Genomic DNA, 144,179 nt, shown 5'->3' on the forward strand with positions numbered 1-144,179 from the left:
TACATCAACAGTGACTGCATAAATCACTTTCACCCCCACTCCATCCTATTGCCAACTTTGGGACAGGGGGACTAATGTGGCTAGTTAAGTTTGTACAACTATCCACTACAGGACAAGTCTCATTTGTGACTCTGACAACATACATAGTGAGATATTGATCAGGCCAGTTAATGTAGACATCACGATTCACTTCAGGATTCTGTTGTGGGTGTTACTATTTTCGTTAAAGAATAGCTGATTCTGCTGATAGGAATGCCACTGGTTGTTTGGATTATTTTGTGTTGTACTGAACTGTGATGTGTTTTGAGCATTGGAAACCACTGATTACAGTTATTGTGATTATTTGAGGGGAGTACTTCATTATTTTCATAACCCATATTGTACCTATAATCGGTCCTGCTCCTCCTTGTATAATCTGGAGAGTCAATATTTACATATCCACCAGCACCTGACAACTGAGGAGCTTGCACCAGGGCAACAAATCCGGCGCGAGTCTAAGCTGATTGGTCGCCATTGTTGACATACTGTGGTCAGTTGGCGTTTGTTGACCCATTTCATTCTCATTCTTATGATTATTTACATTATTACTAGTCCTTGTATCTTCATTTATTAAATCAGCAGAGTCTAGTACAGATAAAAATTATTCCAAATTATATTCAGGTATCTACACAAGCTTTTCTCTAACGTAAATTGGCAACTTGACTTTCAGAATACATAACAAGTTTTTATGTGATGTAGGCTCATCCTAGAACCCGGTCTTGTTCAAATATTTCTCAAAACACTTTCTTGGAATATCTTGTCTAGGATTATATAACCCTGGATTAAAGATTTTTTCTCAATTTTTCTTGAATAGATTTTGACAAAACCTTGCCAAACACGCATTTTCGAACTGTTCATGTGAGTGACAATGTTTTGCAGTCGCTGTAGCCCATAGTGCAGCCTCAACAGGATGTACAGTTTCTTGTCTGGTATGATCATGTGAAACTTTCTGTGTCTGAGAAGACTTTCCTCCAACAAGATAGAAGTAAGGTTGGGTCTTTCCACTAAATTCTTACTGGTATAGTTTTGTGGCAGTTGTCCACCTGAAAATGTATCATTAATACCGGTTACTGGCTCCATCTATTTGAGTTATATTTGGTATGTTATCACCAGTGTGCCCTTTTACAGTATGTAATTCCTTTTCCACATTATCAGTTTGAGCAGGTAATTTAACTTGAATCTCTAGTTGCGATTTGGGCAGATCACAAAACTAAGTTCGCTTTTGATATCTTGTGCTGCAGTACCCTGTTCAGCATGTACCTCAGTGAGAGTCTCACCTGTCACTTTCCTTAGTTCTACTTCGAATTTTTCTGCAATTTTTGATTACTCTTTTCTTTTAGAAATTCCTCTATTTTGCTCTCAGGCTCAGCAGATAGATTTTCTATGGGTGACTCTGCTTGTTTCACTATGATATTTAGATATCTTCCTCTAGTTGTTAAGTGTAAAACTTTCAGACAAATCTGTCAAATTTTTAGCAAGACTTTTAATAGTTTCCTGCAAAACTGATATTTCGGTATTTATATGATTCAAATCTTCAATACTTGTGTTACATTGTTAGGCACTTGTACTTTCAATTGCTTAATTTGCTTCCTTCTTGTTTAGTGACTTGCTCCATTTGTTGTTTCAAAGTAGAAAAATCGTTAGACATAGTGTCTTGCTTATGATCTATGACGTTTATTCTTTGATTCATAGAGAATAGATCACTATTCACAGCTTCCTGTTTTTGATTTAGTGCTGATAAGTCACTAGAAAAGTTTTCTATTTTTTGCAAAATCAGTGCAAGAGACTATAGTTAGTTATAGGTTCAGTATTGTGGGCTGATGATACATTATTTTCTCCCATAATAGGGTTAGAAATCATTGCATCTGGATCAACTGCAGGTACAGGATTAAAATCCATACTTTTAACTTCAGCAAAAGGACTGCACATCATAATATTGTATTCTGTATGCATGTCAGTTTTAGCTGGCGATGTTAACGCTGCTCACTACAGCTGGACTGGCAGTTATGTTTACGTTGGTGAACTAACCATTAACTGTCCGAATATTCTCATTTACAGTATTAGTTTGTGCCATTTTGAGCAACTGTTGGCGAGTTAACACCACAACAAGGAATTGTAGCTTCCTAAAACGTTATCACTTTTACATAATAGAATTAAAGATGTTACAGAAATATCACTTGCCACTTGTTAATAAATGTGGCAAAACGTATCTTTGGTAACAGATGCTGATCACACTAATCAGTGGCATGCACTTAACTACGATTGTCCGCCATCTTGAGGAATTTATACAGATTCCAATTTTAGTTACAAAAAATTCTAAATAATATAACTAAGTGCAAAAAAGGTCCCAATGCGCAAGAAATTTATTTCTACTGAAGCCAATCTAAATTTAAAAGCGTTGAGTGTTCTGTTCTCATTGCCTGGTGCTGCATACACCAGAACCTTTATGATAATATATTTGTAACTCTTTGATTTCAGATTATTTCCCTTCCAGATTTTCTTACCTTTTATAGAGACACTATATTTTTTCCTCTGCTTCTTGTCAGGTCTGAATTTCTCAGTGTATTTAATTACTGGCCCATTGATTTCATTCATTATTTATTCTCATGGAAAGAACTAAATTATTACAACACATACAGCAGGGGTGTCCAACCTGTAGCCCACTGGTCATATGTGGCAAAAAACAAGTATCAAAGTGGCCTTTAAAAAATCTGTGTATGTAACACTATGATAAACCGCATATTTTCAATCTGAAACTCCCACCATGTGATGCTACTCCCTCATTAGTTCATTTTTTTCAGTTATGTTTAGTAATGTTAAGTGTATTATGTGTGGTACAAAATATTCGTCTTCTTCCAATGGGGCCCACAGAAACTGAAAGATTTGGCACCTCTGCTATTCAGCATAATATACAGCATACAAATCAAGTCCTGCTTATGATGTTTCCAGTGTAGTTCTCCCTCTCTGACTGAGAAGAACAGTTACATTGACAAAGAAAACTATCTATATTTTCAGAATGAGTTCATGCAGCATAGTACTTCCTTGCTGAAACACCATAAAATTTGCGACCTTTAGTGATAATCTGCATGGGATGTAGAAAATGGCTGCTAATAGTTCATCGGCAAGATGTTACTCCGGAAAATGTTACAGTTACTTACTGTAACCTGAACATCTGGTCTGTCAGCTGTGAAAATGGTGATCATTAGTGTTACAATAAATGCATGAATACCATTCCCACTTAATGCAGTTATTCTTACATAATAATCACAAATGCTTACACAAGCAATGACCAAGGCCGGAGAGAGTAGGCTAACAGAAGAAGAAGACAAGAGAAAAAGTTTATTAAACATAAGTGGTGAACAACTCACAAAAATTCGGAAATAAAATTTTGTTGATTTTTACCGCAGTAACTGACATATACACTTTTTTATCATCAGTCTCCCGAGTGGTTCGATGCAGCCCACCAAAAATTACTCTCCTGTGCCAATCTGTTTATCTCGGAGTGGCATGTGCAACCTATGTATTCAATTATTTGTTGGATGTATTCAAATACTGTCTTCCTCCGCAGTTTTTCCTCTCTCCAGCTCCCTCTAATACCATGAAAGTTATTCCCCAATATCTTAAAAGATTTCTTACCATTCTGTCCCTTTTTCTAGTTAGTGTTTTCCATGTATTACTTTTCTCACCAATTCTGTGGAGTACCTCCTCATTGTTTACATATATATATCAAGTTTGCCTTCTCTGGGTATGTGCACGATGGGTCATTCAATTACAGATATTAAATAGCATTTATAATAATAAATATGTACAACTTTAAGAATTATTTGGTTTGTTTGGTACAACCTCTTCATGGACTGCTTTTGTCTGACTGACTAGTGTATTTATTTCTTGAGACTGATGAGTCTGCTAAACTAATTCATAATCGTTGAAACTTACTGGTTGATGCATTTTTTTAAACTGGATGACGATTTAGTAATTCATCTGAACATTCTTGGTTGCTAATTTCAGTCTGATCAATAGTAGATTTAACTTTTTGATTTGACAGAGAATTGATAATCAGTTCTTCACTTTCCTCTCATATTTCTCCAGGTATAGAAATAAGTTCCAGCTTAAGCTGATTTCTAGTTTTATATAATTTCTCTGGTCAAAAATGAACATTGCACAATTTCAGTACTCGATGTTTTGATAATATATGCGGTTTGTGACAATCTTTGTCATTCACTCAACCAATAAAATGGAGTGGCAGGATATATGTTTGTCACTGAATGTGGAACACCTCTTTGGCAAATAAATATAGCATTTTGAACCAAAATTGCATAAATAACTAAAATTTTCAAACACTTTGCCAGTCCACAACTCGAAAGGTTTTTTTCCCTTTAACACTTTACTTACCAGTATGACTGAGTAGATAAATAGCTGTTGCACATACATGACCCCAAAATGGTTTTGGCAACTTGCTAAATGATAATATGGAACGTGCTAATTCTGTTATTTGTCGATTTGTTTGTTGGATGACACCAGTTCGTTCAGACTTATTCAGATATATATAATGAAACTCAATACCATGGTCGCATAACACTGCAGTGACCATTTTACAACTGAACTATCTATCACCATCAGACTGAAACACTTCTACCTTGTGACTAGCAGCATCACACTCCTTCAAAAATGTTTACAAATTGTCAGCTACTTCAGATTATTTGACATAAGGTATACACCAGCAAAACAAGAATAATCACCTTTGAAAATCACATGCTACTGAAAATCACTTATAGAAGCAACAGACACTGGATCATTAACATTAACATTAACCAATTCATTGACAGATTGTGGATGATCTCAGTTAGGACTGAATGGTTTGTGCTGAAGTTTACCAAGAACACGTCCAACATAACACAAGTTTGTACACTTTAACAACATACCAAAGCGAGAGAGCACATCTCATATATAACGTACATGTTGATGGCAAAGTCTCTCATTCCAGCCATGTGATTTTTCTTTTGCACCTGCTAAGTTAACCTGTCTTTGTGAGTCTGCAAAATGAATTTGCATGTTCATAATGTTCACTGAATCAACAAGTTTTCCACTGCAGTTGTTTTAATACATCAGAGACTGATAACGCCATTTTTATCATAATTCATATTACAACTATTTTGTTCATCTTGACCAAAAGAGAAAAGTTGGTGTTTGATATGAGGTATATACCAAACATTATCTAGGGAAACAGGAATCCACTTTTTGTTCATGCATATTTCAGTAATAATATTGCCACTCCCACATTCAAAAATAACTTTATTGCTAGCTGTCAGCACACATAGCAGCATACACATAGCAGAATCACAAACTTTTCAAACATATCGAAGTACAGTCTGTTTGCTGAAATGTACAGAAATCCAGGAATCACCACTATCAGTTACTGTTCACTTCTGAATTGGAACTAGAATTACAAATATAAAAAAAGTTTTGCATCACTCCAGTTGCCAGAACTCCTGAACATAGACGTTGACTGTGGATATTGTAGTACAGTCACAGTCCCTTTGACTGTTCAGAGCTGTCACTAAAACCGCCCAAAGATGTAAACAACCATGGATGAGCAGCACCTGCTAGATGGAGGGGGTCCGACAGCTGATCAGTTCCAGTCATTCCACTAGGAAGGAGATACAGGGCTCATGTTGTCTATAGTTCAACTATGCCTAGACGGTCAATACAGTGGTTTGAGCGCGTCCACATTGTTACTTTGTGCCAGGAAGGGCTCTCAACAAGGGAAGTGTCCAGGCATCTCAGAGTGCACCAAAGCATTGTTGTTCAGACGTGTAAGAGATACTGAGAGACAGAAACTGTCGATGACATGCCTGGCTCAGGCCGCCCAAGGGCTACTACTCCTCCGGATGACTGCTACCTATGGATTATGGCTCGGAGGAACACTGACAGGAACGCCACCACGTTGAATAATGCTTTTCGTGCAGCCACAAGACGTCGTGTTACAACTCAGACTGTGTGCAATAGGCTGCAAGATGTGGAAGTTCACTCCTGACATCCATGGCGAGGTCCATCTTTGCAACCACGACACCATGCAGCGAGGTACAGATGGGCCCAAAATCATGCCAAATGGACCGCTCAGGATTGGCATCAGGTTATTTTCACTGATGAGTGTCACATATGCCTGCAACCAAACAGTCGTTGGAGACGTGTTTGGAGGCAACCTGGTCAGGCTGAACGCCTTAGACATACTGTCCAGCGAGTGCAGCAAGGTGGGGGTTCCCTGCTGTTTTGGGGTGGCATTATGTGGGGCCGACGAACGCCGCTGTTGGTCATGGAAGGCACTGTAATGGTTGTACGATACATAAATGCCATTCTCCGACAGATGGTGCAACCATATCGGTAGCCTACTGGCAAGGCATTCGTCTTCATGGACAATTTCTGCTCCGATTGTGCACATCTTGTGAATGACTTCCTTCAGGATAACGACATCGCTCGACTAGAGTGGACAGCATGTTCTCTAGACATGAACCCTATCGAACATGCCTGGAATAAATTGAAAGGGGCTGTTTATAGATGACGTGACCTACCAACCACTCTGAGGGATCTACGCCGAATGGCCATTGACGAATGGCACAACAGTCCCTTGATGAACTTGTGTATAATATGCTACGACGAATAAAGGCATGCATCAATGCAAGAGGAAGTTCTATTGGGTAATAGAGGTGCTGGTGTGTACAGCAATCTGGACCACCACCTCTGAAGGTCTCGCTGTATCATGGTACAACATGCAATGTGTGGTTTTCATGAGCAGTGAAAAGGGCGGGAATGATGTTTATGTTGATCTGTATTTCAGTTTTCTGTACAGGTTCCAGAACTCTTAGAACCAGGGTGATGCAAAACTTTTTTTGATCTGTGTATTATAGTTAGCTGTCTTAAATATCTTCTGCAGCCATGGGTTTTCAGCAGTTTGCAGTAATGTGTCCAGTTTTATTGTAGTATAGTTATGAGTGAGGTTTCTTTGTCTTATTGCACTCTGTTGTCAATTTCTTCTGTTTACGCTGTTACTTGTACAATTTTGATTTTCCATAGAAAATGCCAGCTGCCTGAGTCTTCTCATATGTAACCAGTGAATTCTCAATAAGAATTGCTCAGATTTTTTTAAAAAACGATAATATATCCACCTATAAAATTAATATTCAGGACCTAATGTTTTGAAAATATGATGCTAAAGCAGCAAAAGAGGCAGCATTGCATTTGCATCATAATTTTCTCTGTTCATTGCATAAGTCATCGGAAATGTTTGTGAGCAGTGACAGATATTTTGTTACTCATGTGACATCATCTTCTGTCATTTCAAACAAACAGTCGTTGCGATGAAGATTGTTCAAACATTGATGAAAGGGTTTTCAGAGTTATTTTGCTTCAGTCTTATATCATACAAGAAGAGGAGATAGTTCCTTCAGTACATTCCGATGACAAAAGCTGCCACTGCATTCTTGTGTTGCTAGCAGCGAAATGTGTCAAAGGGTTCTTCTCCTTCCGTTAATCTACAATGAAGCAAAGGCAATGTTCGTTGAAATAAAATTGGTCTTGCCATTTTCCATGGTTCCCACAGATCTTCACTTGAGAACTTGCAAATTCCTGTATGACTACTGTCATCATTCTGCTGAAGGACAGTGTCAGTCTTATGCCACAAACTTTGCTGCCTCGTGTAGTTTAGTAACTGAAAAATAGTCCGTTGAACGGGTACTATAATTATCACAACTACTGCGTCCAACTCAGGACCTGTAATCTGTTGTGGTGAACTACGAATATATATGTGGTAACGTAGAGAATGTTGAGAGGTCATAACCTCTCTGACACCCAGGGAGAGGACCTTTGGTGGCAAAAAAGACAGGTATCTGGAGCCAACATCGCGTTGACCATAAATAACCTAGACTGCGTGTTACGTCATTAGACTGAAACCAACATCTGACTCAGGGCAGGACGCCGAATTTCTAAAAAAAAAATGTTCAAATGTGTGTGAAATCTTATGGGACTTAACTCCTAAGGTCATCATTACCTAAGCTTACACACTACTTAACCTAAATCATCCTAAGGACAAACACACACACCCATGCCCGAGGGAGGACTCGAACCTCCGCCGGGACCAGCCGCACAGTCCATGACTGCAGTGCCCTAGACCGCTCAGCTTATCCCGCACAGCCCGAATTTCTAGTTTCTCTTATTAAGCACTGCGAGGTGTAGAGTTGACATAGCTTTTCTCATTTGTAGTTGGAATGAAACATTGATTTTAACAAGAAAACAATTTACCTTATTGCTATTACACATGTAGTAGTGCAGTTAATCTGGTTTCTCCGAAATTCCAGATATTAATGTGTTTTGATTATAGTTTTTGTATGTAGCGATGTGAAACAGACTGACAGTTCTGTTTACAAGCAACAAAATTACAGTTCTTCAGTGAACACTTGTTTTTGTTGTGCTGTGAGTCTTTTAGTGCACTGTTTCCACAAGAGTGGAGCAAAAACATCAGTTTGGCAGGCAACGTTACTTCTCTGGCGATCCCTCAACAGTCTGCAGCTCGTGGTCGCGTGGTAGCGTTCTCGCTTCCCGCGCCCGGTTTCGATTCCCGGCAGGGTCAGGGATTTTCTCTGCCTCGTGATGACTGGGTGTTGTGTGATGTCCTTAGGTTAGTTAGGTTTAAATAGTTCTAAGTTCTAGGGGACTGATGACCATAGATGTTAAGTCCCATAGTGCTCAGAGCTATTTGAACCATTTTTTTTTTGATCCCTCAACAAATGTGGAAGATGTTTTGTTGTGCTTTTACAAGAAAGTAAATCCTTTTATAACAATAAGGTTCGGTTTTTATGCAACATAATCATTCACTTTTATGAGTTTTGCCACTTAGTGATGCAGATATGTAAAGCAAGTAAAGGACTGCCAGTTTATATTAAAGAATCTCCCGAGGGAACTTAGCTGGTTCACTCAACAAGAACAGATTTTCTAGGTACAATCAACAGTTTACATTCACCTTTAGTTGTGTACGACGCTGTCAGAAGCAAATCTGCACCACAAAGGACTTTCCTACTGCTGAAAGTGTTATTTAATGCTGTGATAAGTCGTGGAGGAGCAGAATATCAATCCAACAGTCTGAAGCTGCTTCCAAGGGATTTTTGGAGCACATTCAGACTGGTACATCTACTAGCGCAAATTGTTCTGCTGTTACAATAAATAATGACTATGATTACATACTCCATCCAGTTTGTAATACTTTGTATTTGGCTAGTAAACTGAACAAAGAACTGGAGTGCCACAATTGACAAATTTCACTGTATCCTAAAATTTCTAGTTCCATTACACTGAATGGAAAAAAGATGTGATTCTTTAAATGTCCAGTTTTAATGTGAAAAATCCTTTCAAGAAATTAGTTAGCTTTGCAGGACATAAGGAATGATGTTTTCCTTCAGCTGAATAAACATGGTCCAAATAGTCCTCCTCTTGATAATCACATTCATCAACTGAAAAAATGCTGTACTCATTGAGTATTGTAAAATAAGACTACACATTGTAGTGGGACTACACAGCAAGAAACTACACCATGCTCTGATTGGAAGCAGCCACACAAAAATAGTTTTGCATGATATTCAGTGATTTTGAAAATAGAACTGCATACATATGTGGTAGCACCTACAGTTGCAGAGGTCAAGTCACTTACAGCTGAACTGCAGTTTTTTTGTTTGTTTGTGTGAAATAAATTAATGAATTTGAGTCTCATTCAGTAGACCTGCTCTGTTTTTTTCTTAAACTCTGTCGCTGACAAGTGAGAAACTAATGCCTTATATTTGTTTCAGTGTGTAATTCAGGATATCAGTTTCCAAATTTATATGCCTTAAAACTGTGTTATCATCTTAATTTTAAGATGACTGAACAATTTTTTCTTCTTCCCTCTCATACAGCTTCCACTGCAGTAAAAATTGGGTTAAATAAAGTTGATTCTAAAAGATCTGTGTTAAGTGCTAGAGTAATAAACTTCCACATTTAAGGGATGTCAGTCTTACATAAATGCTGTTTTTCTGTGACAGATTAAGTAATTGTATTATTATCATCAGTACTTTTATTTTTATTTTGTTTAAGTGCTCGTTTTAGAATTCTGTTCAATATGTTGATGCTGGGTGAGAAAGTGAAAATGCTGTCATCAGAAATGTACTCCCCTCCAGAAAAAGCTGCATCCTTAATACAGATAATATAGCCTATTGCTGATCATAAATAAGTTATGACACTGATAATGATCCTGTTAAAAAAAAAGGCTGTTTAACTTATTTGTCTGAGAGAGCAGTTCATCTATAAGAAATATGGAATAATATTTATACAAACACAATGGTGTCAAGCTTGATTAATGTCTGTACAAAGTGTTTTGGGTGTGCATTTCTGTGCATGTAAATGATGATTTTGGGGGGGGGGGGGTGGCATTGGTGTTGGCAAATTTTCACTCTGTTGTAAATGAATCCCCTGGAGCAGAGCACTTTAAGTAACTAGGCATGTGTTTAGTAAACAGCGTCCAATCACCAGAAATAAGCAGCAAGATTATTGTGTAAAGCAGATAACCACACATTGTGTAGAGTGCTTTTTAAGGCTCTTGGAATGCTTACACCCCAATACCTGTACTCCTTAATGGTTTTTCTTACTGACAACAAAAACAAGTTTCAGCTGAACTGTGGTGTACTTAACACAATAGAAGGCAATCAAAATCATTTTCATGTGCACTTTGCATTCCTGCCCTGTGTTCTGAGATGAGTAACAGATTGTGCTGCAAGGGTATGGTATCCAACAAGCTCTGATCTGACATGAAGCAAGACATTGGGAATTTCTACTAATTCAAAATAAAACTGTACTTAAATTAGCCACTCTTTTTATTACTTGACGATCTAGATTCAGTAATTAAAAAGTTCTGTTGTTTACTTGGCGGGTACAAATACATGTTGCAATGCTATATGTTACATAGTAGTGCACTGCAAGCAAAACTCTGTTTTTGCAGATATAAGTAACTATTTTGTATTTTGTCTGGAAAATTCAACTGTGGTGAAGTTAGTATTATGCTATCAGTGGGAGGCAAGCAGCAAGTATTTAGTGTAACTGTGAATGCAGCAGCTTTTTTCAGAGTAGCATCTTTCTTTTTCTTTAATTAATTAGGTGCTGTAGGTATGTACACAACTATGCAGTATAGATGTGAGTACATTAATGTTAATACAGATTATCTAAAATTTGTGTGTTGTTACAGTAAATCTTGACTGACTCCACACCCCTGAGCGTTCTCCATCTAAAATATAATTTTGTGTCAGATCAAATTTTGTGCTTTGTATTAGCAGCATAATTAATGACCTTCATGTATTCCCAGAGAAGTCTTCTTTTGACCCCACACACTTCACAAACAGGCGAAAATCTCAATTGTGAAAGGGAGCTATTATCAAAATCACTGCAGAGGTATTCCCATGAGTTGAAAGTTAGGATGGATACTGGTCCCTTCATGTTAAATTTGATGTGTGACTAAGATTTTGAAATCATGTATCGTTAATATCTAGTTCACTGCACATGTATAATTACGTTTTGTAATATATTACACTTCCTATCTTGATATCGTTTCGGTTAACTACAAGAATTCACAGGTCAAAAAAGGATTCAATAATCAACAGGATTCCATTACTTGTTAAAAAGAACTGTCAATACGTTTGGTCTTGATCATATGTAAAAACAATAACCATTGCTTTATTATCAGTAATTTCGAAGAAACTATGTTAACTGCACTGGTATATATGTGTATATATGTAACAGTAATGTTACAGTTCAATGAATTGATAAATTCAGCTGTATATGAGGAAAACAGTAACTGTCAGATCCACCTCACACAGCAAGTAATGACACGAACTCAGCTTTCTGCCTCAAGTCATGTGACTTAGATGTTGGTTTCAAGTCTGAACACAGCAGAGATAGGGACATGCACGGTCTGTGTTATATATGGTCTATGCAACATCGTAACTCAGTCATTAAACAGACCAGTAGATATCACTATGGCCATGCTACCATGATCCTTTGTGAGTTCAGGGGGCTTGATCAAATGTTCACACTCATTCTTCAGTGATCTTTCGTAGCAGTAGTATTTTTTGGTTATAGGTTTTGGCAGATAGGTATGTGGAATAGTCTAAGTCTAGAGTAGGCTAAATGTGACAGTTTGATTGTAAGTTCGAGAAGTAAATGAATGTGCTTTCGTGAGAATAGCTATAATTATTGTTATTATATGGTTACACATGTATTTTGACGATGGTGGTATCGAATGTTTCAAATAAACGATGAGCATTTAATCTATGAAAATTACATTGACTTAACTACTCAAGCTGCATGAGCAAGGCATCAATACAGGATACAATACCGCAGTCGGAACAAATTTCTCAGGAGGAAGAATATTCAAAATTGCTGTTTATCACTATGATTTTAAAGTAAACATAGGCACAGAAAATATAACAGAAATGCTTCCATTATTATTAAAATATCTGAAACATATCCATGATCTAATAAACTTTCCCTGATTTCACCTTGCAATTTTAGTTTTTATGGTTCATCAGTTACGGAAACATGCATTATATACAGTGCAAATGTAAACTTTAGGTAACGTAACATGTCAATCCGTTACCACTACTTTTATTTAGCATTCACATTTGCCAACTCACAGGCAAAAGTATCACCTCCTAACCTACACTACAGTTTGGGCTAGGCTACACATCAGTGTGTCACCACAATCAAATCAGTTCTGGGTCCAACCACACACTATCCCCTTTTAATTATCATAGTTTTGTTTCAATCGGGAAACCTTATTTTGTACAAATCGCATTCCTACACCTTCCTTTCTGCAACAGAATTTATTTGGAGCTGCGAGCTATTCGAGTCAATTTCCAAACTGTACACATACCGGTACATATTCTCCAGAAAAATATATATTGCGGAAATCTGAACGGCCTAAAATATTTTTTAAGTTAATTTTTTAATTAATCGGTAAGGGATGACAGTAGCGTGACCATAGCGTCATCTATCGCCTTGCTTGGTAGCTCCAGACGCCTGTGAGAAAACGAGAGGAGCAGCGCATTCTCGACATTTTAAAGGTTGAGGAAGCTCTGTAAATTCGCTCTCTTCAATAAAACAGTTCATGTATAATCGTGTCTTATATCATTCGGCAGTGATTCCAGTTCGCCTTAGAGCCCTACTTTGACACATTTTGTAGCAAGAAATGAACTAAACACTTAGTAAGTACGGCTCACTTCCTGTAGCTACACAGATACACAAAACAACAGCGCATTAGAGGTGGCAAAAAATTATGTAACTGATAGAAATAACCGGTTATTGAGAAGTAGCACTTACTTTGATGCCCACTCATCTGATACGAGCAGTTATTTCAATAACTGCCAACTAGTGTCGCGCGCCATCTGTTTACCAAAGATCATGCTATGATTTCGCGTCAACTCATCTGAGATCTGGCTACAATGGAAAGAATGTAACATCTGAAAGGTGTTCTGCATGCCATGGAAATAACTGTGAGACTGCGCGCCATCTGTTGATGGAATTGTGTACTATTTCGTGTGCTCTCAGTACTTTTAGCACAAAGAATTAAATAAAGTTAATGTCAGAGTGGTGGCTAATAGGAGCGACCGCAAAGCCATTGCACATGTACGGTTCTTTCTTTAAGTCACCACTCTGTGTGTCAATTTAGTTAGTGTGGGTAGTACAAATGGTCACCGTAAGGAATTAGTACGACTACGGAAATGACTCTCAGAGGTCGATATTTTTCTTTGGCAGTTAGCGTATTCATTCACAGTTCTTGTTATTTGGCAGTACCTCGAAGATGGTAACTGTGTTCATAACTCCAGGTAAAAGTCATAGAACTGATGATATTTCCAGAAAGGATAGTTACTGGAGTGAACAAAATATTTTCTTACTGCTATGCAAATAATCGCTGGCCTTCAGGATTCCAGAGAGTTGACAAATAATGGGATTCTATTCTTTCCATTTCTTGAGGTTCTGGAACAGGTGTCACTCTCTTTCTGGCCTTTGGTTGCGATAGAGTGTATTGACTTTCGTTTTGTGTTCTTGTTTCCTCTGTGTTGTTGACACTAGACTAGTAGTACCAGCAATAGTCGTACACATGGAAACCTACGAAATATTGTAAAGAGTATGGTTCAAATGGCTCTGAGCACTATGGGACTTGATTGCTGTGGTCATCAGTCCCCTAGAACTTAGAACTACTTAAACCTAACTAACCTAAGGACATCACACACATCCATGCCCAAGGCAGGATTCGAACCTGCGACCATAGCGGTCTCGCGGTTCCAGATTGTAGCACCTAGAACCGCACGGCCACTCCGGCTGGTGCTGTAAAGAGTATGCAACATGTTAATATTTTTTGGGAGTTTTACACTTACTGAAATATTTGAGTGTCATAGGTGGTCTAAAAACGGAAAATAGTATACCATATCCTAACACTTAGTGGCATTATCAGGATTAAAAAGTGCCGGTGCTGTATCAGATCAATCTCATTAAATTGTGTCTTATCAACTAGAGTACAAAAAAACTTCTGGAATTTGGTGAAGTATAGCTTTGTGGCTTTACCAAGAGAAAAATGAGTTTTCTCAGTTTGTATGCATCCACTGCAAATGGGCTTTTTCATTTATTTTTGGCCATTGACTTTGAAACATCTTTTACATAGTATTGAGCACATCAGTTTTATACAGGAAAATTGTACAATCAAATATTTACACTTCAGACACATGTATGACAAATTAACCATTTCATAGAGGCATATTTGGAATGAATACAGGTATACTTACAACAATAATCAGGTCAGATACTTTTTCAGCAGTATTTAAATAAAAGTATAGATTTACCAGTATTAGAGCCTACTAGTACTTGTGCAAACAACATGAACGTTTTTGAATAATATGTTTTTTTGTTTTCAAAGAGCTCAAGTCAGTTCATTTTCTGTTGTGTTAAGGGGCTCCGGAACGCCCTATACTTGCAATGTTAAAATAATGCTTATAAATTACATCTTTCCTCACAAAGTATTTGAGGTAGAAAGTTGAACTTTTTACAGATTATTTATTGGAATATGGGTTACAACTTAACACAGGGATTTTACAAAATTTTAGTTCAGTTATTAAATATGATTTTTTTCAATTGTAATGAAAATTCACAAATTTTTTTGCAATTTTTTATTTATATATTCAAAAATATACAGTTTTTTGGAAAAAGGCTGTGTTAAATTATGCAGAAGGTACTGTGTAACATTTACTGAAAGTTTGAAACAAATATGTTTGGAAGATCCTTAGAAAACATGTAATTAGTATGAGAAAATAAAAGTTTTGGGAATCGAGCGACAAAGATTGGATTAACTTTTTAGTGCATTCCAGGTCCATAGGATGGATTATCTTCATCCTCTGCAAACTCCTCCTCCAGCTTCCTCTTGTTCCTCCTCCTGTTTACTCTTGCTTGTATTTCTAGACTCTTTACAGCCCTGTCTGCAGCCCGAAGGCGTTCCTTGTCTAAAGCAAGCATCGCTCGTACCATGTTAGAACCTATCTTCATTCCCATATTTCTAAATACCTTGCACCTTACAATGTTTCCATCACTGAAAGTCGCAACAGCATCATACACACCAAAGTGAAGTGTTTCTATTCCAACAAATACAGTCTTGAGGATTCTCGACCATATAACACTATTTACACTTTCATTGGGGTTTTGAGTTTTTCCGTGAATACACTTTTTCAACAGTTCAGGTGCTGCTAAGTCTCTGAAAATAGGTTTTATCACCTCCATTATTGCATGAGGCAGACTATGCTTATGAGTGTACACTTCATCAGTTAGCAATCCTTTGTTATATTTACACCAACTGTCTTCTTCTTTGCGACACAAGCTATGTTGGGGATTTTCATCGTCTTTATTGTTTACAGTAATAACACATACCTTTGGCTTTCCAACATTTCTCCTTTTCTTAAAAGCCTTCAGAGGATTTCTAATAACTTTACTTTTACTCATTATTATACTTCAACAAAACAGAGACTCAAGAAACAGAATTAATTACGAATATTTTCGAGATAACGACAGAGTAAGTAAACATGAAACAATCGACAATCACACCAGCGATATATATTGAACCATCACAGGTTAGCCACAACACATACTTTATCTCACATCTCTAAAATGTACCTGATGAACACGGACGTTAATAATAACACCATTTGACAGCAGTTTAACAGCGCCACAGTGGGTCACGCCCATGTAGAACACATTTCAAAAAAAATTTAAAAATAGTTGTAGTCTTCGGAATTGAATAAATTATATATCTATTAAAAGGTAATAGTCTGCAGATTCAGGAAACGCAAAAAAGTAAAAATTGAACTTTTCATGATTTTGAGCCTTAAGCAACACTAAAAACCTTTGTCAGGCGCACCCATTGCTATGTTGGGGTTCTGTTATATGCAAAACTTAGCTGTTCATTTTAAGTGCTCACCAATCTCATTCATGAATTAGTCTGTTATATATTCAGACAGTTAACTGTCATGACATTAACTGTGAAAAGGAAAAATGTCAAAGCAGACACTTGGCATTTACAGATGAAGTGTTTATTATTGCCTCATATGTGTGATAGTACGAAAAAAAGTAAAACACTGAATCGGCAAGTGAAGTATTCCTCAGGATGCGAAATTTTGTTATTAACAAATTTCTGAAAACTTAATGCAAATTCGTATTCCCAACATCAATACTATTAATTCACACTCTCACGATCTGGATACCCAAAGAAGAATTACATCAACAGAGAAAAAAAGATATCATAATGACGTTAGAGGTATTTAAATCTGTTACCCTTATGAGGTCAACATGACTAATCATCCACTGGGATTCTGCGTACAGTAATTCCAAACATAAGAGATACACAACAAACTGAAGGCTTGGAGAAATAAAATCTAGTCATTCTCCCACCAAAAAGTGAAGACCTTTGTGGTGTCACCGCCAGACACCACACTTGCTAGGTGGTAGCTTTAAATCGGCTGCGGTCCATTAGTACATGTCGGACCCGCGTGTCGCCACTGGCAGTGATCGCAGACCGAGCGCCACCACACGGCAGGTCTCGAGAGACGGACTAGCACTCGCCCCAGTTGTACGACGACGTTGCTAGCGACTACACTGACGAAGCCTTTCTCTCATTTGCCGAGAGACAGTTAGAATAGCCTTCAGCTAAGTCCATGGCTACGACCTAGCAAGGCGCCATTAGCCTTAGATAGCTTGTATCTAAAGAGCCTCACTTGTATCGCCACAATCTCCAGATGTCTCATCAAGAACGATGTATACAAAGGATGGATTAAAGTTAAGTATTCGAGAAGCTACGTACTTTTCTTTACAGCATTCATTACGTATCCTGTTTCAGACCTCACTCCATCCTTCGTGAGTTAGCGCGTGCATCTTGGCCGCCTCTTTCAATTAGTGTGCGTAGTGTTGGCAAGTCTGCCGACACTACAACCTTCACACTAGCTGAAGAAATCGATTAGTTTTTCAAATCTCACATAAGATTTGGGTTAGAGTACTCGCACTTTCCTCAAATGGGCTATCTTGTACAAGAGAAAACGAATCTATCATGTTACATATATTTTTGTGTTGTATTACAGGGTCATCCACCTATTCAATTAAGTGAACAGCACAAGAAATTAAGTTTCGAATTTTATCTACAGTATTCAGCTTACATATTAGTTCATACTTTAAAAAGCATGTTTTTAACGTTTCACTGAAACAGAGCTGTGGCAAAGTTCCGTGTACTTTCTGATTCAGGTGCGAGGATAACATTTCTAACAGCTACTGATAACCTAATTACATATGATATGAAACACCAATAACCATACAGACATCAACTGAAATGTACTGGACAGTTAATTTACTAAGCTTATGGCATGATTAATATGACATTGATGCCACATTGCACTACTCGCGGTTATAGTTATACTGATAACTAAAGTGTTGGATTCCACCTTATTAGTTTTTTTTAACAGTAACCCCATCTGGAGTATTCGGTAGTGAAAAATAACTGGCAATTATTTATAATTGTTAAAAGTAATGGTTACAAAAATAACTGTAACCATGATAACGGTTACTCCAAAATAACTGTTTTGCCCCATTTACAGCACAGAGCGATAACGGAAACAACACAGGGTTTTACACTAACCACACCATGTGCCCAGCTCTAACCAAGTGACCAATGAAAAGTCAGAACTGGATCAATTGGAATGTGATATGTTTCAACCGCATGCAGGTTTCTCCTTGTTTCCTTACTAAGGCTGTTTTTGCTGCATTGAAGACTTGTCTCAAATATGTTACCCATCATAGGATTTCTTAAGGTACGTTTACACTGGGATACATGTATCGCGACATGTATGAGCGACATGTCAATTTGACATGTCGCGATACATCACCTCATACAAAAATTCACGGAACTTGTATGCGGACCGTCCAGCTCATACATGTCGCGTATACATTTTGTATATCGCTTTTTGGCCATATACGCGACATGTATGAGCGACATTTGAAGAACTCGCGCATGCGCAGTACTATCATTTCCTGTCGTCTTGTCGACTGCCGCTTATTTCGACGATTAGCGCATGCGTAGTACCAGGCTCTTTGGCGACTGTTTGAGTTTTGAAGGTGCCGTCTGTCGTTTCGACATTAATGTATCTGCATAGAATATCAAAAAGTGCCATATGCAACATTATTCTTCGTGTTTGCGAGGCCATTGTGCAAGTTTTATCCCAAGAAGTGAAGGTAAAAGTTTTATATATATATCAGTGTATGTAATACATTATATAATTTTTTCATGCATCTGGCACGTATAACAATGTTTTGCTATTATTCCGGCGGCCTCGCGTGATAATGTTGACAACGGATGCCGACAATCGTGTGTGAGACGTTGGCATTAGCAATCGCGCGACAATGCAAATGTTTTGTCATGAAATCCTCGTTTTACGAGGAATCCCCAGTGGCTAAAAAACGAAGTGTTACTGCCAACTGATCCTCTGGTGGAATCTCTTCCCGAAAGTTTGTGTTGGTTTTGGACACAAGAGGAGCCACAAGTGATAACAAACCGCGGAAATCCTCCATACTCATCCTAACATAATTTCTAAAATATGCGCCATCCTCTAGCGTTAATTCGCGAGAAACTCTCTGTGCCACCATCTACGCTTCCTCCGCCTTTTCTTCCTATCATCTTCCAAAAGAGCAAGTGTGTCAGCACATAAAAATGTGAAATCTTTCAAATCGTCGTCGGAAGCTATCGCACAGTGATACATATCAACCAGTGTAAACGCACGCTCATACATGTATGAGGTTGATACTTGTCAACTCATACAAGTCGCGATACATGTCGCAAAGTCGCATATACATGTATCTCATACATGTGCCGATACAAATCGCAGTGTAAACGCACCTTTACAGTTAAATATCAACTAACGACACATTGTCAGAGTCATCAGAAGATTATAGTATAAGCAAAAACTTTGCCCCTCCATCCCTAATGTTATCTTTGGTCATATACTTAGAATCATCAGATTACTGTGTCATAGATTCAAAACTTGTTGAAAGGTTTTTTTTTTTAATCTTCGCCATTGCGACGGATTCTGAGACCAGCAATGATATTTATTTTCTTATTGTTATAAATATTTGACAGTTTTTGTGACTATGTCACAATTCCCATGAGTGTGGTTAGGCAGCAACCTAAGACTACAGCTTACATTGCTGTGAATGAACTAACAGCAGTGGCATTTGGAGAGGAAAGTGCCTAAAAGTGAACTCCCATTTCGTTTTTATTTTTAAAAATTAGAAAATAGTAAAAACTTATCCTTTAAAAGCATGTAATATTTACTTTATAATATTATGTGCCATTTACATTTTAGTAATAGGAAATAAACGAGAAGTTATCAGGAAGAAAATATTTTAAAAAACTTCACACTTAGCGAGTTCCTAAAATAGCTGCTAAATCGGATCCCATGTAAAAATAATCAAAATGACACTGAACAAAATTACAAGGAGATATTAAATTAGAGAAAACATCACCCAGTCTTTCGGAAATACCCCACATTTTCCCAGTAGTTTCGTCTTTAAATGGGTGTTCAATGTTATTTCCCTCTTATAGTTGTGAAGTCATTCTTCACACTCATTGCGATTAAGCATGAAGGAAGAAGCTTCCAAATCGACACTTCTACAAGATCTTTACCAAGATGTGTTGGTCTCCATCTTCTTGTTTTTGCTATTGATCAGGTGCATCGTACTTCTTGCTGGACACCCTTATAATAATTTTTTTTGTGACATTGAACTGTTCACTTCTTCCAACTCAGCTGTTTTTGAACTACAGCAAGAGAACTACAAGGAAACAGTAATGCACTAATACGGGAAGACGTTAATCATGAAAAAGAAAGGCGCCCAGTTTAAGGAACTTTAGGAGGTCCAGTTTACCTACATTTCATAGCAGAATAATTTTTTAACCAAACATCCAATCAAAATGTAAAAATGCTTGATACAACAAATGTATCAGAGCACAATATATGCTGTGTGTGAATACTGTATCAAACAGCTATGAAAAATACCAATTTCTCGATATATGCTTTTACACTCTGTGTAAATAAGTGCACCTCATGTAATTTATTTGGCGCCCATTTCATAGCATTCATGAAACAGGGCTTGTTTTTACCACTGCGCTATCGTTCAAGTGTAATGTACAGTTTCACCAAATATTTCTGTCAGAAACTATTCATTTTCTGAAACAGGAATACGAAAAAACAATGAACATAATTTTCACAAACAAGTACAATTATCGCAAATAAATATAATTTCCAGAGGAAACATTTTTCGCACTTAAGTAGGCATGTTTTCGAAGAAGCAGCAGTGCTGTAGCCAATAAACAAAAATCGTTTGTTTTTACGGGCACATGGGCATAACATACCACTTTCCGATTGGCCTTCGAGTTCTGATTTTTCATTGATCGCTTGGTTAGAGCTGGGATGACGTGGTGGGGACAGCGCAAAACGCTGTGTCGCTTCCGTTCTTGCACAGCCCACATTGAGCCAAAGCATAAACTAGACTAAGAGTGTACAGTTTTGCAGTAGAGGGGTTTGAAAGAATATGAAGCGAGGTGCTACAGTAGGACAGAACGGAAAATATATCGAAGTTAGATTTATTTACTTCTTTCGATTTTTTTACATCAACAGGCACCTTTCCCGAATCTTTATGTTGAATCACAAAGGACGTAGCAAAACAGAAAGTGAAAACAATTCACAGTGCGACAATGCATTTTAAATGGTGGCATTCTCACCGATCGTCGACGGAATGGGATGCAAGGTAACGTCAACGATTCTGTGGGAAAAACTAATGATATGTAGGTAGGGTCATGGAGGTGCTACCGTCATCAGACGAATAGTATAGGAATTTGTGCTTTTGTGACTTCTCAGCCCATATATTTTACATGCTTTGTTTACGAAGGTTCCATGAGGATCTGAATATTTTTTACTTTTGAGTGTTCTTCTGAAACGAAAAAAATGATTTACGTTTTACAATGCCCGGACAAAGAAAGTGTCCAAAGTCCACGTAAACAAGAACTTAAATAGACGAAGGATTTAACAGTGAAAAGTTGTCTCTACTGAAGGAGAAAAACTCCGTTGTTTTTGTCGTTGTTTGGTACTTGACAAAGAAGAAAAGGTAAAAGAACTGTATATATTGCCATATAAACATATTTGTATATATACTTTTCCTGGGGCAAATAAAAAATAACTGAAATGTCTGGATGACAGTATTCCTCATCTTTCACTTCTCTGCATTGTGCGATGTTTGCTGTACAACCTTTGTGAAGAGCATCTATTACGAATTTTTCTTGGGCATTGATAAACACCTATTTTTAGTTTCTTGCTTTGGATTACATATTCTGAGTTTTGTGTCTTGTAGATGGTACATACCAGGTGTTGTTGGCTGTGAACTTTCACCGTTTGCCACTGGACTAAGTGAAGTGATGTTGGTCGAAGTCTCACCGATTAAATGACGGTGACATTTCAATCGACTTTGGAATGTCAGTCATGTGCATGTACTGTAGTATGTACTATGTAGCATCTGTGGTGGTGTGCATCTGATGTAAACAAGCCATGACAGGAATAATGCAGGAAGCTGAGATGTAGCAGTAGTTATCTGCTCCGAACTGCTGACGATTATTGAACTTTGATTTCAGTACGTAGACTGCCTTCGTTGACGAGTGGCAGCGGTTGTTTGTTGGCCGAGAACAGAGTACCGCAGAGGTGCAAAATCAAAATAATGGGCAGTCGATTGCAGGCAATTTTAATGAGGGATAAGTATAACACGAGGTCAGTTGTAAACCTTGTTTCTACATTATTATGCAGTGAAACACTAGAGTACAGACAAGATACGGTTTTCCTTCAGTCAGATGCTTCTGTCAATTTAAGGATTGTTTCAGCCTTTACTGTTAACAGGCCCGGCGCGTCAACAGGAGAATGGCTGATTTCTCTCCTACCAATGGCAGTGGTATTGAGTACGATAAAAACTCACAATCCAAACTATTTGCTGATGACTTTCAGTGCCGGTCTGCTAGGCGCTGCCGTATGGAAACTTATAAGAATTTCTTTATGTGAAAATTATACTTTGAAACATTTCGATGTTTATGATGTGATACCAGGCGCTGTAATCTTTCTGCTTCTAAAGTTGCAGAAAACAAGTAAGTACATCACCCGTAGTTCGTCCATGAAGGTAGGCCCAGAAATGTTGCATTAGAAGCTACCGTATTATTATTTGCCAATAAACCTGACGGCTAAAAGATACTTACTTGGTTGATGATACTGGGAGGTGGTCAGTGTTGCTTTTAACAATTTGTAGTGTAAACACTGACGACATACAACACTGGTTTTATCCTAAAATTATATTTGACAATTGCAAGCGATTGTCAGACAATGAGAAATTTTTCAGAGCAAAGCCTGCTGGATATTGTGTTTATGAAAGTGTCATTACAAGGTATTTCTGTTTGAAATCTTGATCAGTCTGCTTCCTCAATAGGCTACTTCCATTGCGTTGACAATTTACTAATCTTTAGCACACAATACTGCGTATAGAGTTTTATTTCCATCGATCATTTCCAAGTGGCGTATAAATTCTTTGTCTATGAAGTGTCTGTTTGCGTTTACCCACATGTAATTCAGTAATTATCACAAAAATTATTCAGTTGCAAACAGTAAGATTTTGGCTCCATTGTCTGAAATATTTGTCATGCAGTATAAAGTTGGCTTTGTGCATACTACACAAACAGTATCTCTTAATTTTTGGGGGTAATGTCAAGTGTGTAGATATTAAGGTTGAGATTTGTTTGGCTGTTTCCACTAGGTTTCATACTTAATTAGGAAGCAATACTATTTGTAATAGCTTTGTGCTGTAGTATTCTGTAACACGAAACAACAAAATTTGTCACGATTACCAAAAATCATTTAAATAATCATTATTTCAGATATGCTTTCGTAGAAACATAAGTGCATGTCTTATTTGGTCTATGACGTCATCAGTATTGCAGAAATGGCTATTCTGTCTCCAACATGGTGCCTATTATGTCCCTACATACACAGGGCAACAAACGTGAAAATACGTATAGATCAGACAAGGTTCATTCCATGTCAATTCAACCAATTTGAGAAAATGTTCCAGCTTATAGTCTCAGATTTGGCTGAAATTTAGCACACCAGTGCTACAAAGTGTGGAACACTCATGTACAAAATTTTAAGTTCTCCTGCCAATTAGTTCAAGAATTATGGCTTGTGAAAGAAAGTGGCATGACCCGGAAATTGCAACCCGCATCTGGCAATCTATCTTCAGACCCAACTTCAGGTCTTAATAACTTAGGAACTATTCCGCACAGTCCAGTGAAATTTTTACAAGCCTGTAACATCCACTTAGAGAACACACTATTAATCAAAACATCAACAACATATTTCTGAGGGAGAACAAAAAATTCCAAAATGAGATTTAAAAAATGTAATACGTTAAAAGTTACAATTGTAGGTGCCCTCTGTGCCAAATATAATTCACTCAAGAAGAGTATAATTTTTTTTGTGGTAAGCTTAATGTGGCCTAAACACACACAGAACTCATCTTGCCCATATCAGTCACACAAAGTTACATGCACACGAAACTACAAAAATTTGAAAAATTACCTGAAAACATGGATTTTCTAAGTGTGGTAGCACAAAAGGGACAAGTGATATCCAAGCCAAATGTCAAACACTGCATAAGTAGACACATGATATAATATGTGGCAAAATTTCAACTTGTTATTGCTAGGCATTTGTGTACAATAAAAGTTGACAGAGATGTATTTGGTTACGTTGCTGTTAACGCGGTTTAGCGAGTAATAGTGATGATGCAGACAGCTTGTTTCAGATAAAGCTGAAGTAATTGTTGGGAACCATTAGGCAACAAAAAGTTAAACAATGGTAGTTTTCAGGGAGAGAATGAGTCATTGTTGGGCAGGAACAACAAAGGAAACAAAGCAACAATTACAGGTTACTAATGTTTTTAAGATTCTAGTTCAGACTGGTCAGTACTGTAATGGAAAGTCAGTATGAAGGCAGAGTTGTTCAAACAAGCTGCAGTATTGGTAGAGCACAAGCATCTGAATGTCATAAAACAACATATGGAACAAAATGTGGCATTCACTTTGTACTGTATAATCTGGATGAATTGGACCAAGATTTGTTGCTATGGAGACCTGGGATACACCCTGTGGGCACAAGAAGTACAGTTCCAGGAAACTTTGTTTTTTATCATCATATGAAAGTGTTTCTGGATAAGTATTCTTTCCTACAAAGAAGTTGTTTTGATCCATTTCGGATTCATAAGAAGACAGTGCAGTGTAGCCTCGGAGAAGTTGATATAAAATCAGTATTGAAAGTGAATCAGTGCCTGGGACTTAACATGAAACCAGGACAAAAGTTATGTTCCAGGTGTGTTACACTGCTAAAAAAATGAAGAATATTCTGATAATTTACATGACAGTGACGAAGAATATCAACCACCTAAAACCACAGTGGATGAACAATTAAATACTTCAGTGACTGCTCTTGGTTTGTCTCCCATGAAGGCACATAAAGTTGGGAATAGACGGGCCCAGCTATGGTAGAAGAAAACTACAAGAAGCTCAAATGGAATTAAAACACAAAATAGCTGACACACTAATGGAGAAAGAGGAAGAACTATCTGCTCCAAAGGAACAGAAATCATGCCAGAAATGCTGTGATTTGGACAAAATGATGCATGATTTGAAAGAAAAATGTGCCATATCTACACACCAGGAAAAAGTAGCTATTCTTACCCTTGCACCTTCCAGCTGGTCTATTGACTACACTGCAAAGGAATTTAATGTTTCTACATACATGGTAGAGCAAGCTAGGAAAATAAAAGCAACCCAAGGAGAGCTTCCACAACTTCAGCAGGCTCAGGGTAAGCAATTGTTCATAAATAAAGGTGCTAGTGTTGGAGTTTTATGAAAATAATGACTACAGCCGAATAATGCCTGGAAAAAGAGACTGTGTAATGGTGAAAATGGGAAATGTACGTGTACAGATGCAAAAAATACTGTTGCTATGCAACATATCAGAAATGTATGTAGAATTCAAGGGAAAGTATCCCTATACCAAAGTAGGTTTATCATCTTTTTTTCAATCTTCGCCCAAAATGGGTTGTGCCTGTAAGTGCAAGGGAAGGGACACACACAATGTTTGTTTATTTGAGACCCATCAAAATGCTAAGCTGATGTTTGCTGCTGTAAAGGATTCTGGTCTGGATTACAAAGGTGCAATGAAGCTGCTAGTGTGTGACATCAGTTCCTATCAGTACGTGATACACAGGTGTGAAAAGTGTCCTGGTAAGGCAAATCTTGCAGAACACATGAATAACAAACTGTGTGGTGAACTCCCTGTGGATGACGATGAACTTGTTTCTTATAAACAATGGACACACATGGATCGCACAAGTCTTGAAACAAAGAAAAAGTACAGTGGAAGATTTTGTTGAAATGTGTTGTCAAAAAATGGACAAACTGATCACACACAGCTTCACAGCAACAGCACAATCGGCTTATCTCCAGTTTTGTAAGGATAATTTGAAACAAGATGAAATTATAGTAATACTAGACTTTTCTGAAAATTATGCATTTAGGCCTATAGTTCAAGATGCCATCCAAGGATATCATCGGGACAACAGTCAAGCAACTCTCCAGCCATTTGCGATTTACTATAGAGGTGAATCAGGTGATGTGTCTGTCATGAACCTGTGCATTTTTAGTGACTGTTTAATTCATGACGCCATTGCAGTTCATGCCCACATTCGCTCTGTCATGGCAAAACAAGCTGCCTCACATACATTTTGTGAAATACTTCAGTGATGGGGCAGCTAGTCAGTACAAAAACTGTAAAAATCTCAAAAATTTATGCATGCATTACCATGCTTTTCAGATTCATACAGAATGGAATTTTTTCCCAACAGTCATGGTAAAAATGTATGTGATGGTATTGGTGTTACCATTAAGCGCATGACACGAGCTAGTCTGCAGCACCCTACAGAAGGTCACATTCTAACACCTCTTCAGTTATTTACCTGGGTACAGAAAAATATCTCTGGCATACAGTCATTCTGTGTTTCAAAAGATGAGGTGAAATCAGTCGAAGAATTGCTAAAAAGCGGACTAGAACACATTAAAACTGTTGCAGGCACAAGGAGCCATCATCACTTCTCTCCAGTGGACTCTGACAATGTGCAGATGAGCAGACTAACTATTGGTTCATGCACAACATGTCTTCAGTGTGTCTGACTCAGGATTCAGCAGCAAAAGCAACAACATACAACCAGGTTTCTATGTTATTGCTGTTTATGATGACCTTTATAGGTCAACCATAAGTATTGATAAAAAAATATTACTTGCCACCAACAAATTCTGGCACTACAGACTAGGTCGGCCATCTCACACACACAGACAGAGACACACACAAACACACGTTTTGTCAGGGCTGGCTCTCCCAAGGCTGTCAGTAGTTCTAATGGAATGCTGTCTACTCCCGGGGCCTTGTTTGGACTTAGGTCTTTCAGTGCTCTGTTAAATGCTTCACGCAGTGCCATATCTCCCATTTCATCTTCATCTATATCCTCTTCCATTTACATAATTTTGTCCTCAAGTGTGGCCCTTGTATAGACCCTCTATATACTCCTTCCACCTTTCTGCTTTCCCTTCTTTGCTTAGAACTGGGTCTCCATCTGAGCTCTTGATATTCATATAAGTGGTACTCTTTTCTCCAAAGGTCTCTTTAATTCTCCTGTAGGCAGCATCTATCTTACCCCTAGTGAGATAAGCCTCTACATCCTTACATTTGTCCTCTAGCCATCACTGCTTAGCCATTTTGCACTTCCTGTCGATCTCATTTTTGAGACGTTTGTTTTCCTTTTTGCCTGCTTCATTTACTGCATTTTTATATTTTCTCCTTTCATCAATAAAATTCAATATTTCTTCTGTTACCCAAGGATTTCTAGTATCCCTTGTCTTTTTACCTACTTGATCATCTGCTGCTTTCACTATTTCATCCCTCAAAGCTACCCATTATTATTATTATTATTATTATTATTATTATTATTATTATTATTATTATTCTGTATCCCCCCCCCCCCAATTCTTGTCAATTGTTCCCTTTTGCTTTCACTGAAACTCTCCACAACCTCTTGTTTGGTTAGTTTATCCAGGTCCCATCTCGTTAAATTCCCACCTTTTTGCAGTTTCTTCAGTTTAAATCTACAGTTCATAACCAATAGATTGTGGTCAGAGTCCACATCTGCCCCTGGAAATGTCTTACAATTTAAAACCTGGTTCCTACATCTCTGTATTACCATTATATAATATATCTGATACCTTCTAGTATTTTTAGGATTCTTCCATGTATGCTACCTCCTTTCATGATTCTTGAACCAAGTGTTAGCTATTATTAAGTTATGCTCTGTGCAAAATTCTACCAGGCAGCTTCCTCTTTCATTTCTTACCCCCAATCCATGTTCACCTACTACATTTCCTTCTCTTCCTTTTCCTACTATCGAATTCCAGTCACCCATGACTATTAAATTTTCGTCTCCCTTCACTATCTGAATAATTTCTTCTATCTCATCATACATTTCATCAATTTCATCATCATCCGCAGAGCTAGTTGGCATATAAACTTGTACTACTGTAGTAGGCGTGGGCTTCGTGTCTATCTTGGCCACAATAATGCGTTCACTATGCTGTTTGTAGCAGCTTACCCACACTCCTATTTTTTAAATTCGTTATTAAACCAACTCCTGCATTACTCCTAGTTGATTTTGTATTTATAACCCTGTATTCACCCGACCAAAAGTCTTGTCCCTCCTGCCACCGAAATTCACTAATTCCCACTATATCTAACTTTAACATATACATTCCCTGTTTACATTTTCTAACCTACCTGCCTGATTAATGGATCTGACATTCCACGCTCCAATCCGTAGGACACCAGTTTTCTTTCTCCTGATAATGACATCCTCTTTTGTAGTCCCCGCCCCGAGATTCGAATGGGGGAATATTTTACCTCCAGAATATTTTACACAAGAGGACGCCATCATCATTTAACCAAACTGTAAAGCTGCATGCCCTCAGGAAAAATTACGGCTGTAGTTTCCCCTTGCTTTCAGCACTGCAACATAGCCCTGTTACATTTCATCGCCATATCAATACCTAACAACAGAAGCCACAGAATAAATGAAACGTCTTACCGCACCTTGAACAGCAAACCAATAACACTCAACAAAAACACCAAACACACAAACAAAAAAATTAATTGATAACCATTGAAAAAAATTCCAAGCCTTAGATCCGAACTACAAACACAGTCAGTGACTTCACACATCCCACACCAAGGCTCAAATGAACCCAATACCGCACACTACATTCAGCACATACTCACACACCACCAGAAGGTGCCATCAGACACAAGACGACATCTACAAACACAACCAATTCATAAACTCTACGCCATAATGATGTCACACACCATAACGCCTTTACGTCGTGGGTGAGAGCAAACGGGTGGAATCGGATGCTTCCATTGATCCTGAATATGTAGTGTAAACTTCATGTTTTCAGGTGCATTCTCTATTAAGTTTCTTGGTAGTTATGATGTCTCTATTGTACAGTTATTAACAGGATGCCAAAGTACTCCACATTCCTCTTATTGTTTTTTCATTCTTGGCCTGATGTGTTCACATGCATATTTTAGCACAGTTATTACAGCATTATAATACATGTTCTTTGTTTTAGGCATACCACTATGCTTTATTGGTTCAGTGCTGGGTTCATATGCCTATACATTAGGCATTCCCACTATTTTAACACACTGCCCAAAATATTTCACATATGGAGAAGCAGGGGTTATTGTGCAGTCTTTTTTGACATTTTTATTTTCTGCTGCAGTCAACATACCTCGCTTCTGGAATATGACTTCACTTGAAGACATTGATAGAGCTACAGTGATATTACAGGTAATTAAAACAATGAACAGGCACAGTTGCATTTTAAGGTAATTATATACAAGAGATTTATGTGTAATAACTCACTACAAAAATTCCTTTAGATAACGGAACTAAAAAACTTAAGGTTTGTTCCAATCCTTCTGGTGTACTGCTACTTCATGACACAAAATCCCAAAGTAATAGATGTTTCAAACATTTTGTAACAACCCTACTCAGGGCAGCCCTCATCATTTACATCAACCGGTGGACTTCGTCACTGAAGGCCAATTCACACTGGCTGTCATGGCACCATCATGTCATGTCACAGTGTATTCACACTGTCCATCATGTCATGACATGTCGAATCAATTCAAGTCACTTGATCTGAACTTGCACGGCTGTCCTCAACTTTTTTCTCAGGAATAGCGACTTTTGCAAGATGATTGTCAAATGTTTTTAAGCACAAGGTGTACATACACAATGCGGTAGCTTATATAATGGGTGCTGGAGTCCACATATGCATGAAAATGACATTTATTGGACTCAGATTGTTTGCAGCTTGCAGGGGTAGCTTGTATATTAGAGAAGGAAGGCAGATGTGTAAAACAGCACAAAAAATAGTGTCTCAAAAATGTCATTACATGATACAGAAAGGGAATTTCACACGATACAAGGAGGTAAAGCACGAGAAATGTGCGCTGCAAATTTTAGAAAGTTGAAGCAACAGTTTTTTGTTTTCTCAAATTAAACCCAGAATTACTGAAAGGAACATCTGCCATCACATCCGCGAAAAACTGGTTTGTTTAAGATTAATTTTAGTTGCCAGTGCAGTAAAAATTTTTGCACAGTAGTCATATTTTCATTACCTTTCCCTTAAAGATTTCTAGGATTTCTTTACATTGTGTATTTGGTTTTAATAGTTAGTGCTTTATTTGTACTTGCATTACCCACTGAAACCACATAGTCAAATATTGACCACAGATGCTTGAAGAACTTCCGCACACATTCCCAAGAACTACTACAATGAACAAGCCTACAAACATATTTAAACAAACAACTCTAATACATTACTTGATGTATACTTCACTGAAGAAGCTTTTGTCCACTGTTGCAGTGTTTGAAGGTTTCAGTTCATTTCTTTATGAAACACTAAAAATGCCTGACACCACACAAAATTAAATTACATGTACTAATCAGTCTGATTTACCCAAAGTACTTTCTCACTTAAAGTTGCAGCCATATTGCAAACCATTTCATTGTAAAATATTAAAATGGTTCTGGTATGTATACAAATTCACTTTGTAAACATAGTAAAGGGCAAGTAATTCAGTACATTCATGTCGTACAATTCAGACTGCAGACTCGTTGCTTCAATTAATCTTTCATCATTTATTATAAGCTTTAACAAAAGAAATAATGAAACAAAACAACTTACAACAAATAGCAAACAGATAAGTGATATAAACCTTGAAAACCATGACAAAACAAAATATGAAGATCACCATACGGCTGTGTATTGGGAGGAAATAAGCTTTGGGGGTCATGTAATCAACAATGGTTGGATGATGCCAACCATCAAAACTTTCTTCCAGAGAAACCTTGATGATGCCATATCATGATGGAAAGCCAGTATGTGTGCCACCATTTGAAATGCATTTGAGAAAGTTTTGACATGATGTAGCAGACATGACATGACGGCCAGTGTGAATTTGTCTTAAGTGGAAGCATATAACCCAAGTTTGTCCCTTTGTGCTTGGTAGTAATCTCTAGTGAAAACATGAGTTCCATATCATCTTTCCCTTTGTTAGCACATTTTTATTTATGCGCCTATTGGCAAAATGCTGTGTTGCACATTTGCAAGCCTGTGATAAGTATTTGCAATTGTTCCACATCTTGGTCTGCAGTCATAAATCTTGAAACTTTGTTAAACACTTGAACTTCTTGACTGTTTTGGAGGTCCAACACCAAATTTGACTCATTACTTAATGGAATTATGCTCAGATGTGTGGGACTCTTACCAAACAGAAATAACAGGAGATACTCAACTTATAGAAAGGATGGCAGTGTGAATTATCACAGGTTTAATAGATCTTGTAACAAAACAGGAGCCTCCCTAATATTACTTCTACAAGAAATGGCTGTGTTCCTTTAAAAAAATTAATAATAAAATGATTGATGACTCAAATTGAAGTGGAATTTGGCACAGAAAAAGAGTATGGGAACTCTATATGTAGCACTGGGATAAAGACAGAAAGCTTTGAGTATTCCCAGAATTTAGATTATTACTTACTTGGACTGAAATAATTACTGATATTCATCACAAAGGGGGGAAGTAAGGTCACACAGTGACTGGAATACTATATAGTATGAGTTCTAAGATGCAAACAAATGCCAGCAAGTATGCATCTCTGATTTAAAATTTTCATGTGGTCCATATGCTTTACCAGTGAAAGTCCACCTACTCTACCCTGATAAGTCACACACTTGTGTGGATGGTTTTACTTCTGAAGAGTTGTCCAGAATGCACCTTGTGTATGGTTTCGCTGAATGCATTGGGAGAGACTGCACAGAGAAGCTATGCTGAGCTGTTAATGCAGAAACGGTAACCAAAGAAGTGTGTGTTAATTTTGTCCACCATTGTCAGTGTTGCCGCTGTGACTGTTATTCTGTAAAAAAGAAAACAAACTGTCTACAGTCAGAAATCGTCATTTCTATTCCAATACATGATGCATTGTGAGGATTGGGAGTCATATTCAAGTGCTTCATCAGTCTGCATCATTGTTTGAAAACAGATTATTACTGGCGCCGTTAACTACATAGGTATACTACAAGGCAGCACATTGTGACTACAATTTTTGTAAAATAAAGCTGCAATGTGCCACATTGTGATACACCCATGTACACTTAACAGGACCAGTAATAATCTGTTTTTTTTTTTTTGTAAAAAAACTGCCTAGCTGATCAAGCACCTGAAGATGAGCCCCCTTGGGCTCAAAATGCATTGTATGATGAAATAAAAATCAATATTTGTGACAGAAGTAATTTTTTTCTGTTTAAGAAAGTAACTGTGTTTTCTTCTGAGGGTTGTTGCATTACTCTGTTTTGATGACTGCATATTATAGGCTTTTTCACTGTTGCAAAGATTTTTGCCCAGAAACATAGGTAACTGAAGGAACAAACTGAATGAACTGTTGTTATAGTATTACTCAGTAACAAGCCACAAGAGACCACAAATAACATTTTGTCAGAGTTATGGTTCAGTGTCTCACACTGAATGTTGTCTAAGCAACTAATTTGAGTGTTGGTCCAACTTTTTCTTAAAATCATTGACCATTCTGTATTGCAGTTCACATTTTGCCTTCATCTCACTTGCACCAGTTATTCTTCCTCTGTATTCTTTGATTTTAATCCATTCATGTGCTGGGTTGTTATTGATATTGTTGTTGTTACTACTACTTAGTATTTATCAATTCTAATCCTTTTTTACATAGATTTGTGTCACATTTTACCCCATAAAGACAAACCACAGTAGTTGTTGAAAACTGATCTTACTTGTGTAATACATAATTGATAACTGTAAATGCTAATCTGAGATGAAGAGGTTGGCACAGGTGAGGCAATTGTGGCATAGTTGGAAGACTGCTGACCAAAAACATTGTTAATTCTTTTAAGTGACAAAAAGTGTTTACTCAGCCAGTAATAAAATACATGCATTCTTTTAGGAATAACAATAAATAAATCTGCTTAATTTACTGTGTATTTTTACGTCTGTTATTAGGCCAGTGAATCACGAGCAAAACGAATTATGTATAGAAATTCCAGTTGTTTATCAGTGAGTGTGTGAGTGTCCCTTTTAAAATGAGTTAATATATTATGAAGGTCAGTGTCACCTAGCTTGCAGAGAAATTGTGTGTTGATGTACTAAGTCCTTTTGCAAATGGAATTTACAGGTTGGCCTAGTGGGTGTGACAGTTATTTGTCTAGGACTGTGGCTGGTTCCAGCTTTGAGAGCAACAGTTGGCTTCTACAGCATTTGTGCAAGTGTACTCATTGGACTTGTGATCTTCCCATTGCACATTATCATGGGAGCCAGTCCAGTTATGTGGATTATCCAGTTGCTGTTTGCAGATGTGAAAACGGTAAATTATATGAAGGATTTTTTACAAACATCTGTTAGATCATGCTATTGTAATCTAATATTATTGTTTTCAAATTTGTCATTTATTATTGTTAGGGAATTGAAAATAGAGCATTTATTTTTAGCAAAATTAGCATTTTTTCCCATAATTGTTGTAGTTTAAAATTGTTTGACACATAAATTTGTTTGCCACGCTGTGTGTCTAAGTTGTAGTTGATCACAAAAGAAGATAAAAAGAAAAAAAGCCATTTTTGGATTGAAATAACAGTAATAAGGAGACAATCTAGTTTTTATTCTCAGTAAGAAGAGTTTTTGAGTGTAATGTTTGCCTGTACACAAATTTCAATTATTTCTCTGGAATAGTCTTTGCTTACTTTCTTCTTTTGGCTTTATTTAAACTTTCATCAAATGATTGTTGCTGTTGAGAAACAGCTGCATTTCTCACTGGTGAGCAGTGTGCTTTCCTGATTTAAGGTGTATGTTGACCTTTTGTTTCTTTTCCTGCCCAGTTCAATAATTAAAAATCTGCAGGACACTATTGAATCTGTGGCATTTAATCCATGGTTAGCATACAGTAGAGCCACACAGCAATCAGTCACAATCCCATTAGTTTTTATTATTGTTGCAAATCTATGTTTTGACTATAAGTGCCAGTCTTTAGTGCATTTTCATTGCAATTCAATAGACTCGTGGAGTTCATGTCATGTTCCTATAGGTGCACAGGCCTTCTGCCTGTGCGCGTGTAAGAACATATGGTGACATGAACTGCCACAAGTCTATTGAATCGTAACAAAAATACATTGAAGATAGCTATTTATATCTGAAATCTAGATTTGCAAGAGTGATAAAAACTAATGGAATTTCGACTGACGACTGCGTACCTCTCCTTTCTTATAGTCTGTCGCTGTACTTGGTGGTTCCTAATGGAATCAAAGTTGGTTATACTGTAGAGCCCTTTTCAATGCTGCATATAGGATGGACAAGATAGGGGATGTAGAGGCAAAAATAACTCTTTTTCATCCTTTTGAGGAAGACTGTTGATGCAGTTTCTGCAGTGCAGACATTACAACGTAGTGTGAGAGTAAACAGAAGATTTCAGATGTTCAGTTGGCAAAGAGCGCTATGCAGGTGCAAGACGAGCCCTGCGTCCTTCTCACAGTTCAACAGCCTTCAATGATTGTGTTTCTGTGACAGGAGAATTGATACATGGATCGCCAATACCTTGTGGTGTCATGAGTCATACTCTGATCCCTTGATGAACCAGAAATAGTCTCGTCTCTCATTTCAAAATAAGAACAGAAAATAACATGCTATGCAAAACAAGAATAAAGTGGTGTGCACAAAGCATTTGGCAACAGCTAGCACGAAATTGAATTTTGTGGTTGGCAACTTCGTAAATGAAGCGGTTCAGTGCAACCTCTGTTGGTATCTTATGTACCCCACACCAGAAGCTGCCATGTTACAGTGACTGCAGTTTTGCATAATACCAACTTTAGTTAGTAGACAAAACAGACCCATCTCTTTGGCTGAGTCCTAAGTTGCCATATCCAGCATGTATGTTAGAGATCATTCAGCCATGCATTTTTTGATGTGGGATTGGAGTGCAGCTTATAAGTTTACTGTTATATCCTTGTGTCAACACTCAAGTGTGAAATGTATTCTGCAAACATACATTCTCTTTGCAAATTTTGGTTCACTAGATGTTACGCAATACCGGTAACTAAAAATTGCTTACTTTCATCTATCTGTATATGCAAAAAATAACGCTGTTTAAAACTATCTCTGATAAAATAGAGTTCATCTGGGGGAAAAAATCTCTGTGAAATAGCATTTATTACATAAATTCACATTTTTCCTCCATTTCGAGGCAGAATTCGCACACATTGTAAATGCATTTTTTTAAGGTCTCTTATTATTAAAACAAACACAGGTCAGTGAGGTGAAAAATGGAATTTCACATGGAGGTTTTTGGTATATGGTTGTCATTCTAAGATTCTCATGCATGCCCAGCACAGCAGTCGAATAGCTTCATTCACCTTCAGGTAATCAATTACCTTCAGATAAGACTATTAGTAGTTGCTTTGGATGAGCCCTTGATGATACTAGTCATGAATGTTGACCAAAATCAATTTTTCCAGATTAACATCAACATTGTGTGGAATGAAGAGGATTGGAATGTGAATTACAGGAGGTAGAGACATACTTAGGAGTATTGAATACTGCAGCACATCTGGTTTTGTGAGGAGAAATAGGTGTGTAAAATATCGTATCCCAGAGGGTTGTGGATAATTCAACCATGCTCAAAAGTGGACTTGCATTATTTTATGATAGGAAATGCTCAAAAAATTCAACCAAGGAAATCCAAAATCAACATTATAACAGGAGACAATATTTATACATGCTCCAAACTAAGCAGCAATTGGCTATTTGGGTGTTCAGAGATCACCCGAAACCAACAAAAGTATCTGAGACAAATCCATTGTGTATTTCCCCCTGTACACTTTACCATTGTGAGCAGCCAGAGAAATGGGAAAAATCTGAGGAAGGCTTCTCTTGACTTATGTTGAGAGTACCATTCACAGAGAAATGGCTAGGATGAAGTTAGTGGGACTGAGTGAAGTGCAGTGGCAGGAAAAACAAATAGGGGTAATGCACAAGCATTTTGAAAAGTAATTAAAGTTCATGGAGAAGAAATGTAGAAACTTCGTGGTTTGCCAATGTTATTGTAATTAAGTCACAGATGGGCAAAGGACTTGCAAGAGTTAGTTGAAAGGAATAAATAGTGACTCAAAAATAATTTATAAGTTGAACATGAGCTTAAGTGAAACAAGGGTAACGGAGTGTAGCCTGGTGTTGCTGAGGAATTCATTTCAGTTGATGTGAACTTTTTCAAGCAGTCTTCTGACTGATTTGATGTGGTCTGTCATGAATTCCTCCCTTGTGCCAAGTTCTTAATTTCATAGTAGCACTTCAAACCTGTGTCCTCAATTGTTTGCTTGGATGTTTTCCAATCCCTGTCTATCTCTACAGATTTTACCCTGTACAGCTCCCTCTAGTCTATGGAAGTGATTCCCTGATGTCTTTGTGGATGACCTACCATCCTGTCACTTTGTCTTGTTAGTGTTTTTACATATATTCCTTACCTTTTGATTTCTCATTCCTAACCCTATCAGATCACCTAATTTTCAACATTCTTCTGTAGCACCACATCTTACATGTTTTGATTCTCTTTTTTTTCTTTTTCCCCACATCTCTATTTTGCTGTCATACAATGCTGTGCTCCAAACATAAATTATCAGAAATTTCTTCCTCAGATTAAGACGTAAGGTTAATACTAGTAGACTTCCCTTGGCCAGGAATGCCCCATTCCGCCAATGCCACACTGCTTCTGATGTCCGCTATCTCTGATGGGGTATTTTGCTTCTTAGGCAACAGAATTATTTAACTTTGTCTACTTTGTGTTAAGTTATTTGCCGTTCTCATGTCTGCTACTTACTGTTACTTTGGTGTTTCTTCAGTTTACTGTCAATCTACATTCTGTACTCATTAGACTGTTCATTCCATTCAAGAGACCCTGTGGTTCTTCTTCACTTTCACTTAGGATACCAATGTCATCAATGAATCTTATCACTGAAATCCTTTCACTCTGAATTTGTCACACCCTTGAACCTTTCTCTTATTTCCATCATTGCTTCTTCAGCCTATAGATTGAACAGTGGGGGCAAAAGACTACGTCCCTGTCTTACATGATTTTTAATGCAAGCACTTTGTTATTGATCTTCTACTCCTATTGTTCTCTCTTGGGTCCTGTACATACTGTACATTATGTCTTTCCCTGTAGTGTGCCACTATTTTTCTTAGAATTTCAAAAATCTTGCACCATTTTACATTGTCACATGCTTTTCCAAGCGGACAAATACTATGAACGGATACTGACTTTTATCAGTCTTGCTTCCATTATCAGCAGCATCGTTGGAACTTCCTCTCAGGTGCCTTTACCTTTTCCAAAGCCAAACTAATCATCATCTAACAGATCTTCAGTTTTCTTTTCCTTTCTGTATATATTATTCTTGCCAGCAACTTGAGTGAATGAGCTGTTAAGCTGATTGTATGATAATTCTGGCACTTGTTGGCTCTTGCAATCTGGAGCAGCACTACTGCATCAAATTTGGCCAGAAACTGGATGACAGACAGGTGGAAACCATTTGGAAGATTCAGACGGCTTTCAGTGATTGTGTTCTGGGCATCACACATATTTAGGAGTGGTACAACTGGTTTAAAGAAGCCTGCACATTGCTGGAGAGTGAGCCACACTCTGGTTGGCCATCAACGTGCCCACTTTTTTGACACATTGCATTGTGACCAACGATTTGGCCATGAAGAGAATGTTAATGAAGGATGTGCTGACAGTGCAGCAAAAGCAGCTTCATGTTGAAAGTCTTACAGGACATGTTGAACTCCACAAACAGTGAACCCGACTTCGCAAACACCATAATCACTGGTGACGAGTCCTGGGTGTATGATTATACCCAGAAACCAAATTACAGTCATCACAATGGAAGTATTCGTCACCACCAAGACTAAAGAAGACCCACCAAGTGTGCAGCAACATCAAAGTGATGCTGACTGTTTTTGTTGACTCGCGCAGTGTGGTACACCATGAGTACGCAGCACAGGGTCAAACAATCACCAAACCGTACCTCAGGAATGCCGTCCATTGCTTACATTCTGTTGTTTGGTGCAAGAGACCCTACTTGCAGTCAACAGGAAATTGGTGCCTCTATCACAACGATGCTCCACCACATTCCTCATACTTCATTCAGAAGGTTTTGGTGAAAAACCAGAATCCTGTGCTTCAATAGGGTCCTTACTCTTGTGATCTGGCCCCTTGCAACTTCTAGCTGTTCCCCAAACTCAGGAGGCCACTGAAAGGAAAGCTGTCTCAGAAAAGGGAGGACATTATAGCACCAGCAACAGCAGCTGAGCTAAACTCCATTCCAAAAGAGGCTTTTTCGGCATGCTGGCTCTGCTGGGAGAAGTGTGTGGAGTCCCAAGGGAACTACTTTCAGGATGATTAGGTGTCCAGTGCTCCAGGTAAGCCAGTTTGTTTTTCCTGGCCATGGGTCAAGTACTTTCCTAACATACCTCTTATTATCGCCGTTTTCCCCAATGATTTTAGAAATTCTGATGGAATGTTATCTATCCTGTCTGCCCTATTTGATTGTAAGTCATCCAAAGCTCTTCCCTATCAACTCTTATTTCTTCTGTCATTTCATCAGATAACACCTTTTTTGGTGACTCCCTTGACCACTAGTATTGGACTCACCCTTCTTCTCTATTATGACCAGGAGTTCTCTTTCACCTACTACTCCAGCAGCTTAACTTCATGTTACCTACCACATGCCTGATGTGTGTGAACCCTTCACCACCTTGGCTTCATGTGGCAGCTCGTGTTCATCTTGGACTTCATTTGCTTCCTAAGAAAACAGCTCCAGATTTGATCTCTCACTGTAAGTTTCTTGACCTTCGCACGCAACTTCACCTTCGTCTACACTGATGGCTTTAAGACTGACTGTGGTGTCGGGTGTGCCTTCGCTATTGGCACAGACTATTATCGGTATTGGCTTCCAGAACACTGCTCAATATTTACAGCAGAGCTCTTTGCTCCCTCTCTCTGACGATCCAGTGCAACCAGTGCCACAGGCTTTTTCATCATATGCTCCTATTCTCTGTGCCTTTCAGAGCTTGTGTGTGATGTACATCTCTTAGTGCAGTGGGTCCAAGAAAGCTACCACTTGCTCACTGTTGACAGTGCCACTGTGACATTCATGTAGGTCCCTGGTCACGTCAGTTTGATGGGAAATTAAGCTGCTGGCGGGATAGAGGGATACCAAGACCTGACTACAGTAAACAGATGCAAATGAATGTTTGTTGTAGCAGTTAATCAAGTCAAATGCCTCTTTCCTTCTTCTAATGTGAGTATAAATATTGCTACTTCCTGTAAAAGTCGGTCACAGTTTAAAAGAGTCAAGAATAGAAGAAATTCCTTCTTACCATGCGAAATAGTACGGCTGGTCTTGTCAAAAATTTAGCCAGGTGCTAAAATATTGTCTAGGTAAATTACACATGCAAGAATCTGAATGTGGTGAATGGGCTTGATGTGCTGTAAGGGATATGTAATTCCTTTCTCCTCTAACACATTTCAAGAAAACACACAGAAACTGGCTCACTGTAGTAGCTCTCCACAGTTGCATCGACACATGACAATAACAAGGAACTGCTTCATGCATTTTTCAGTTCTAATGACATGATGTGTTATGGTACTTTTTCACTGTGCATATCTTCAGGGTTAAGCTCCAAAGCCTCATATGGGCTATGTCTCACGTAACACAAGTGTGATATGGGAAAATGTTTTCCCAAGGACTCTAACTATGCTTCAGAAAGTGATAAGATTTACAGAGTAATTATCATGTTGGAAGGAACTGTGAAAACTTTTGCAACCAATAACATTATACAGACTTTGGTGGTAAATGCTATTTGGTCAAGTGCTTATTATGGCATACTGAGCAGCTAGCAGCATGAATACATATTTACGCTTTTCCACTCACGTAACAGTGTGACTTCCGTCAGAAAATCAGATGTCCTAGGAAAAAAAAAAAAAAAAAAAAAAAATATGTTAGTCATCTTGATGAAATTTGTAACTATTTCTGTGGTTACTTGAAATTCAAAAAAACATTTCATTTGAAATCTGCAGCAAGTTTTATTTATGTCAAGATCAAAAAGCCACATTACGGATTACTTTAAATGTAATGCACATAAATTAATCAAATAGCTATTTTTATGAAGTCATCATAGTATAACTTGAAATTGATAGCTGTGAGATTTTTGAAAAAAACTTGATTATGTATCAAAAGGATAGGCAAATGGGAAAAAGTGGTGGTGTATTTGTCACTGTAGACGGGAAACAAATCCATTGACACAGAAATTGCAGATGCAAGTGAGATTGTTCAGACAAGACTCAGTCAGTAACAGGGATAGGCATAAAACGATAATTGGATCGTGCTATCACCCAGTTGACTCATAGATAACTTGAATTCAGTTCTATGTAAGTTCCCCAATCGTACCATAATCATCAATGGAGACTTTAATCATCCAATAATTAATTGGGAAAAGTAGTTTTGTGAGTGATGGGTGTGATGAGACATCCTGGGAAAACAGCATCTCTGAAAACTACATCTACATGATTACTCTGCAATTCACATTTAAGTGCTTGGCAGAGGGTTCATTGAACCACAATCATACTATCTCCCTACCATTCCACTCCTGAACAGCGCGCGGGAAAAACGAACACCTAAACCTTTCTGTTCGAGCTCTGATTTCTCTTATTTTATTTTGATGATCATTCCTACCTATGTAGGTTGGGCTCAACAAAATATTTTCGCATTCAGAAGAGAAAGTTGGTGACTGAAATTTCGTAAATAGATCTCACCGCGACGAAAAACGTCTTTGCTTTAATGACTTCCATCCCAACTCGGGTATCATATCTGCCACTCTCTCTCCCATATTACGTGATAATACAAAACGAGCTGCCCTTTTTTGCACCCTTTCTATGTCCTCCGTCAATCCCACCTGGTAAGGATCCCACACCGCGCAGCAATATTCTAACAGAGGACGAATGAGTGTAGTGTAAGCTATCTCTTTAGTGGACTTGTTGCATCTTGTAAGTGTCCTGCCAATGAAACGCAACCTTTGGCTCACCTTCCCCACAATATTATCTATGTGGTCTTTCCAACTGAAGTTGTTCGTAATTTTAACACCCAGGTACTTAGTTGAATTGACAGCCTTGAGAATTGTACTATTTATCGAGCAATCGAATTCCAACGGGTTTCTTTTGGAACTCGTGTGGATCACCTCACACTTCTCGTTACTAGCGTCAACTGCCACCTGCCACACCATACAGCAATCTTTTCTAAATCACTCTGCAACTTATACTGGTCTTCGGATGACCTTACTAGACAGTAAATTACAGCATGATCTGCGAACAACCTAAGAGAACTGCTCAGATTGTCACCCAGGTCATTTATATAGATCAGGAACAGCAGAGGTCCCAGGACACTTCCCTGGGGAACACATGATATCACTTCAGTTTTACTCGATGATTTGCCTCATACTACCAACTGCGACCTTCCTGACAGGAAATCACGAATCCAGTCGCACAACTGAGACGATATCCCATAGGCCCGCAGCTTGATTGGAAGTCGCTTGTGAGGAACGGTGTCAAAAGCTTTCCGGAAATCTAGAAATACGGAATCAACTTGAGATCCCCTATCGGTAGCGGCCATTACTTCGTGCGAATAAAGAGCTAGCTGCGTTGCACAAGAATGATGTTTTCTGAAACCATGCTGATTATGTATCAATAGATCGTTCCCTTCGAGGTGATTCATAATGTTTGAATACGGTATATGCTCCAAAACCATACTGCAAACCGACATAAATGATACAGGTCTGTAGTTCAATGGATTACTCCTACTACCGTATTTACTCGAATCTAAGCCACACTTTTTTTCCGGTTGTTGTAATCCAAAAACCCGCCTGCAGCTTAGAATCGAGTGCACAGCAAGCGGAAGTTCTGAAAAATGTTGGTAGGTGCCGCCACAACTAACTTCTGCCGTCGAATATATGTAGTGCTACACAGGCATGCTTTGTAGGCACAAAGATAAATACTGGCGCCGGAACCTATGAGCTTTTTTCCTCCGCCCCGAGTTTCGACCACTGCATTTTCATACATTATCCAACGAAGTAAATACAAATTCCGTATTGTTCATCTTCGAATGTAGCAGAATTTCAATATATTACGAAAATCCGACTGGCAAGACTCTTCGGGATGTTTGTCAATATGGCCAACTCTACGTTCTGAATTTTTTCTGCCTGTGAGAAGAGAGTGTTGCTAATAGGAACCTGATGAAATGTGAATCACATGCAGTATTCTCTTCACCATAGGAATAATACAAATATAAACATTTTGCCATGTATTCTTTCGTGTTTGCTGCTATCTCATTTAAATCCTGTCTGCCTAAGAAACTACGAAACTAGAGTGACACAACAGCAAACGCGGAAGAATATATGTATCGTGTCATGTTTATATTCGTATTATTCTTATGCCTAATAGTGATAGTCAGATATGAAGCACAGCAATTGACTAGATTTTTAAATCTAAGATGACTCTAATTTTTGTGCAGAATTTGATGTACTAAAGAAGTGGCCGCAAAGATTTTCAAACAGAAAAATTTTCGCCTAACTCTCGTTCAAAACATGTTCTATCATACGCAGTCTATTATTTAGTTCTTGTTGATCATTATCAAAGAAAGCAGCAGTGTAAGTAACAACAAATAGCAATCTCTTGCCATTGTCTCTAATGAGACGATTCCTCTCTCTCTCTCTCTCTCTCTCTCTTTTTTTTTTAATTTGAAGCGGCAGTAGCGTGCACAAAAGCAAGCCATGCCGCGAGCGGCGACAGGCCATAAACACGCACTATCAGAATCCGACAAACGATGCATGACACAGTACAGTAATGCATTTTCAGCTTAGAGTGACGTAAACACCTATAACAAAGAAAACGGCACGTATCAGATCAAAGCAAAATAAGCAATCGATTCAAACCAGACGAAGCACGTGAAAAAGGAAGGGTACCCGTATAAATACGGACGGAGCGCCTGACGCATAGCAGTGGCTACCTGGTAAAGCTTAACTGCTAAGCTTAAGACTCGAACCAAACTACTGTAGGTGTATCGTCATTCATTCGATCTAAATTGTGTCTCTTATTACAATGGAACAACTTTGTTTCGATTTGGAGGTGCGGCCTAAAACTTTTCTCTCCCCTTGAATTTAGAGTCTCAAATTTGAGGTGCGGCTTAGTCGGGGAAATTTTTTTTTCCTTTATTTCCAATCTCATTTTTCAGGTGCGCCTTAGATTCGAGTGCGGCTTAGATTCGAGTAAATACTGTTGTGACCTGCGCAATTTTCCATTCTGCAGGTACACATCTATCGGTGAGCGAGCGGTTGTATATGATTGCTAAGTAGGGAGCTATTGTATCAGCGTAATCTGAAAGGAACCTAATCAGTATACAATCTGGACCTGAAGACTTGCCCGTATCAAGTGATTTGAGTTGCTTAGCAACCCCTAAGGTATCTGCTTCTAAGAAATTCATGCTAGCAGCTGTTTGTGTTTCAAATTCTGGAATATTCCATTCGTCTTCCCCGGTGAAGGAATTTCGGAAAACTGCGTTCAATAACTCCGCTTTAGCGGCACAGTCGTCGGTAACAGTACCATCGGCACTGCGCAGCGAAGGTATTGACTGTGTCTTGCCACTTGTGTACTTCACATACGACCAGAATTTCTTCGGATTTTCTACCAAATTTCGAGACAATGTTTTGTTGTGGAACCTATTAAAGGCATCTCGCATTGAAGTCCGTGCCAAATTTCGCGCGTCTTTAAATTTTAGCCAATCTCCAGGATTTCACGTTCTTCTGAACTTAGCATGCATTTTCCATTGCCTCTGCAACAGCGTTCGGACCTGTTTTGTGTACCATGGGGGATCAGTTCCATCTCTTACCAATTTGAGGTATGAATCTCTCAATTGCTGTTGCTACTATATCTTTGAATTTGAGCCACATCTTGTCTACATTTGCATAGTCAGTTCGGAAGGAATGGAGATTCTCTCTTATGAAGGCTTCTAGCAACACTTTATCCGCTTTTTTGAATAAAATTATTTTGCGTTTGTTTCTGGTGGATTTGGAAGAAACAGTATTGATCCCAGCTACAATGACCTTGTGATCACTAATCCCTGTGTCAGTCATGATGCTCTCTATTAGCTCTGGATTGTTTGTGGCTGAGGTCAAGCGTGTTTTCGCAACCATTTACAATTCACGTGGGTTCCTGGACTAACTGCTCGAAATAATTTTCAGAGAAAGCATTTAGGACAATTTCGGAAGATGTTTTCTGCCTACCACCGGTTTTGAACAAGTATTTTTGCCAACATATCGACAGAAGGTGTAAGTCCCCACCAACTGTAACTGTATGAGTGGGGTATTTATTTGTTACGAGAGTCAAATTTTCTCTGAACGGTTCAGCAACTATATCATCGGAGTCTGGGGGTCAGTAGAAGGAGCCAATTATTAACTTAGTTCGGCTGTTAAGTATAAACTCCACCCATACCAATTCACACGGAGTATCTACTTCGACTTCACTACAAGATAAACCACTACTGACAGACACAAACACTCCACCACCAATTCTGCCTAATCTATCTTTCCTGAACACCGTCTGAGACTTCGTAAAAATTTCTGCAGAACTTATTTCAGGCTTTAGCCAGCTTTCTGTTCCTATAATGATTTCAGCTTGTGTGCTTCCTATTAGCGCTTGAAGCTCACGGACTTTCCCAGCGCAACTACAACAATTTACAACTACAATTCCGACTGTTCCTTGATCCAATCACTACGTAGAGCAAATAGCTAAGAGCACCAGTCATGACGAGAATATATTGCATCTGCAGTAACTGCAATAAATAGAAATGACCCCTTTGAGAATGTCCACAGCTAAACTGGTATCAGTGACAGTGATTGCAGTTGTGGCAACAATGATTACCTCAGTACAAAGGACAACTGAAACAAGTAGAAAGATACATACAGTGAAACCCATATTTCACATTTTCATGAGGTTCAGACTTGAAAAAACTTGAAATTGACAAAAAAAACTTGAAATTGACAAAAATGGTGGATCAAGGAAAGTCTTAAAACCACCCAAAATGTGAGCAAAAATACATGTAATTGGTACATATGGTTAAAAATCTCAGTCCTCTCCAATTCTTCGTATAAAATCTGTATAAGTGAGGGAAATTAAATGTACAGTGCAATGATTATACAGTAACTTGAAGTTGAAATTGGTTTGTGGGTACAAGGTAATTGACATTCTATAACCACCCAGAAAAAACAAAAATAGATGAAAATGTTTAATTAGACCAAAAACATCACACCAGGTAAGTAGTTAAACCATAACCATAAATGCAGACATCTACTTAATGTCATACTTTTCACCATTGCTGTTATTGTGTAATGTGTAACTTACATGCCACTCTTCATATGCTCATGACCATTAAAGTGTTATTTTAAGTTTCCTGAGAGAAATGTAGACGTGAGAAAATGAGTTCACTTCCCCAATTGACGTTACAAGCTTATTAGAAGTGGACTCAGTGAATTTCTGCACATTGGTAAAATTTAAATTTGAAAGAAAGCTCAGGTGCTACAGTTTCACTTCATGCCCTCAGTCACAGCTGCCAATCTTTATGATGTACAGCCTGTGGTGCAAAGTGTATACATGAGTAGTGTATGTAGTTGTTGCAACTATATCACATCTTGTGTTGGCAACACCGATCATGGATTATGTTAATATTTGCTCTCTCACATCTTCCCTCCACAACTGCATAAATATTCCCGTAAATCCTTCACAATCCTTGGTGCGAACCATCTGTCTTCTGTGCCACTAATAAATCGTTAAGTTACATCAAATGTCAATAGGAAGAAAAAGGGATGAAGTCAAGTGAGACATTGAGTAAGTACTTAGAATCAAGGTAAATCTTACTAGGAGGAAATGTAAAATCGGGGAATTTTTAGCTTTGGTCTTACATATTTTTCATAGGGGTCACTAATTAATGGTGTAGAATTGCAAAAAATGTAAAATCAGAGAATGTAAAATCAAAGTTCCCCTGTACGTTCAGTAAACTAGATAAAAAAATCAACATTGCCATATCTCAATGAGGAACTTCAAACTTTCAGCACAGAGCAGGAGCATCTAGAGGAACTGTGACTCAAGTTTAAAAGAACAGTGTACCTTGCACTGGATACATTTATATCCAGTAGAACAGTTCATAATGGGAAGAACACCTCCCCACCCCCACCCACCCCCCAAGGTATATAGTCACTGCTATAAAAATCAGAGGTTATGTGCAACAGGTGTAAAACAAAGCATAGGACTTTACATAGAGATATGCTGAATGAAATGCATTTGGCTGTCAACAAAGCAATGCGTGATGCTTTCAGTGACTACCATGGCAGTATGTTGTCAACTGATGTTTCACAAAACCAAAGAATTTCTGATCGTATGTAATGGCGGTTAGTGGTGCTAAAGTTAGTGTCCAGCCCGTAACAAATGAGACAGGAACTGAAATTCAGGGTAGCAAAGCAAAAACTGAAATGTTTATCTCAATTTTCAAATGCTCCTTTACAAAGAAAAATCCAGGAGAACCACCCCAGTTTAATGCTGAAATAAGTATTAGTGTCAGTGGTGTTGAGAAACAGCTGAAATATTTAAAACTGAACAAAGCTCCACAGCCTAATGTAATCTGTGTTAGATTCTATACCGAATTTGTCGCTGAGTTAGAATTCGTCGCTGAGTTAGCATTCATCTGCCTATAATCCATCATGGGCCCGTCAAACAATGAATTCTGCCAATTTTGTGGAAAAAAAAGCTCAGGTCACACCTGTCTACAAGAAGAGTAGTAGGAGTGACCCACAAAACTACCATCCAATATCCTTGATGTCAGTTCATTGTAGAATCCTAGAAAATATTCTGAGCTAAAACATAATGAGGTATCTTGAACATAATGACATCCTCAATGCCAACCAGCATGGATTCCGAAAACATCAATCATGTGAAACCCAACTCGCACTGTTCTCACATCATCGCTGAAAGTTTGGATCAGGGTAGTCAGATAGATACTGTATTTCTTGATTTCTGAAAAGCATTTAACTGAGTACCTAACTTACACTTACTGCCAAAAGTTCGATCATATGGGGTATTGAGTGAAAATCATAACTGGATTGAGGACATTTTAGTAGGGAGGATGGAGAGATGTTGTCAGATGTAGGAGTAACTTCAGGTGTGCCACAGGGAAGTTTGCTGGGACTCTTGCTAATCATGTGAATGTTAATGACCTTGCAACAATATTAATAGTAACGTCTGGCTTTATGAAGGTGATGCAGTTATGTTGAAGTACAGTCTGGAAGAAGGTGACTGAATACTCAGTCAGGCCTTGATAAGATTTCAAAGTGGTGCAAAGATTGGCAGTGTGCTTTAAGTGTTCTGAAATGTAAATTTGTGCATGTCTCAAAATGAAAAGATGACTATAAAGTCAGTGAGTCACTTTCGGGATCGGCCAACCCACACAAATACCTGGGTGTAATATTTTGTAGAGATATGAAATGGCATGATCACATAGGCTCAGTTTTGAATATAGTTAGTGTTAGACTTTGATTTGTTGCTAGAATACTGGAGAAGTGCAATCAGTCTACAAAGGAGATTGCTTAGAAATCACCTGTGTGACTGGTTCTACAATATTGCTCAAGTGTGTGGGATCCATACGAGATATGACTAACGGGGATAGTGAATGTATACAGAGAAGGGCAGCACGAATGGCCTCAGGTTTGTTTACTCCATGGGAGAGTGTCACAGAGATACTGAAGGAACTGAATTGGCACACTCTTTAAGACAAACGTAAACTATCTTGAGAAAGTCTATTAACAGTTTGAAGAACAGACTTCAAATGGCGACACAAGGAATATGCTAAATTTCCCCTCATATTGCTCACATAGGAATCATGATGGTAAGATTAGAATAATTAACTGCAGGCACAGAGACATTGCCAATTACTCTTCCTGTGCTCCATACGTAGATGGAATGGGACGAAACCCCAATAACTGGTGCAATGGGACACACCCTCTGCCATCCACCTCATTGTGGTTTGCAGATTACAGATGTAGATATAGAAATATTTATATGGAGAAATGTGTAAGTATAATTTATGAAGGCTATAACCATCAAAGGTGCTGCCCAACAGTGACAAAACTTCTATTCTTTCAGTAATGTTGTGTAGTAAATGTTGTAATTCTTTACACTAATTCTTCCAAAACTTTAGATAAAAACACACACACACACACACACACACACACACACACACAATATTAAACATGTTTAAAATACACCAGTATTATGAAAAGGATACGTTGATACCATATGGTGTAGATGTTGAGTCACATGTAAGCACAACAAGACTGTCAAGCCGGTAAGCTTTCAGTCGAAAGGCCTTCATCCAAATTAGACAGTGCATGCACGCACGCATTTGCATTTAGTGGAAGCACCGAATTTGGTGGAAGCACCGAATTTGGCCAAATTTGGCGGCAAAGGTCAAATTTGACAAAATTTCCTTGAGTGTCACGAAAAAAACATCAAATATGACAGAAAATTCAATGTATTTGGCAAAAATAATAAATGACATTGCAGAAACAACACCGAATTTGACAAAAAGTAACTCCCAACATTGGCCATAAAATAAAATGATTTTTTTTCCTGTCATTAGAGATGGTTAAGAGTACCAAATGGGGGTGGGGGGAACTTTGTGCCCACCTTTTATAAATATTGAATTTAGATTGACATATCATATTTTAAAATACGAATAAAAATATTTAATGTTTTTTATTGTTTCCACTACCAGATTTTATAAATTAATAATTTTTTCAGCTGAACTTAATCCATTAATTTAAGTCCAATGGTGGTCATCCTGAATTCTACCTGCTTAGTAGTAGATGTCCGTGTGTGTGTGTGTGTGTGTGTGTGTGTGTGTGTGTGTGTGTGTGTGCGTGCGTGAATGCGTGTCCGTGCGTGCGTGTCCGTGCATGTGCGCGCGCGCCCCTAGGGTACGTCTTACCCTCTCCCTTAAAACGCACATACTTTCGCCTTTCCTTCCCTCTTTCCTGATGAAACAACCTTGGATTGCGAAAACTTGAAAAAATTTGTGTGTGTGTGTGTGTGTGTGTGTGTGTGTGTGTGTGTGTGTGTGTGTGTGTGTGTGTGTCCGTGTCCGTTTATTGTGTGTTTGTTGTCTCTATGAACATTCCAATGCTTTCGCTTGGTAAGTTACAGCATCTTTGTTTTTAGATGTGTATTTTCCCACGTGGAATGTTTCCCTCTGATATATATATGTCATGTCATAATCAATTCAGGCCCAAATCCAAAACCAGGGTCGTGACTGCAGAACAACACACAGCCCGGAGAGCACTTTCATTAATGACACCAACATGCAGACAGAACAGATCTGAATTCATGAATGAAGAGTGTTGGTATTTATACTAACACAGAATACTTCAGAATATGTAAACATTATAAACAGAATTACAGGAATCAACCAGAAATAAGCACTGAACAACACATATTTGCTGGTGATTGGGTTCGAATCACAGCTTGCAGCGTTGCTCCATGTCTTGGAGAAACAGCAAACCACTGTTTCAGAGGTTCTTATTGGAGCCGACAGTAGCACCATCGACCTAGATCTAGAGGTATCCTCTGTATGGCAGCATTGAAGGATTGTAACATTCTGGTTGTACGGTCACATCCTCTTCATTATGAGAACGGAGGTAGCCCCTCCCATCAGAGATAGGCAGTCATTGAGTGGACCTTCAGTTTACTTGAGTGAGAAGTTCGCATCACTATTCTGCACTTCAGGACTATAGTAGGACTTCATATGGAGTAAAGACCGGACATCTCTCTGCACTTTTGGCTTAATGATGAAGGGTCATAATCCTGGCCTTTGTATGTGATGTCCAGCAAGTGACAAAGGGCACATTATGGCTCAAAGTAGCACTTTAAAAACTTTTACAATAATCCCACTTTCCTGGCAGGTGTAAAAATCCATAACAAGTTTCCTAGGCTGTATCTCATTGGTAGGTACTTTGCATTAGTGCTCTCTGTCCCCCTCCTCAGTATCCATAGCCTGTGTGAGCCATCTGTCTTGCTTCTTCATTTCTGGTGATGAAGTATTTCACATTGTCATCCTGTGTATCATCTGGTTGCAACAGGAAGAGTGTACCATTGTTATTTCGGCCTGGCTACTCTGGAGATAAAGAATGGTGTGAAGTATGTGGTGTCTTAGTTTGCTGTATTACATCCAAATGTCATGATGGACAATATGGTGTCCCAATGTCTCTGTTCAGAAATAAATGTACATTGAGAGTATATCTGCCAGTGTCTGATAAAGGCTCTCTGAGGCCATTTGTTGACTCCAGAAACCTCACCAAGAAGTTGATGTCTTTTTGGTGGAAAGTCACTGCTAGACAGATAGTTACCAGGTGCGCTGCACATATTGTGGTACATGCTTCTGTCACTGGCATTCCTTACAGTGGTTCAAACATCTGATTCTGTCTAGTCTTCAGAAATCTCAGCATTGTTGCAAAATTTTGGGATAGGTGTCCCTAGATGAGCTGTGAGCTGAGCAGTCATTTCTGTCTCACCAGATTGTAATTCCTCTTATACGAGGCACATCCAGAAAGTAAGTACCATTTCATTCTACCACTAGCACTAGTGTCACAGTTCCACACATTCAGACTCTTCTTTCTGGTTCACTGTCCTTCCACTAATGCCATTACAGATGGATTATGTTGTTTGTGTGTGTTAGTGATCCTTCAAAATGTTCAAGAGAATCTCTGAGCCTGCCAGCTGTGAACTGAATTCTGCATATGGTTTTTGAGTGCAAAGAATGTTAACCCAGCTGAAATACATCAACAACTTGTAGAGATTTATGGTGAAGATGTAATGACTGATGGAATGGTGAGAAAGTTGGTGAGATAGTTCAGTGATGGACAAACCACAGTTCATCATGAAGCTCGGGATGGATAGCAGCCGGCCGGTGTGGCCGAGCGGTTCTAGGCGCTACAGTCTGGAACCGAGCGACCGCTACGGTCACAGGTTCGAATCCTGCCTCGGGCATGGATGTGTGTGTTGTCCTTAGGTTAGTTAGGTTTAAGTAGTTAAGTTCTAGGGGACTGATGACCTCAGAAGATCAGTCCCATAGTGCTCGGAGCCATTTGAACCATTTTGTTGGGTAGCATTATGTTGTCAATGATGAATTGGTTGGGAAAGTTAATTAGAAAATTCAAGAAATCAAATGGTTCACAATTTAAGTGCTTTGTGATGAGTTTCCACAAATTTCAAAAACTGTTCTGCATGAGATTGTCGCAAATAGCCAAACTTTTCACAAATTATGTTCCTGTAAATGCTTATGGGTGTCCACAAAGTGAAGTAACATGGCTTTGCTTTGACACTCCTTACCTGATACAGGGATGAGAGAGATGAATTCTTAAAAAGAACTGTGACCAGTGATGAAAATTGTTTTTTTTTTTTTTTTTTCATGTCAATCCAGTATCAAAACAGTTGATGGAGTGGAGGTGCACATGATCCCCCAAAAAGCAAAAATTCAAAACAATGTTAGCTGAAAAAAAAAATCATGTGCTCTGTGTTTTGGGACAGGCAGGGCATTCTGTGTGTTGAGTTCATTCCTAGAGTTGAAACCTTCAATTGGATATGATACTGCAAAACACTGAGAGACAACTTTGGCTCACAATTCAAAGCAAGATACGGGAATGCTCAGTCAAGGTATTGTTTGCATCATGGCAGTGAATAACAATACAGTTGGGTGCAGTTCAATCACAGGCTGTACAACCCCTATCATGCACCTTCTGACTACCACTTGTTCTTGAATTTGGACAATAGAACTTAGACAGCAATGGCAGTGCAAAAGAATGGTGTTCAGGAGTGGCTCTCTTAATTGGTGGCATCTTTCTATGAAGAAGGCACAGAAAAGTTTGTTTCTCAATACGACAAATGTCTGAATAATGGTGGCAGCTACGTAGAAAAATAGTTTAAGTAATGCTCTTTCTTGTAAAATTGTGGTTGAAAAAAATATTTTTTGGTGTTTTTCCAAAATGGTAATTACTTTCTGGACATGTCATACAACGGTCTCTTTATTCATTGGAATTTACCTTTAGTCAGTTACCCCTTCTTCAAGGTTTGTATTATTTCAGCAGTGCTATACCCTCCTTCTGTTCAGCAACAATGTCACTTAATGCAATGATCTGTGAGAATGAGATTTTTACTCTGCAGTAGAGTACACTCATCCTGGCAGATTAATGCTCTATGCTGGACTGAGACTCAAACTAGAGACCTTTGCCTTGTGCAGGTAAGTGCTCTGCCAACTGATCTACCCAAGCACAACTTACAACCCGTCCTTGCAGCTTTACTTCCACCAGTATCTCATCTGCCACCTTCCAAGCTTCACAGAAGCTCTTCTGAATAACTTGAGTCTAGGTCCAGCACACGGTTTCAATCTGCCAGGAAGTTTAATGCAATGATGACTTAGATTTCATTAGTGCTGATGTGTTCCACCAAAGGATTCCTTGAAGGGCAGTCACTTGTGGTTGTGTCCTTTTTTTGTATATTATTGTGAGGCCGTACTCTTGAAGTCTCATTATCCATCTCGCCAATGGCGCGATGGATACTGCAGGCTACCCCCCCCCCCCCCCCCACCCACCCCCTGCGGGTTCGGGGGTTAGAATAGGCCCGCGGTATTCCTGCCTGTCGTAAGAGGCGACTAAAAGGAGTCTCAAACGTTTCGGCCTTATGTGATGGTCCCCTGTCGGGTTTGACCTCCATATCTCAAAATTTTTCCGAAGAGCGAGCCGATTGGGGAAGGGCGCCTTACTTGGTGCCTTGTGTCCATGTTGTGTTCAGAACTTTCGCCATCTTATTCGTCATTGCATTGCAGTCCTGCCCGCTCTCCATCGCTTGGGCATGGATACGCTCCTGCGTACACTTTCTGCCAAACACTGTGCAGGGCCATTTTCTGCACTGACGGCGACCATGGACCACATGTCACGTAACATCCAGCACGGTAGCCAGTCCGTTGTGGTGGGGCCGCCATGTACCCTCTTGGTTGTAGCCCCCTGACAATACAGGGATCGCTCTACTGATGGCTGCGCCGTTAACTCCTCACGTATGCCAAGGAGTAGATGCCCATCTCCCTGGGGCATCAGGACTCCCGGCAATGGCCGTCCTGCCAGGTGGCTATTGCTGCGGCTGGGTGGCGCCCGTGGGGAGGGCCCTTGGTCGGAGTAGGTGGCATCAGGGTGGATGACACGCAATGAAGCGTGGCACATCTTCTTGCGGTCGACCATCCCATCCTGATCATCCCTGTGCCCCGCCTCCAATCTGTGTGAGCTGTGGTGCGCACCATCCGCCTTGCTCGCCAGACTGTCCAATTCTGCAGAAGGAGTGGAAGATCATGGAAATCAAGACTCTCAACCGCCTGACGTACACTGAGGCGAAGCGGAAATATGATCGGCTTCATCCAGTGCGCATGACAGCTTCTTATGCCGCAACTGTCACTCCTGCTACAGTTCCATCCGCTCCAGTCAGCTCTCAGAGTCGAAGTCCCACACCTGCCCGCTTGATGGTGGGGGGCACTAAACCTACTGTTGCTCCTGCTCCATCTACTTCAGGAGCAACACCCCCCCAACCATCGGGGACATCAGTCCCCCCTTCCCAGCTGGAGAAGCGTAAGACTTCTTTGGCTACTCTCGTAAGGAAGGGGTCCTTTGGGGACCTCCCTTCGCAAGTTCCGACCGGTTCCAAAGCCGACAGCCGCAAGTGGCTCAAACCACCGCCGGTCCCTGGTCGTCAGGACACACGATCGTCGTCTGTCCCTGAGACTGACCCAGTGACGCCCTCCCAGCCTGAACCACCAAAGGTACAGCGCGAGAAGCAGAAACTCCCCAAGGCTACCGACATTGCGGTGGCACCCATTCCACCGCTTCCTACAAGCTCTGCGTCTGAGGATGAGGTGGAGATTCTGGCGTCCGCTGAGGACATGGATCTCGCCAGTCCCTCGGACGCAATGGTTGGCTGTTGTATAGGTGGTGACTCAGTAGCAGCAGGGGCCCCGGAGGCGTAATCTGCCTCCCCAGTCCCTTCACACCTTTCCTATCCATGGCCAATACCATCCTCCAGTGGAACTGCAGCGGTTTCTTCCACCATCTAGCTGAGCTCCGCCAACTTATCAGCCTTCATCCTTTCCTTTGCATTGCTCTGCAGGAAACTTGGTTTCCAGCAATGCGAACCCCCGCCCTCCGTGGCTATCGGGGTTATTTTAAGAACCGGGCAGCTTATGAAAGGGTGTCTGGTGGCGTCTGCATATATGTCCTTAACTCTCTTCACAGCGAGTTTGTACCTCTACAAACAGCTTTAGAGGCTGTCGCTGTTCGGGTGTGGACGCCACAGGCTGTTACCGTCTGCGGTATTTACCTTCCACCGGATGGTGCTGTCGCGCAGCATGTCCTGGCTGCTCTGATAGCCCAACTGCCGCCACCTTTCTTGTTGCTGGGCGATTTCAGTGCCCACAACCCTCTATGGGGTGGGACTGTCTCCGATGACCGCGGTCGTGCCGTGGAGCATTTGTTGGCTCACCTCGACCTTAGCCTCCTGAACACCGGTGCTCCCACACATTTCAGTGTGGCCCATGGCTCGTTCTCGGCCATCGATCTCTCTCTTTGCAGCCCCGGACTTGTCCCATCTCTCCACTGGAGAGTGCATCCTGACCTGTGTGGTAGTGACCATTTTCCCATCTATTTGTCACTGCCCCAGTGTCATTCTTCTGGGCACCTGCCCCGCTGGGCTCTCCACAGGGCTGACTGGCCGGGTTTTACTTCCGCGGCAACCATTGAGTCTCCCCCACAGGGTGACATTGACGAGGTGGTCCGTGTCTTCACCACGTCAATCATTTCGGCGGCCGAGGCTGCCATCCCCCGCTCTTCTGGACTCCCTCGGAAGAAGGCTGTACCCTGGTGGTCGCCGGAGATTGCTGAGACTATTTGCGACCGTAGGCGGACCCTCCAGCGTCATAGGCGGCACCCGTCTCTCGAGACCCTCATCGCCTTCAAGAGGCTGCGTGCCTTCGCCCGTCGTCTTATTACACGGCGTAAGCAGGAGTGCTGGGAGCGGTATGTCTCATCCTTGGGCTCCCGTGTCTCCCCCTCGCTGGTGTGGTCCCGGATACGGCGGATTTATGGACACCAGACCCCTATGAGTGTCCCTGGGATCTCCTTGGACAGCGCTGTCTGCACGGACGCTGCCGCCATTGCTGAACACCTTGCTGCACACTTTGCTAAGAGCTCTGCGACTGCAACTTATCCCCCCACCTTTTGCTCTCTCAAGGAGCGAGCCGAGCCGATGCTGTTATCGTTCCACACGCGTCGTTCTGAAAAATACAATGCTCCTTTCAGCGAGAGGGAATTCCTCGCTGCCCTCGCCGATTGCCCTGATACAGCACCAGGACCAGACTGCATCCACGCACAGATGCTGAAGCATCTCTCCAGGGACTGCCAGAGACACATCCTCACCATCTTTAACTGCATTTGGAGCGAGGGCGTGTTCCCGTCGCAATGGCGAGAGGGTCTTATTGTCCCCATCTTGAAGCCCGGTGCGATCCCACTGGCGGTGGACAGCTATCGTCCCATTACCCTCACCAACGTTTTGTGCAAATTGCTCGAACGTATGGTGGGGCGGCGTTTGTGTTGGGTCCTTGAGTCGTGCGGTCTCCTCGCTCCATCCCAGGGTGGCTTCCGTCGGGGCCGGTCTGCCACGGACAATTTGGTGTGGCTGGAATCTGCTATCCGTACGGCCTTTGCCCGACGTCAGCAGCTCGTTGCTGTATTTTTCGATCTGCGGAAGGCGTATGACACCACATGGAGGCATCGCATCCTTGCTACGTTGCATGAGTGGGGTCTTTGTGGTCGGCTCCCGGCTTTTCTTCAAACCTTTTTATTGCGCCGCTCTTTCCGGGTGCAAGTCGGTGCCGCCTCTAGTTCATCTTATATACAGGAAAATGGGGTCCCGCAGGGCTCGGTGTTGAGCGTCTCCTTATTTCTAGTGGCCATTAATGGTCTGGCTGCAGCCGTGGGGTCGTCGGTGTCTCCTTCTTTTGTATGCCGACGACTTCTGCATCTCATTTAGCTCCACGACCTCGGGAGTTGCCGAACGCAGGCTGCAAGTAGCCGTTCGCAAGGCAGCATCATGGGCTCTGACTCACGGTTTTCAGTTCTCTGCAGCCAAGACTCGAGTTATGCACTTCTGCAGGCGTCGGACAGTCCACCCTCATCCTGAACTTTACCTCGACGGCCACCTGCTTGAAGTGGTGGACACTTGCCGCTTCTTGGGACTCATGTTTGATGCCCGGCTCACATGGGTTCCTCATATTACTCAGCTGAAGCAAAAATGCTGGCGGCACCTCAACGCCCTCTGCTGCCTCAGCCACACATCTTGGGGTGCGGATCGCTGCATGCTGTTGCGATTGTACAGAGCCCTTGTGCAGTCCAGGCTTGATTATGGGAGCCTGGCCTATGGGTCTGCATCACCCTCAGTGTTGAAGTTGTTAGACCCCATACACCACTGTGGGGTTCGGCTTGCAACTGGCGCCTTACGTACGAGCCCCGTGGATAGTCTACTGGTGGAGGCCGGGGTTCCCCCGCTGCGGATTCGCTGCCACAGACTGCTCGCCGACTATGCTGTCCACGTGCATTGCTCGCCGGGCCATTCCAATCGTCGCCTGCTTTTCCCTGTCACGGTCCTCCATCTGCCCAAACGGCGACCTCGGTCTGGGCTTTCCATAGCTGTCCGCATCCAGTCCCTGCTGTCGGAACTGGGGTCATTCCCTCTTCTGCCTCCCTTCCGGGTCCGTGCACCTACGCCTCCCTGGTGTTTGCCCCGGCCGTCCGTCCGTCTGGACTTGGCACAGGGACCCAAGGACTCGGTTCCGCCTGTGGCCCTCCGTCGCCGTTTTCTTGCGCTCCTCGCCTCATTTCCGGGCTGTGAGACTGTCTACACTGATGGTTCCCTGGTTGATGGTCGCACTGCCTACACTTTTGCTCACGATGCCCATGTTGAACAGCGCTCCTTGCCGGCTGGCTGCAGTATGTTTACTGCAGAGCTGGTGGCCATATTGCGCGCTCTTGAGCATATGCGTTCCTGCTCAGGTACGTCCATCGTCATCTGTAGTGACTCCCTGAGCAGCCTCCAGGCCATCGACCGCTGCTATCCCTCTTCTCCTCTGGTGTCCTCTATTCGGGAGTCTGTTTCCACCATTACCCGCTCTGGTCGTTCGGTGGTATTTGTTTGGATGCCAGTTCACATTGGCATCCCGGGGAACGAACGTGTTGACAGGCTGGCTAAAGGGGCGATCGACGCCCCAGCTTTGGAGATCGGCCTTACGGCTCGCGATCAGCAGCTGGTGTTGCGCCGTAAGGTGCTTGGGATGTGGTCTGTTGAGTGGCGTGGCATGACAGCCCCGAATAAACTGCGGGCTGTCAAGGAGACGACCGATGTGTGGCGCTCCTCCCTGCGGGCTTCTCGCAGGGACTCTGTTATCCTGTGTCAGCTCCGCATCGGCCATACATACCTGACGCACGGCCATCTTTTGCGTCAGGAGGATCCCCCCGTGTCGGTGTGGGTCCCGGCTGACGGTCGCCCACATTTTATTGGAGTGTCCCCGACTGCCCACCCTCCGGCAGTCTTTTAATCTCCCGGGCACTTTGCCTTTGGTTTTAAGCGACAATGCCTCCATGGCTGATGACGTTTTAAATTTTATCTGTGGTAGTCCTTTTTATGGTTCCATTTAGGGAGGTTCTGCTCCTTTGCCTTTGTGTGTCTCTTGTCCTCGACTGTCTCTTATTTGGTTGCAGATTTTAGTGTGTAGTCGGATGGTTGACTCTTTCCCTTTTTTGTTGTCGTGATCAGTCAACCATTCTCCGGCCATGTTCTTTTCTTCTGTTTCTTTTTGTCTGGTGTTCATCTGTACTCTTCGTGTCTGTAGTGTTCGTTACCGCATTTGCGTTCTTTTAGCGCCTGGGGGGGAGTCTCCTTCCCCTTGGGGTTTTACCTGCTTCGTGCATTTATGTCTCGCCTGTTTTTGGAATGGGGGACTGATGACCTTCGCTGTTTAGTCCCCCTTAAACATCCCAACAACCACCACCACTGCAGGCTAGTCAGCCAGCGTAGAGAATGGTGGTGTGCTATAACTGTAAATGTTTTGCCAAATTAGTATGGTCAAAACTGGTCAATGGCTGTAATAACTACAGGGTGGCACTCTTTCTGAGTTGCAGAATCATTTGTCTTGTACATAGAGAGAACTCTGGAACCCTAAGCAGTCACCTTTTCAACACCTTACTGAATTTGTACTAAAACTGCACCCATTCATTACCTGCTAGTGTCAGTGGTGTGAAGTTCTGTCTTTGTGGTGTGAAGTTCTGTCTTTGCACTCTTCTCATAGAATGCCAGGATGAGAAAATGTTAGCATCTACTTAAGGATAAGGAAAGATCTTTTTTGCACCTTTTTCTTGGGAAACTTGATGTATCCCATCAGTATTTCTAGCAGTGGACATGCTGTGGTACGGAAGTCAATTATAAGTCACTGGTAGTATAAGCACATTGCGAGAATTTTTCTCAAACCACAAACTTAGTCGGGAAAACCAGTAACAAATTGTTTTCTCTGGATTGGAAAAGACTCCATTGCCATTAACTAGCCTAGATATCCCAAAATTTTATTTCTTGGTTGATCAAGAGGCAGTTTCTCACGTTCAGGTGGAGGTTTTCAGCATGGTTGTTGGGCAGCAAACAGATAACTTCAAACTCATAGAGGCTGTCAGGTGTTGCGGAGGCTGTCTTTATCTGGTCAGCCTTGTCATTTCTGTTTCCTAGTAGCCTGTCTGCATGTCTGTATTTACGAAATACTTCATTCCTTCAAGCAGTCTAGGATGGATGTGCATCAGTGGGTGGGTACACATCTTTCAGCAACTGACACACACATGCCATGTGCCGTTCTTCACAAGGACCGCAGGAGAGGATCAAGCACACTCTGAAAGTTCATTGATGTCATCTTGTAGCATCTTAATGTCCTCCTAGATTGTCCATTGTTTAGCCTGTGACACCCTTGCGAGTTCTGGTTAGTTGGGTGGATGATACCCAGTGTTGATACAGTGTTCTACCTTAGGTTGCTTGGTCTACATTTTCTCCAATTCCAGATTTGAAAGCATCCAAAAATTGGCACCATCATTCCTTGGTTGGGCCAGATCCTATTAGCAGTTGTGTTGTACCAGATGAAAGTATACTTGTTCGTAAAATTGAGAGTTCGTTACTTTGCTGCAGGTGGAGATGTAGTGGATACTGTAACACACAAAATATTAGTTCCCTTTATTGTAACAGAGATAAGAAGAATTACTTAACCTTATACAGTCCACTTCCATGGAATGTCATGAGTATTTACAACCATCTCTGAACACTGACATATTGCTTGAGACAGACAAAATAAGTTTCTCACTCAGACTGTATTTAATAATAACTTTCACTTGGAGATCTGCCCTCATACATTGATTACACTGCTGGCCTACTAGAAGACGATGTCATTGTCTTAGATGATCATTGACTAGACTGAAGGGTTTAGATGATGATGCTGTTGTCCTAGTCGATGATCAAGACTGGGCTGAGTGGTTCCGTGTTGCAGAATAGTTGCAACGACACAGAAAACTTTTCTGGGTGGGACTATGCTGGTGTTGCCCATTTGTCGATGCGACTTGCAGTGACTATCTTGTCTTATGACCACGTTGGGATGACACCACAAGTTAGATAGTAATTTCTTCTTCTGTGTTGTTTGTAGTGATAGTAGAGCACAATTCTTCATCAGTGGCACTGGGCTGCCCATTCTGGACTGGTTTAGTTTTTTGTGACAGCAATTAAAAGTTCTCCTTGACCACCTGCAGTGTCGTAAATGACCAACAACCATCCAGAGCAATCTTTATGTGCTTGTCAAATAGCTTCATCAGTCTGGAACTCTGATATTCCACAGTCTGAATGCTTGCGTTACCTGCAAGAAGTTCTTTCTTAGAATATTCTGACAAATATGTATTCTGCATTCTGTGAAAGTGGCAAATTTGAAGAATTGTTCTGTACTTGATAGTTATGCTTGCAGTACATGTCCATATCAGGTGGGCATATTTCCCAGTTGTGACCTTCAACACATCACTTTTGTATCGTGGAGCATGTTCTTCTTTAGCTGGCAGTGACAAGCATTCGACATTACAGAAAAAGGAACCCATGGGTCAACTAACACCCAGATAGGTTGGCCTTTGATGAGTTCCTGAGGTGTGTGTAACTGTCTTGTATTTCACATTTTCGTTTGTGGCGGTCTCAGTCACGTTGCATAGTTTTCCTGAATTGGGTAGCTAGGAAAGTGACTGGCACTTCCGTACAGTGACAGGGGAACGGCTGCAGAGTGTTGGGGTGTGACATTGATCACAGTAAGGTCATGATCTTAATCCTACACATAGACTATAATTGGCTGCAGTTGACTGGCATGTGTAGGACTGTTGTAATGGTTGACAGCTTGCAACATAATTGTTTTCAAACCCTCATCTTCTTTCTCTGTAGATAGAAACATACAATGTGCCCAAGGCATCCACAGTAAAAATATACTGGCAAGTTGTACTCTGTCCTCCAAATGTTTATTCTTCTTTGAGGCATTATACTAGACAGTGGAGTTGGTTGTACTTAAATTGGTCAGATGCTGGGTTTTCATTTGACACACGCATTGTAAGTCCAAATTGGGAAAGACGATTCTTCATGGAGTGTTAGACTGCTGGCGGAGTTGGTATTTGCTGTATGAGAGTCGAGGCCATGGCGGTCTACTACATTGAGCATAGACCACATTTGGAAGTTGGACTTACTTCTCTTGTATTTCCTCAATATACTGGCACAACTTACGGAATTCCTCTGTTGTAACATCATTTACAATAAGCACTTGGTACATATCTTCTGTGACTCCTGTAATTAAATGTGAGGTTTATTGGCTTCTGTCATATTTGTAATCACAATGTGGCACAGGGACAAAATATGCTGTAAGGACGACTGTTTATTTCCTCATGATGTTAGCCTTATCCTTCATGCTAAGCAGATTTGTAGTTGATTGTTGCCAAATGTTCTCTTCAGTTAGTGCTGGAATTTGTTGCAGCTGTAGAGCTTACCTTCATTATTCTTGAACCACTGTTGGTCTGTGCCATCCTAGGAAAAGTACACATTTGCCACCGCATCTTGTCATTGCACCCTTCGTATTTGGTAACTCTCTCAAATCCTTTCTGCCATATGAGATCCGTTGATCTCCTGAATAAATGAACTTTGGGAACAGTGTGCTTTGTGTATTTTGGTTCCTGTGTGTGCAGGCGATGAATTTTATCTTGTGTAATTTGAGTCAGAACAATGTAGACATTTTGAAATACCTCATGCCTCCACCGACCATTGTCACATAGCAGCTGCAGTCAAGTGCAAAGCCAAAAGCATATCCATCATTCAAGTATGAGACTGACTGTGCTGAAAGCATGTTTATTGCAGACGCAAATCTAAATAGAGAACAGAACTGTCTCCTGGATAGAAAGTGCTGCAAAAATTTATATGAACATTATTACTCCAGAATATGCAAACATTATAAACATACGAAATTTCAAGAACCTTCCAGAAATTTTAAACAGTAATAACAAATATTTGCTGGTGTTCGGGTCGGTAAAGGAAAGGTTTTCACCCTTTTTAATCACAAAACCATGTTACTTTCCAGCTGCTTTTGTAAGCCATCATAAGTAACTCTCATACAAACTCAACCATTATCTTAAAAAAAAAAAAAAAAAAAAAAAAAAGCTTGATTCTGATTTTTTTTTTATTTTATAACTGCTGTTTGTGATGTACCTGACTCTGTGTGTTGAAAGAAGACATGGTAACCAAAATTATGTGTAATTTCAGGAAAGGAGGCATTCATAAATTGAATTCTTGTTTTACATCATACAGAAATGTTACCAATTTTGTCAACATTGATAGCTGGTTTGTTACAAATACTTGCATTAAATTTAATAGCTTTCCTTGCATAAATCTGCTGTAAACTTAAAAATGTTTTTAACGTGTGATATATGTTGGAGCAATAGTACTAGATAAACTTTTGTACAGTGTCACTGTATCTGTAGTACAAATATTTGTGATCTAATAATAGCTGATGGAACTGTCAGACAGATACTGATGGTATGCTACTGGATTGCATGCTGTGCTGTAGCGGTGGCTGCAATAGCAGTTCAAATACAAGCTGGTAAACATGCTTCGACAGCTACCAGGAAGTCCTTCCATATTTTGGTTGTTGCTGTATATGTACCAGGTCTTATTGGAACATACTGCCTCCTGTACTTGGCAAGTGGCATTGTGTTGGCACTCTTCGTCATGTTAGAGGTATGTATTTTTGAAATATTTTTCCAGATGGAGAATTTTTTAGTTATAGTGACAGTAGTGTTTGGAAATATGTCTATTAATAGTCATTGCTGATTAGACATATGCAGAAAGTTGCTAATAAGGAGCTGTATGATTGACATAGTTCCACCTGCAATAAATGCTTCCTATCAGCACTAGGGAATGCTAATATGATATGTGGCCTCCAAATTGTTTGTCTGTTGGTTGTTCAGCTTCTAATACCAGTTATTATTAAAATGTAAGAAGTGGGAGATCACTAATGTTCGGCTACATACTAGAATTTGCTCAATGTTACTTCGATCAGCAGAATTCAGCAATAAATATTAGTAACCTCCTGCCCAGGATGAGCACGTGTGTTTGTAGTGGAGTATACGATTGTGCTAGAGTCAAGTCATCTTTCAGATCCAAGCTGCATTCTTCTGTCAAATAATTCCACAGATTTCAGCACTGTAAAATGAGCTTCAAGATTAACACTAATTACCCAGTAAAGGTCAGAGTACTGATTGTTGACTCCAAATCACTAAAGATTGGGGACATTGCATGAAAGTTTTGCTAAGTTCGACATGATGTACCACACGGATAGTAAAAGGGCACTGTGCCACATGCATTGCATACCGATTTTATCTGAATCCAAAACTTGTTCCTCTGCACCGCATTCTACAATGTTCAACACTGCAGCATTCTAGCCACCCAGTGTCTGGCTCTGTGGCACCTACTAAACTTATCACCTCAAATAACATGAGAATTTCACTTGAGTAACCCATAGTTCACACTCGGCCCCTCACTCTGCACACCCAACACTATAGAGACACATCCCCACTCTGACTTCAAACCCTTCACATTTACTACCCAAGTACAGTATAATGAAGATAAAAACTATGCCTTATAACCTACATCAAAACTATCGACCTCAGTGTGCCACTTTCAAAGCCTTACCAGCTTCAGCAATAATTTGCATTTCTATTGTCATATGAGACTACATTTATATTCACTTAAAAGAGATAATTAAAAAGCATGAGCCTATTGATTTCTGAAGATTTTATCCTGCTCTTTCCACTGATAACCATTTGTCCCTAGATTTAATAGTGTTTGTTGAATATTCATTCTACATCTAATTATTGCCTTCAAATGGCTCAGAGTGCAGGTTTGCCTCCTCATCAAACAAAGGAAGCAGGATTGTTGGGAATACTATGTCTCCACCAATGGCACACGAACCTCCCCCTTGCATGTTTGGACCAAGCTCCGCCAACTTTACGGCTATCAGAACCCAGCAGGTGTACCTGAAATTTTCAAACAAGGAGCCATATCTGCTGATCCCTATGTAATTGCAGAGAATCTTGCTGAGCATTATGCTCGCATCTCTGCGTTGGAGAATTACCACCCCACCTTTCGTCTAGTCAAACAAAGGGTGAAGTGACAACTCCTCTCTTTTGCTCCAAGCCACCCTGAGCCTTATAATGCTCCCTTCAGTGAGTGGGAATTTCTCAGTGCCTTTGCCGACTATCCTGACATGTCCCCTGGCCCAGATCGCATCCATTCACAAATGCTAAAACATTTGTCAACGGATTCCCAACGCCACCTCCTTGTTGTCTTTAACCGCATTTGGAGCGATGGCGAATTCCCATCGCAATGGCGGGAAAGTGTAATCATTCCTGTCATAAAGCCCAGGAAGAATTCACTTGACGTTGACAGCTATTGTCCCATCAGCCTCACCAACATGCTGTGCAAGCTGTTTGAACATATGGTGAGCTGGCGGTTGTGTTGGCTCCAGTCTCGGGACCTTCTGGCTCCATCCCAGGGTGGTTTTCACCAAGGACGCTCCACCATCGACGGTTTGGTGTACCTGGAGTCTGCCACTCGATCAGCCTTTTCGTGGCGACAACAACCCATTGCTGTCTTTTTTGATCTCATGAAAGCCTTTGATACCACTTGGCGACACCACATCCTCGCTACTCTGCATGAGTGGGGTCTTCAGGGCCCACTTCCAATTTTTTTATACAGAACTTTTTGTCGCACAACACTATCAGTTCACATTGTTGCATCCCATGTACAAGAGAATGGGATCCCGCAGGCCTCTGTCCTGAGTGTCCCACTCTTTTTAATTGCCATCAATGGTCTCACATTAGCAGTAGGATCGTCAGTATCTCCCCTCCTATACACTGACGATTTTTGTATTTTGTTCAGCTCCTCTTCTACTGTTGCAGCTGAACGCCATCTGCAGGGAGCTATACAGAAGGCGCAGTTGTGGGCCCTCACTCACGGCTTTGTTTTCGGCCGCCAAAACATCAGTGATGCACTTCTGTTGTCGTCGTACCGCCCACTCCCATCCAGAACTTTATCTTGATGACTATCTACTAGATGTAGTGGAGACTTACAGCTTCTGGGACTGGTCTTCAACGCCCGCTTAAGTTGGCTTCCCCATCTTAATCAGCTTAAAGACAAGTGCTGGCAGCACCTTAATCTCATTCGATGCCTGAGCCACACCAACTGGGGTGCTGATCGTCGTACACTGCTGCAGCTGTGCGAAGGCCTCATACAGTCCCATATTGATTACGGGAGCATGGTATATGGTTCGGCAGCCCCCCTCTACACTGAGTCTACTAGATCCCATCCATCACTGTGGAGTTTGCCTCATGACGGGTGTCCTTCCGATCTAGACCCGTGAACAGCCTACTTGTGGAAGCTGGCATTCCTCCATTGTGGCTCCATCGGCAGCTATTGCTCGCAAATTATACCGCCCACATAACATAATTCGCCTCGCCATCCAAATTATTGTCTTCTTTTCCCCAACACGGCAGTCCATCTCCTGCAATGGCAGCCTAGAATTTGACTTCCCTTTGCCATCCACACCCGGTCCCTTCTTCATGAACTCGGCGCTTCCCCCTTACCACCTTCCCCTCTGGTCTACTTCCGTGCACCTCCATGGTCCATACCTCGGCCACGGCTTTGGCTGGACCTATTGCAAGGCCCCAAAGGTTCAGTTCCACCTGAGGCCTTCCATCGACAATTTATCTCTTCTTGGCTACTTCAAGGGCTCAGAAATAATCTACACCAATGGATCAGTGGTCGACGGTCTTGTTGGTTACACTTACTCTCACATTGGCCATTCCAAACAACACTCCTTGCTGGACGGCTGCAGCATTTTCACTGCAGAGTTGGTTGCCATCTATTGTGCTCTTAATCACATCCACTCCTGCTCTGGTGAGTCCTTTGTCATTTGTGGTGACTTCTTGAGCAGCCTACAAGCTCTCAGCCAGTGCTTCCGTAGGCATCCTTTGGTACTGTTAATCCAGTAGTCTCTTTATGCCCTCTGCAACAGTGGACACCTAGTGACCTTCTTTAGGACCCCAGGCAATGAAATTGTGGACCGCCTGCCCAAACAGACCACTAGTAAATCATCTCTGGAGATTGGCCTACCAGAGACCAATTTGCGAGCAGTCTTCTGCCCCAAAGTTTTTGCGATCTGGGATACTGAGTGGCGCACTACGAGTACGCCAAATAAACTCTGTGCTATCAAGGAGACAACGAATGTGTGGCGGTCATCCATGCCAGCCACTCACAGGGAATCTGTTGTCCTTTGCCGCCTCTGCATTAGCCATACATGGCTAACACATGGTTACCTTCTCCGTCGCGAGGATCCACCTTGATGTCACTGTGGCTCCCATCTGATTGTCGTGCACATCTTGCTTGACTGCCCAATTTTAGCCGCTCTGCGATTGACTTTTAACCTTCCCAGCACCCTACCTTCGGTGTTGGGTGACAGTGCCACAATGGCAGATTTAGTTTCGCATTTTGTTCATAAGGGGTTTCCTTTTTTTTATCATACTATCCAAGGGTGGGCGTTTGGCCTTCTTTCTGGTGCCTCTACCCTTCCTCCATTTTAACCGTGTCACACTTTCTTTGCATTTGTCGGTCTTGGTGTTTGTCTTTTCCATTCATGTGTTCACCTCGCCTTGTCTGTTTGGGATGAACATTTTAATGTGTTACAGAATGGCTGGCTCATCGTCTTTTATTTGTGTGATCAGCGAGCCCAGACCATCTGCTCTATAGTTTTAATACAATCTTCCTACTTTTCCCTATGGTGTATGTTTTCCCTGTTTTTTGTTCGTACCATTTGTTTTCTTTTTAGGTGTGGTTCCACATTCATTTCCCCCCATTTACTTTCCCAAACATACTTTGGGAGTTGTTTTACCGTGAGCCTTGTTTGCATCTGGAAAAAGGGACTGATGACCCTGTAGTTTGGTCCCTTTGTCTCAAACCAGCCAACTACATCTAAGATTAAAAAATCTAATTCTAGCAAATAGCACTCATCCAGTTTTTGATCGATAAACATTTAATATTACTAATCTCTAAGGTATTCTAAAATTTCCTGTTGTAATTTGCTGTCCATTTACCTAATATCAGTTAACTAAAATTGCAGTTATATCAAACTTTTCGTACATCATTCACTACCACATGAAATGCATCACCGAATGACATCTTGAGTACAACTATGACAGTTTTGCTATGAAAGTATCAAAAATAAATGTTGAAACATGCCACTTACTTTTGTCATGACTTGGTCATTTATCATCCAATGAAAAGCACCCTTGTTTTAAATGTTTATTTTTCCGAATGTAGCATTGTTTTTGCCTAATAAGTACTACATACAGTGTTATCACAACTTTATATTGATAAGGAACTGAAATTGTGGCATTCTTTGGCAGCACCCAGAGGCAGCCACCAGGTAGTGTTGGACAGCAACTTCTGGGAATTCTACCAGACGCTGGCCCGGCATGTGCTTTGTCAGTGCTGGCTCACACACTGTCTGTGGCCAGCAACATCAATGTCCGCCGTTACCTCGCTGGGCTGGTCAGCCACACCCACTTCTGCTCAGGCTTGTCTCTCTCTTTATTGAGGGTGCACATTATTATGTACATCTCATACCATTCTCATTAATACCTTTTGCATCTAATAAAGCTTCCAGCCCCACTGTAGAACACCCAAAATAAGTTATGGCAAGATTCTGCATTTTTTATCTACGAGGTGCATTCAAGTTCTAAGGCCTCCGATTTTTTTTCTCTGGACTGGAAAGAGATAGAAACATGCACATTGTTTTAAAATGAGGCCGCGTTCATTGTCAATACGTCCCAAAGATGGCAGCACCATACGGCAGATGGAATTTTACCGCCAGCGGCGAGAATGAGAACTGTTTTAAATACTTAAAATGGCGACGTTTTCCTTACTTGAACAGCGTGCAATCATTCGTTTTCTGAATTTGCGTGATGTGAAACCAATTGAAATTCATCGACAGTTGAAGGAGACGTGGCGATGGAGTTATGGATGTGTCGAAAGTGCGTTCGTGGGTGTGACAGTTTAATGAAGGCAGAACATCGTGTGACAACAAACCGAAACAACCTCGGGTTCGCACAAGCCGGTCTGACGACATGATCGAGAAAGTGGAGAGAATTGTTTTGGGGATCGCCAAATGACTGTTGAACAGATTGCCTCCCGAGTTGGCATTTCTGTGGGTTCTGTGTGCACAATCCTGCATGACGACCTGAAAATGCGAAAAGTGTCATCCAGGTGGGTGCCACGAATGCTGACGGACAACCACATGGCTGCCCGTGTGGCATGTTGCCAAGCAATGTTGACGCGCAACGACAGCATGAATGGGACTTTCTTTTCGTCGGTTGTGACAATGGATGAGACGTTGATGCCATTTTTCAATCTAGAAACAAAGCGCCAGTCAGCTCAATGGAAGCACGCAGATTCACCGCCACCAAAAAAATTTCGGGTAACCGCCAGTGCTGAAAAAATGGTGGTTTTCCATGTTCTGGGACAGCGAGGGCGTAATCCTTACCCTTTGCGTTCCAAAGGGCACTACGGTAACAGGTGCATCCTACGAAAATGTTTTTAAGATCAAATTCCTTCCTGCACTGCAACAAAAACTTCCGGGAAGGGCTGCGCGTGTGCTGTTTCACCAAGACAAAGCACCCACACATCGAGCTAACGTTACGCAACAGTTTCTTCGTGATAACAACTTTGAAGTGATTCCTCATGCTCCCTACTCACCTGACCTGGCTCCTAGTGACTTTTGGCTTTTTCCAACAATGAAAGATACTCTCCGTGGCCGCACATTCACCAGCCGTGCTGCTATTGCCTCAGCGATTTTCCAGTGGTCAAAACAGACTCCTAAAGAAGCATTCGCCACTGCCATGGAATCATGGCATCAGCGTATTGAAAAATGTGTACGTCTGCAGGGCGATTACGTCGAGAAGTAACGCCAGTTTCATCGATTTCGGGTGAGTAGTTAATTAGAAAAAAAATCGGAGGCCTTAGAACTTGAATGCACCTCGTACTTCTCCATCATGGTGGTTCGCAGTCTGTCAGCTAGTTATTTATAGTCTGGCTACCATTCCTCACTGTCTGAGACCAGAGAGGCTTGTTTAGTTTGGTATGTTGTTTTACTCTCCTTTTATCAAACCAGCTATTACAGATGGTGCCTAACAAAGAGGTGGCACCATCTTGTTTATAATGAAGAGACCATTCCAGATTGTCCTGTGGATAATAATTGAGTGCTGCATGGTAGGATTTAACATCCGTAGTTCAAAGAACTGATACTCCGTGTATTGATAAGAGGTGGTGCAAGATTTTCATTGCCATAATAACACACTTAATGACTTCCTGTAAGTGACTAATAGACTCCAATACTGTGTGTCTACTTCCAGATACTAATTAGTAGTACCAAAATGGTTTCAGCTCTCACTAAAGACATCTGCAGTCCCTGTGTGTTAGTGTTTTGGAGTTTTTAATATTTTCCTCTTATTTCCATGTCATGACTACTATTCCTTGTGAATACATTTGAAAGATGATAAAGTTTTGTGGGTAATACAGCAAAATTGGTGACACATTACTGCCCCATTCAGCTACACCTACATCCCGCTGCATACATATTGTGGCCACTACGTGCAGTAAACATTCATGATGCACACACAGTTTGAACTGGCTTAAATGTTCATATGTACTGCATCAATATATTTTCATAAGGGGTCCACTTATTAGTGAGAAAATATTACACTACGTTATATTTAAGCACCAAATGCAAGAAAATCAGAAGATAAGTGATTGTTCAGTAAAATTGACAAAACTCTTATTACAATTTTTATAAATTGATTGTTCTTGTATCCAAAAATAAGTTATTTCCTTAAGTAGATATGCACAGTAAAGGGGCCGGCCATGGTGGCCGAGCGGTTCTAGGGGCTACAGTCTGGAACCGCAAGACTACTACGGTCACAGGTTTGAATCCTGCCTCGGGCATGGATGTGTGTGATGTCCTTAGGTTAGTTAGGTTTAAGTAGGTCTTAAGTTCTCGGGGACTGATGACCTTAGAAGTTAAGTCCCATAGTGCTCAGAGCCATTTCAACAGTAAAGGGGCAAAGGTGCTGAAGTAACCAAATAAAATTGGATAATAAACACAGATTGTCAAAGAAACTGTAAAAATGTTAATTATTGCCTTAGATGTCTCCTTAGTAATGTATTCTTAAAGACAAGTGAGTATGCTGCACAGAAAAAGATAAATCAAAACAGTGTAAAACTAACAGAATTTAGTAAAAACATTTCAGCAAACAAAAGGACTAAAAGCAAACCGAACACTTGCACAATTTCACATAGGAATGTCAATATCCACACACAGTCTGAAAGAAATCATTACCACCAAAGTTATGAAAATAATTAAGAAACCACTGTTCTTCAAAAATAAGATGATCCACATGACCCCACAAAGAAACAGTACCTGGAGAACTTAAGAAAATAAAGAGTAGCCAGTGTAATAAAACTTGAGCAAGGTCATTCTGAGTTATATTGGGAATAAGTCTCCAAAAAGGTTGCTGAGGCAGCTGAGGAAAGTGTTACACTAAGATCTATGAAGAGCAAACATTGTAATGCCATCTTCAAGTAGAGAAGCTCTACTAGAGGTGCAAATGACACCTACAGAAATGAAGAAGGGAACTTATCACAGTACTGCAAATTTCATATTACACAAATGATGATGTAATGACTGTGCCTCTCGCATAAAACCTACCACATCGGTCTTGTGGAAACAGAGAAATTAGATTACCCAATAAAATATTAAAAATCTTTAGTGCCAGATTTCTGAACGTAAAGTTACTGGACATAAGTAGTTATGGAATGAGTAATTTTGCTGGACACAACATGCACTTCAATCAGCAAGGAAAGAGAGGAGACTCAGACTAGAACCAGAAAAATGAAACTAGAAGCAAGCCTTTGTGCACGCACTAAAAAATGCTCTATTCTAATAGAATTTTTTCCAAATTAATGCATTTAAAAATTCGAGAATTATCAGTAGTAGTGATAAGCAGGCTTATTGACTTGGAAGTCTTCCTTGAAAGTATTAAGAATATGTGAAAGTTTTATACCTACTATATTAAAACTGATAATGTGAAGTTGATGAAGCCTTATAGGCATTACCAAAGAGGTATACTGCAAAAGACTCTGTTTTAGCACATGTCGCTCTAAAAATCTTGATAGTATCTGAGCTGGCAGCTAGTTTTTGCAGAGAGAAAAGACATGTAGGTTCATGCATTCTAGTTGACCAAACCATAAATATTAAAGTTGGACAAAATTTTTGGGTTACAAAAGAGGAACAAAGTTTTGAAGGTCTCTACCTATGATTTTCTGGTTTCAATATCTTATCAGCATGTACTGAAATCCAGGATGGCCAGTAGTATATAATTGTGACATCGCACCACATAAAATAAAAGCAGAAAAAATCCCATGATTTATTTGTTGTGATTTTAATATTAACTTCAAAGTGCCTCAAATTTTAAATTTATCAGTGTAAAAGTTCCAAGCTATTACTCATATTTCTTTTACATTCTTTCTACCCGCTACAAACAAAATTATTTTATTATAATAAGAATATTTTAACTTTCTGTTTTGCGGTACTCAAAATTGTGAACTGACAAAACGACATAATTACAGTGCATATTTCTGTTGTTCATAAATAATAATGAGAACTCATTTACACATACAGAAAAATATTATGTACACATTACTAACACTGAATGCTATTTCCAGGCAATGCGTCTTTTGCATGTACCACCACTACATGTTGGCCTGCAGCAAGGTTTTGAACTGTTTGCAGATGAGAAAGATGCTGGTGGTGGAGCACTGACACCTATGTACCTGCTGACGGGTGTGTCACTTCCATTGTGGCTACACCCTGCTGCTGTCAGTGACTATTTGCCATCATCCTTTCTAGCAGGTCTTCTAGCTGTTGGAATAGGAGATACAGCTGCATCTGCATTTGGTTCCTGGATAGGTCGTCACAGGTGGCCAAGTGAGTGTCACCCATCACACTAACTAATATAATTAATAATTGTATTATAAATATGGAGAATAACAGCAAAATCAAATAATGGAAAATCGAGGATGGAATGTAACAATATTATGAAAAGGATAGTTATTACTCATCATAGCACGGAGAGCCTGAGTCGCAGATAAGGAGAACAGAGACTGTCACAGTATGAGCTTTCAGCAAACAAGACCGCTTCAGCTGCCAGACACTGGTCATGTGGGTAGTTTGTGTGTGTGTGTGTGTGTGTGTGTGTGTGTGTGTGTGTGTGTGTGTGTGTGTGTGTGTGTGTGTTTTTATTTTTGACAAAGGCCTTGCTGGCCGGAAGCTAGTTTGTGACAGTCTTTTTGTCGTGCCTACCTGCGACTCAGCATATCCGCTACATTGTGAGTATCAACTATTATTTTCATAATATTGTGAAAATAACAGCGAATTTGACAGTAGTGCAAATAGCTTTATTAATGCATCGTTTATTACATGGGTGGGTACATTCACAGTTGTAATGATGATCGTAGATATTATAATTGGCTTCTTCGGAAAGAAGCAAAGTGGATTTTTTTTTTTTATTGGGAGACGTCAGTATTGAAACAGACACCTTCTGGTCTCTTATACAGCATATGTAATTTCTTTTACAGATTCGGTGAAAACAATCGAAGGAACAGTTGCTTGTATATTGAGCCAGATTTTTTTGAGTGGGTGTTTGATGGCATTGGGTAAGTTGCAGCTGGTGATTTCGTGCCCATAATTTGTGTGTAAGTGTATCTCTGCAAATAATGTATGTACATTTGCAGAGGAGTTGGTGTTTGAATTCAGAAAAGGTATAAGGGACAGTTGGTATTTTATTTTGAAAGCAGAAAGAAATATTCAGTGAGAATTAACTAACTAAACAATTAATTTAAACATTACACTAATTTCCATTATAATCATCATCACTCTGAGCTTTGTAATGATATTGGTGGAGAATTCTTAATATTTGTTTCTAACTACTCATGTACAGCTTGTTTCATCTTTTTGCTCTGTCTGAACAAGTAATAAAATTCATTGTGTTGGTTGAATAGTTGGATATCAAGCAGCACAAGGTCAGGACTGTAAGATGGATGTGGCAGCTTCCCCCCCCCCCCCTCTCTCTCTCTCTCTCTCTCTCTCTCCCCCCCCCCCCCCCCCCCCCTCTCTCCCACCCCTTCCTCTCTGCTCAACCCAGATTATTGATGATCATTGTGTTTGTTTCTCAGTATGGGGCCAGGTGATGCTGTGCATTGGAACCTTTGCCGAGAACACCATGTTATTTTATTCTTATCACTGATTCCACTTAGTTTTGAAGCATGTATGAACACCACTCACTTTTCACAGTACATTGTCGTCCTTAATAATCACAAATATCTGGCCTTGAGAGTCCCAAAACATCACTTCATCAAATTCCAGATGTTTCCATTCAAGACTTGGTTATTTGCAGTCTGTTTCATGGTGGTGAATCAATACTTAATGCCAGCTTATAACATAGTTTAAAAGTGGTCATCAGTCTGAAACTTGTTTTGAACACTTCAGTGCTTTACTAGTCATGACTGAGTGAAGTAACGCAGTGGTTAGCACACTGGACTCGTTTGGGAGAACAACAGTTCAATCCCACAACCAGCCATCCTGATTTAGGTTTTCCGCGATTTCACTAAATCGCTTCAGGCAAATGCTGGGATGCTTCCTTCGAAAGGGCATGGCTGCCTTCTTTCCCCATCCTTCTTTGATCCAATGAGACCGGTGACCTCGCTGTTTCGTCTCCTCTCGTAAACAACCCAACCTTTACTATTCCTGGTCCTCTTCGAGGTGGTATACCATTGCTTTCCTCCCATTTTTGAACTGACTGACCCAGCCAGTTATAGGGGGACCTACAGTTTAATGTGGATTCTAAAACACGCTGCAGTTTGGCATTTTTCACATTTTCAAACATTATGAGAAGTGAAAGAAGTAATAAGCTACAGATAAAAATCTTAGGTTTGATGAAGAATCGAACCCCAGAAATTCACCACTGAGCTAGAAAGTAATTAACTGTGAGGTGGCGGTTGTGGTTAATGGTGATTTATAATCACTTTTGTACATAGGTTCCTTTATATTAGGAATATCTGTGGCCTCTGCTTCATTCATCCCTCATTTACTTTGTTACACAGTGTGAAAAGAATTATTGCTTAGTAAGTCTTGAGCTGATGTATCTTGCATGTTAAAGGTTGGGTTCTACTTTAGACATTGAGATTGTGTTCATGAGCAAACTAACTCTTTTGAAAATGTCTTGTTCCAGGTTACCTTGATGCTAGTGTAGCATCTGTTTCAAAGCTGGTAATGTCAGTGGTATTGACATCCCTTCTTGAGGCAAAAACAGATCAGGTGGACAATTTAGTGCTTCCACTATTTATGTATTGCATTCTTGAACTGTAATGGTGGTACGGAATAGAAACTGCAAACCTTGTGACTGACTGTGCACATTCCAATAGAACACATAAGATCTGAAGTACTGATAATAGCTCCATTCACTTATGTAACAAAAAAAAAAAGAGAGAAACAGAGGATATCTGTATGCCAAAGAATATAGGTCTACAATCTCTTACACATTAATGTAACTGCAATAGAGGAAATTAATTTCAGAGCTACGTATACAAACCTGTATTTTTATATTTATAATGATAATTTATAGATTTTTAAAGTGCCTTCATGTTATTACATAAAAACAGTTTTTTTAGAAAATGTAGATTTGTTACATATTACTTGTTAGTGTATTTTTAAGTTATTAAATGACACTTTCAAGACTCACATTTCTCTCATTTTCTCTTACAGAGTTATAATAAGATTTATGATAAGATAAATTTTCAACCAGCTATATCTTCATTTGTTGGGACTGAAAAATCACTGTGTCCACATCATAGCTTCATGCCAATAAATTTTATTCTGCTATTTGAATCTTTCCAGTATTGTTTAATATTTCTCACATTAATCATTCTGTAGAATGATCACGTATTTGGGAATTCTGGAGAAAAAATATTGGAAATCACAATCGTAATGGCATCTTGGCACTGGTTGCATGTGTACCTCTTGACATGCAGTCAATAGAATAGGAAGTAGGGTTGTGGGTACTCTGTTATGGGAGCGTCAGTTTGACACAGAGGCTTCAAAGCCTTGTAGGTCACAACCATATTCTGCTGAATCCATTTTGTTCTGGTTTTGATAGTACCACTGTAATTTGTCACAAATGTTCTGATCATTCTGTTGATCTAAAGACCCCAAGAGTTTTTTGAACTACTTCATGAAATTTACAATTTTGTACATGCAAAGGCGTGTTTTCTGTTTAGGGTGTAGAAAAATTTCCGCTACCTGTCACAATTAAAGATTTACCGAACGAGGTGGCGCAGTGGTTAGCACACTGGACTTGCATTCAGGACGACAACAGTTCCCGTGTCTGGCCATCCTAATTTAGGTTTTCCGTGATTTCCTAAATCGCTCCAGGCAAATGCCGGGATGGTTCTTTTGAAAGGGCACGGCAGATTTCCTTCCCCGTCATTCCCTAATCCAATGACCTCGCTGTCTGGTCTCCTCCCTCAAAACAATCCAATCCAATCCAACCAACCAATAAAAGGTTATTTATTTGTCACATGACCGGTTTCAGGCTTGTGCCCATCATCAGGTGTTCATACATTCATGTACACGTTTATATTACTGGAGATCAATGTATAAATACAAAAAATTATTTTCTGGTGACTAAACAGATACAAGTGGGACAATTGTAAGTGGCGAGGCAGCATTTGTGGAAAATATATCTGTACTTACCTGAAGATGCTTCATCTTACATGAAGATGAAGCATCATTTTTATGATGCTTCATCTTCATGAAACTACAGATATATTTTCCACAAACGCTGCTTTCAATATAAACATGTACATGAATGTATCAACACCTGAGGATGGGGCAAATCTGAAACTCGTATGACAAATAGACAACCTTTTATTGTGACTGGTAGTGGAAATTTTTCTGCACCCTATAAAGGAACAGTCAGGGAGTTCAAAAGCATCCACAATGGATAAAATTCATTCACATTTTCTGTTGCCAAAGAAGTAACAGTTTTATGCAAGTAAGTGTAGTGTAGTGAGTGAGTGAGAGTGTGTGTGTGTGTGTGTGTGTGTGTGTGTGTGTGTGTGTGTGTGTTTTGTATCGTATCTGAGGGGTTAATCACCAGAAGCATCCTGTCTCCTCTATCGGTAATAGACTATGCACAGATTTGTGATTTAACCTAGGACTTTGAAACAGCAGCTGATATTAAAGAAATGTGCATCACCATTTCATTCGTTCTCCCATCTCCTCATTCCTGACCAAGCATTGGTGATGAAAATTTCTTTGCCCAACAAGACTATAACAAGCTATCACAGTCAGTGATCATCACACTAACACAGTAGAAAACATCCATCAGTGATCCTCCTACTAGTTTTTGTTATCTACTGCGATGGCAGCATACCAAGTGGATAACAGGTTCCAGTTGAATACAGTTACATGTGAATGTTAATAGTATTGTTTCTGTTGACTTTTAATTTTATTTTTTACAAAAAAAGCATTGTAATGCAGTAAGTTGCAACAGTAACAAAGGATTCACATTAGTCATTCTTTAGGTTTTGTAAGGACTCTGAGGGGGATGTAAAATCACATTGCAGGGGATTGTTCAATAAAAGTTATCATGTAACCTACATTAAGTAAAGATTGCCATTTCTTTCTAGGACTAGGAAATGGCAAGTAAGTAGCAGAAGACAAGACATTTTGCAGAAAAATGATTACTGTACAAAATTAACCAGCAGACACTGTTACCGAGGAGGAAACTGCCACAAAAATGTAATGATGAAATGTTAAATGAGGAGAAAACCTATTTTACAGCAAAAGACAGTAATTCCCCCATTGTTGCTACTGTATCAGAGATAAAGTAATTTAATTAAATTTTTCATGTCTTGGAAAATAGTGTGCGAAAATCAGTGGACTTCATGTGAAATTGAAGTAAAAAATACTACAAATATCAGAAACTATTAAACTGTCTGTCTGTTGTGAGATGGCCTTAATGGCAAACATAATGTTTACTAGCTCCATTATCTGGGTTTGAGGACACTTACCTACAATAATGTGTGGGTCACAACGAGTAATGGCATTTTGAAGTTTGACAGCTATTACTGTGCTACTTTTCAAAGCAACAGTAAAAGCTATGCATCTGATTCATATTTATGTTGTCAAGACTTCCCAGAAATTGGGTTCGTTGGAGAAATGTGCCCGACTTAGGATGAAATTTAAGAGATTGGAGGTACAGACTAAGGACTATAAAGGTTTTCCAAGCCTAGTACATGAAAGAAAACAATCTAATTTTGTAACATCAGAAACAGTTTATTTAGGTCCAACATAATTCATACTTCAGATGGCGGGTGGCTTGGTTCTGCTTTGTGGAAGAACATTTCCCAGCTCATCCAACTAACAGCTTTTTCCAAAAAAATAAGGTAAGCTCTGCAGTTGAATCAGTCATTTTAGAAATAGCATAACTTCGTAAGTGCATATTTTTTAGGGAACATAAAAACTTTCTTTTAAGAAAAGTACAACACACATCAAAAGTTGATTTGTCTTATAATCTCCAGCTCTTATTAGACCCACCCAAAACCGTAATCATAGTGACCAAAACCATAATCAAAGTGATTAGTGTTACATTTTTTAAAAATTAACTCAAATGCTTGTGAAAATTTATCCCTGAAACATGTTATTGTAATCAAATTACTATAATTTTACTTTCAAAATCTGTGAAACACACAAAAGCTGATTTATGCAGCAAACATAAATGTAACAATATTATGAAACGGAAAGTTGCTAATCACCATATAGCGGAGATGGTCAGTTGCAGACAGGCACAACAAAAAGACTGTCACAAATAAGCTTCCAGCCAGCAAGGCCTTCATCAGAAATAGATCACACACACAACTGTAGTCAAGTGTGTGTGTGTGTGTGTGTGTCTTGTGACACCATGCCGTCGTGTGCTGCTGCTGCTGCTGCTGCTGCTACTACTACTAAAATTTTTTACCAAATATTTAACAATATTTTTGAGAAATTTAATGCATGTGGTATTAAAGGGCCTTTATCTTTAAGGAACTGTGTTAAAAGTGCCATGGATACTATCATGGAAATATTTAGACTGTGGTGAGAAAGATTTGGGCCTGCAAAGGTGCGAGGAGAGAAGTAGAGGTGGGGGGGGGGGGGGGGGGAAGGACTGCACAGGTATGCTGGTGGGATAGGAATGTTTACGGCTGGAAACCAGCAGGTGGAGAACAGGGAGTGGTGACGGTTGAGGCAAGGGGCTTCCTGGAAATGAAAGATAAGTTCCATGGAGATTTCCCATGTGCACAGTTAAGCAAATCTTGTTTTGGTGGGAAGAATCCAGGCAGCACAGCCTGTGAAGCAGTTGCTGAAACCAGGCCCATCATGTAGAATGGCCTGCTCAGCAACTGGGTTGTCCAGCTCTCCCTTGCCAGTTAGTGGTCGCCATTCATATGGACAGACAGCTTGCTATTGGCAGGCCCATGTAGAATGCCATACAGTGGTTGCGTCTACATTGGTAGTTCACATGACTGGGTAGGAGATACCTATGGCAGGACTGGAATGGGTGGTAGTGGGAGAGTGTATGGAAAAGGTCTCGCATCTAGGTATGTTGCATGGATACAACCCATGGGGCAAGCAGTTGGGAGCAGGGTTGAATAAGGAGGGGCTAGGATAAGTCAAGTAGGTAGTGGAATATTACTGTTAGAGGTATGACTCCAATAAAAAGAATATATTAACTTCAGAAGCTGAGGCATGATACAGTGTAAGAAACATCAAAAGTTTATTAAAAGTATGTTTGGACAGGGCAATGAATGGGTATGAGAACTGGACTTTGGGGAATGAAAAGGGAGAGTGTGAATTCTTTTGAGATCTGTTACAGGCCCCTTCTGAAAACCATATGGACAGATAATGTCACTGACAGTTTCAGCTCTCTGAGACTGCAGACGTATGTGCAAGTTTTGTGTGTGTGTGTGAGTGTGTGTGTGTGTGTGTGTGTGTGTGTGAATCTTTTTATTGTGCCTATCACGACTCAGCATCTCCACTAAATGGTGAGTAGCAACTTTCTTTCTCTGGTATTGTTACATTCCATGATCATGAAGTCATTAAGAATGTGAGGGAAGAGATAATTTAACTCTTTTGTTAAATGAGAATCCAGATTATTGGACACCTGCTGGCAGCTACATGGGTAGCGGAGGCTGTGTGGTGTGGACTGGGCGGTTTTTTAGGTTAGAAGGCCTCGGGAAAGTACGGGGTGGGCTGCAATCTCAAAGGGTGCATGGCAAATACAGGACGTGCATGGATCACGGAACAGTCGGAATTGTAGTTGTAAATTGTTGTAGTTGTGCTGGGAAAGTCCCTGAGGTTCAAGCGCTAATAGAAAGCACAGAAGCTGAAATCGTTACAGGTACAGAAAGCTGGATAAAGCCTGAAATAAATTCTGCAGAAATTTTTACGAAGTCCCAGACAGTGTTCAGGAAAGATAGATTAGGAGTGTTTTTGTCTGTCAGTAGAGGTTTATCTTGTAGTGAAGTTGAAGTAGATACTCCGTGCGAATTGGTATGGGTGGAGTTTATACTTAACAGCCGAACTAAGTTAATAATTGGCTCCTTCTACCAACCCCCAGACTCCGATGATATAGTTGCTGAACTGTTCAGAGAAAATTTGAGTCTCGTAACAAATAAATACCCCACTCATACGGTTATAGTTGGTGGGGACTTCAACCTTCCCTTGATATGTTGGCAAAAATACTTGTTCAAAACCGGTGGTAGGCAGAAAACATCTTCCAAGATTGTCCTAAATGCTTTCTCTGAAAATTATTTCGAGCAGTTAGTCCACGAACCCACGCGAATTAAAAAATGGTTGCGAAAACACACTTGACCTCTTAGCCACAAACAATCCTGAGCTAATAGAGAGCATCATGACTGATAAAGGGATAAGTGATAACAAGGTCGTTGTAGCTAGGCTCAATACCGTTTCTTCCAAATCCATAAGAAACAAATGGAAAATAATTTTATTTAAAAAAGTGGATAAAGTGTCACTAGAAGCATTCCTACGAGACAATCTCCATTCCTTCCGAACTGACTATGCAAATGTAGACGAGATATAGTAGCAACAGCAATTGAGAGATTCATACCTCATAAATTGGTAAGAGATGGAACTGATCCCCCATGGTACACAAAACAGGTCCGAACACTGTTGCAGAGGCAACGGAAAAAGCATGCGAAGTTCAGAACAACGCGAAATCCCGAAGAATGGCTAAAATTTACAGACGCGCGAAATTTGGCACGGACTTCAATGCGAGATGCCTTTAATAGGTTCCACAACGAAACATTGTCTCGAAATTTGGTAGAAAATCCGAAGAAATTCTGGTCGTATGTAAAGTACACAAGTGGCAAGACGCAGTCAATACCTTCGCTACGCAGTGCCGATGGTACTGTTACCGACGACTGTGCCGCTAAAGCGGAGTTATTGAACACAGTTTTCCGAAATTCCTTCACCAGGGAAGACGAATGGAATATTCCAGAATTTGAAACACGAACAGCTGCTAACATGAATTTCTTAGAAGCAGATACCTTAGGGGTTGCTAAGCAACTCAAATCACTTGATACGGGCAAGTCTTCAGGTCCAGATTGTATACTGATTAGGTTCCTTTCAGATTACGCTGATACAATAGCTCCCTACTTAGCAATCATATACAACCGCTCGCTCACCGATGGATCTGTACCTACAGATTGGAAAATTGCGCAGGTCGCACCAGTGTTTAAGAAGGGTAGTAGGAGTAATCCATCGAACTACAGACCTATATCATGGAAGTCAGTTTGCAGTAGGGTTTTGGAGCGTATATTGTATTCAAACATTATGAATCACTTCAAAGGGAACGATCTATTGATACGTGATCAGCATGGTTTCAGAAAACGTCGTTCTTGTGCAACCCAGCTAGCTCTTTATACGCACGAAGTAATGGCCGCTATCTACAGGGGATCTCAGGTTGATTCCGTATTTCTAGATTTCCAGAAAGCTTTTGACACCGTTCCTCACAAGCGACTTCTAATCAAGTGTCTGGATTCGTGATTTCCTGTCAGGAAGGTCGCAGTTCGTAGTAATAGACTGCAAATAATCGAGTAAAACTGAAGTGATATCAGGTGTTCCCCAGGGAAGCGTCCTGGGACCTCTGCTCTTCCTGATCTATGTAAATGACCTGGGTAACAATCTGAGCAGTTTGTTCGCAGATGATGCTGTAATTTACTGGCTAGTAAGGTCATCCGAAGACCAGTATCAGTTGCAAAGCGATTTAGAAACGATTGCTGTATGGTGTGGCAGTTGACGCTAAATAATGAAAAGTGTGAGGTGATCCACATGAGTTCCAAAAGAAATCCGTTGGAATTCGATTACTCAATAAATAGTACAATTCTCAAGGCTGTCAATTCAACTAAGTACCTGGGTGTTAAAATTACGAACAACTTCAGTTGGAAAGACCACATAGATAAAAAGGTTGTGTTTCATTGGCAGGACACTTACAAGATGCAACAAGTCCACTAAAGAAATAGCTTACACTACACTCATTCGTCCTCTGTTAGAATATTGCTGCACGGTGTGGGATCCTTACCAGGTGGGATTGACGGAGGACATAGAAAGGGTGCAAAAAAGGGCAGCTCGTTTTGTATTATCACGTAATATGGGAGAGAGAGTGGCAGATATGATACCTGAGTTGGGGTGGAAGTCATTAAAGCAAAGACTTTTTTGTCGCGGCAAGATCTATTTACGAAATTTCAGTCACCAACTTTCTCTTCCGAATGCGAAAATATTTTGTTGAGCCCAACCTACATAGTAGGAATGATCATCAAAATAAAATGAGAGAAATCAGAGCTTGAACAGAAAGGTTTAGGTGTTCGTTTTTCCCGCACGCTGTTCGGCAGTGGAATGGTAGAGAGATAGTATGATTGTGGTTTGATGAACCCTCTGCCAAGCACTTAAATGTGAATTGCAGAGTAATCATGTAGATGTAGATGTAGAAACACTAGGTGCTGTAAAACCAGTAATAGACGCTGTCCATAACTTACCTTCAGAAGGTGAAATGTGTAGTATAGCCAGTAGACATCCACAATAACAGATGTGCTTCCTACCTTTTGGAATTAATAGTTTGTTCCTTGAGAAGAGTCAGACCTCAGAATGAGAGGGATCCCACTTGCAGTGAGGAAAGGTTAACTAGGATGAAGAGGAGTCTGAGATGGGAATTTCATAAGCACTGTGCCAGACATGCCCAGATATAAGGACAGAGTGAGATATAATGATACATTGGGTGAAAAGAAATGAATGATACAATGGGGGAAAAAGAAATGAAAAGTAAATTAAGAATTAGGATAGAGAAAGGGGGTAGGGGTAGAGTCATAATTGAGGAGAAACTGCTACAAAATTTTTGAGAACAAGTGTAGCACCCACAATGAATTATGTAGCCAGAACAATGATTATTATGTATCCCATAATCAAGGAAGAAGGAAGGAAGACTATTAAACAATAGAAAAATCAGCAGGTCTAGATGAAGTGCCAGTATCTGCTCTAAAAGCATGCATGAACATCTTACAAACTCCTTTAACAAAACTAATAAATGAGTCTTCCGGTTTCGTTACTTTTCCAGAGTATCTAATGCTTGCTTGAGTTGTTCCCCTACCAAAGAACAGTAATGCAGAAGCTACTGAAAACTGCAGGTCAGTTTCCCTACTATCATCATTCACAAAAATAATAGAACCAACTACTAAAATTGGATTAATGAGTTAACCTGAATAAATAGTCTCTGAAAGCAGGGCTTTGCTTCATAGTAGTAAAAGTACAGTATCATTCATAACAAAGTTTACAGAAGTGATATTTGGAAGACTGCGACAGGGTAAGAGGCATACTTGCAGGTGTATCCAAGCCTTTTGATGTTGTTGGGTATGAAATACTACTAATGAAACTGGAAATGCTAGGTATATGAGGAATGACAAATGAGATTCCAGTTTTATCTGGAAAATAGGGCACAGTGTGTGTGTGTGTGTGTGTGTGTGTGTGTGTGTGTGTGTGTGTGTGTGTGTGTGTTAGTTAAACTGTATCAAATTCAAAAAGTGACAAGTTGCGTATTATACCTACTTAAATGGCCTAATGACAATAGTTTTGATATAGCACCTGTTGCCTGACTCCTATTTCAATTCTGGAATTTTCACTATCTTGGTAAAGTCTAATGGGAGTTGTTACATCATTTGTTGAACACAAGTAGCTTCTTTAACAACAAATTAAAATTGTGTGTTAGTTGACAAACCAAGCAGTAGAAGTTCTCAGCAGACTGTTCCTCTGAGCCACAACAGAAATAAAAACCAGACAGTTCCTGATTAGTTAAGTGTCAGAAAGTCCAATTACTACTTAGCCAATATGAAGGTGTTTAGTAGTCAAAGTACCATTAAACCTAACAGTCATGGAAACCAAAATGTTTATGTTTTGTAGCACTACGAACATAGTAAACAGTCACGGCAGCTGGTCCACAGATGGAGGTGAATCAGGTAACAGGAAAATCATCACTGGGGTGTCATATTTCTGTCCACTACGGAAGGAGACATAGGTGATTTTACACATTTTGATATTCCCATACCTTCCAATGTACATTCGGTAGGGTTACTTAACCTACCCACCCACCCCCCTCCATCCTTTTGCACTGGCAGGTAATTCCAGTACTTGTCCGGCCAGTATGAGGAAAGTAGAGGCATCAGAAATGGCCAGAGATTAGGTGATGTCAAGATCAAAGGTTCCTGGAAGACATCCAGGGCTGCTGGTGGCAGTGGTGTTGTATGTGGAGTTTCTTGTGTAGGCTCAGTCTTCTGAGAATGGAGGCATCCCTGCAGCATGTGGCAGATCCAGTGATTCAACTCTCAATAAAGCTGGATCGATGTCTGTGTGTCCCTTAGCTTGTGGTAAGAGGGGGCCACATGGCCACCCATGTCATGTGGAGGTGGAGAAAGCTACAATGGGAGAGCGAAGTGCTTCCTGATAATGCAGGCTACTGGCTAGGATGCTGCAACCAGAGCTGGTTGTGGTGCCGATATAGCATCCTACATTTTGTAACCACCAGCAACACTTGACACCCTTGCTGTTTTGCCATGGACCCTGGGTCCATTACAGATTCTGCTCAGACATGCATGGCCCCTCCGGGGCACCCATTCAGAATGTCATTGCATTTGCTTAATGTTTTCAGTAGTAGGCACAGGAGATCTGGAAATGTCCTGTGGGGGCATCCCTGGAGGACATATATGTCGCGCTTTGGCATGGGCCATTCTGCCAGCCTGTTTGAGGCTGAGGGGTGTGATAAGATGCTAAAATTCATTGTGGGTGCAAAACTTTTTGGAATTTTGATACTGTGAATTGGGGACTTCGTCACCAGCGTGCAGGGGTGCACCCTCTGTTCTAAAGATCCTCTCCAAGACTACCACTGTGGTTGTCTGCTAGAGGTGGAGGACATAGATGAAGTGGATAAAGGAGTCCCAAGGAGTTGGCGTGAACTCTGTCCCACTGCTGCCTCTGAGCTGGTAATGGCGAGAACTGCAGTGGAGCTGACCAGTGTGCCTGACAACTACCCCACCTGTACAACATCATTGAACATAAAAGGCCAGTAAACACAGTGGCATGCCAGTTCCTTCATCCTGGAAATCTCCTAGCAGGATTGGTGGATATGCCGAACCACGCGACATTGCAGGGAAGATGACACAAACACATAACACTGTTAATCATCTTTAAGGAACTCCGCAACTTGATGAACCTGACTATGGTGCTGCCACTGAGAGAAACAGTGAAGGTAAGGTGGATCTGCACTGTGAACATTCTTGAGTTTATAGAGGCATAATGAAACGATAAAAGTATTCAGAAACAAAAGATAAAATACCATAATAGGTGTGGCCAAGATAGACACAAAGCCCATGCCTACTACAGTAGTACAAGTTTATATGCCAACTAGCTCTGCAGATGATGAAGAAATTGATGAAATGTATGACGAGATAAAAGCAATTATTCAGGTAGTGAAGGGAGACGAAAATTTAATAGTCATGGGTGACTGGAATTCGTCAGTAGGAAAAGGGAGAGAAGGAAACATAGTAGGTGAATATGGATTGGGGGAAGAAATGAAAGAGGAAGCCCCCTTGTAGAATTTTGCACAGAGCATAACTTAATCGTAGCTAACATTTGGTTCAAGAATCATAAAAGAAGGTTGTATACCTGGAAGAATCCTGGAGATACTAAAAGGTATCAGATAGATTATATAATGGTAAGACAGAGATTTAGGAACCAGGTTTTAAATTGTAAGACATTTCCAGGGGCAGATGTGGATTCTGACCACAATCTATTGGTTATGAACTGCAGATTGAAACTGAAGGAACTGCAAAACGGTGGGAATTTAAGGAGATGGGACCTGGATAAACTGAAAGAACCAGAAGTTGTAGAGAGTTTCAGGGAGAGCATAAGGGAACAATTGACAGGAATGGGGGAAAGAAATACAGTAGAAGAAGAATGGGTAGCTCTGAGGGATGAAGTAGTGAAGGCAGCAGAGGATCAAGTAGGTAAAAAGACGAGGGCTAATAGAAATCCTTGGGTAACAGAAGAAATATTGAATTTAATTGATGAAAGGAGAAAATATAAAAATGCAGTAAATGAAGCAGGCAAAAAGGAATACAAACGTCTCAAAAAAGAGATCGACAGGAAGTGCAAAATGGCTGAGCAGGCATGGCTAGAGGACAAATATAAGGATGTAGAGGCTTGTCTCACTTGGGGTAAGATAGATACTGCCTACAGGAAAATTAAAGAGACCTTTGGAGGGAAGAGAACCACTTGTATGAATATCAAGAGCTCAGATGGCAACCCAGTTCTAAGCAAAGAAGGGAAGGCAGAAAGGTGGAAGGAGTATATAGAGGGTTTATACAAGGGTGATGTACTTGAGGACAATATTATGGAAATGGAAGAGGATGTAGATGAAGATGAAATGGGAGATAAGATACTGCGTGAAGAGTTTGACAGAGCACTGAAAGACCTGAGTCGAAACAAGGCCCCGGGAGTAGACAACATTCCATTAGAACTACTGATCGCCTTGGGAGAGCCAGTCATGACAAAACTCTACCATCTGGTGAGCAAGATGTATGAGACAGGCGAAATACCCACAGACTTCAAGAAGAATATAATAATTCCAATCCCAAAGAAAGCAGGTGTTGACAGATGTGAAAATTACCGAACTATCCGTTTAATAAGTCACAGCTGCAAAATACTAACGCGAATTCTTTACAGACGAATGGAAAAACTGGTAGAAGCGGACCTTGGGGAAGATCAGTTTGGATTCCGTAGAAATGTTGGAACACGTGAGGCAATATTAACCTTACTACTTATCTTAGAAGAAAGATTAAGAAAAGGCAAACCTACGTTTCTAGCATTTGTAGACTTAGAGAAAGCTTTTGACAACGTTAACTGGAATACTCTCTTTCAAATTCTGAAGGTGGCAGGGGTAAAATACAGGGAGCGAAAGGCTATTTACAATTTGTACAGAAACCAGATGGCAGTTATAAGAGTCGAGGGGCATGAAAGGGAAGCAGTGGTTGGGAAAGGAGTGAGACAGAGATGTAGCCTCTCCCCGATATTCAATCTGTATATTGAGCAAGCAGTAAAGGAAACAAAAGAAAAATTCGGAGTAGGTATTAAAATTCATGGAGAAGAAGTAAAAACTTTGAGGTTCGCCGATGACATTGTAATTCTGTCAGAGACAGGAAAGGACTTGGAAGAGCAGTTGAACGGAATGGACAGTGTCTTTAAAGGAGGATATTAGATGAACATCAACAAAAGCAAAACGAGGATAATGGAATGTAGTCAAATTAAATCGGGTGATGCTGGGGGGATTAGATTATGAAATGAGACACTTAAAGTAGTAAAGGAGTTTTGCTATTTAGGGAGTAAAATAACTGATAATGGTCGAAGTAGAGAGGATATAAAATGTAGACTGGCAATGGCAAGGAAATCGTTTCTGAAGAAGAGAAATTTGTTTACATTGAATATAGATTTAAGTGTCAGGAAGTCGTTTCTGAAAGTATTTGTATGGAGTGTAGCCATGTATGGAAGTGAAACATGGACGATAACCAGTTTGGACAAGAAGAGAATAGAGGCTTTCGAAATGTGGTGCTACAGAAGAATGCTGAAGATAAGGTGGGTAGATCACGTAACTAATGAGGAGGTATTGAATAGGATTGGGGAGAAGAGAAGTTTGTGGCACAACTTGACTAGAAGAAGGGATCGGTTGGTAGGACACGTTTTGAGGCATCAAGGGATCACAAATTTAGCATTGGAGGGCAGCGTGGAGGGTAAAAATCGTAGAGGGAGACCAAGAGATGAATACACTAAGCTGATTCAGAAGGATGTATGTTGCAGTAGGTACTGGGAGATGAAGAAGCTTGCACAGGATAGAGTAGCATGGAGAGCTGCATCAAACCAGTCTCAGGACTGAGGACCACAACAACAACAACAATAGGTGTGAAACTGTTGTACCTGGCAAAAAACATTGTCGCTGACAAATTTTCATTTTGCTGGACCTCATACAAACTTTCAGCAATATCTTTATTAAGAAAACAATGAAATTACTGTTCGTAAATCTGAGAAATCATTATTGTTACGTGTCACCTAAGAATGCAATTTATTTGAGAGAGACTCAGTGCATGGCAGTGCACATTTATTTGCACGCTGCCACCAGGATTTCTGTTTTAACAACTCACCTTCTTCAGAACAGATTAGAAAGTAATTTCATGCCACTAGAGATGAAAAAACATTGATAAATGCTAGGGAGGAGAGCCTTGATAAAAAGTTGAGTTTTGAGCAGATGGCTACATCGCTGTCTAGTGAATGCCTAGACTACTTGGACAAATGGTGTGTGACATTTTAAGAACTCAAATGCTTTAGTTAGTGAACTTAAATGATAAAGTATGCACAGATGATGTACAAAAGTGTGTGCAATTCCTGATGTGATAAAGGAATTGTTATAGAGGATGTAAAATGTTGTGATAAAGTGTGTAGTGTGAACCAGCTTTTGTACTGGCATAGCTCTGAACTTGGGAAATTGCCCTTTAAAGATAAGTGGATTAGATATTTTAGTGCCACTCTGAACTGCTGAAACTAGTCTAGGATTTTTCCACCCAAATCCTGCACACAATGCTGGGAAGACCATGTCATTTACATATCCCAAAAACTCAGTTCTGCATGTTTTGCACTGAGATTAATTTGTAGCATAGAACTGTAGCACAGAATGTGCAAGATTAGAGTATTTTTTTATTTCCATTTTATTGTATCTTATAGAATAATGTTGTGGGGTGTAACAAAATCTCAATTAAAAGACATTTTTAAATTACGGAAAAGACCCGTTAGAATTATTACACACTGCTCTCCACAAACACACTGCGGACCCTTATTCATTTAGTTAGAAATACTTACAGTACCATCTTTGTACATATTCAAAAGTGTACTGTATGTAATAACACACTTGAGTAGTTTACATATAAATTTAGATTTCCAAAACTATAATACATGTATCAGCAAGAATCTGCATGTGGAAAGAGTAAGAAAAATAAAAACTCAAAAAATGTGTCCCATTACGGAATAAAGCCTTTTGTACTCTGCCAATTTGCATCAAGGGAATCAATGATGATGGAAAATTTAAGTCAGAGTTAAATTATTTAAATCATCCTATTCTCATTATAATTTTTTTTATTTTGTTTGTGTATTCTTTTAAGTGTAAACGATGTGATAAATGTGTTCGCCAAAGTGCAGTGCATGTATGTCAAATTATTATTTACTTATTCAGAGAACATGTGTAATACCACTGCATTAGTTCATTGTATAATTTCTTTAATACACTGTAAAGTGTTAATTTCATATTAATTAATAGAATTGTGCTGCACCTATGCTGTATAGTGTTATGTCAATTCTGTATCATGTAAGTGACGCAAAGGATGCTAATAAACTAAACTAAAAATGCTAATGTTGAGAGTATTTTCATTAACAAGAGTGCAGTGGACAGATGAAAGGAACAGATTAGCTATTAATTCAATCAATAACAATGTTTTTGTGAAGCATAATTTTAAAAACTTCAGTTATATGGTATTTCAAACAGGCTACATGTTTTGTGCAAGATGAGTTGAGAGAAGTATAAATCATTGCTGTTGATCACATTGAACACTATATGTCAGGATTGTAAGAAATATATAAATGTGTATGCCTGTGAGTATATGTAAATAGAATTCAAGTTCAAACTTTACATCATTTCTGTACTGACCAGTAATGTCCTACAATTATGTCAGATGTTTTACTTTTTTTTGACATCAATATCAGTGGCACAATGTGACAGAACATGCATAACAGGAAACTCGTAAACAGAAAACAAAAATTAAAGGATTAGATCTCAGGTATTTCAACCAACAAAACATCAATGTACTAAAATCAATTTTGAGAAATGAATAGTCTTCAAGCCCAGTAGACAAGTGAATTGTACAATGCTTTTCAGTGTACTTTAGCAAATTACCTCAAAGCAGCATTTCTATGAACTTGGAGAAAAGAAAACTTCTTCAAAATAAACAGTGGATGACAAAGGACTTAGTAGAACAGAGTGCTACATATCAGGAATAAAACAGAAGTATTGGAACATTCAAAGCACACAGGCAGCAATAGTACACACATTTGTTAAGTCAAGCAAAATCCAAATCAATAATACTGATTGATCAGATTTCTTTCGCATCCCATCTGTTAAGTCTCTCCTGATCCAGCATTTCGGGCAACTTTTAGATAACTCTCCCCATTACCTAAACCTCACCAGTCCTTTCCCATCTTCCTTCTTTCTTCCCCTTCAACCCTTCTGCCATAAAAAAAAGCCACTGACTCTGAAAGCTTGTATGTTTCTTTAAGTTTTACTTCTGCTTTCTCCTGCCACTGCTTGGTGAGTAGATTTTTTTATCTAATTCAGCTATATTAAATTTTCAAAAATTGATTATTTTTGTTGGTATATTAAATCAATAAAGGTGAATGCTTAAATATCAACAAGTAAAAAAAAAATGCTTGAGACATCATCAGCACTAAGTGTCAAAAAAACCATAAACATAGAACAAACTAAATAAAAGATATGAATGTGTGTAATAAAATCATCAGAGGTAAGAGACATATTGCCAATATCCTGAATAATAACTACAGAGATTCAGTAGAAATTGAAGTATGGAAATAATACCAAAAAAAGTAATCAGACTATAGTCACAGAAACTGAAAGCTTATTGAAATTGTTAACTGAGATGGAGCTGGCAAAAGTTACTTAAAAGGTAAAAGCAAAGAATTTGTCAAGTTATGATTACATGACAGCTAATCAAACACTCCTGTTTGATTAGCTAGTCTGTCATGTAATCATGATTTGATAAATTCTTTGCAGCGGAAATAATTGTACTACAATTGGAGATTGTGAAATGTTGATCCCAAGAAATTATAGTTCCTGACCAACTTAAAATGCTTAAGGTAGTGTGTGTGATTTTAACGTTTACAGACCAGTATCTGTAGTCAGGCTTTCGCTCATGCTTAACAGACCATTGGCTTTCATGAAAAAACTTGAATGTTGTCCTGACAGTCATTGGTTGATGAAAGATTGGATATTGTCATGTAAACCAGAGATCTACAGACACATTATTTAATACTGGCTCCTGTTATGACTGCACGCTAGACTGGATTCCTCTCAATTAATGTTGGTGAAGGGTTTGAGATGGTGTATTAATTTCATTTCATTTGCTGCATATTTTAAGACCTGCTGCCTGATGTTTTAAAAAGCCAGTAGTACATAATACATGTAACAGTACATTTTTCCACATTACTAGCATAATTTGTTTTGAGCAATAAAACAAGGGTGATGGTAACGCGTTAAAAGAAAATTAAATTGCGTGTAGGAAATGGAGTGTTCAAATAATAAATGTTAGCAATTTAGAAGAAAATAATAGAAAGATAGAAAAGGGGACAAGCTGCTTTTTTTTTAACAGTTAAAACAAAAGACAACATACAGATTATACTTTGTATTGCTATTCTAGTTGGGAGGGCCTTGGGAGAAATGTAGAGTCTGTTTCATCTGAAGTAGTGTACAAAATTATGTCTTCTTACATTGCTAATTGAGATACATCGTGAGTAACTCTGTGTGCTTGTTTCTACTGTCTAAGAAATTAGTACCACTTTACATCTTTTAAGTGCTTATGTAGCACATACCCTTTGCACTGCTTGTATTATAACTAGATATAGTTCTACATGTTGCATGTGTGCTGTTATGTTGTATCTTTGTGTGCATCGCTTTTTCCCTTGACCAGTGCCACAGGCGGCAGGAGGGAAGCCTCGAAACATAAACTTACAGCCTCCCCTCCCCTTATTACTTAGATGTGAGATGATTGTTTCATTGCTTATATTAGTTATTTTCCTTTATGTTATTTAGTTATCACATTTGAAATGCAGTTTCAATACATGAACCAATCACGTGTTATGTGTACTTCTTTTATAATTGTCTTATTTATCTATTTTAAGTGTTACACTCCTTGTGTATGAGTCGGTGTCTAATGTTGTCATTGTGTTCGTGTCATTTTCTGTGTCTACATTTATATCAGTGTCTCTGGCTGTGTCTGAGTTTGTGGCCTCCCACTGATTCTGTTATCATGTTTATTGTGTGTCTTTTCAAGATCTGCACCATGCAGTGTTATTTAAACAATATGTTACCTAGAGCACACCATTTTTCTGGGTCGTGTAACATTCCTTTGAAGTCTTTATATTCTGTTACAGGTCTTACATGTGTGAGGGTGTTATTATTACCTTTATTACCAATTCTATGTCATTCACCAGCCACAGCTGGACAGACAGCATCAAGATACAACATTATCAAAATACATGAATACAACTCTACTATGATAGTAATTTAATACCACAAGACAAATTTAAGTTATAAATTAAATTACAATAATATCACAACAACAAAACAGATAGAAGTATATAATGAAATTAAATATAATGGCTGCTGTTGGAGTCATGGAACTGAGCTACAGCTCAAGTAAACACTATGCTATTACTAGAGAAGAATTCTCCAATATTGTAGAAGAGTTGCTCTTTTAGCTTACACAAAATAGTAGTTTTAAACTGCTCCGATGATAAAGACTGAATGTCATCAGGTAGAGCATTAAACAACTTTAGGGCCACCATTGGGAAGCTGTTTTGTGTCTTTGCTAATCAACACCTTGGAATGTCGATACTGTCTTTGTGAACTTCATTTCTCTTTCTGTAGATATCATGGTCTCTCTTTATGTGGAAGAGGCAGTTCAATATATACTGGCTGTAAACAGTCAGAACTCCTAACCTGGTGAAAATTGGTCTACAGTGGTCTGTTTTTTCGCTTGAAGTAATGATCCCCATTGCTTTCTTCTTTCTTTTGCAGTAAAAGCACATTATTGCAGCCTGCAGCATGGCCCCAAAACAGTGTGATGCCAAATGCTCAAGAAAACCAGCACTCTGGCTAAGGCGCATGTGATTCAAATGTGCTGGGTACAGGTCATGGCTTGGATCTGCATGCTTCAGCTTCAGTCATTCCCGTGTATTGAGGAAGAAGCAGAAAATGTGACAGCCTTTGTCGGTTGTGTGATGGAACACTGAAACTAGTTGTATATAGAAATTAAATGTAAAAGAGACAGCTGCTGGTGATTTAATTTACATTTCATACTGAACAGTCAAGTCCCTGCACTCATCTACTACAAAGATAATGTAATTACTTCAGTATGGACAGCCAAAAGAAAAATCAAAATAAGTAGCAATTCAAGATTTAACAGAATCCAATGTGCAGCCTCTGAACATTTTTTTTAAGTGTCTGGAGTTTAGCTTGACCTATCCAAGGCATACAACAAAATTCATCGTGCAGCTGAACTGAAGATGTAGGCATAGATGTAGAAGAGTATATAGGGTTAATGATTTTACTTTTGAATGGAGCCACAGTCATATAAAACTTTCTGAAAGATGTAACTGCCATTTGACTGTACAACAGGTTTTATTTCAAAGTCTTGGTTTCAGTCTTAGGCCCAGTACCTGGTGGTCTGTGCCATCACAGTACATGGAATGACTGATTTCCGGCAGTGCTCAGCAATGGTTGCTTTAGTCATGTATCTTAGTTGGGTGTGCCTCTGTTCTTTCTATCAGATGTCCACTGTTCTAGTTGTTTGGCCAACATCTGACGTGCCACACTGACAAGCACCAGTGCTTTGTCTTCAAACCTATGCACCCATCTGCATTCTGACATTCTGTTCTTGGTCTGGTGTGGTTCCAGCATGAAACACCAGTGCTTGGCTTGAGCTCCAGACGAAAGATGGAATGCCTAGTAATGCTTCTAGTGGGAATGGACCAAGGGAGAAAACTGGAACTGTGGCAGACTGAAAACAGAATTCCAGCCCCCAGACAGGCTCTGGACCAAAGAGGGAATGCAGAAGAATCCTGCAAACGAGAGCAGGCCACAGATGGAATGCCTAGAACTGATGATGGATGGGGAAGAGTGCAGGTCTGTTCCACTCAATGAGCAGTCTCAGGTAGCACCTGGTGAAGGTAACAATTCACACTGTTGAAATGTCATTCAAGAATGATGCTGATACATGGCAGAATACCAAACACCTCAAGATGTCAACAGATTACTGGGAAAGTCCAAAGAATCACAGCAAGGGACTCTACAGGGAGGAGATACACCAAAACATCAAGAAGCTGGACAAGCTTCAACAGAGGAAGTGAAGGATTCTGAGTAGATAGTTTTCATCATATCAACTCCAGAGTGGCAAATGAGATAAAACATCAGGGGAGCATGACACTTGTGAGAGACAGGATTCGATGTATGTGCCACAGGCTAGATGTGGTAGTCGGGGAGCTTTTACACCTTCATTTGCACATAAGCATCCTTAGCAACTGACATTTGAGACAGGATAAAAAGTGCCTCTTGGTCTCTAATGGAGTGCACCAAGAAGAATGCCTCAGTATGCCAAGCTGTGTAATTTGACCACATGAGTAAAAAAACATGTAAGATGGAGGACACTTGCACTGCGATTAACCGAAGTGGCAAGCAATTTTGTGACACCATGTAGACGGTGCTCAGCAGGGGGCTCAGCTTTGCAACAACTCCTAAAAATGTGCCCATTTCCGGTTTCATGAGTACAGTGGAACCAAATGTGGCAGAAGAAATTCACTGGGAGACATACAGGGCACTCACCATGACAAAGCCTCCAAAACTGAACATCTCAAGTAATGAGTGGCTTGCACTCTAGAGGTTCTGGGAAGAGAGCAACATCATGGTGTTGCTAGCAGACAAAGGGAACTCTATAGTCATTTTGAAGTAGGATGATTATGATGAGAAAGTGTGTCAACTTCTGGAGGACCCTGCAAACAGACTTTTGGAAAGTGACCCTACAAATAGAGTGGATAAGAAGGCGAGTGCTATATTGAAGGAAAGCGGTATGCCTGACAAGCCCATTAAACAACTACAAATGAAAGTGTTAGTTCCACCTAGACTATTATGAGCTGCCAAAAGTACTCAAAGACAGCATGCCACTGCACCCAGTTGTCAGCAACATTACCACATCAATGTACCCAACAGCCAAGTACTGGAAGAAACTGCTGTTCCCATATTTGGGGAAGTGTATTCACCACATTCACAACTCTGGGGACTTCTTGCAATGCCTCAGGCAACTAAACAGCACATAATCTGATTATAATGGTGACTTTTGATGTGGTATCCCTGTTCACTAGGGTGCCAGTGAAATGCTCATAAGACTGATTACAGAGAAATCTGATGATGCTCTGCTGGACCCGTTCAGGCATATACCGACCTCAACTTATTTTCTGTATGGGGGCCAATATTCAGAGCAGACAGAAGGTGTAGCCATGGGCAGCCCTCTGTGTCCAGCAGTTGCCAATATGCTCATGGAAATATTTGAAGAGGAGGCATTTGACGGCTAAATAAAAACCCACATGCTTCTTCAGGTATGCGAATGATACCTTTGTGATCTAGCCTCATGGTGGCAATAGGCTCAATGAATTTCTGGAACAGCTGAACTCACTTCACCCAAAATACTATGTTCACCATGGAACTGGAGAAGGAGGGCTGTACCCATTTCTAGATGTACTTGTCAAAAGAAGAGCAAATGGCTCATTTGGCCACAATGTGTATTGCAGACCTATACACACTAATTTATACCTGAAGCCAGCTGATGTCACCACCCAGTGCAGGAGGGCAGAGTTCTGAAGACACTGGTCCACAGAGAACACGCCTTGTCAGAACCAGATGAGAATGAAAGGAAACTTCTCATTTCGTATGGTAAGTCTCCCATGACCCGCAGTTCTGGGTGACTTTTCTGAATTCTACCCCTTTTTATAGACTTCTCCAGTCATTTCCTTTACCCCTCTTCCTTCCCCTTCAACCCTTATGCTGGAAGAAAGACCCACTGGCTCTGAAATTTTTCTTAATTATAATCTTCTTTTATGTGCCTGTTCTGCTGCAACTTGGTGAGTAGATTTTTTGTCTATTCAATTAAATTTTAGTTCTTAAATATATGTTTTATAGTACCCATTTTAGTATCATAGTTTAAACTGCATTTTTTTTATTAATTTTAATGTGGTAATGTTATTGTTAAATTGACATTACCTGTCCAGCCATGGCTGGCGAATGACAAAGAACTGGTAATGAAGGTAATTAAAATTAAAACTGAAGGAATTACAAAGAAGTGGGAAATTAAGGAGATGGGATATGGTTAAGTTGAAAGAACTAGAGGCTGTTAGAAGTTTTAGGGGGAGCATTAGGCAATGATTGACAAGGATAGAAGACAGGGATACAATCGAACATGAATGTGTAGCATTGAGAGATGGAATAGTGAGGGCAGCAGACGATCAAGTAGGTAGAAAAACAAGCCAAGTAGAAATCCTTGGATAAAGCAGGAGATATTGAATATAACTGACAGAAGGAGAAAATATAAAAATGCAGTAAATGAAGCAAGTGAAAGGAATACAAATGTCTAAAAAGTGAGATTGACAGGAAGTGCAAAATTGCTAAGCAGGAATGGTCAGAGGATAAATGTAAGGATTTAGTAGCATACATCACTAGCTGAAAGATAGACCTGTACAGAAAATTGGAACAGAGATCAACATACACTACTGGCCATTAAAATTGCTACACCACGAAGATGACGTGATACAGATGCGAAATTTAACCGACAGGAAGAAGATGCTGTGATATGCAAATGATTAGCTTTTCAGAGCATTCACACAAGGTTGGAGCTGGTGGCGACACCTACAATGTGCTGACATAAGGAAAGTTTCCAATCGATTTCTCATACACAAACGGCAGTTGACCGGCGCTGCCTAGGGAAACGTTGCTGTGATGCTTCGTGTAAGGAGGAGAAATGCGCACCATCATGTTTCTGACTTTGATGAAGGTCCGATTGTAGCCTATTGCGATTGCGGTTTATCGTATTGCGACCTTGTTACTCGCGTTGGTCGAGATCCAATGACTGTTAGCAGAATATGGAATCGGTGGGTTCAGGAGGGTAATACGGAATGCCGTGCTGGATCCCAACGGCCTTGTATCACTAGCAGTCAAGATGACAGGCATCTTACCCGCATGGCTGTAACGGATCGTGCAGCCACATCTTGATCCCTGAGTCAACAGATGGGGACGTTTGCAAGACAACAACCATCTGCATGAACAGTTCGACGATGTTTGCAGCAGCATGGACTATCAGCTTGGAGACCACGGCTGCGGTTACCCTTGACGCTTCATCACAGACAGGAGCACCTGCGATGGTGAACTCAACGTCGAACCTGGGTGCACAAATGGCAAAACGTCATTTTTTCGGATGAATCCAGGTTCTGTTTACAGCATCATGATGGTTGCACCTGTGTTTGGCGACACCGCGGTGAACGCACACTGGAAGTGTGTATTCGTCATACTGGCGTATCACCTGGCGTGATGGTATGGGGTGCCATTGGTTACATGTTGCGGTCACCTCTTGTTTGCATTGACGACACTTTGAACAGTGGGCGTTGCATTTCAGCATGATAATGCACAACTGCATGTTGCAGGTCCTGTACGGGCCTTTCTGGATACAGAAAATGTTCGACTGCTGCCCTGGCCAGCACATTCTCCAGATCTCTCACCAATTGAAAATGTCTGGTCAATGGTGGCCGAGCAACTGGCTCGTCACAATACGCCAGGCACTACTCTTGATGAACTGTGGTATCGGGTTGAAGCTGCATAGGCAGCTGTACCTGTACACGCCATCCAAGCTCTGTTTGAGTCAATGCCCAGGCATATCAAGGCCATTATTACGGCCAGAGGTGGCTGTTCTGGGTACTGATTTCTCAGGATCTATGCACCCAAATTGCATGAAACTGTAATCACATGTCAGTTCTAGTGTAATATATTTGTCTAATGAATACCCATTTATCATCTGCTTTTCTTCTTGGTGCAGCAATTTTAATGGCCAGTAGTGTAAATATCATTTCCACCCTTTTATTGCTCATGAAAACCACACATTACATGTTGTACCACCATACAGCTAGACCTTCAGAGGTGGTGGTCCGGATTGCTGTACACACCGGTACCTCCAATACCCAGTAGCATGTCCTCTTGCATTGATGCCTGCCTGTATTTGTCATGGCATACTATCCACAAGTTCATGATGGCACTGTTGGTCCAGATTGTCCCACTCCTCAATGGCAACTCGTCGTAGATCCCTCAGAGTGGTTGGTGGGTCACATTGTCCATAAATAGCCCTTTTCAATCTATCCCAGGCATGTTCGATAGGGTTCATGTCTGGAGAACATGCTGGCCACTTTAGTCAATCGATGTTGTAATCCTGAAGGAAGTCATTCACAAGATACGCATGATGGGGGCGCGAATTGTCATCCATGAAGACGAATGTCTCACCAGTATGCTGCCAATGTAGTTGCACTATCAGTTGGAGAATGGCTTTCACATGTTGTATAGCCTACAGACATTACGGTGTCTTCCATGACCACCAATGGCATACGTTGGTCCCACATACTGCCACCCCAAAACAGCAGGGAAACTCCACCTTGCTGCACTCAGTGGACAGTGAGTCTAAGGCATTCAGCCTGACTGGGTTGCCTCCAAACATGTCCCCAATGATTGTCTGATTGTCTGATTGAATGCATATGCGACACTCATCAGTGAAGAGAACGTGATACCAATCCTGAGTGGTCCAATCGGCATGTTGTTGGGCCCATCTGTACCGCACTGCATGGTGTCATGGTTGACAAGATGGACCTCGCCGTGGATGTCAGGAGTGAAGTTGCGCACAGTTTGAGTCGTAACACAATGTCCTGTGGCTGCACGAAAACAATTATTCAACTTGTTGGCGTTGTTGTCAGTGTTCCTCCGAGCCATTATCCATAGGTAGCGGTCATCCACTGCAGTAGTAGCTCTTGGGCAGCCTGGCCGAGGCATGTCATTGACAGTTCCTGGCCCTCTGTATCTCCTCCGTGTCCTAAAAACATCACTTTGGTTCACTCCGAGATGCCTGGACACTTCCCTTGTTGAGAGCCCTTCCTGGCACAAAGTAACAATGCGACACGATCGAACCATGGTATTGACTGTCTAGACATGGTTGAACTACAGACAACATGAGCCGCATACCTCCCTCCTGATGGAATGACTGTAACTGATCAGCTGTTGGACCCCCTCCGTCTAATAGGCACTGCTCATGCATGGCTCTCTACATCTTTGGGTGGATTTAGTGACATCCCTGAACAGTCAAAGGGACTGTGATACAATATCCACAGTCAATATCTACCTTCAGATGTTTGAGAACCGGGGTGATGCAAAACTTTTCTTGGTGTGTGTATTATAGAAACATAAGAGAATGTAAATGAAGATGAGATTGGAGACTGGATACTGTGAGAAGAATTTGATAGAGCTCTGAAAGACCTAAGTCAAGACAAGGCCCTGGGAGTAGACAATATTTCATCAGAACTACTGATAGCCTTGAGAGAACCAGCCATGACGGAACTCTTCCATCTGGTGTGCAAGATGTATGAGGCAGGCAAAATACCCTCAGACTTCAAGAAGAATCTAATAATTCCAATTCCAAAGAAAGCAGGTGCTGACAGGTGTGAATATTACCAAACTATCAGTTTAATAAGTCATGGTTGCAAAACACTAACACAGCTTCTTTACAGAAGAAAGAAAAACTGCCAAAAGCTAACTCCAGGGCATCAATTTGGATTCCAGAGAAATGTAAGAACATGTGAGGCAATACTGACCTTACAAACTCTCTTAGAAGATAGTTTAAGGAAAGGCAAACCTATGTTTATAGCATTTGTAGATTCAGAGAAAGCTTCTGACAATCCTGACTGGAATACTCTCTTTGAAATTCTGAAGGTAGAATTAGTAAAACACAGGGAGTGAAAGGCTATTTACAACTTGTACAGAAACCAGATGTCAGTTATGTGAGTCCAGGGGCATGAAAGGACAGCAGTGGTTGAGAAGGGAGTGAGACAGGGCAGTAGTCTATCTCCGATGTTACTCAATCTGTATGTTGAGCAAACAGTAAAAGAAACCAAAGAAAAATTTGTAGTAGGAAATAAAGTCCAGGGAGAAGAAATAAAAACTTTGACGTTTGCTGATTACATTGTAATTGTATCAAAGATAGCAAAGGACTTGGAAGAATAGCTGAGCAGAATGGACAGTTTCTTGAAAGTAGGATGGACATCAACAAAAGCAAAACAAAGGTAATGGAAAGCAGTTAAATTAAATCATGTGTTACTGAGGGAATTAAATTAGGAAAAAGATGAAATTTGCTATCTGGGCAGCAAAATAACTGATGATGGCCAAAGTAGAGAAGATACAAATATGTAAACTGATAATGGCGAGAAAAGTATTGCTGAAGAAGAGAAGTTTTATTTATTTAGATCCTATAAATCCAATACAGGGAGGCATTTGCATGGATGTAGGAGGTGTCAGATTATTACAAATTATAAAAAGGAACACACAAAAACCCCTATTGCAAGGGAAGATATACATATAAGACAAAATACACATTAATGGTTACAGACAAAATTACACTTACAAAAGTTATAACAAAGGTAGATCTTAATAGCTGCATAAAAGATAGTAATGTTAACAATGATTCCAACTATCATAATGCATAAGAGTAAATCAGATTTAAATAAAAGAAAATTCAATTAGAGTTAAAACAACTGAAATATTCTTCAACCGAATAAAAAGAAGTATCTATTGGATAGCGTTTGAGTTGTTTAAACTTGGTAAGCATGTGGACAAGTGATTTATGTGATGGTGAGAGTGCGTTGAACACTTTGCAGCTCATGTAATGGACTCCATCTTGTACAATGCTAAGGTTTTTTAATTCATAATGGAGGTCCATCTTCCTCCTGGTATTGTGGGTATGGTATGAATCATTCATTTTATACAGTTGCTCATTTCTACCAATGAAACATAACAGGGAGTGGATATATTGACATGCAGTTGTCAGTATCCATAATTTTCTAAACAGGTTTCTATAAGAATGTCTAGGCTGAACTTCCCTGATTATCCTAATAACTCTCTTTTGGGCAATGAATATTTTTTTTTTTTGGGGGGGGGGGGGGGGGGGGAAGTGGCTGATTACCCTAGAAAACTATGCCATTCAACAATAGTGCATGGGAGTAACTAAAATAAGGAATTTTTGTGGTTCCTCAGTCACAGACAGTGGAAATAATATGAATAGCGAATGCTGCTCAGCTGAGTTTTTTGAGAAGTTGTAAAATATATTCTGACCATTTTAGAATGCTGTCAGTGTGTACACCTACAAACTTGGATGACTCAATTTGTAGTAATTCTCTACCATTACATTTAATTATTAATTGCTCCTCCAGTTTTTTCTTACTTGGAAATGAATAAACTGGATCTTGTTAACATTAAGTGATCACCCATTATTTTCAAACCAATTAAGTACTTCATTATTGACGATATTGGCCAATTCCTCAAGAGTGTGGTTGGGAGTTTAGTTGACAAGGATGGAGGTGTCATTAGTGAAAAGAGTAAAATGAGTTTTAAAGCTAGTACACAAGGGAAGGTCATTGATGGAGACGAGGAAGAGAAGGGGGCCAAGTACATACCCTGAGGAACACTACAGCCAATAGAGCCCCAGCTACATATATGAATATAAAATAAAAATATCAGCACCTGATATTGCCATTCCAAAATTGATATATCGGGCTACAAAATATAGTTTATATTTATTGATAGCTTTTTCAAAAAAACGTCAATATATTGATGTTTTATCAACAGCTCTAATTCTGTCCATCTATCAAAATAAGAGAGCTACTGGGAAATATCAAAGATGATCTGGGATTATGAAAACCAGGAATTTATAACATACCTTGCCAATGTGGCATGTTGTGCACTGACCAAACAATGAGGACAGTGGACATCAGATGCAAAGAACATCAGAGGCACTTTCAACTAACATGGGCAATTAAATCATCCATTGCCAAGCACTGGTTGGAACTCAGTCTTTCCACCAACTATGATGAAATGAGGGTTCTGACACAGACCCACAGATCTTGGGACAGTGTTGTAAAAGAGTCTGTAGAGATAAAGGTGGTGAATAACCTGAAGAAGTGTGACACTGAGTACCAACCAAACTCAATAGAGCCAGGAATCTTGAACTGGAGTTGCTGAAAATACAATGGGAGCAGCAGCAGAACTCCACATAAATGAGAACTGAGAGTGTGAATATTAGAAATGAAGCCCATATAGGTCACCTGGCATACTAGATTGAAGATGGGATGTTGCAGGGCACTTCCAGTGGGAACGAACTGCAAATGGAACACCTAATATTGCATACGACTGAAAATTGAATGCCAGCATGCAGACAGATGCATGAGACTGAAGATGAAACACCAGCACTTGGCCTGGTGCACTGGACCAAAGACAGAATGCCTCAGCATATTTCCAGTGGGAGCGGACTATAGAGAGAACAGGGGTAACCACAGCAGAACAAAAGTGGAATACCAGCCTACAGAAGGGTGCTCCAGACCAAAGAGAAAACACTAGGGACACTGCTAGTGGAAGGAGACAGCAGATGGAACACCCAGAACCAACGATGGAGGGGGAAGAGCATAGGTATAAATATTGGACCCAGCTTACTTGATGAATAGTCTCAGGTAGCACCTGATGGATGACAAGTCATATTGTTGAAATATCATGCAAGAACGATGCTGATACTGGGCAGAATACTCAACACCTCAAGATGTCAACAGATTGCCAGGAGGGTAATTTCATGTGAAATCACCCAGTGGCCGTCGCCCTTATGTCACAGTTTTTTCTGAAAATTTGGTGTAAGAATGTACATAATGAATTAGGGTTAAAATATATTTCTGGAATTTTTTGGCCAAAATTGTAATTAGGAGACCATTTTGAAATGTGGGCCCCTTCTACCAACTGGCGTTGAGAAACGAGGTGCCTTGTAAGTTTGTAACCACTGTTGTTGTTGTTGTTGTGGTCTTCAGTCCTGAGACTGGTTTGATGCAGCTCTCCATGCTACTATATCCTGTGCAAGCTTCTTCATCTCCCAGTACCTACTGCAACCTACATCCTTCTGAATCTGCTTAGTGTATTCATCTCTTGGTCTCCCTCTACGATTTTTACCCTCCACGCTGCCCTCCAATGCTAAATTTGTGATCCCTTGATGCCTCAGGACATGTCCTACCAACCGATCCCTTCTTCTAGTCAAGTTGTGCCACAAACTACTCTTCTCCCCAATCCTATTCAGTACCTCCTCATTAGTTACATGATCTACCCACCTTATCTTCAGCATTCTTCTGTAGCACCACATTTCGAAAGCTTCTATTCTCTTCTTGTCCAAACTAGTTATCGTCCATGTTTCACTTCCATACATGGCTACACTCCATACAAATACTTTCAGAAACGACTTCCTGACACTTAAATCTATACTCGATGTTAACAAATTTCTCTTCTTCAGAAACAATTTCCTTGCCATTGCCAGTCTACATTTTATATCCTCTCTACTTCGACCATCATCAGTTATTTTACTCCCTAAATAGCAAAACTCCTTTACTACTTTAAGTGTCTCATTTCCTAATCTAATTCCCGCAGCATCACCAGATTTAATTTGACTACATTCCATTATCCTCGTTTTGCTTTTGCTGATGTTCATCTTACATCCTCCTTTCAAGACACTGTCCATTCCGTTCAACTGCTCTTCGAAGTCCATTGCTGTCTCTGATAGAATTACAATGTCATCGGCAAACCTCAAAGTTTTTACTTCTTCTCCATGAATTTTAATACCTACTCCGAATTTTTCTTTTGTTTCCTTTACTGCTTGCTCAATATACAGATTGAATATCGGGGAGAGGCTACATCTCTGTCTCACTCCTTTCCCAACCACTGCTTCCCTTTCATGCCCCTCGACTCTTATAACTGCCATCTGGTTTCTGTACAAATTGTAAATAACCTTCCGCTCCCTGTATTTTACCCCTGCCACCTTCAGAATTTGAAAGAGGGTATTCCAGTTAACATTGTCAAAAGCTTTCTCTAAGTCTTCAAATGCTAGAAACGTAGGTTTGCCTTTTCTTAATCTAGCTTCTAAGATAAGTCGTAAGGTTAGTATTGCCTCACGTGTTCCAACATTTCTACGGAATCCAAACTGATCTTTCCCGAGGTCCGCTTCTACCAGTTTTTCCATTCGTCTGTAAAGAATTCGCGTTAGTATTTTGCAACTGTGACTTATTAAACTGATAGTTCGGTAATTTTCACATCTGTCAACACCTGCTTTCTTTGGGATTGGAATTATTATATTCTTCTTGAAGTCTGAGGGTATTTCGCCTGTCTCATACATCTTGCTCACCAGATGGTCGAGTTTTATCATGACTGGCTCTCCCAAGGCGATCAGTAGTTCTAATGGAGTTTTGTCTACTCCCGGGACCTTGTTTCAACTCAGGTCTTTCAGTGCTCTGTCAAACTCTTCACGCAGTATCTTATCTCCCATTTCTTCTTCATCTACATCCTCTTCCATTTCCATAATATTGTCCTCAAGTACATCGCCCTTGTATAAACCCTCTATATACTCCTTCCACCTTTCTGCCTTCCCTTCTTTGCTTAGAACTGGGTTCCCATCTGAGCTCTTGATATTCATACAAGTGGTTCTCTTCCCTCCAAAGGTCTCTTTAATTTTCCTGTAGGCAGTATCTATCTTGCCCCTAGTGAGACAGGCCTCTACATCCTACATTTGCCCTCTAGCCATCCGTGCTTAGCCATTTTGCACTTCCTGTCGATCTCATTTTTGAGACGTTTGTATTCCTTTTTGCCTGCTTCATTTACTGCATTTTTATATTTTCTCCTTTCATCAATTAAATTCAATATTTCTTCTGTTACCCAAGGATTTCTATTAGCCCTCGTCTTTTTACCTACTTGATCCTCTGCTGCCTTCACTACTTCATCCCTCAGAGCTACCCATTCTTCTTCTACTGTATTTCTTTCCCCCATTCCTGTCAATTGTTCCCTTATGCTCTCCCTGAAACTCTCTACAACTTCTGGTTCTTTCAGTTTATCCAGGTCCCATCTCCTTAAATTCTCACCTTTTTGCAGTTTCTTCAGTTTCAATCTGCAGTTCATAACCAATAGATTGTGGTCAGAATCCACATCTTCCCCTGGAAATGTCTTACAATTTAAAACCTGGTTCCTAAATCTCTGTCTTACCATTATATAATCTATCTGATACCTTTTAGTATCTCCAGGATTCTTCCAGGTATACAACCTTCTTTTATGATTCTTGAACCAAGTGTTAGCAATGATTAAGTTATGCTCTGTGCAAAATTCTACAAGGGGGCTTCCTCTTTCATTTCTTCCCCCCAATCCATATTCACCTACTATGTTTCCTTCTCTCCCTTTTCCTACTGACGAATTCCAGTCACCCATGACTATTAAATTTTCATCTCCCTTCACTACCTGAATAATTGCTTTTATCTCGTCATACATTTCATCAATTTCTTCATCATCTGCTGAGCTAGTTGGCATATAAACTTGTACTGCTGTAGTAGGCATGGGCTTTGTGTCTATCTTGGCCACAATAATGCGTTCACTATGCTGTTTGTAGTAGCTAACCCGCACTCCTATTTTTTTATTCATTATTAAACCTACTCCTGCATTACCCCTATTTGATTTTTTATTTATAACCCTGTAATCACCTGACCAAAAGTCTTGTTCCTCCTGCCACCGAACTTCACTAATTCCCACTATATCTAACTTTAACCTATCCATTTCCCTTTTTAGATTTTCTAATCTACCTGCCCGATTAAGGGATCTGACATTCCACGCTCCGATCCGTAGAACGCCAGTTTTCTTTCTCCTGATAACGACGTCCTCTTGAGTAGTCCCCGCCCGGAGATCCGAATGGGGGACTATTTTACCTCCGGAATATTTTACCCAAGAGGACGCCATCATCATTTAATCATACAGTAAAGCTGCATGTCCTCGGGAAAAATTACGGCTGTAGTTTCCCCTTGCTTTCAGCCGTTCGCAGTACCAGCACAGCAAGGCCGTTTTGGTTAATGTTACAAGGCCAGATCAGTCAATCATCCAGACTGTTGCCCCTGCAACTACTGAAAAGGCTGCTGGCCTTCTTCAGGAACCACATGTTTGTCTGGCCTCTCAACAGATACCCCTCCGTTGTGGTTGCACCTACGATACGGCCATCTGTATCGCTGAGGCACGCAAGCCTCCCCACCAACGGCAAGGTCCATGGTTCATGGGGGGTTGTAACCACTATAACTTTTTTATTTATGAATCAATTTTATTGAATTTGGTGTCATTGGAAAGTAAAAGAACAGAGCTATAATATAAAAATTAATAAAGTGCTATGTCTAAGCAACAAATGTTTGAAAATTTGTAATTAATGTAATTTCTCACCAATTTTTTTGCAAATTTCAGGAATTTTTGTTTTTTCAGTATAATCACAAGTTTCACCATCTGAATTTTTGTTTCAAATAATTCCTACTGCCATACTTTTCAACATAAAAAAATTAGAATGGTGTTTGTCCTCTATTGTTAGATCTTATAATTTTTCAATAATGTTGTAATAACTAATTGCTTCAAATAGCTAATCAACAATACATGAAACAACAAAGAAAAATTCAGTGTAGTAGCAACACTCACATGCAGCACAGGTTGTGTGACTAATTAGAGAACACAAAAAAGTTTCAAACCATCCAGTTCTTTTCTGCAATATACATAGTTTATTAAAAATCACAATGAAAACAAATGTTTTTAAGTTTTGTGTCAGCAGTTGTGTGTCAGAAGAAAAGTAGTTGCAGTGAAGAGCTTGAGTTAATAGATATGTCAAGCCTGAATAAAGCTGATACTGAATTATTGAAGCTAAGAAGCACCTATGAAAATATTGAGAGTGTTTGTTCTCACAAAAGGCTCTATTTGGGAACATTTGAAGACAGAAAATTTGCTGTTACCCTTTTAAGAAGCATAGTAAAAGACTGCTAAGAAATCTTTGAAACCTATTTCTTTAACCATGGCAAGGAAATATAAAACCCTTGGGCTTATCCCAGGTACCAAGCTGTGCATAACATGCTTTATGGACATTTTATCTCCTATGGGGGATAACCTTCCAGGGATGGATGAATGTGAAGTTGAAGATCAAGAATATACAGCAGATCCATCTACAGTTCTTCAAAAACTTAATGAAAGTTGTGAATTACTTGAAATTTCACCATTTAAGATTACCAAGGGAGCACAAGACAGGCATCCAGAATAGGTTCGATCCACGTCTCGTCGCTTAGCTTTAAAATTCCAGCAAACAGCACCAGAAGTGCTACGTGTTCCAGTGAAAAATGTGTCTGAAGAAACTGGCAGTGCTGAATGTACAGACTGTAATATTTTAATGCAAAAATTTAAAGAGAAATTCATCAGAAGTTCTGTCAAAGAAAAACTACAAATACTTACCTTAGCATCAGCTGCACCGAGTAAAGGAAAAACCCAAATGTTTTTTAACACTACCAAATACATGGTAAATAAATCAAGGGTACTGCTAAAAGAAGATGGTATTTTGTCAAAAGGGAGTTATAAAGTGGGAAAAGTAAGTTGCATTTCTGCTAATAAAAAAGACTGTCTGTCTGTCCCTTCAGAAAATGGCAAAAGAATGAATAAGACAAAAAGACTAATTTTACATAATCTGAAAGATGTATACTTAGCTTTCAGAGAAAAATATCCTGAAGATAAAATTGGTTTTACTAAATTTTGTGAACTTAGGCCAAAAGAATGTGTTATTGTAAACAGTTGTGGAATGCACAACATATGTGTATGCACGTATCACCAAAACGTAAACTGTTAATGCATGCTGCACATGTGAAAGAACCATACACTAAACTTCTACAGAAACTTGTGTGCTATCTGGAAAACGAATAGTGCATGCTGCATCGCTGTTCTCAGTGTCATGACGAATATGGTCTGCGCAATTTTTTAATGGAGCTGGAGTCCTTACAAGATTGTAAAAATATTGTATTCAAACAATGGATGCAAACTGATCGACCTACACTGAAGACATTAATGAAGACGACCAATGAATTTGTTGAGTATTTCGTACAAAAACTTCAAAACTTAACATCATTATGTATCAAAATCTCAGAGTCACTACTTTAAATCAAGCAAAGAAACCCTCCCTGATACTACATGCATCATCATAGTTGATATTGCAGAGAACTATACCCGTTTGCTTCAGGATGCTGCGCAAGGATTTCACTGGCAGAACATTCAAGTCACCCTTCATCCTTTTGTGGTGTACTTTAAAACAGATGATTGCATTAAGTCAATGTCATTGTGTTGTACAAGTGACTGTTTGCAGCATGATACAAACACATTCTATGTTATCCAGAAAACTGCTGCCACTTATGTATTGGAAAAATTACCACACGTCGCATGTTATGTACTTCAGTGAGGGCAGTCCTGCACAATATAAAAACTTTAAGAACTTTTTAAATTTGTGCCATCACAAGTAAGATCATGGAGTAACTGCAGAATGGAATTTCTTCGCCACCCGCCATGGCAAAAATGCATGTGATGGAGTTGGTAGTGCGGCGGCGCAGTTCTTTCCGTCCCTTTACGATGGACCTGCACCTACCTGTGAACATTGTCTCAGCAGATCATCAGTAGGAAAGCCAAGCGAAACCTGCTGTACTTCGACGTGAACCAGGCTGCAATTAAAGCCACTAATCTACATTTTGGGGGAAAGTTTTCACTCAAATGAAAGGTTGGAAATTTTGTCCTTAATTAATATATTCTAAAACTTAGGTGAACAAGTATCACTGCCAAGCCCATACTACTCTTAACACAGTCACTCACAATCCCTTTCACTCATGTTAGAAAGTTTATGGTGTCGCATTTCCTGACAACGTAATAGCTACAAAAATACTGATTGTTTTTGATTGATAATGCTTGCCAAATATTAAGTCTGTCGGTACCAAATGCAGGCGCAGTTTTTAGCCACCGGATACGCCACACAGAAATTATATCTTTTCTCGTCACCAAATTCACTTAAAAATTCCGAAATTCCTACACACCCATCGGAATAATTATGCCATCACTTTACCACCCTTTTGATGTATGAAACACTGCTAGATCCGGCAACTTATCGTTTCCATCGGATCATCGGAACTACTACTACACACGTCCGAACTGCTTCATAGCTAGGCTCCCACTCTTCCCTCGAATACTCTAAGTCTTCTCTATCAGCAGAGAAAGGCGCATGAAGAATATTGCTTTACCAACAGCCAATAGCAAAACAACATTCTCCCGCATCAGTCCGCACTTTTCATCAGTATCCAATCGCAAAATAGTAAACGTAATGACTGCATTTTTTACCAACATAATTATCTAATATACTGAAGTTTTGCTTATGCATAAAGTTATTTACTATTGTTATTTATACTTGAATTAACTTTCCCTTTACCTTAAACTTACTTCACAAATCTATTCTACAAAAATCCCCTTTGACCATATCAATACTTCTTCAAAATGTTCCCACACTAAAACCTACTACATAACTCGTTAAACAATTATCTTCATATTAACCTTAAACCACACTCATGCATCATTCATACTGCTAAAACACATTTATAACATTTTATATACACAAAAAGACATAATAACACTTTATGAAAATACTAGAACAGTCCGTGAAAAACATTCTATTACTTTAGTGCACTTTAGTGGGCACAATCGAAACTAAAATCACAGTCCCCCTATCCAATATTGTCCTCTACCGGCTGATACATAAACTACGTGCGCGTCCAGTCTCGCGTCACCATCTGTCACTAGCTAGCTCTGAGACACATCTCCCACTTAACCGCCTCCAAGGCAGGATCGTTATACAGCGCTACACCTCAGTAGTACTATTAAATGTTTAGCAACAAGAGCAAGTTTACAGTGTCCATATGACAGTCACATTTTAAGTCCAAAATATCTGTTTACATTTACCAAAACTCATGTTCCAGGAACAGAAACCTTTTATGTTACAACAGTGGAGATAACAAAGTTCACAAAAAAGTTACAAAAACGATATGAGACTGGTTCTACCATTCCTGGGACAAGAGTGAATCATTTTTTCAAATCACTGAATGAAAACAAGTTGCTAATAAAGCGTGTTTCATGATCTACTAAATTCATTCAAGTTCCTCTTGGAATTCAAAACACTGCCTCTAACACAATTAAAGAAGAAACATTTGTCGCAGCTATCTATGATAACCAGTGGTGGCTTGGAAAAATTCTAGAGATAAGTGAAGTACACAGAGATGCAGAAGTCAAGTTCATGTGTCCAAGTGGCCCTTCCTCAAGTTATTCATGGCCACTTCACACTGATGTTTGCTGGATACCTTATGAAAACATTTTAATGACTTTTCCTGCTCCTAGTGCAAGCACAAGTACTCGTTGTTTATATACTTTTGAATCAGACATAATATTGTCCATTGAAAACTTGTTTGAAAGAATGAATGCTTTTTGAATTTTTTGAATGTGTTTTATGAGAACTGATCATCATTTGTGACCACTAGGTGAGAGTCACAAAATGGAACATATGTATTATTATTTATGTCCTTTCTGTTTTAAACGATTAAACAGAACAAACACCCTTCTGATTTTTTTAATGTTGAAATGCATGACAATAGGAATTCTTTGAGACAAAATTTAAAATGGTGAAGCTTGTGATTTTGCCGAAAAAAAATTCATGAAGTTTGTAAAAAATTGAAAAATTACTTTAATTACAGATTTGCACATATTTATATGCACAGTTGTAGCATTTCTATAGTTTAGTGATGTAGTTGGTCCTTTTATCTTTGTAATGACACAAAATTGAATAAAATTGGTTTATAAATAAGGGAGTTATAGAAGTTAAAAACTTTCAACCTACCTTTGGTATGGACACCAGATGGAGAAAATGCTAGACATTTCCAAATGGGCCCCTGACTACAGTTTTGATCTTAAAAATCTGAAAAAAATTATTTTATAACTTTCTATTTATGTACTTTCTTACACCAAATTTTCACAAGTATCTGTGACATGATGGCAATGAGATTTCTTTATTTTGGTTGATTTTAAATGAAATGAGCCAAGAAAATACGAATAAATACACAGGATCTAGCTTGCTCAAGAAACAGATGAAAATTAATAGAACATACTGTACGGAGATGATATGACGCTGTGAGGAATGTAACCAACAATGTTGGCACCTGAAAAAACATCATAACTGTCAACAATAAAGCACAGTGACTCATGGGAACAGAGCTAATCATTAATCTAAAAAAAAATTGTGTACACAGTTTTTAAAAATAAATGAAAATGGGAACAAGAGGAAGTCTTTTTGAATGAAACAAGGCTGAAAGAAATAGTTGCAATTAAATTTTTAGGCGTAAAAACAGACACTGACTTAAATGAAAAACAATTTTTAACTTTGTTTCAAGTAAATTAAGAGCTATAATATTTGTAATGAAACAACTGGCCAAGTAATAAGTATGCATATCAAGAGCTCTTGAACATTATAATGGTCTTTTAAACTGTAATTGGCATATGCAGTATGGAGTCACAATACTGGGTGGGTCTGTTGTTTCAAAGTGAAAAAATAATCCCACAATAAAGTGAGCCATGCAGATAATAGGACAAAAAGAATCTTAGGGATCTTAATATTTTACTCTGTATATGTGAATAAGACCTCAGTAATCCAGCATTGTATTAATACAGACTATGTAAGATAACCAACAAGGCCCCAGAGGGGTAGTGGTGACAAATCATGATCTTTGGAAATCAAATTTGATTCCTGTCCCACCATATGGACAGGCATACAGATTATTGAGATTCTGAAGAAATCCGTAGCATGTACTGGATACTGAGTAGTGTTTGTATCATGCCAAGAGACGGTAGACTGTCTTTACTCAAATTTTGTGTTATGTCACTCATGTATAATTAAGAATACCAGAAACACTACACTTCATACCATTGTATGTCTAAACTCAGTGATAGCTCTACCATCAAAGCTTACAGCAATTACATATATTATGTACTGTAGATTATTAAGTATTGTGAAATGATACACAACATACAGAGTGATTCAGCTAAGCTGTTCATGTCAGATATTTCCTGAACCATTTAAGATAATATAATTCTGTGTTCACACAAATTAATTGTGAAAAAGTCCTCAGTAAAGTCCAGTCCCTTTCCATAGCCATATTAACTAGAGAGATACTGACATCATCTTCCATTTTTCAAATGGAATTATTGTAATTCCTGCTGCTAGTACCATAATTCAATGATGTTTTATTCTTCAAAATCAAATTAGTAGTTTTGTAGAAATTGCAATATTTAAAAATTAGGATTTATCTCCTACAAAGCTGACACTGCGTGCTGTTTTATACAGAAGTTCATGTTGTACAGAGCTGTCACATCAGGCTGATGGGTTGCTCCAGATGATGCAGCTAAGAGTGTCTAGAGCAGCATAGTACAAACAAGTTTAATTTAAAGCTGATACTAATTACACATGGCTATATGTGGTTAGCTCATGTCAACAACTGGAAAGCAAAAGATATGGCATCTAAAAATAATTTGCCAGTTAAATATTGTAATAGTTCTGCTCTTGCTTCTAACAAGGGTTTTGAAAATAAGGTGCAAGCCAAAAATTAAATGGATTTGTAACACAGAGTATTGAGGTATGTTGTTGTTGTAGTTTTCAGACCGAACACTCATTAGATGCAGCACTCCTTGCTGCTCTAACCTGTGCAAGCCACTTCATCTCTGAATAACTACTGAAACCTACATCCTTCTGGATCTGCTTACTGTTTTCATCTCTTGGTCTCCCTCTACAATTTGTAACCCCCCTCTCCCCCTAACACCAAATTGGTGATCCCCTGATGTCTCAGAATGTGTCCTATCAAGTGATCTTGCAGTCAGGTTGTGCCACAAATTTCTTTTCTCCTAAATTTCATTCAGTACCTCTTCATTAGTTACATGATATACCCGTGTATTACTCAGCATTCTTCTGTAGCGCCATGTTTCAAAAGCTTCTATTCTCTTCTTATCTAAACTGTTTATTACCCACGTTTCACTTCCATACAGGACAACACACCAGAAAAATATTTTCAGAAAAGACTTCCTAACACTTAAACCTGTATTCGATGTTACAGATTTCTTTTCTTCAGAAACATTTTTCTTGCCACTGCCACCTACATCTGCATGGCTACTCAGCAACTCACACAAGTGCCTGGTGGAGGGTTCATCAAACCAACTTCACAATAATATATCTAAAAACAAAGATGATGTGACTTACCAAATGAAAGTGCTGGCAGGTCGACAGACATGCAAACAAACACAAACATACACACAAAATTCAAGCTTTCGCAACAAACTGTTGCCTCATCAGGAAAGAGGGAAGGAGAGGGAAAGACGAAAGGATGTGGGTTTTAAGGGAGAGGGTAAGGAGTCATTCCAATCCCGGGAGCGGAAACACTTACCTTAGGGGGAAAAAAGGACGGGTATACACTCACACACACACACATATCCATCCACACATATACAGACACAAGCAGACATATTTAAATATGTAAAGGGGGAAAAAAGGACGGGTATACACTCGCACACACACACATATCCATCCACACATATACAGACACAAGCAGACATATTTAAATATGTCTGCTTGTGTCTGTATATGTGTGGATGGATATGTGTGTGTGTGTGCGAGTGTATACCCGTCCTTTTTTCCCCCTAAGGTAAGTCTTTCCGCTCCCGGGATTGGAATGACTCCTTACCCTCTCCCTTAAAACCCACATCCTTTCGTCTTTCCCTCTCCTTCCCTCTTTCCTGATGAGGCAACAGTTTGTTGCGAAAGCTTGAATTTTGTGTGTATGTTTGTGTTTGTTTGTGTGTCTGTCGACCTGCCAGCACTTTCATTTGGTAAGTCACATCATCTTTGTTTTTAGATATATTTTTCCTACGTGGAATGTTTCCCTCTATTATAACCAACTTCACAATAATAATGATGAGTGTATGGCATTGGTGGCCAGGAGACCCCTCGTGGTGCAGTTCGGTCGCCGCTCCACAAGTTCTTTAACGCCACTACAGCGACTTGCGAGTGAATGAGAATGAAATGATGATGAAAGACACACAACACCCAGTCATCTCGAGGCAGAGAAAATCCCTGACCCTGTCAGGAATCGAACCCGGGACCCCGTGCGCAGCAAGCAAGAACGCTACCACAAGACCACGAACTGCGGACTTCTCTATTATTCCACTCTTGAACGGCGCATGGAAAAAAAGAATACCTATATCTCTCCGTGTGAGCTCTGATTTCCCTTATTTTGATATGATGATCATTTCTCCCTCTCCAGGTCAACACCAACGAAATATTTTTGCATTAAGAGAACATTTGTGATTGAAGTTTTTTAAGACTATCCCGCCACAACAAGAAATGTCTGTGTTGTAATGATGTCCACCCAAACTCCTGTATCATGTCCCTATTTCTCAATAATACAAAATGTACTGCCCTTCTCTCAACTTTCTCAATGTAATCCATTAATCCTATCTGGTAAGGATCCCAAACTGCACAGCAGTACTCCAAAACAGGACAGACAAGCGTAGTGTATGCAGTCTCTTTAGTAGATCTGTTAAATATTCTGAGTGTTCTGCCGATAAAGTGCAGTCTTTGGTTTGCCTCCTCACAACATTTTTTGTGTGTTCTTCCCAATTTAAGTTATTCGTAATTGTAATTCCTGGGTATTTAATTGAACTTATGGCCTTTAGATTTGTTTGAGTTATCATGTAACCACAGTTTAATGGGTTCCTTTTAGCATGCATGTGGATAACCTCATGCTCTTCATTATGTAGGGTCAGATGCCAATTTTTGCACCATACATGTATCTTATTTAGATCATTTTGGAATTGGGTTTGATCTTGTGATGACTTTACTAGACGATAAATGACAGCACCATCTGCAAATGACCTGAGATGACTGCTCAGATTGTCTCCTAAATCTTTTATATTGAGGGGGAAGTTCGGGTCGGTTACACCAAACAACTCTCCCATTTTGCAGTAGTTTGTTTATTCACCTAAACACATCAAAGGTTTACAAAGAACTGGACATGACGGAAGAGAGCAAAGATAATCCTAGCTTAGCGTCCAAAGACGATGCTCGGAGTCTAGAGACACATATTGATGCTATGCTGGTGTCAACCTCATCGGCGCCACATAATTCCCCCACCCTCTGCAGTATGGAGTACTCTTGAGAGGCCGGGGGGGGGGGGTGGGGGGGTGACCAAGGCATCGGCAGGGGTGGCCCGTGGAAGCCGGACCACAGTCAGCTCGACAGCGTCGTCGGGAAGTCGTAGAAGCGCACCGGACGTCGTATTGGTCGTGCAGAGATAGGGAGGCCGGCGGATTGCTGGTGGAACGGAGCGATGACGACGATGTCTCCGGTGGGCGTGGCGAACACACGAAGCATGTCAAGGTCGACGTCGGGCGAGAGGGAAACACATTTCACCAGGTGGCAGGGAATGGCGGAGGTTGTGTCATGAGCACCAGATGAAGGGAAATACACGACGAACAGTGTATCATCGCATAGTTCAAAACCATTGTACAATATGTGTTAGATGAGTATGTGCTAAGCGAGATCGTAAGAGATGGAAAAGAGCCACCGTGGTACAACAACCGAGTTAGAAAACTGCTGCGGAAGCAAAGGGAACTTCCCAGCACACATAAACATAGCCAAAGCCTTGCAGACAAACAAAAATTATGCGAAGTGAAATGTAGTGTGAGGAGGGCTATGCGAGAGGCGTTCAATGAATTCGAAAGTAAAGTTCTGTGTACTGACTTGGCAGAAAATCCTAAGAAATTTTGGTCTTATGTCAAAGCGGTGGGTGGATCTAAACAAAATGTCCAGACACTCTGTGACCAAAATGGTACTGAAACAGAGGGTGACAGACTAAAGACCGAAATACTAAATGACTTTTTCCAAAGCTGTTTCACAGAGGAAGACTGCACTGTAGTTCTTTGTCTAGATTGTCACACAGATGACAAAATGGTAGATATCAAAATAGACGACAGAGGGACAGAGAAACAATTAAAATCGCTCAAAAGATGAAAGGCCGCTGGACCTAATGGGATACCAGTTCGATTTCACACAGAGTACGCGAAGGAACTTGCCCCCCTTCTTGCAGCGGTGTACCATAGGTCTCTAGAAGAGCGTAGCATTCCAAAGGATTGGAAAAGGGCACAGGTCATCCCCGTTTTCAAGAAGGGACGTCAAACAGATGCGCAGAACTATAGACCTATATCTCTAACGTCTATCAGTTGTAGAATTTTGGAACACATATTATGTTCGAGTATAAAGACTTTTCTGGAGGCTAGAAATCTACTCTGTAGGAATCAGCATGGGTTTCGAAAAAGACGATCATGTGAAACCCAGCTCGTGCTATTCGTCCATGCGACTCAGAGGGCCATAGATACGGGTTCCCAGGTAGATGCCGTGTTTCTTGACTTCCACAAGGCATTCGATACAGTTCCCCACAGTCGTTTAATGAACAAAGTAAGAGCATATGGACTACCAGACCAATTGTGTGATTGGATTGAAGACTTCCTAGATAACAGAACGCAGCATGTCATTCTCAATGGAGAGAAGTCTTCCGAAGTAAGAGTGATTTAAGGTGTGCCACTAGGGAGTGTCGTAGGACCATTGCTATTCACAATATACATAAATGACCTTGTGGATAACATCAGAAGTTCACTGATGCTTTTTGCGGATGATGCTGTTGTATATCGAGAGGTTGTAACAATGGAAAATTGTACTGAAATGCAGGAGGATCTGCAACAAATCGACGTATGGTGCAGAGAATGGCAGTTGAGTCTCAATGTAGACAAGTGTAATGTGCTGTGAATACATGGAAAGAAAGGTCCTTTATCATTTAGGTACAATATAGCAGGTCAGCAACTGGAAGCAGTTAATTCCATAAATTATCTGGGAATAGGCATGAGGAGTGATATAAAATGGAATGACCATATAAAATTAATCGTCGGTAAAGAAGATGCCAGACTGAGATTAATTGGAAGAATCCTAAGGAAATGCAATCTGAAAACAAAGGAAGTAGGTTACAGTACACTTGTTCGGCCACTGCTTGAATACTGCTCAGCAGTGTGGGATCCGTACCAGATAGGGTTGATAGAAGAGATAGAGAAGATCCAACGGAGAGCAGCGCGCTTCGTTACAGGATCATTTAGTAATCACGAAAGCGTTACGGAGATGATAGATAAACTCCAGTGGAAGACTCTGCAGGAGAGATGCTCAGTAGCTCGGCACGGGCTTTTGTTGAAGTTTCGAGAACATACCTTCACCGAGGAGTCAAGCAGTATATTGCTCCCTCCTACATATATCTCGCGAAGAGACCATGAGGATAAAATCAGAAAGATTACAGCCCACACAGAAGCATACCAACAATCCATCTTTCCACGAACAATATGAGACTGGAATAGAAGGGAGAACCGATTGGGGTACTCAAGGTACCCTCCGCCATGCACTGTCAGGTGGCTTGCGGAGTATGGATGTAGATGTAGATGTAGTATTATAGAGATGATGTGGATTACGTCCGGGGGGGACAGGCACAAACACCTCGAGCAAGGGGCACGTTGAAGATGGGGGGGCGTGAGAAACCTCTACAGGGCAAGGCAGGCGATGGGGGAGAGGTCGAAGGGACCAGCGAAGGGCCCGGCGGCGAGGGCGTGATCGTAGCTAAGCTTGACGTGGGGAGCATGTGATCACTCGACGGAGTGTGTGAGACCAGAGTGGAGGGCGAGGTTGGTGAAGAGCTCCATGATTGGAGCTGGAAGTCACTCGACTGAGTGTGTGAGTCTGAGGTGGAGGGAGTAGTCTGAGCGTCATGAGCCACGACAGTGAGTGGCGTGGTCGTGGCCTGAAGGGGGTAGAAACGGGCTCAACATGAGCAGGCTTAAGTCTGTTGGAGAGATTGTAACAGCTGAATCTTTTATCTGGATGTCATAGGTGTCGGCTGAGCACCGGAGAACTCGGTATGGGCCGGTATATGGAGGTTGGAGGGGAGCACGAACAGTGTCATCTCGGAGCATGAGGTATTCGCAATAGTCCAGAGATTATGGGACTTGAACCTTAGGGCAGGAGTGGCTGGCAGGCAGACGAATATGGAGGTTGATGAAGTGGCGCCTGACGCGATCCATCAAGGAAGGTAAGTCAGACTGAGGGAGAGAAGCGGAAGGGCTCACAAGTTCGCCAGGGAGAACAATGCTCTGGCCGTATACGAACTCAGCTATTGTGCCTTTGAGGTCTTCCTTATAGATCGCACGAATGCCGAGTAGCACAAGGGGAAGGGCCTCCGTCCATAGAGGGTCGTGGCATTGAAGAGCCACCTTGAAAGTGCGGTGCCAGCGCTCAACTAGCCCGTTACTTTGCGGGTGATATGCTGTGGTATGGATGCAACGGATGCCGCAGATGTTACAAATCTCGTTGAACAGGGCCGACTCGAATTGTCTGCCCTGGTCAGTCGTGATGATAGCTGGACATCCGAAATGCAATACCCATGACTCGATGAAAGCTCGAGCAACAGTTTCTGCCATAATATTGGGGAGGGGGACAGCCTCGACCCAGCAAGTTGTTCGGCCGATAGACGAGAGAACATAACGAAAGCCGTTAGAGTGGGGGAGAGGGCCGACAATGTGAATATGAATATGCTGGAAACGCCCAGGAGGGATGAAAAAGGCTCTGAAGGGGGTAAAGTGTGCTTGTGTACTTTGCAGCGTTGGCACCCGACACAGGAGTGTGCCCATTGATGGCAGTCCTTGTTGCCATTTCTCAAAGTGCTCCGCAATGAGGCGGGCGGACGCACGAGCACCGAGGTGGGCTAAATTATGCAGTGCGTTGAAGACAGCTCGACGGAGCATGGTTGGGATGAGCGGGCGTAACGTGCCCATACTATCATCGCACAGATCTCACCAGAAATGCCAGGGAAGGTGGTGCGGACGAAGTGTAGTAAAGAGGTAGAGTCTGAAATCAGGTTTTGTGTGTCCTTGTTGGTGGGTTGGAGGTTGGGCAGTTCAGAGAGGTCTAACAGTGAATGAACGGCGTCGACTCGTGAAAGGAAATCAGCAACTACATTGTCAGCACCCTTTAAGTGTGTGACATTGGTGGTGAACTGAGATATGAAGTCCATGTATCTGAAGTGGCGAGGATGTGGGTCAGCTAGCGGGTTTGTAATGGCGGCAACCAGGGGTTTGTTGTCTGTTAAAACATAGAAAGGGCATCCCTCAGCATCAGTCTCAAAATGCTTGATCGCTTCGTAGCCCGTGAGCAACTCCCTGTCAAACACGGAATATTTCCGTTGTGCATTGGTGAGCTTAAGCAAGAAGAACTGCAGAGACGAAGTTTGGCCACTGCTTGTCTGGCTATGGACAGCACCAATGGCAGTATCGCTCGCGTCTGTGGTGATGAAAAGCTGCGCATTGGGATGAAGATGCGCAATGGTGCAGGCCTCGGCAAGAAGATTTTTGAAGGCAGTGAAAGAGTCAGTCATAGCAGGGGTCCATGGAACAGGTTGAGATCCAGAAGTGTGGGTGCCTGCCAAGGCGTCCATCAGTGGGGCTTGAATCTCCGCAGCCCAAGGTAGATGTCGGCAATAATAATTAACTGTCCCCAGAAAGTGCCGGAGCTCTTTCAATGATGCAGGTCTGGGTAGGTTTAGTATTGTTTGTACTTTCTCAGGGGGCGGTGAAATGCCGTCGGCAGAGACCCGAAAACCAAGAAAAGTGACAGCGGCTTGATGTAGCTGCAATTTGTCCTGGTTGGTCTAGATGCCTGCTGCCGCAAGAGTGTTCATAACAGTTTGCACATGTCGAATTTTGTCCTCGATGGAGGAGCTGAACACAAGAATGTCATCAAGATATGCAAAGCAGAATTTTAAGTTGAATAGTACTTCCTTGATGAAGTGTTGTCATGTCTGGGTTATGTTTTTCAGGCTGAAGGGCATGAATCAAAACTGAAATAACCCGATCGGGGTGGTTTTTGCTGTCTTCTCGATGTCTTCAGGTGCCATGGGGATCTGGTGGTAGGCCCGTTTGCAATCAATGACAGAGAACGTGGTCGCACCTGCGAGGAAACTGGTAAAGTCAGCAATGTTGGGTATGGGGTAGATGTCCATAATTGTTGGTGCATTAAGTCAATGGTAGTCTCCGCACATGCACCTGGACCCGTCTTTCTTTGGTGTCATATGTATGGGCGTAGACCAGCTACTGGCAGAGGGTTCAATGACGCCGGAGCTTAGTAGTTCAGAAATCTGTTTTTTAAGGTTGGAGAGGCTTACAAAGAACTGGACATGATGGAAGAGAGCAAAGATAATCTTAGCTTAGCGTCCAAAGACAATGCTCGGAGTCTAGAGACAAACGTATATCGATGCTGGTATCAACCTCATTGGCGCCACAATATAGATAAGAAACAGAGGGCCTATAACAGTACTGTGGGTACTGTGGGGAAGGCCAGAAATCACTTCTGTTTTATTCAGTGACTTCCCATCAGTTATGGGAGTATCTCGTGACAGCAAACTGCTTGGCTGCATTGATGTTTTGGACCGGAAGCCAGCATCATGTAACTACCTGCTGTATATACCTGACTGCGATGACAGATAAACACTCAATATGGAATTCTAAGCTTGAGTAGATTTTTGATTGTATATTTGTGGCTACAAGATTTGTGCACTTGTCCTTATTTTGATCCTTCAATTATCTATAAGCATTAAATAAATTAGCAATTGTACTAAAATGGCTGACTGCTATTGAAGGGAAAAATATAGTGCATGGTACCTTCTCTTAAGGAACATTTGGAGCTGGTCAAACTAAAACACAATGGTTCTGGTGTGGTAAGTGGGTGAGCACAGTAGCTGAACATTTATTGGTTTACTTAGTTTAAACAGGTATATAGAAATTCCATAATTGTTAAAACATTAATATCATGAAAATTTTTTAGAATGTAAAATCTTTCAAAATATTTAAAGGTAAATATTGAAATTCTATATTACCTAAATGACCTTACAAAAATTACTATGACCCAAGGTATTTTGAATTGTCTCTGTAGTTCTAGATTGCCCAAGTGTCCTTTTTCTTTAAACATTTAAACCAGTAAGTTTAAAAACTTAAAATTATCCAAGATATTCTTTCTAAACAAAACAAGCTTAAGTTAAGAAACTCTTTCACATTAGTGCATCTTAACTGGCCATAGGGATACTGACAACTTAACAGCAGTTCAACCAATCTGGTTGTGAGAAAACCACTGTTAGGGTAATTACAGAAGAACTACTAACAAAATTTAATTACAATTCACTGAAGCATAACATGCACTAATGTAGCCTCGCACAAATCAACCTTTCTTCAATATCAGATACCTCAGTTCATGGCTCACTTTACTACAGTCCCAAGCTAAGGACAAACTCTGTAAACGACAAATTATCACCGTCAGTCATGACCAATTTTATGTTCATCCAGCCTCCTGAACATGAGGCAATTTGGAACAATATAGTTAATCCTTGATGGGACTGATTGACAGCTTTGTAATTGCAGAAATTAATTAACTCTGTTACATGCAAATTTCGGCAAATGGAACCTGAGAACATGTATCCTCAATCACGAAGTTCCCTGAAGCTGACACCACTTCTCTATAATATCATGAACACAGTTCAACATGATTTTCACACCCCGGAAAGCCTACATCAGAAAGGCATTGAATTAGCCACAAATATATGCAAATTTTCAGAATGCTGCCATGGTACAATTTCATGACACTACAGTCAGTGACAAGCCCATGCTCTTCAGTGCAACATACAGTATGATGTGTTCCAGAGGAAATAGGAAAAATGCTCCTGAGACTTGCTACCTGAAAACAGTTCAATTTTTAGAATGAACCTGCAAATGCCCAGAGTCGATCACAGATGGACGAATTGCTGTTCCAGCCAAGGTGAATGACCCAGTTCAAATTCCAAACTGAATGCTGATGCTCACCAAAATCAGTAGGAGTGCGTGGCACTAATTCTGCTGTGATGCACTCCCCGCCATCCATCGACTAAACAGCTACTTCCGGGCAAATGACCCATCACTCGGACAATGCCGTAGCACTCCCCGTGCTTGCAGTCCACATGTAGCATGCACCCGGCTCTTGCTACATGGCTCACTCTGCCCTCTTGTCATCCAGTCCCCCAGTGCACAGGCTTGTGCACCGTGCACTTAAAACTACTATCCACACCTGGAATCTCTGCCCACAGAACAATTTTTCTTTGCATATAGGTGCTGACACCAGAAATTGATGAGGTCGCATACATGCATCACAGAAGTATGAAACAAAAATCAGATGACCAGATCAACCTCCCCACCTTAAGAGAGAGGCAGGGCGGTAGCGGGGCTGATGAAAGTGGAGATCACTAGAGACCGGATTATATGCATCATAAAAACCTTAAAATATGCATGCAGGTATTCATAAAAAAATTGCATGAAAAGTGTCGAAATATGCAAGATCAAATAATAAAAAAACATGGTAGTTATTGCATGCATTATATCTCAGAGTCGAACCTGTGCATATCAATCATGAGAAAAAGCACTGGCCACACGAAAAATCGGTACATATAGAACGCTGATATTTTCTGAATACTTTCAGGTAGAGGTTAGGAAGGGGGCCTTTCTGGGGTTATTTTCTAAAAATTTGCAAAACGGGGACACATACCGTGTTTCAAGAATTGCTCCTTCTTTGCTACTGTTGTCAGTAACAAGCAGATGTGATTGAATGAGTCATAGTGAAACAATCAATATGTACAGGACCAAATTTGAGATGTATCGCTCGCAGAGGGGCATGCTCAAAAACTCCGTAATATTTTATTTAAAAAACAACATACAGTCATGAATATTTTGAACAGCATTAACTTTTAATTAACATTATTGGACAAAGTATCATTTACAATTTATTTTATAATTTTATACTATTATAAACATAAATGACCACAAATTGTTGCAAATGTTCGGTAGTAAGATTGTGTCTTCGATCACTCAGAACATTTTTATAAGCAGAAAAGGACCATTGTACATCAACTGAGGTAACTGGGCAGTATTTGAATTTGGGTACTATGTTGGCACTTATTGTTTCTAGTAAAAGTTCACCTGTTCCATTAATAAAACTATCAACTTGGCACAAGGGTTCAAAGCCTGGGTAATTCTTTAAAATGTTTTCAAAATTTTCTTTAAGTTTTCCTGGGAATGCCTGCAGCAATGAGAAGTTCAGAAGAATAATTTTATTCATTAACTAAATAGATTCATTCAAGGCTAAACCTTGACTTTCAAGCTTTTTAGTACTTGCAGGTATATGGGAAAAATGAGTGCTAATCACAGCAATGTCTTTTTTAACACAGGAATCATTAAAAGCTTCCTTGGACTGGCGCAAACTGCCAAAGCCTCTGTACTATCGAAGTTGTTTGCTACCCCTCTAATGGCCTCAAAATGTGTATTGTGAAACAACACAGCTTCAACCCATGTATCCCAACGAGTTATCATTTGTTCGGGAGGTAAGGCACATTTGGTAGTTTTTCTTTGCAGGTCTTGATGTCAGCAGGAGCCTTTAGAAACACTTTATTTGTGGATGAAATCAGTTTATTTACATTTACAAATGTGCAATGTACTTCTTCAGCAAGGCAATGTACTCCATGAGGAAAGCACATCACATGAATCAACTTGGGATAAAATACTCAGAGGGCTTTTCCTGCTTTGATCATATAGGGAGAAACATCTGAAATAAACGCAAACACCCTTTCATCTGCAGAAGATTCTGGAAATATTTTTCTAATACCCTCATTCACAAAACTGGTGATTGTAGAATGATTTACTTTTTTAAGTTCTTTGCAGGCCACTAAATTGGAAGAATAAGGTTCGTATTTTAAATCATCAACAATTAAATTTGCACTCTAATGGCCAAAAGTGTGTGTAGTTTCGTCAACTGAAATCCATATGATGCTGTCCTTGAGTTCATTGTGTATTTCTTCCTGAACATTTAAGTGACTGATCGGTATGTAATTTTTACACAATGTTGATTCATCTAGTATATTTTGATTTAAGCAATATTTGCAAAAGAACCCTTTGAGGATAGGATTTGTAAATTTGTGAAGAGGAATATTGCTTATAATGAAAGCTTCACATAGATCCATGTTAAACCCTTACCTTTGGACAAATCCCTGCTATTGCAACTTGCTGTTGCCAGAGGTTGTTGCTGTGGTCCTTTCTTCTGTATTCCTGAGATAAGACGACTTGTCTTGACACGCTGGTCTATCTGAAACTTTTTTTTTCACAAACTTGACAATATAAAACAATTCCTTCATATGTAAATGTTCCAGGATGGTCAGCTATCCACGAAATGGCGTTTCTTTTTTGGGCAGCAAGGCACACAACACATTACACACTACTTGTCGTAAACACATTCAACTGTGTACAAGTAAATAGAAATCTAAACTGAAACAATTGACATGCAACTAAAAGCTTGCATAATTTAATTTGTTGCCGAAGTGCACGGTAGGGGATTAAAGAGGGTGCAGGTGCAGAAGCATTGACTCTGTCTGCCTGTTCCTGTTCCTCTTCTGTAATGATTTCACTAGGCAGTGGCCTCTAGGTTAGCGATTGCAGACAGTTCTAGGTCGCGGTTGATCCTGAGACATCAAAACTAGATTGAGGTAGAGACCAGCCATCTAAATTTTTAGAATATTGTAAACATAGAGTGAAAATATGCATCATCACTAGCTTTTAGTTGGAATACGCAAATGCAAATGCATAAAATCTGGTCTCTAGTGTACATAGAATGAAATTAACATAAGCTTCTGGTGTCGATAGGTCATATCTACCATGAATAACATAATCTTTGGGACTCAGATCGCTCATCAGAGCCACCATGTTAATTCAGTGTCTTCTTGTACCTTGTACTGTGTGCACGTGTACGATCATTGTCGAAATATTTGTATGTGCAGATATAAATGGGGACCGTTTATTCCGGATACTGCTACTCGTATCCTGTTCCCATACTGGTGACCCCGGAGTTTCTGCGTCTTCTGCGACTTCCATGCCAGGTGTTGTAAATCAACAGGTTATGCGCACGCCGCCATGACCATCTCACCCAACGCTTTGTTCGAAGATTTGGAAGCACAACAACGATCACCGGACCTCTTCATTCCTTTGCCAGTGACTGGCTCTACATTAATTCACAGTGATTCGTGATTTCCAGCCACGTTAACCTCAAACTTTGTCGCTCTATAACGGTCGAGTGCTACACTGCTAACACAAACAATGGACTCGGGTTTCGTGTCGCTGGACTGTGCTTGCCAACATGTTAAGTGCGAAGTGCATAATATTCAGAACTGTGTACCTACCAATCAATCGTATAATGCTCAAAGAAGTCTGCATTCACACATGTACTTTGAATCTCAATGGGCTGCAACAACAGTTACTGTCGCACCATGTGAAGTGCCACCATTATTGCAAAATGCACCCGGCCACTATCAACCGCGACCTGTTCTGGTTTTGCCTCACTGGCAAACTAATCAAGAACATTTCTCCATGCTCACCTCCCCAACCAGTTGCTCAAGTTTTTGACCACATTGGTTCAAGTGCATCATTTGGTGTTTTGCCTTCCAATGGCGTCTTACCACACCGACGTGACTTCTCACAAGTTTCACCGGTCAGTTATAGTGCGGCCTCATGGGGCATGTTTTCAACGTGCACAGAGAACTCAAGTTTTGGTCATACAAGTTACTGACACCAGCCCCCCACTCACTGCTAGTTGGCACAACCGCTCCCACTTACCGGCCGTCTGCTGGCAGAAGCAGGGCTCGCTCTGCCTCCGTGCCTTCTACATCGCCTGGCAGCATCTGCTCACTCTCTCCACCAACCGAGCACTCCAGGATCTTCCACACACCATATGTGCCATTATACATGCCAGAACAAATCAACGATGACAAGTCTTGTCTGCTGCTGCAGTCACCACCACCACTACATCCACTCATCCGTACTGCTGGTACCACAAGGTTTTTGGCAACAATGCTAAGAAGTGCTGGTTACGTTGCCAGCACCCAAAACTCCAATCGCAGGGCCTAAAAGACACCAAGTCCTATGTGGAACATCACAGGCATCCTCATACATTGCACTCCGTCCACATGTCCACCCGGCCGAGCGGTCATTTGTACGTGACTGACATTTTGTCACGGCTCATTTTCCTAGCCGACATGGGTGCTGACTTGTCTATCATACCTACATCGATGGCTCCCCCCATCTTTCCACTGACGAGGTCACTTCTATGAGCTGTCAATACATCAATGTCACAAACCTCAGGCTCTGCCAAAGTTACAGTGCACCTATCTCCTTCTCTGTGTTTTCCATGGAATTTCTACATTGCCAACATCGATTAACCAATTCTCGGTATGGATTTCTTGTGCCATTACAAACTTTCTCTGAATGTAATTCAGGGCTCAGTGCTACACCATCTCACTAACACTCCCATACTGTGGTCCCGAACTTATGTTCCACGCTCTGTTTCTCTCGCTACATGTGAGTTAGTACGCGAGTGCTCTGCCCTCGTGGGCAACATTGTGACCTGTGTCACTAACCTACTGTCAGAATATCACTTGGCGGCACAACTCTGCCTGGAAAATGACGAGCTGAAGCAATGTATAGCACACACTTACAACGAGCTTGTTGTGGCTCGTACCTCACTGATGAAACTGCAGTCCACAGTTCCGCCACCTAATCGAGCTTCTCCAGCAGACACCAGCTCGGACACTCATCAGGTTAGTCCAAAAACATTAATTGCGTGTGATGATTTGTGTCCGGTAGACTCCGCAAACCCAATACGCTTGCCACGTTCAGTGCTTTGTGTTTCAGACAGTGCTTCTAATGACAGTCGCGTGCATGATACTACCACACCCACTGCGCAGGCAGCCGGCTCGCGTGCTGATAAACATTCCCCCTCTCTTGCACTCCAGCCACGTGACACGGTGGCCATCACTGTTCCAAGTGCGACACAACGCCGCTCCCGCCAGTGCTGGTTACCAAGTGCAAGGTTGACAGCAGACAGTCGCTGAGCGTTCCAACCCACTCTGCACTGTGAAGGTGCCCTCTCCAAAAAAGCGCAACCCATGCTCACGTACTAGGCATGTGACTTTCAGTCGGCCCTTTCCACTCGCACTAACGGCTACGCCCTGTCGTGCCCTACTCGTCCAAAAACTTGGTATCAGGACAATGACCAATCTGGTGTGCAGTTCTCGGTTTATTCCATCACTGACAGAACGACACACAAGATAGTTACCACTGCCAGACGTCCTACTAGGCACAAGGTTAGATGCCTCAACTCTACTAAGTTGTGCGCGGCCTGGCAGCAAATTAACCAATTCACCTTGTCCCCAAACATGACGGTTATTTCCGAATATGCGCAATTACAGGCGTTTAAATGCTCATACCATCATGGACAATTACCCCGTGCCTAACATAAATGATTTCACTCATATGTTATCGGGTGCTACAATCTTCAGTGTTATGGACTGTAAACGTGCCTACCACCAGATTCCCGTAGCACCAGAAGACATTCCTAAAACAGCTATTATCACGCCGCTTGGTTTGTTCCAATACAACTTCATGCCATTCAGCCAAAAAAACACGGTGCAAATGTGGCAGCTTTTCATTGACTCCATCTTACGACAGTTTGAGTTTAGCTTCGCATATCTTGACGACATCCTCATTTTCAACAAGTCAGCTGAGGAACATGAAAATTATTTATCCATGGTCCTTCAGACCTTAACTCCAACGGCGTTGAGGTCAACAAAGACAAATTCCAGTTGCATCAGCCTTCCATCACTTTCTTGGGTTACACTGTCTCCACTGACGGAATAGAGCCTCCCAAATCTCACATGCAGGCCATCACTTCACTGCTGCCCCCAGCTACTTACAAAGAACTCTGACGTTTTCTGGGCACAATGCAGCCCTCACTGACAGACTTGCTGTTGAGTAAACAGACTTCAGGACTCAAACCTGTTCGCTGGACTGCACCTATGCTGGAGACTTTCAATGCATTAAAGACTTCTTTAGCTCACGCCGTGACACTCGCCCACCCCAACCCCTGGGCCGAGTTGTTTATCACTACGGATGCCAGTGACATCGCAGTGGGAGCAGTACTACAGGAAAGCAAGGCAGACACAGTTACCCCTCTTCATTTCTTCTCTCTGAGCTGTTGATAAACAGCTCAGAAAAAATACTCCGCTTCCAATAGAGAACTCCTTGTGGTCTACTAGGCCATCAAACACTTCTGCCCCGATGTGAAGGATAGCTCGTTCTTCATCCTCATGGATCACAAACCCTTGGAGATGTTTTCTGCAACCACCCCCTCCCTATTCACAACCGACATTTGCTACATCAACGACACGGACAACGTCGCTGCAGATTTTTTTCTCACGGATCAATACTATTTCACACATCATTGTCTTATCCAACCTGGCCACCCTACAAGCCTTCGACGAGGAATCTCAAGCTCTCCTCAAGGATCTTCATATATCCCTTGTGTTTACCAAAGCTAAATTCTCTGGCGTTGTGGACAAGGTGTGGTGTGACTCTTCTACCGGTACCTTACACCTGTTGCTCCCACCCTCCCTGCACCGGCAGGCCCTCGATGCTCTCCATAACCTCACTCATCCTGGCGTCCATGCCACTACATGGTTCATCTCTAAGCATTTCATTTGGAAAAATATAAAACGAGACTGTCAGACCTGGGCATGCAGCTGCATCTCCTGCCAAGGCCACAAAATCAGCTGCCACACCACCCCACCACTGGGCAAGTTCAACATCCCACCAGATCGATCTCATCATGTACATATCGATCTTATTGGTACTCTTCCATTGTCGATGGGCCATAGATACATTCTGTCCACAACTGACCGCATGTCCCACTGGGTAGAGGCAGTTCCCTTACCTAACAGCATTGCTGAGACTGTGGCCAAGGGTTTTATCTCCTCATGGATTGCTAGGTTCAGTTGTCTGACCATCATCACATACCGACCAGGGTCGGCAGTTTGAGTCTTCCCTGTTCACCATTTTATGTAACATCTGTGCCATAAAGAAAATTCATACCACAGCCTACCACCCACAAAGCAACGGGTTAGTAGAACAGTGGCATCGCACCCTAAAAATGGCCCTCAGGTGCCACGACTGCCTCTGGTCCGAAACACTTCCATGGGTGCTGATCGGCCTCCATTCAACTTTCAAGCCCGACTTACAGGGAACTATCTCAGAATTCGTTTTCGGGGAGAACCCCGTCCTACCAGGGGAACTCATTCAGCCTCAGGTACCAGAAGATTCCCCCCCCCCCCTCCCTCCCCAACATGCCAACCGCTCTCAACACTTGCTCCCATGCAATGCTGAGAGACGATTCAATCTGACAACCTCTGCCCATTTGAAGTCCTCCGGCGGGGCGATACAAGTGGACCCTGACACCCCTCTGCTGGCTCAGTCTGATTCTCCTAATGACTCTCCCGCCAGTCTCTCTCCCACCGTGGTGTCCGACAATGTTTCTCCTTGGGCCATCATGCTGATTTGTTCACCAGACACTTCCCCGTTGCCTTTCGCGGGTTTCTCACACACACCAACCTCCACCCCACATGCGCATTTCGCTGCTGCTTCATCGACTACACAGACACCCTCTACCATAGTCACCCTGCTCTGCAACGTACCCCCCACACACTGTGTGGACGACATTTCAATTGTCACTCTCGACGACCGAGTTCTCATTCTACTCACAGACACCACGGCCTCGCCACCCAATGACCAGCTAAATGTCAGTGTTGTCCATCATAGCCTCACCTTCCCTCGTGAGTGCAACCTGACGACAATTCGGGCCTTCATCTCGTTGGACGGCTCGATTAGCATCCAGGCTTGCCACACCTACACCTCACCATTCGCAGTTCTGCCTGCCTGCTCTCGGGCTGGCCGCCGCATCGTCCGTCCTCGCTGGCTCAACTACTTTGATGTGGACCTGCCTCCTGCCATTCCACCTCCGCACTCTGCCCCGGTTGAGGTGGAGGTCCCGGTCGTGCGTCTACCATCTGGCAAATGCCAACAGCGTTGATGCCCACATGGTCTTCCCTCAGGACTCACCTGCGGTACTCCATGCTGTGGGGGAGGGGAGGGGGTGGCTGAGTGGTGTCGATAGGTCATATCGACCATGAATAACATAATCTTTGGGATTCAGATAGCTCATCAGAGCTGCCATGTTAATTCAGTCTGTTATTGTACAATTTACTGTGTGCACATGTACAATCATTGTCAAAATATATGTATGTGCAGATATAAATGGGGACAGTTTATTCCATATACCACTACTTGTATCCTGTTCCCATAAGCTTATACCTAACCAAACCCCCTTATGTCACTTGGCTTTATCTGGCTCAAATGCACCCTGCTCCTTTTATGCATCTGAATGTTTTCCATAAGGAAGCTCACCTAGGAAAAAACCTTCAGCACCTCACATGGCCCCACAAAGCACAGGAGCATTTTTCTTGTGATGCCTTCCATGCCCTTACTCTGTCCCCAAAAATTCTTGATATGTATTCCATCCTCGACAGCCACAGACACTGCATGTTTGCCTCTGTTGTTAAAGCTTGCTTGCCTTTTATGAGCCTTGAGAATGCTTTTATGGGCAGTCTTCCATTAGTTGCACAGGCTCTTAGGATCAACACACTTGGGCAGGAGACAGTTAGGGGCCACAGATTACTTAAGTGTGAATTTATTTCATATCCCAGCATCAATTTGGCCAGAGTTGTTTGGTCCATGGGCCACAAGGCACACAGTGTTTAAGACCAAGCTTAACCATCTCAATGAACAGTTTGACGTCTTTTGTGTCACGGAATGGTAAGTAATCAAGGCATATTCCAAATTGCAATTGATCTGTTCAGGAAATGAGATTTGAGGATAATACAGTGTTGTTGTTATATGCTTAATCCCCAAATTAAAATAAAACCTCTGAAATGTGCAGGAAGTAATTGCTGAAGCATTGTCACTAACCATTTCCTTAGGAGCCCCAAAACTTCCACAGATGGGTACTAACTGCCAGATGCTGTAATTGGTCATGGTACCTTTAATTGGTAACAACCATACAAACCTAGTAAACACATCTATAGTGACATATTATTGGTATCCCTCATGTGTGGATGCGGACCAAGATAATCTATGAATAATTTAACCACTGATTTAAATTCTCTGATGGAACACAAAAGCCCTTTCTTTACATCTGTATCGGGCATAGCTTAGAACTGCCCACATTTGGATACCAAACCTTTATTCTCAGATGCTATTCCTTTCCATATTAGCTGTTCCTTTAGTTTCAATTTGGTCTTGTGTGCACCCAAAAGTGCTCCGCACAAGGATTGATGGAAGTAAGCATAAACGACAGGCACCAGTTTTCGTGGTACGCAAGTCTTTAACCTGTCATCATCCTTAGTGTGTTAACACAGCAGCTGCTTCTGCAAGGAGTAGACTTTCACCTCATTTCTTCCCTTCAAATGTTTGATAACTGGATTTAAGTCCTGGTATCTATGCTGTTCCTCCCCTAAACCTCCAAACTGCTCAGGATCTCAGTTACAATTAGCCATCGCCACTACTCCCCCTGGACGCTCCACATCTTCTGCAGGAGACGGGACCAAAACAGTCTCGTTCGGATCTTCCGTAATGACATCCTTGAGCCCACAACTCAAGGCATCTGCCACCTGATCTTGAGTGCCCCTAATTCGTTTGACATCAAACTGAAAGGCCGAAATGCTCTCTCAGTCTTACCCGGCCACGCCAGGTCCCAGCTTAAGGTTTGGTTACCCATTTCTAAATGGAATCTTCCGTGTTCAAGATAAAACCTGAACTCCTCCTAGGTGTACAAATCACTAATGCCTCAAGCTCTTATAGAGAGTAATGAGTCGGGGCTTGATAATGCCCTTGATGCATAAGCTACAGGCCTATGTTTTCCCTCTTGCTCTTGCATGAGGATGGCCATGACACCAGAATTAGATTGGTCAGTTTGCATGATAAGTGGCAAATTGAAATTAGGAATACCCAAAACACGGACATTACTGAAGGCACATTTCAATGCCTTAAATGCAGCTTCCTGGGATTCCCCGCACATTCAAACCTCTCACCCTTCCAACAAAGTTGGTTCAGGGGAACAGCAATTTGTGCATTGTTGGGTTGGAATTTACTAAAAACATTTACCATTCCAATGAGACGAGCTTCTTTTTCATTCTTTGACCTAGGGAACTTGTAATTACCGGTGTTCTAGCTTGGCTGACCTTCACCCCTTCAGCAAATACAACATCCCCTAGGAAGGAAATCTCTTTTCCCACCAACGTGACCTTAGACAGCTTCACGGTCAACCCAGCTTCCCTAAGACAACCTAAAACTTGCCTGAGGTGTTCTACATGCCCTAGGAAGTCCAAACTATATACCACTATGTCATCCAGATAATTGAAGACACATTTAAATTTGATGTCTCCTAATACCAAATCCAATAAACAGTATAGCACCATACCTCCTGTAGCCAAGCTGAAATCCAATTAAACTCAAAGAGCTTATAATCGGTACAAAATGCTGTTATCATCTTAGACTGTTCATGTAACAGTTTCTGATAATATGTGTGATTTAAACTGAGAACAGTGAAGATCTCCATCCTGATAAACCAAGTAAAGCAGTTGTGTGGGTCAGGAAGGGGTACCAACTCCAGCACTACCTTTTTATTCAGAGCCCTGTAGTCAGCTACTGACCTAGACCTGGAGGCATTAGGCTTAGACATGAGAAAAATAGGTGCTGCATGAGGTGACACAGATGTCCTAATCACTCAATCTTTTAACAGCTGGTTGACATGACTTCTGAAATTTTCCCGGGATCCGGCTGCATACCCGGAAATTATTAGAAGCTGGTTGACAGTCTTGCACAATTCCTCCTTTTTGGGCAGCAAGAGCCGATATGGTGGGCGTTCCAAAGGTATATTATCTGTTAATCTGATCTTATACTGTATTTTATTAGTTAGGCCCTACCAATCAGTAAGAGCCTGCAGAAACTCCTTTAATAAAACAATTAATTGCTGAATCTGGTCAGGCAGCAAATACTACATATTGAATGGATTTTATTTAGTCTGAACCTGCCCCACCATGGACGAGTCCTGATGAGGACAAAACAGAACTCTCTCCTCAAGCCAAAATTTAAAATACAAACCCCCACTATAACAATCCAGACATCAATGGGTTTCTTTTAAAACATCACATTCCAATATCACTTGGATAGAAAGTCCCCCCACTACAAGAAATTAAACTGGTCAAGAAACCTTCCCAATAGTAAGTTTACGAAATACGCAACAAAACACCTTTAACATTTCACTCGATACAGACCTACTGTGGCAGGGCGGGGTCAGTCGTCTTCATTCTCTCTCTGAATTATCGAAAGTCTGTGTACCTTGATATTCCTTCCTTCCGACATCCCTTCACTCTGTAGTAGCAGATACGTGCTAGGCAGTGTAAAGCAGCATTGATGAAACTACCTAATACCTACCAAACAGAGGATGCATAACTTGAGTTGAAAGTCAGTTCCTGAAAGTTCATATTTAAAAAATTGGGCATTCGGAGGATGCAGTCTATTTACAGAAAGCATTTAAAATTTAGATTGAATCTGCTTTTTATTCACACGGAAACACATGAAATGGCTATCAGTGCATATTTAATAAGGGAAACTTTATATTTTCAAAATTCACTGTCTGTACAACACATTTTCACTTGAAAAGCAGCCAGAATTTTTGCGAGTCAGACCCAACTAATTTTCACAATCTAACAGTCACAGATCCACCACTCTTCGTGGGTTAAACATTCAGTCATTTCAGTGGTCTTCTTAGTAAGAATTGCTCGCCAAAGTATTCCGTACAGAGCACGAAATATGCCACACGGAATTGTTACTGTGACTAGAAATCTCCAACTATTTAATTTAGAAACATCAAACTTTCATTAAAATGTTCGTAACTCTAGTCGCTTCAGTCATGACACGTTCTAACCGAAATGAACTCACTAGTTCTTCATCTTACAGACTATTTATATGGAGCTATCTAGCATGTTGTTATCCGTAGGCCAATTAGCAAGTGACTATCTCCAGCTCCTCTACGCTCTGCCCACCTTACTATATTCGTGCAGGAACAGCTTAATTCTGATTGGCTGTTGATCTAAATGACCAGTCAGAATGTTCCTTCCAGATCATTCTCGCGGAAAAACTTGCCTTATCCAATCACTAACCTGATAGTAATTAATGTCATTAAAACTTCAATTTCTAGTATATTTTTTAATCAAAATAAGTGGAGTACAAATTATTCTCCAAATTGATAAATAAACTTATTCCGTTTCTAACTTTCATTCTTGCTGCTTTTATACAGAAGCAAGCTCACACCAACATACATCATCTTAATCAAGGTTGCACCATAACTTTCCCTCAGTTTATTTGTACAAGATTTTACATAAAATGACATGTTAAGTTTTAACGCATGTCTGACATACACTCTCTCAATCGTTCTCATGCACTCACAGCAAAATTATAAGCAAATAATAATTTTGATCAATTTTGGTAGTATGTAATGTAAAGTAACTAAAGTTTTGAAAAGAAAATTCTAATTAATTGATTTTAGGCACTGATAACTTTGTAATGGCTTCAAATGATAATGAAAGTCAATTTATTATTGTTCCTAAGTGGCTTTTAAAACATAAGTGTCAGTTTTAAGACTTTTAGGTAATTTTCATTATCTCCGGAACTATAATACATAAAAATCTGAAATTTTGACAGTGCCATTCCATTAATAACAAAAGCCTGTGTACCAAATTTGAACAAAATCGAATAATTACTAATATGGATTATTTAGATTCATAGAGGGTACGGCAGGCAGTGCCAGCTGCACTGTGAGCAAAGCGGAGGGCGGGGAGGGGGGGAGGAGGGAGGGAGGGAAGGTAACCATCCTGCAGCCACCGTACCTAACGGCTGTGTGCTTACTGCATCTCCTAATAACTGGCAACATTACACTACATGCTTTGTTCCTCGCAAGGCTGGCAAACATGCCATTATTTTATGTTTGTTACACCAATTTAAATCAATTAATAATGCACTAATACCTGAATCTATCAGTACACACACCAGTTCCCACTCCACAGTGGCACACACGAATGGGACCTGTCTGGGATTAATGTCACAAACCCTGTGATGCCCCCATGGAGGCCAGCACAAAGCAACCCCAGAGGGACACCCTAGTGTCAGCTTTTCATATGCTCCATACAGGGCTCCCCGCAGTCCTTAACTAGATGCTGCAAGCATCGAAAACACTTAGGTTGCAGGTTCCTCTCCGTACAAGCATTTGATACATTTCCTAGCATTCCTGTAGTTGCCTTTCTGGGAGGAGTAACTTGACAAAGCTTGTCGTCGCCCCACCTAATGTCTTCCACATTAATAACCATCTTGTCAAGTTCTGAAAAGGTGTGCAGTTTATTCAAGAATGTGACACAAGATCATCCCCTCCAAAAGACTCACAATGGCCTCAGCTTCAGTCTCATCTGCACAGAGTGCAAGCTTTGCCATCTGTACTTGCTCAAGATAATTCCCCAAGAATTCATTCCCACTCGGTACCCTGCAATAATGCTCATCTATTAATTCCTTTCTTCTATGTGAGCCTAAAAATTCTGCCAAGATTCTCTTATGAATAAACTGGAGAAACTCCCTTCCTTCAGCAATCACTCTATGAAACTGACCATCCACCAATGGATATGCAACCTCAAATATCAACCTAGAGGGGATGTGCAAAGATAATTTGAACACCTGTACTTACTTGGGAGTGATTTATTAATAAGAGTTTGGACCCCCATTTGCTCTTAACACAGCTGTGGTTCTTCTTTGAATACTGGCATATAGTGATTGTATAGTCTCCAGTGAAATGTTATGTCACTCCTCGATCAGAACCTCTTCTAACTCCTAAATCTGTTCCTGAGTCTGTGCTCCAATAGTGCCCACAAGGGTTCGATAATGTTCAAGTCTGGGGACTGTGCTGGACAGGGAAGACGCTGCAGTTCAGTTTTGTTCTCCTCATACCATGATTGTACTGTCCTGGCTGTGTGAATGGGTGCATTATGTTTGATTCATGGGGTGCACCAGATCACCTAAAAGGTTCACATAATCATTGGCCTTTGAGGGTAATGATGGTACCAGAACAATAACATGATATGGCTGCCCACACCTTCACACTTCCATCTCCATACTTAACTGCTGGAATCAAGCAATCAGGATTGTAGGCTTTTTTTGGCGTCCTTCAAACATAAACCGAGCCCAATTTTGGAAATAATGAAAACGTTGACTTGTCGGACCATATGACATGTTTCCACTGATCACCTGTCCAGGAATTATGCTCCTGATGCCATTTTTTCTGCTTCTTTGCATTGTTCATCATCACTAATGGTTTTGGTATAGCAGCTCATCCATAAATATTTGCTTTATGGAGATCTCAGTGGACAGTGTCAATAGATACGGGGTCTTGAAGATGGCTATTGAGCTCTGCAGTCACATTAGCTGCTGTAGTTTTATGTTGTTTTGACACAATTCATGTTAGTATACAATGATCTCTGTCATTTAGTTTTGATTGGCACCTACTATTATGTTTACACGATGATGTCTTTCCATGTTTTGTGTAGGCCATCATGACTGTTAAGACAGTTTCTCTTGAAAGATTCAATAAGTTGGTTGTCTAGGTTACTAATGCTGCAGCTAATTGGGCCCCAGAATCTGACCCTATGGAACTCTGTTAGGTCTTTCATTGCACTTCAACCATGGCCTCTGAATGCAAATACAAAGTGTGTACTACTCACAATCAATCTGCACTGATGCCTAGTCTGTACTCAACATGCACAGTGCAGAATGACATGTGCCTTATCGGCATTGTTGACCGTCAAACATGACCAACCCATTACTACTACTGTTCACATTATTTTGCCTATCCCTGTATGGTTCACTGACAACAATTCGGCCTGCTCCTTCAACCTGCATGTTAACCATAACACATCAGTTATGCTATTAGTAGATCTAATCAACCAAGTTCAGATACCCTGGGTGACCAGCAGGAGGGGGTTTACATTTTATCAAAGTAAAACTAAACTTTGCCCAAACAGGCAATGTCGGCCCAATGATACTGACAAGCCGCTATGTCATCCTCAGCCCCCAGGTAACACTGGATGTGGATATGGAGAGGCATATAAATCTACCAAACTGACTCAACTTGTAAGTTAACTTCCCCTACCTCACTACATGCATTACCCCCTTCTACTTCACCTTCCTCAGATATGCTATGAAGGGACAATTGCCATTGCAGAGATAAGACTTTCTCTTGCAAACTTAAGATAGAGCTTCCACATTCTTAATATCCTTATTTAGTGATTGGGCATCATTAATCCTATTGACCACATGATCTGCCAGCCAATTTTGTGACACTACAATCAATGACAAGCCCGACTCGCTCTTTGACACAACATCCAGTGTGATGTGTCCCAGAGGAAATAGTAAAAATGCTCCCAAGACTTGCTACCTGAAAACAGTTCAATTACAGAATGAACCTTCATGTGACCAACATCAATCAAAGACAGATGAATTACTGTTCCAGCCAAGGTGAATGACCCAGTTCAAATTCCAAACTGAATGCCGATGCTCACCAAAATCAGTAGGAGTGTGAGACACTAATTTCGATGTGATGCACTCCCTGCCATCCACTTTCAGAGTGGTAGAACACCTTTCAGAGTGGTAGAATATGTACATGTGTTCTCTGAAGCAAATGAGTATGGTCACGTGATGTCGACTTCCAGTCGGAAACATCAGCGCAGCAAGACGTTTCACTGGCACAAGACACTACTGCAATACATGTTTGTGGTCACAGGTCGAGGGCTTCTAGACAGACTGAAGAGATTTTTTCAATATCATTGTGCACATTGCAACAATGTGATGTTCTAAATCATCTTGTGTCACCCAAACTTGTGAACAGACTTCATCTTTGCATTTAATCCTGAAAAAGGTGCAGTGGTGTTAAATCAGGCAAACATAGGTGTCATCTGATAATGTTCTCACATTCTACCTGGTGATCAGGAAAAAGCTGGGAGAGTTTTTTCAAGCCACAGGTGAGTGCTGAGCCAGGCACCTATTATGCTTTTACCACATGCATCTACATATTTCAAGTGATACTTACTCTAGGAGTACCTGTTGCACTTTGGTAAGGTTTATTCAATGAAGTAAGGACTAGTCATGCAAGTCTCCAACAATCCTGCAGCAAACATACACACTCCACTTCCTGTGATGTTCAACCTGCCTTACCCAGTGTGAAGTCTCAATGCCCCAATAATGTATATTTCTTATGTTCAGCTTTCCACAATTTGTAAAAGTAGCTTCACAGTAAAGAGAACCTGTTATCCTAATGTACCAACAGAATTCCATGCACCTTTGCAGTCCCACTGTTTAATCTACTGGTGAAGTGACACATGATGACTAGAAACTGTTTTTGTGCCAAATGTGAACAAAGCTAGGCTGACTTATTCTAGAGACACTTCTAATCTCTGGAGCTAACATGTGTATTATAGAAAGCAGCTGCTATATCATATATTTCATTTGCTCTGTTCACTGAAGCCTGCACCTTACCCTCTGCATAGTATTCCAGTGTCATTCTAATCAGTTTTTTGCACATTTGCTAAATTGTCATTCTTTTCATATATCATCTTCTGGGATAACTTTCTGCATGGATATCATTTGCTTTATTCGCAATCATACTGCATTATCAATATAGAAGTAGCAAATCTAGTTTCTCTTGGTTTGCAGAAGATATGTTTTTTTTTTTTCAAATTCACGAGCATTCAACATGTGAAAGATACTGGCAGAATGAGAACTACATTTCCTGTGTGCTTCTTTTATACTGATGTCAACAGTGCAATACTTTGTTTTATCCTTCTCTGACATGACATATTTCCTTTTTTTGGGTATGAAATTACGAATTTATATATAAGACAGCAATGAATTTCATGTTCCAAACAGCTGAATCCTAAGTTCTAAATATGTTATTTCTCTAAAACTATCAATTGGAATTTGAAGAGGTAATGCTGTTGAATATATCTTTTAGAAATATGATACTAGTGGCAGAAATTTCTACAGTTTTATTTGGAAAAAAAAAGAAAAAAAAAGAAAGCAAGATTGTTACCTGTCGTAAATAGGTATAAGTACAATATGGCCATGGAAGCAGTAACAACTTGAACACAGTATTTAAGTAACATTTACCAGGAACCAATTACGTTCACAAAGAGCTGAAGAGCTGTAGCAATACACATAGAGAATTGAGGCCCTGTGTCGCTTGGCTAACCTTAAACAGTCTGGGGCCTGTTGTGGGTTCTGATGGTGATCTCTCTCTCTCTCTCTCTCTCTCTCTCTCTCTCTCTCTCACACACACACACACACACACACACACACACAAGTCTGAGGCACACTCTGCAGATGACACAGTACTGCCACACATGGTTTCTTAGGGAGGCCACCAAATCTTGAGACGTCCACACTATGCTCCTCATCTGCTGGGCTCTAGTTAAGGTGGCATGCTGCAATAGGAGTATACAATCTGAAGTGCTTTGAGCATGGACAAAATCTGCACCCACCTTGCCATGTTAAACTATGTGGCAGCACTGGCAATGCCAGGGCTGCATCCATGTCAACCTTGGGCATTGGTTGTGGTAACGGTGCTCATGGTGATGATGATAGTATTATCAGTGGTTGTTCAGGAACAGGTGATGGAATCCCTGACAATGGCGTCGGAAGAAATAGAGGAACTGCTGGTTTTGGCAGCAGTTTGCAGCCCCAGGCAAAAATTTATGGTAGTAGGCAACTTTGCCTAGAAGAACCTGAAGTTCTTTGACTGATGAAGGGTATGGAAGTGACACAATACAAGAAACATGTTGCTGCAGGGGTTTGAGACCTCGTGACAAACTCCAAACCCAAGACAAATAATAGAAGGTTGAAAAAATTGACATTTTTCTAAATTACACTTCAACGCAGACACTTGGAGGGTAGGAAAAAAAGAGTATGGATATTTTGTAATTGTTTGTCAGTGAAGGCACTGGAAATAACAGTGTCATCCAATTAGTTTGCACAATGCAGCACGGATGCTACAAGTTGTTCCAAAAATGTTGAAAAATAGCAGTAGTGCTGGAAATTACAAAAGCAACAACAAGTATTGACAAGCAACGTATGTTGTGACTCTGTATCTAAAGGGATTTGTAAACAGGCATCTGACAGCCAATGTTTGAGAAATATTTACCAGTTAACTTCACAGAGAGTTCATGTGGGTACGGTATCAGATGTGTGTTCATTAAAAAATTGTGCATTCACAGAAACTTTAAAAATGCCACAGAGGCATAAGTGGCCCTATGGTTTCTTTACTATAACCAAGGGGGGTAGACCATTCACTTGATGCAATAGGCCGAACAGCACCAGATTCCATAAAGTGATCTAATTCATTTTTGACTTGTTCCCTGAGTGCCACTGGAATCAGAAGGGCCCATAAAACACAAGGCCGAGCAGAATGTTTCATGGTAATGTGCACTCGGAAATTGTTGGCACACCCCGATCCAAGAGAGAACAAAGAGAAAAACTCAGAACATAAAACATCTGTCTGTATGCCACTTGTTCAGACACTAAATTCATTTCATCTGAAATTGTAAAACCAAACAACTTGAAAGCATCTAATTCAAAAAGATTCTCCAAATGTGTGTTATCTACAACAAGAAATGTAAGTGATTGGACTGCTGACTTGAAGGTCACTGAGGTAGAGAATTGGCTGAGAATAGGAATATTCTGTTTACTGTGATTTATGAACTTTGATGACACAGGGAGAAGAAGAGAGGAGTTCAGGACCTTATAAGTTTGTGAGTTTAAAGAGGTCACCGCAGTTCAACCATAATACCAATGAAAAGCTTGTTTGGCACAACAGAAATTGCTGATACAATGTTTACATCCATATCTGCATCAGGATCATTGCACTGAATTTTTGCATTTAAAACAGAAGCAATGTGACCCATGTTGTTGCAATTATGACAGGTTGCCCAGCTTTTCGGCAGTTTGGGTGCTCATGGTCAATGAAACAATAATGGCAGGACAGGAGCATACATTGCTGTTTACTGGCCTGTTTATTTCGTTGATGCACCTGCTGCTGGGAGCAAGGTCGGCCACCTTGATGCTGTGATCGTGTGTGGACCACTGCAACCTTGCCTTCCCCCTGTGAACTATCTGAAGCTTGGTATGGAGGAAAGGGCTGGGTTGCTGGTACCTCACATCATGACTCAATTAGATTACCTGCACCTCATGACACTTCGAACAACTGTGCAAATCCTCGGAGAGGGATGGATTTTCATACTGGAGGGCACACTTTTGCACCTCACAATCCAGAGCTAAACAAACAATAGAATCTCTCACCATCTGATCAGCATATGGCTCTTTACACACATCAGACACAAAATGACAATGGCGGCTTAACCTGTGGAGATAGGACTGATGTAGTTGCTTCCTACAGTGGTAAAACTCAACCCGGGATGCAATGACGTGTGTGCACGTACAGTAGTATTTTAAAAGAAGTTCACACATTTGGCCATTCATTAAAGAGGATGAAAAGTAAAGGGGCAAGTTGACATAGGACTTGATACATTCTTGGTGATATCAATGAAAGGAACAAGGCAAGACATAAAATAGTGTCAGTAATCCCAAAACCTTGAAAGTGTTGTCACAAACATTTCTCATATGCATCCTATTCCTCAATGGAATCACCGTATGTAGAAAAGGGAGGCACATGACCCATGGGGGCTATGGAGGGCAAACAGCAGGTCGCACTGACTGACTGAGGAGCATGTCAACTAAACAAAACAGAAGCCATTGATTAAAGTACCTGAGTTTGATTGTCCAGTGCCTGCAATTGGAGGTACAGTGTCAAAGCAAATGATTCTTGCTGTTCGACCAACCGATGTAAAATGTCTTCCGTAAAACCATCACCCATTGTGAGAATACACGGAGGACCAGCCAGAGTAGAAATTTGCATGGAGAACAGGACCACACATGTTGCCAGTCATGCTGTAATTAGGTATAAGTACAAAATGACCAGTATACAGGAACAACTTCATTCCATGGAAGCACTGACAGTTTGAACACAGTATTTATGTAACATTCACCAGGAACCAATTACCTACAGAAAGAGCTGTAGAATACACACAGAGAGCTGAGGCTGAGCGTAGCTCAGCTAGCCTTAAATAGACTGGGGCCCATAGTGGGCTCTGACGGTCATATATCTCTCCCCCCCTCCCTCCCTCTCCCCCTCCCTACCCCTCCCCCCTCCCTCTCCCTCATTGCTGTACACATCGGTACCTTTAATATCCAGCAGCATGTCCTCTTGCACAGATGCATGCCTGTATTCCTCATGGCATACTATCCACAAGTTCATCAAGGCACTGTTGGTCCAGATTGTCCCACTCCTCAATGGTGATTCTGCGTAGATCCGTCAGAGTGGTTGGTGGGTTACATCATCCATAAACAGCCCTCTTCAATCCATCCCAGGCATATTCGATAGGGTTCATGTCTGTAGAACATGCTGGCCACTCTAGTCAAGTAATGTCGTTATCCTGAAGGAAGTCATTCACAAGATGTGCATGATTGGGGCACGAATTGTCATCCATGCCTCACCAATATCAGTCAGAGGATGGCATTCATGTATCGTATAGCCTTTATGGTGCCTTCCATGACCGCCGTAAGTCGGTCCCACATAATGCCACATCAAAACATCAGGGAACCTCCACCTTGCTGCACTCGCTGGACAGTGTGTCTGAGGCGTTCAGCCTGACCGGGTTGCCTCCAAACACTTCTCTGACAATTGTCTGGTTGAAGGCATATGTGACACTTGTTAGTGAAGAGAATGTGATGCCAAACCTGAGAGGTCAATTCAGCATGTTGTTTGGCCCATCTGTACTGCACTGCATGGTTTTGTGGTTGCAAAGATGGACCTCGCCATGGACGTCTACATCTACATCTACATCCATACTCCGCAAGACACCTGAGGGTGTGGTGGAGGGTACTGTAACACCGGAAATGCATATCCTCCTATTTCCATCTATTGTACTATAATTTTTTTTCTTGTTTTGCTACCTCAGACATTTCTGTCTCTTTATATATTGTAATTGTTTTACTATTTGTATATATTTATGCATTTATGTCGATTTATAATTGGTTTGTTTTGTGAATATTATTTGTATTTATACGCTGCGTCTGGCCTAGGGAAAACTATGCTATCGAACGAATACATCGATAGGTCGTGTGGAGAACCAAAGTGTTTAGGATCTTTGGTAGTGTTAACTCTGCCGCGTGGAGCACGGGCAGAGCAGGGAGAGTCTGGCTGGAGAAGTGAGTGGAGCAGGTGTTGTGTGACGCTCCCGCGAGTTGCCGCGCTTTCGGGGTTTGGCAGCATGTAATTGCGCTTGACTTGCTATAATCGTTTCTGACACGGTGTCGCGGACGGGAAGCATTAGCTGGCGCACATCAAGAGCCCGTTTCGTCTGGTGACCGTGTCGAGAAGGTGCGCAAACATCCAGCTTCTGCAACAGCGACGGCCGACAATGTGTGACTGTCGCCACCTCCTCGATCGAGGGCTTCAAACCTTCAATCAACCAACAAGGAAGACTGGAAGCACGTAAAGTTTTAGAACTGTATGGCAGACCTCAGCTTTTCAAACTTTTAAAATTGTTGCATCACAAAATTACAGCAACTTAGCATGAACCTTTGTTGTTCATTGTCCCAATTGCATTGCCAAGCAGGGTCCCTTCCTTTTCCGAAATGAACCCGAGTGTCGTTGAAATTCAAACGCCAGCATTAAAGTAATATAATTAGAATTCACTGCTTTAATTTCAAAGTTCAGTTAAAGTATTCATAGCTGGCTACAATATTTAGATTACACAAGCACAAATTAAGAGTGCGAGTTTTGTTACCATATTTTAGCTTA

The 144,179-nt window shown here is 40.7% G+C and overlaps 1 protein-coding gene across 2 annotated transcripts; it reads left to right on the forward strand.

The window, feature by feature from the left end:
* Positions 1-22,092: 22,092 nt before the first annotated feature.
* On the forward strand, positions 22,093-75,081 carry LOC126198889 (dolichol kinase). Of its 2 annotated transcripts, none has more exons than XM_049935499.1 (8): positions 22,093-22,445; positions 22,572-22,813; positions 29,450-29,670; positions 33,591-33,779; positions 62,754-62,963; positions 72,060-72,321; positions 72,972-73,049; positions 74,624-75,081. In XM_049935499.1, exons 1-8 carry the CDS (start codon positions 22,396-22,398, stop codon positions 74,758-74,760), a joined length of 1,389 nt encoding a protein of 462 aa, XP_049791456.1. In that variant the 5' UTR covers positions 22,093-22,395; the 3' UTR covers positions 74,761-75,081. The 2 variants fall into 2 exon arrangements, with proteins under 2 accessions (XP_049791456.1, XP_049791457.1); XM_049935500.1 differs by having other exon boundaries at positions 22,095-22,445; positions 22,556-22,813.
* Positions 75,082-144,179: the final 69,098 nt, after the last annotated feature.

The sequence above is a fragment of the Schistocerca nitens genome, chromosome 8 (genome assembly GCF_023898315.1).
Source record: "Schistocerca nitens isolate TAMUIC-IGC-003100 chromosome 8, iqSchNite1.1, whole genome shotgun sequence".
NCBI lineage: Eukaryota > Metazoa > Arthropoda > Insecta > Orthoptera > Acrididae > Schistocerca > Schistocerca nitens.

What these genes read in the sequence shown, in the direction of transcription:
- LOC126198889 (XM_049935499.1), top strand. Translation starts at nt 22,396, where the DNA reads ATGGGCAGTCGATTGCAGGCAATTTTAATGAGGGATAAGTATAACACG. An exon ending in AGGGATAAGTATAACACGAG is followed by an intron (nt 22,446 to 22,571) that starts GTCAGTTGTAAA and finishes TACTGTTAACAG; the next exon opens with GCCCGGCGCGTCAACAGGAG. An exon ending in AGGTCGTCACAGGTGGCCAA is followed by an intron (nt 72,322 to 72,971) that starts GTGAGTGTCACC and finishes TTTCTTTTACAG; the next exon opens with ATTCGGTGAAAACAATCGAA.